At 38.9% G+C, this 128,853-nt stretch overlaps 4 protein-coding genes across 4 annotated transcripts in view; 3 read left to right on the top strand and 1 right to left on the bottom strand.

Moving 5' to 3' along the window:
* LOC124388804 (mucin-17-like) overlaps positions 1–5,573 on the top strand; it is a 7,326-nt gene extending 1,753 nt beyond the window's left edge. Inside the window, exons 4-8 of the mRNA XM_046853834.1 lie at positions 1–144; positions 361–609; positions 1,117–1,286; positions 1,651–2,174; positions 5,566–5,573. The exon at positions 1–144 is cut by the window's left edge and continues 6 nt beyond it. Coding sequence (XP_046709790.1) covers positions 1–144; positions 361–609; positions 1,117–1,286; positions 1,651–2,174; positions 5,566–5,573 — 1,095 coding nt within the window. The remainder of the gene's footprint in view (positions 145–360; positions 610–1,116; positions 1,287–1,650; positions 2,175–5,565) is intronic.
* Positions 5,574–7,584: 2,011 nt separating this feature from the next.
* On the bottom strand, positions 7,585–87,158 carry LOC124388803 (integrin alpha-X-like). Its single transcript, XM_046853832.1, is given in 33 exon segments — positions 7,585–8,663; positions 8,782–8,892; positions 10,819–10,932; positions 11,033–11,143; positions 11,284–11,364; positions 16,742–16,834; positions 16,914–16,992; positions 17,158–17,244; positions 21,446–21,525; positions 21,936–22,002; positions 22,108–22,205; positions 22,811–22,952; positions 23,078–23,151; positions 23,394–23,525; positions 23,994–24,142; positions 24,260–24,405; positions 30,852–30,985; positions 34,613–34,792; positions 37,779–37,928; positions 38,080–38,210; positions 39,561–39,678; positions 41,903–41,976; positions 42,105–42,255; positions 43,220–43,370; positions 43,466–43,599; positions 44,394–44,452; positions 44,455–44,520; positions 44,634–44,748; positions 44,972–45,042; positions 45,161–45,261; positions 48,582–48,690; positions 52,173–52,268; positions 86,848–87,158. Coding segments are annotated over 32 exon segments (3,462 nt in total). The 5' UTR covers positions 52,228–52,268; positions 86,848–87,158; the 3' UTR covers positions 7,585–8,564.
* aldoab (aldolase a, fructose-bisphosphate, b) lies at positions 58,552–63,367 on the top strand. Its single transcript, XM_046854602.1, has 7 exons — positions 58,552–58,705; positions 60,616–60,732; positions 60,860–61,126; positions 61,224–61,384; positions 61,469–61,727; positions 62,613–62,812; positions 62,923–63,367. Exons 2-7 carry the CDS (start codon positions 60,621–60,623, stop codon positions 63,016–63,018), a joined length of 1,095 nt encoding a protein of 364 aa, XP_046710558.1. The 5' UTR covers positions 58,552–58,705; positions 60,616–60,620; the 3' UTR covers positions 63,019–63,367.
* A 25,114-nt stretch (positions 87,159–112,272) lies between the features above and the next one.
* On the top strand, positions 112,273–123,885 carry fam20a (FAM20A golgi associated secretory pathway pseudokinase). The gene is made up of 11 exons (XM_046853776.1): positions 112,273–113,189; positions 114,550–114,743; positions 115,582–115,632; positions 116,796–116,874; positions 118,339–118,431; positions 119,123–119,238; positions 119,426–119,606; positions 120,152–120,261; positions 121,344–121,425; positions 121,512–121,571; positions 123,136–123,885. The coding sequence occupies exons 1-11, from the start codon at positions 112,855–112,857 to the stop codon at positions 123,401–123,403; spliced, it is 1,569 nt and encodes a 522-aa protein (XP_046709732.1). The 5' UTR covers positions 112,273–112,854; the 3' UTR covers positions 123,404–123,885.
* The last annotated feature ends 4,968 nt before the right edge of the window (positions 123,886–128,853 follow it).

The raw sequence follows: 128,853 nt of genomic DNA, 5'->3' as shown, positions 1-128,853 counted from the left end.
GGCTCGCTTCACGGTCACCCAGAAGGCGACAGCTTGCCTCACTGTTCCTCTGGAAGTGAGGCCACGTCACAGGGTTCCTCTCCCGGTGAAGCCACGTCGCAGAGCTTCTCTCTGCCCCAGAGCATCCCTGAGAGCTCCTCTCCGGTCCACAGCGTCTCCGAGAGCTCCTCTCTGCTCCACAGCGTCTCCGAGAGCTCCTCTCTGCTCCGCAGCGTCTCCGAGAGCTCCTCTCTGCTCCGCAGCGTCTCCGAGAGCTCCTCTCCGCCTCCACAGAGTCTCCGAGAGCTCCTCTCAGCTCCAGCATGCCTCCGAGCTTCTCTCCGCTCCAGCATGCCTCCGAGAGCTCCTCTCCGCTCCAAGGCCTCCAGGCAAACTCAGTTCCGCCCGGAGCTTCCCAGAGCACTCAACTCAGACCCAAGGCGCGAAAAGGACGTCGTACCGCCGCCTCACGGTCTCCCGGCGACGGCCCGCCTCACGGTCTCCCGGCGACGGCCCGCCTCACGGTCTCCCGGCGACGGCCCGCCTCACGGTCTCCCAGGCGACGGCCCGCCTCACGGTCTCCCAGGCGACGGCCCGCCTCACGGTCTCCCGGCGACGGCCCGCCTCACGGTCTCCCCGAAGGCGACGGCTCGCCTCACGGTCTCCCCGAGGGCAACGGCTCGCTTCACGGTCACCCAGAAGGCGACAGCTTGCCTCACTGTTCCTCTGGAAGTGAGGCCACGTCACAGGGTTCCTCTCCCGGTGAAGCCACGCCGCAGAGCTTCTCTCTGCCCCAGAGCATCCCTGAGAGCTCCTCTCCGTCCACAGCGCCTCCGAGAGCTCCTCTCTGCTCCACAGCGCCTCCGAGCTCCTCTCTGCTCCGCAGCGTCTCCGAGAGCTCCTCTCCGCTCCAGCATGCCTCCGAGAGCTCCTCTCCGCTCCACAGCGTCTCCGAGCTCCTCTCCGCTCCACAGCGTCTCCGAGAGCTCCTCTCCGCTCCACAGAGTCTCCGAGAGCTCCTCTCCGCTCCACAGAGTCTCAGAGAGCCCCTCTCTGCTTCAGCACGCCCCGCCTCCGAGCTCCTCCGATGGCGACGTCTCGCCTCCGGGCTCCTCCGATGGCGACGCCTCGCCCCAGAGCTCCTCCTTGACGACGCCTCGCCTCCCGAGCTTCCTGGAAGGCGACGCCTCGCCCCAGAGCTCCTCCTTCGATGGCGACGCCTCGCCTCCCGAGCTTCCTGGAAGGCGACGCCTCGCCCAGAGCTCCTCCTTCGATGGCGACGCCTCGCCTCCCGAGCTTCCTGGAAGGCGACGCCTCGCCCGGCTCCTCCGATGGCGGCGTCTCGCCTCCGGGCTCCTTCGATGGCGACGTCTCGCCTCCGGGCTCCTCGATGGCGACGCCTCGCCCGGGCTCCTCCGATGGCGACGCCTCGCCCGGGCTCCTTCGATGGCGACGTCTCGCCTCCGGGCTCCTCCGATGGCGACGTCTCGCCTCCGGGCTCCTCCGATGGCGGCGTCCCGCCTCCGGGCTCCTCCGATGGCGGCGCCCCACCTCTGAACTCCACCGTGGACGCCACTCGCCTCTGGACACCACCGGGTCGTTTTCTGATTCGGTCTCCACCGGTGCGTCACTCGTACTCCGATCTCCGCTACGGACGTAGCTCTGATCCAGACCTCCCATTGGGCGCCTATCCGCCCTGATCGCCGCCGAGGGCATCACTCGGTCTCGGGTCTCTGCTGTGGAGGTCGCTCAACCTCGGGACTCCGCTGAGGGCGCAGCTTGGTCCCTATCCGACGCTGGGGCTGTCTCTCTGCCTCCTGGCTCCGCCGAAGACGTCCCTTCGTCCCTGGTCTCCGCTACAGGCAGCTCTCCGTCCCCGGTCGCCGCTGGAACCGTTTCTCCGGCCTTCGTCCTGGCTCCGATCTTCACCAGGGTTTTCGCTCCAATTCTGGCCTCCGCAATGAGCTACGCGCCGTCTCGGACCTCTGCTGGGAGCATGGTTCTGTCCTGTGCCTTCGGGATGGGCATCCTCCGGGTCCTGCGCTTCGCCTGGGCTGTCGCCCCGCCTCGGGTCCTTCCTGGCCTTTTCCGGTTCTGCGGCGGTTCTGACCAGGTCCCATTCGACCCTGGACGGACACCGGGATCCTCCTCTGAGTGCCCTGGCCCTCCGAGCGTCTGTGGGTTTGGGGCGTCAGGTGCCGCCTCAGGGGGTAATGTCAGGGAACCACCTGCCACGCCCCCTTTGGTGGCTCTCTATGCCTCCACTCTCCATAGAGCTCCAGGTTAAACCACGCACACCTGGAGCTCATCATCACTCATGCCTCCACTCTCTCTGAAGCTCCAGGTTTAACGAGGCACACCTGAAGCTCATCATCACTCCACCCCGCTCCTACATAAGCCCCTCACTCATTCACTCCCGTTCGTTATTTTTGTGGTGCTTAAAAGTGACTATGTTCTTTATAAGTAAGTTTGTCCCTGATGAGCAAGCCGGTGGCGACTGTGGCCAGGAAAAACTCCCCAAAGTGGCATAAGGATGAAACCTTGAGAGGAACCAGACTCAAGAGGGAACCCATCCTCATCTGGGTTGCACCTTATGTCCATTTAAAGCAGATATACAATGTTGTGGGGTACAGTGATGATGATCAGAAGCGAAAAGTAGTCCTGAGTCAGTGTTGGAGACTGTTGACATTAACTACAGCCCAATCCATCCTTAAAGCGCCCGTTCCTACTCCGGAATTTCATGGAACCACCCAAGGCATTGATTAGAAACCGTCCCAAGCAGCACAGTGTGGCCTCCAGTCGAAGAGAACACTATCCAGAAGCAGGCTTGGACGAAGTGGGAAGATCCACGGAGGGGAGAGGGGCAGGAACAGTGGTCACTGGAGCCTCAGGAGCATGTTTAACTCGACCGAGAGAGAGAGAGAGAGAGAGAGAGAGGTTGACAGGAGAGAAGGATATGGATTATTAATTGTCCTTATTGTTGTATGAAAGTTAATGTCACTGTGCAGTTTGGACTCCGGCAAGACTCGCTATGGCAGCATAACTACAAGGGAGAACCAGAAGGTAACACAGACATGACGGATCTCTGGGATAAGAGACGACCCATCACACCACCGTCAACAAACCTGAGTGAACGTGTGAGAGTAAGGGGCCGACAGCATACAAATATCCCAGTTCACCAAACACTCTATATCCATGTTCCCTCCAGATCTGTGCCTTTACCTAAGAAAAAAATCTACTGATAAAAGACTTGACTAAATAAATATGTTTTCAACCTCGACCTGAACACTGAGACTGTGTCTGAGTCCCGAACACTGATTGGAAGGTTGTTTCATAACTGTGGGGCTTTATAAGAGAAAGATCTGCCCCCTGCTGTAGTCTTCATTATTTGAGGAACCAACAGATAGCCTGCACCTTTTGATCTAAGTAGGCTTGAAGGATCATACTGGTACAGAAGTTCACTCAGATACTGTGCTGTCAGTGTAGTATTTTATAATCAATGCGAGATTTGATTGGGAGCCAGTGTAGACTGATTAAAACAGGGGTGATGTGGTCATATTTTCTAGTGAGGACTCTTACTGCTGCATTCTGAACTAACTGAAGCTTATTTATGCACTTACTCACACACCCAGGCAGTAAAGCATTACAGTAGTCTAATCCAGAAGTAACAAAAGCATGAATCGGAAAGTTTGCTTCTAGCTGCATGTGGTCCTAGTGCAAGTACTTTAGTCTTATCTGAGTTGAGCAAAAGAAAGTTATCAAGCAGCCACCCTCTGGAGGGCTCTCCTGTCCTGCATGGTGCTGTTCACAAATCAGGAATTGATGCTACCCATCAGGACACCTTTAATGGTGCAAGTGTAAAAGGTCCTTAGCACCTGAGAAGGTAGTTTAAAGTCACTTAAGCGTCTCAGTTTATTTCTTCAAATTATTAAATATTTAGATTGGTGCAAGTTCCCTTCTGCATTTCAGCTTCTACCCTGATTGCTTCTTTCAAATGAGAATAACTTCCACTTCTGTTTTCAGCCTTCAGCCTCATTATACTATCTCCCATGCTGCCAGCTGAATGTGGGCATCAATAAGTTTAAATGAACTTTGCACCATAAACAGGTGGGCACAAAGAGCATCAGTGTTTTCAAAACAGTTTCTAAATCCACCACAAATGTATAGTAATTTGTTTTTATTATTGCTAGTTTTAATAGCAACCTTTCAATGTATCTGTAAAATAAAAATGAAAGCGGATAATAAAGATAAATATGATCAAACGCACTTCACATGATTTTTTGAAATTTCAAATGTAACTTCCAGTTCAACGTTCGACTTTACAAATGTAGTTTCAGGTCAGTGTTGTGGGATGAAAATATGCCATCATTTTTATGTTATTTTGAAGGCTACTTTTAGTATACTGAGAGAATTTTGATGGAGAAGTATAGAGAAGGTCAGAAGGAGTTGCATTGTGTGTTTGTGGATTTAGAGAAAGCGTATGACAGAGTGCCGAGAGAGGAGTTGTGGTATTGTATGAGGAAGTCACGTGTGTCAGAGAAGTATGTGAGGGTGGTGCAGGACATGTATGAGGACAGTGTGACAGCAGTAAAGTGTGCAGGAGGAATGACAGACTGGTTCAAGGTGAAGGTTGGACTGCATCAAGGTGGAGGTTGGACTGCATTCCTGTTTGCAGTGGTGATGGACAGGTTGATGGAGGAGGTCAGACAGGAGTCTCTGTGGACTATGATGTTTGCAGATGATATTGTGATTTGTGGTGAGTGGTGAATGAAAGTCAGTAGGAGTAAGGCAGAGTACATGTTTGTGAATTAGGAGAGGGAAGTGGAGTGGTGTGTTGTGGTGCTGTTGCAGAGAGAAGAGGTGGTGAAAGTGGAGGTACCTGGAGTCAACTGTGCAAAGTAATGGAGAGTGTGTTAGAGAAGTGAAAAAAAAAAGAGAGCAGGCAGTGTGGAGTGTGTGGAGAAAAGTGGCAGGAGTGATTTGTGATAGAAGGGTATCTGCAAGAGTGAAAGGGTGAAAGTTTATAGGACTGTGGTGAGATCTGCTGTGTTGTATAGTTTAGAGACAGTACTTCATAGAAAAAGTCTTAGATCTTTGAGTTTAGCTCATGAAAAATGGGGGCAAAAACAAAAGTTTTGACTTTATAATTTTGTTCAGTACAGATGTTATTTACAAGTGTTCAGTTTACAAATGGATGGATTCTGACACGTGTACATAGAATCCAAATGGTCCATTTTCATAAACGGAACATTTATAAATAACATCTGTACATTTATTTAACAACATTTTACTCTGTATATATTGCATTATTTAACTGTCTTGTTTACAAGTCTGTTACATTATGTCTGTACTTCTCCTGCACTGAAAGCTCTTGACGGCAAGTTAAATTCCTTGTGTGTGTAAGCATACTTGGTAATAAAGCTATTTCTGATTCTGATTCTAATTTACAAAATTTGATCATGTAGGATATTCCAGATGCTTCTTTATGACTAAAAAGAAACAAAAAGGACCTTCTGTATTAGCTGCAGAACATTTTCTATACCTGCATTTTGTACCTTTTTTTTTTTTTTTTTTTTTTTTTTGCAGATTATTAACAATCTGACAGTGCCCTAAATAATATTTTGACAAATGATTACATATACTGTGCTTGTGAAAAGTGTTTTATGGTTTTTGAGACACGTGCATGGTTCTCTTGTTTAAGTGAAAGGCCAAAAACACACAAGAATTCAACAGTGAATGAGTGGAATAAATCTGCTAATGAGACATTTTTATCCCTAACGAAAGAACTTCTGTAAGATGGAGACCAGGGCAAAGGTAGCAGACTGCCTCAGCCCGCAATTAAACATAGAGGTGGAAGTTTAATGGTTTTGGGGTTGTTGTGGAACAGGGAAGGTTGGAGACATATTCTGGAAAGTGAAAGGAATCCCGAACCAACATGGATTGTAGTCCATACTTCAACAACGTTATTCCATCTGGACTGTGGCTTATTGAAACTGACTTATTGATCCCACAGAGATACAGTGGAACCCGCTTATCTCGACCTCGGTTATCTCGACAACCCTATTAAGTTGACGTTTTTGAAGTGGAACCGCCAAATTCTCGCTTTGTCTTAGCATTTTTTATCGGTTATGTCGATTCTTTTATGTCCCGAACTCTGATATCTCGAGCACAAGGGGGGAAAAAATTTGCCGTTTAACGTCGGTTATCTCGGTGCAGCCGTTGAGAGAGTGCCGGTGGGAAGACATGTACCGGGATACACATGAGCGATAACAACGACCGCCGTGAACCAACATATACCAACAATAATGAACAGTGAGAGTGTGGAAGTTTAAATAGGAGCTGGTGATGATGCTAAACGAGCACCATATGTGCGCGATTAAAGCCGGGAGCTTCAGAGAAAGCGGCCGAGAAAGCAGATAAACAGATAAACATGTACTGTATGTATTTTTATAGCATGCCTTCATCAAACAAATCGCGGCAACGCTGTTGTGTAAAAAAAACCTTCAAAAACACGTGCATGCACATTCTCATTTATTAACGCACATCATGTACATAAAGAAATTTCAAGCACGTTAATATATTGCCGCCATTTTGATTTTCGTTTATCTCGATCATCGGTTATCTCGATGCTTTTTGGCGACCCCCTAGGACATCGACATAACCGGGTTCCACTGTATTATTATTTTTCATATCCAATGTTACAGTGCCCCTGGAGCACATAGGATGTGTGAAATCTGGGAATTTAAAAGAAGAAAAACAGAATTGGGATCGATAGAGAGATGAGAAAAGTAGACAGAAGTACAAGGAGATGTGGCAACAGATGAAGAGGAAGTGAGGTGTGCTAGAGAAGTATGTGAGGTTGGTACAGGACATATATGAGGACAATGTGACAGCAGTGAAGTGTGCAGTAGGAATGACAGACTGGTTCACGGTGAAAGTGGGATTGCATAAAGGATCGGATCTGAGCCCTTTCCTCTTTTCAGTGGTGATGGACAGATTGATGGACAAGGTCAGACAGGAGTCTTCATGGATTGTGATGTTTGCGGATGATATTGTGATTTGTGGTGAGAGTAGGGAGCAGGTTGGGAAGAGCCTGGAGAAGTGGAGGTATGTGCTTGAGAGAAGAAGAATGAAAGTCAGTAGGAGTAAGACTGAGTACATATGTGTGAATGAGAGGGAGGGCAGTGGAGTGGTGCGATTGCCGGAAGAAGAGGTGGTAAAGGTGGATGAGTTTAGGTACCTGGGGTCAACAGTGCAAAGTAATGGAGAGTGTGTTAGGGAAGTGAAGAAAAGAGTGCAGGCAGGGTGGAGTGGGTGGAGAAGAGTGGCAGGAGTAATTTGTGATAGAAGGGAGATTGCAAGATTGAAAGGGAAATTTTATAGGACTGTGGTAATACCTGCGATGTTGTATGGTTCAAAGAAAGTGGCATTGACTAAAAGACAGGAAGGCTGAGCTGGAGGTTTCGGGGGAAAAGCTTGTGGAAGGTCTTCCTGTTCTCTTGTCTTTCAGTGATGTTCTGCCACTCAAAACACCTTGAACGACTCGTTGCAGCATTATTCTGTAGGTGTATGTATAGGTGTAATGTCCACATACTTCAGGCAATATAGTGATGATTCCAGGAATTTTATTTTATTTTAATTTAGCTTTCAGGTGGTGCGACATGACAAAAACGGCAATGTTGTATAAAATATAATCTTTGGCCCAACATTCAGTCACATACAGACATTTTTATACACAATGATCCTGAAAACTATCGCTTCTTCAAATAAATTTGACAGTACATCTTTTTAACAAGCAGCAGTGTATATGAAAGCCTTTCAGTCATGCTTCCTCTTTCATATCACCACACTCTGCACAACTCTTTAATCTAAATATAGTTCTACTTCTTATGTGTTATGGTTCATGGTTTTTATACATCACAAGCTGGTGTGGTGTTTTTCTTTTCCTTTTTTCTGTAGAGTTTACTTCCTATTGCATTTATTATTACAGATGCTAATTAAATGCAATAAATTTGACTGCATGCAGTGACCGTTACTTTAATTTCAGAGCTTTTCAAAGATAGACTCATTATATATATATAAATCATTTGAAATAAAAAAGTATATACAGTATTTTACCATCATGACACATTAACCTGACAAGAAAAGGTATATAAGGTAACCTTAAAGTTTTATGGTTATATCTAGATCATGAGGAAACAACTTTTATTATGTCAATAAAATTATGTACAGATCATGATAATAATATATTGCATGGCCTTTTAGGACTTGCGTAGTATGATTGTATGAAGCATAAAATCAAGTATGAAAAACACACCACCTTTGTCATATTAGATCCTGCAAGCAGAAACCCCTTATTTACAGCAAATATTAATCAAAAATGCTGGTGACCACAACCTTAACACTGTATTGTAAGCCTGTCCAAGCATTGCCTGAATCTGCAGGAGCTAAAAAAGAATGCTAATGCTATTATTCAAAATCAAATAACTATCACCGTGTCCTCTTAAAATTACAGAGAGACCTGACTCTAACAAGCTAAACTACACATTAGAATAAATATGTTTCTGAAATGTAGAGCAAAGCCATCAATCTTCATTTAATGCTTCTGCGCCATTTTCAGTTCCTTCAGCCCCTGCTCCGGCTTCCTCCAACATCTTCTTATAGTTGCTTTTGAAGAACCCGGCCTAGGCAAGATCAAACAAATGATGAAGCAATATATTACTGAGCACAGAATATCTGGAGAAAAAAAATAATAATAAAGGTAAAAAAAAAATTGACCTTTCTGATTATATCTTTACTGACCTTATAGAGACCAGCAGCAATAAGAGCCAAAAGCACAAGCCCTCCTATGACACCTCCAATTGTCTCCTTAAGAGGGAATTTCTCTTCATACACCTCCACCTGGGTATCAATCTGCAACACCATTACATTAACAAGTCAGTCTGGCAAAAATGTTCAGAATTTTCTTGCAGATGGTTGGAGACCCCTGATGACCCCAAATTCCCAAAATGTTGGGGCAATTTATTTACTAAAATGTAAATAAAAAACAGAATGTAATGATTTCAAATCTCATAAACCTATATTTATTCACAATAGAACAAAAAACCTATCAATCGAGAATATAGACCATTTTATAGAAAAAAAGGGACATGTTTACCACTGTGCAGAGTCACATCTTTGTCTGTATGCATCTGGGAACTGAGGAGAACTGTTGCTAAAGTTTTGGAAGAGGAATGTTGTGCCATATGTGTTAGATACAGGATTTTATATGTTCAACAGTGCTGGGTGTCCTTTGTTGTGTTTTGTTGTGTCCTTTGTTGAGTTTTATAATACATTTTATAATGCACCAAGTGTTTTAAAATGGTAATAAGTCTAGATTGCAGACAGGTCAGTTCAGCACCCAGACTCCTATACAACAAAGTCATGCTGTTGTAGCAGATGCAGTTAGCATTGTCTTGCTCAAATATGCAAGGTCTTCTCTTGCAAATTTTTGGAAGCATTTGTTTGCTTTAAAACCTTTTCAGGATCTTCCAGGCTTGCGGCACTGACTTCCAGTTTCGCTACACTCACTTGCTGTTTCGTGGTGCTAACTCCTGGGTCGGTGGCCATCTTGCAGTTTTTCCTGCGCCACCAGTTTTTAAGGGACACCTTAGACATTTACTCAGGGTCAGATTATTTCACCAGCTTTAAAAGTCCCTGAGGTTAGTTTTGCTATCCTGCCTGAACTACTTTCTGGTTCCCAAACCTGTCTCGGATCCCAGTTCTGCACTGCCTGCCTGACTTCTTAAATATACCGCAGTGCATTCTGCACTTAGGCCCTTCTTCCAGTCACACACCTGACAGAAAAATCTGGCCTTGGCTTGTGTCTCTGACAGTATAACCTACCCTGTCCCTGCGACGAGCTCCTGACAAACCTGTATATAGAGTTCAGCATTGCATGGAGCCTTTCCAAATGTGCAAGCTGCTTATTCCACTAATGCACTCCCATACCATTAGAGATGCAGTATTTCGAACTAACCGCTGTTAACAAGCCGGATTGTCCCTTTCCTCTTTAGTCCGGAGGACCTGGTGTGCATAAGAAATTAAAATTTCGATTCGTCTGACCACAGAACAATTTGCCACTTTGCCTCAGTACATTAAATGAGCTTTGGCCAAGAGAAGATGGTGGCACTTCTGTATCATGTTCACTCATGCCTTCTTCTTTGTATGACAGATTTATCCTGCATTTGCAAATCATTTCATTCTGGTTTTATTCACATTACAGAGTCTCCCAACTTTATGGAATTAAGGTTGTATAATATGTCAAGGAATATGCACAAATATACACACTAGAAGCTTGCATGTGGTGTTACTTTACAATTCCCAATAAATTATTATACAGAATCAATTCCATATTTCATTTTACAATTTAACTGCAGTTTTCAGTGGCCTACAAGATTTTGTTTTATAATTACATTGCAGATGACTATTGTAATTGCACTGAAACTTTCACCTGGGTGTGTAGTTTCCTACATTACCCACAATGCCATTCGACTAGCTAATGATCATGGCAATGGGTTTTAATTCTTATTTTATCTCTATGTAAAGAGAGCAATGCAGCAGCTTTAGATTTCATTGTATAGATCATTGTATAGTCTGCATTGTAAAGCTACTTTATCCTTTAAACCGACTCTCATCACTAGTGGTTCATAAAATCATGTGTTTTAAACTCATTCACTTGAATGCTACTTCATATTTTTGTCACTTTATATATAAACAAATAGTAACAAAGAATATAAAATAGATTAATTATTAAAAGAACATATCTGGCTTTGATAGAGTCTTAATCCGTTGCAGTACCTTGCCAGCAGGTTCAGTGTTTACAGAATCAGAGGCAAAGTAAATGTATGCTGTTCTGTTGTAGGCCATTGTTGCTGTAGAGGTGAGCATGAAAATTGCCGATTGGAATCCGGTCTAAAAAGTTTAGAAGGTACAACGAATGATTATTGTTACACACACGTAAAAATAAAATGGTGTTAGATAATTAAAATAATGCACATTTAACATATTGTACCTGTTCGATCCACCCAGAGCTGACATTACCAGAGATGTTGTAGAATTTCAGCTGCCTGCTAGTGAGACTTGCAGCACATTTATAGACTGCACATACGGCTATAGAGCAATTCTAAAAACCCAGAAAGTTTCCAATACCACAAACAAATCAATTCATTATATTAATTCACTCATTAATCTTTAGTAGACAAATGATGGTTCACTGTTAGTGTTACTGTTACAGTTTTTTGCACAATACCAGGCAATACTCACCAACTCAGGGTTTTTTTGCAGTGCTACCACAAAATCCGCGACATTTGGCTTCTCATGTCTGTCTAGATTGCAGCCAGGAATCTAAAAAAAACATAGCAAGAAGTTCCACCTGCACAAGAACTGAAGAGTATACTTGCTTATGTGTATTTATGAATTATATGTATAGTAATTTCCGGACTATTAAGCGCACTCATATATAATCCGCACCCACTGAATTTTACAAAAGATTTTTATTTTGAACATAAATAAGCCACACCTGTCTATAAGCCGCTATAAGCCAGCTGTCTACACTGATACTAATGAACTTTACACAGGCTTTAACGAAAGACAGTTTCTGTTACATGGCTTGTATCTAAACAGCAGCCTACCAAGAAAGTAATTGTTCACTGTCTTCCTCCTTCCTTTCACAAATATTTTTCTTCGAGAGTTTATCTTTTGGCATCGTTGTGTGTTTAAAAATCACCATCGGTGAAGCGTTTCTCCAGATGCAGTGCAGCTCAGAACACAGGTGAAGTGCATTTTTTCATGCCCGGTTGTTTTCAGCGTGACGAATGATTCGCAGTTCCTGTTGCCAGTCCTAGTGAGAGGCAGGTCAAACGTCAGAGGAACCTCATCCATATTTATGATGTGGTGCGGCCCGATTCAGTGGGAGCGCATCTGATTTAAATATAGTTTCATTGGTTCACCTTAAACCTGTTCAGCAATTTCATTGGTCTAATGTTATGGGGCTCAGTTTTTTGGCTCGAAGTTTGTTAAACCGAGAAAAACCCAGGAAAAATCGATAAATTAGCCGTTTCATTGTTTAAGCCGCGGGGTTCAAAGCATGGGAAAAATGTAGTGGCTTATAGTCCGGAAAATAAGGTATTTATTTTTGCATCAAATTCCCATTAGGGATCATCTTACAGTTTTTCTCAGTCGCTTTGGAGCATTTCTCAGATCAGAAATGAAATTCTCAAAACTACTTGTTTACTACAACCTCTACATCATTTAGTCATTTGTGTTTATTATAAGAACATTTCTCGTTGCTTTGATCAAATTGCGAATGCTTTGGTACATAATTTAATTGATTGTGTACAAGTGCCTGCTGTTTCCTAGGTAATCAGTTGTTTATGTCATGTTGATCAAAATGTATTATACTAGTTTCACCTAAATGGTCTTAACCCTCAAAACATTTAGGCATCAGTTTATTGCATAAGTCAATGAATGAAAAATGGTTAAACCAGTTGTTAAAATTTGTCAAGCTCTTCTTCTTCACAGTTCTATTGAACTTTTTTGGTAAATGTGTCTTGAATTGATGAATTGTGAAGATAAACATTGAATGTCACTAATGAAGGGATGTGTTCACTTTTAGATCAACCAATAATCAACTAATGCTCTAAAATAGGTCAAGGCTGAATCTTGTGAACCTTTACTGTAATTGGCGAGTGTATATGTAAGTATACTTCAAGGCTTTTCTCTGTTTTGGCACTGAGGGGTTGGAATGAACTTCCCCTAGATGTTCATACAGCAGAGTCCCTGACTATCTTCAAGCGACAATTGAAGAACTTCCTCTTCCTGAAACATTTAAATTACCACTTTCCAAGTTTGCTTTGTAGAATTCAAGAGTTATATTTATATTAAGTTTGTAATCTTGCGTACCAGTGTAGATTTATTCATTGGTAGAGACTCAAAGCACTTTTGTACGTCGCTCTGCTAAATGCTGCAAATGTAAATTTATATGAAAAGATCAAAACACAGATTTACAATTGTTGAAAATGGATAAACAACTAGGAAACGAACATGGTCGAGAGCCAAGAATAAGGATGCATGCTGGAAGGGTAAGGAGGCAAAATAGAGAAAGCTGAAAAAGAGGTCAGAGTCATAGACACATTTCAGATGAAATTAGAGCCACTATTTTGGACCATGTTGTGAATCATGGCCTCACAATGGTTGAGGCGGGTCGGAGGGTACAGCCGAATATTGGGAGATCAACTGTGTCTTCAATAATTCAAACATATCGTAAAGAGAACAGGTATGTAATCCACCAGTGTGGAGTGAATACAACTTTTTATATGTGGATGAGGCTGGCTTCAGTCTGAAGAAAAGCAGAAGACGTGGTCGAAATGACATCGGACATAGAGCTACTGTTGATTTGCCAGGCCAGCAGGGAGGAAATATCACTGTGTGCTGCTAAGTCAGAGCAGGGTGTGCTATCTCATATTCCCCTTATAGGCCCATACAAAACACAGAATCTCCTCACCTTCTTAGAGACCCTCTATAGGGCTCTCATCCCTGATGATGAGAGGGGTCCATTTTGAGATGATTTACCAAAGTATGTGATACTTTGGGATAATGTGAGTTTCCCTCATTCAAACACCATCAGGCAATGGTTTCTGACACATAACAGGATGCTGATGATTTCTTCCACCCTATTCCCTATTCCTCAACCCAATTGAGGAGTTCTATTCAGCATGGAAGGTCTATGATTGCCAGCCACATACTCAGATGAACCTGATGGCTGCCATGGATGGAGCATGTGAGGACATCACAGCAGAAGCCTGCAGAGGTTGGATAAGACATTAAAGAAGATCTTTTCCACGCTGCATTGGAAGGGATGATATCTGTTGTGATGTGGATGAAAATCTGTGGCCCTACAGACTGGGACATCAAGGGGTAGACACAGATTGCACTGTATAGTGCGCCATGCGCAGTTCTGCCTAAGAAGTGTTTCCTATGTTTACCTTTTGGAATTTTAATTTGTGTCTTTTAATTTTCTATCTATTTTTGTCAGTCAGACGTTTTTGAAGTGGAACCGCCAAATTCTCGCTTTGTCTTAGCATTTTCTCATCGGTTATGTCGATTCTTATATGTCACCAAACCCTAATATCTCGACCACAAGGGGGGCAAATTTGCCATTTAACTTCATTTATCTCGATCCGCATGACCAATCGCTGGCTTTTCCCACATCACCATCTCACTACCATATTTGTGGCAGCGGGAGCATGGCCGAGCGTCAGTTTGTGAATGGAGAGCTGATAGACATAGGATTGCATCACCGGAAGCTAATGTGGTCTAATGATTGTTCTCTCTTTTCCAGTGATCGGAGGGGGCATTTAAGGAGGAGAGCGTGGAGGTGTGTGTGTGTGCTGGCCGATCAGCAGAAGGCTTGACCGCCTAGTAAGCTTGACAAATGCTTCCTGCAACCCGCGTCACTGCCTCTGTGCCGGGGCTTGCCTTTCTTCCCAGCCCTGCAAACCGAGGTGTCCAGGTCATGGGCTAGGCCTTATTCTTCACGTCTCTTCAGTCCTAGGGTGTCACTATATTCTAATATAGTTGGACTGAGATAGTGGTTTTATGGGGTGATGCCCCAAATCGAAGAGACGCTGGCTAGCTATCTCTCCCCAGGGGATGTGTCATCTTTCAAAGGCCCAGCACTGCTCACTAATCCCCTGAGAACCACCTCAGCATTGGTGGGCAAGGCCTATGCCTCATCGATTCAGGTCACAGGCTGTCTGCACACCATGGCTGTGCTGCAGGCCTATCCTGCCAATCTGCTGTGGGAGCTAGATGTGGGAGATGTCTCGGGTGGTCAGCACGTCCGTAAGCTCCATTGTGGTAGCGCTAAGGCCATTGGCAGTCCATGGCTTCCATTGTCTCTACTGAGAGACATATTTGGCTTACCATGTTTGACCTTTTTACAGGAATAAGGCTGTGCTTCTGGACACCCCACTGGTGCTGATCTGCCTGTTCTGTGACCCTGTTAATGTGGTCATTGACAGGCATTCCAGCGATTCCTCCCACGTCACCCTCGTGGGGCTGCCTGGCCCCTCTGTCCTTCACTTTAACTGTGCCCGTCCACACTCAGCAGGGATTGGTCAGTCAGCTCTAGGTCCTGAAGGGGATTGTCTCCAGGTTATGTATGTAACCATGGTTCCCAGAGGGAATGAGATGCTGCCTCTCTATGCAACACTACCTGCATCCCTGCAGCACTTCCTTTCCTTTTCAGAAGCTAGCACTGGTTTCACTCCTTGTGCTTTTAAGCTTCCTGATCGTGATGTCATGCGGTGACGCAGCGGTTTCCATTTTACTGATTATACACGTGATTCAGAGATTGGACAATGCAGAGGTGTTTCCAAAGTGTTTCTGATGCAGCATCTCATTCCCTAAGGAAACCATGGTTACATACGTAACCTGGAGACCTTTATCATTGTTGGGGGTATCAAAAGTTCATGTAACCCAAAGCCATTGTAGCCAAACTCTTTATATTAATTACAGTCTAAATCCATCTTAATTGTTCTTGAGTGTATCCTCGTCTATCTTCCTCAAATTCTCAGCAGCGTATGGTTTCCAAACTGAAGAGAACCAGATTGAGAAGTATCCAGAAAGAGAACTACTGTACATGATTGCAGGATCATGACTGGTCAAATAAACATTTTTGAGTGACCAACCACAACAGCAGAAGTTAAGTCAAGTGGAATTTTCAAGCAGAAGCAGTCCATCATAATCAAATGTTTCCTTAGCATAAACTTTCAAAGTTTATATTTAACATTCCACAACAGTGTTTTCTTATGAGGAACAGTCAAACAATCCCATACTAGGTACTCCTTCAACAAAGAATTCAGGATGAATAGTATCTTACACAGTGACATTTTTTTCTAATTTGCTTTGGAGCGTTTCTCAAATCATTCTTAATACTTGCAAACCAGAAAGTACATTTCTAAAAACAATTGTACAAACAGCACCACACAATGGATTGTTTGCAAAAGCCTGTACTTTTCTCAAAATCCTTAGTTCATCTCTCAAAGGTAAATATGTGTGAACATCTCATTACCATTAGAAAGTCCTTTTGTGATTGTTTACAAACAAGATCATCAAAATGTTTAGTCATGCTGTCAGTATAATGGCACACGGGTTCACAGTTTTCCTGATGCAATTACAGTTTTGATACAAGTGATTAAAAATGCACAAGTCTGAATTTCTTCTTTATGACATCTATGAATTTCAACAGAACAAATGTAAAAAGTAATATATTTGGGATTTTGATTGCAAGAGACCAAAAAGGATTCACACTTTTACTATACTGTACTAGTGTTCGTTCATTTCCTGGTAGTTTTGCCTTTTGCTCTGTCACCAATTACATCTTTTTCTCAGTTGCTTTGGAGCATTTCTCAAATCTTCCTTAATATTTGAAAACCAGTCAGTGCATTCTCAAAACAATTTGTACCAACAGCACAATACATTGGATTTCTTGCAGAAGCCTGTACTTTTCTCAAAATTCTTAGTTCATCTCTCAAAAGTAAGTATTTGTGTCAGTGCACATCATTCCAACCAGAATTAAAAATTCCTTTGTCATTGTTCACAAACAAGATCAAAATAGAATTTCATTTCTGAGAAACATTCCAGTCCAACTAATGATATATTTTAACACATAATTTAATATTTGTGCTAATATTTTTTTTATAATATCAGTCTACAGTACCTGCACAGTATTAGTCCAGATGTCCTTATCTCCTAATTTTACAGGCACTCGGATGAAAATGTCCACGTTCAAATCCCTGAGGTAATTTTCCACCTGAGAGGAAATGAGGTTGTCATGTAATTCTTTCCAGATAGTAGCATATCAGATGTTTCCTTGTATTTTTTAATAATACCTTTAATATTTGTTGGATTGGTTTCTGTAGGTCATTTTTCCCTGCGGTAAAGTTAATGTGGATTGTGGAATTCTGGTGCCTTGACAAGAGATTGTAAAAAAAAAAAAAAGATGTATGAATATTTGAGTCTACTCTTACCATATTACAATATTTTTACATTTACTGAAATAAGAATATGGCAAACCTTTGTAACATTTATAATTATACATATCTATTTGAGCTAGAAATCAGTAAATTCACTGACCTGATCAGTGCAACATAGATGGCATATTTAACATCAATGGACTTGTCTTTGGACAATTCATTGTCCCGTTCATGCTTGTCATTGTCACTGAAAATTACAGGATATTTGTGTCAGTTGTTAAATAATTGTTATTTGTTGTAAATAAAATCATCAGTTTGAATACAATACTATAGAAGGCAGACCACAATCACAGTAGGAAACTCCAGCCAAAAATTTAATAAACAATTTGGCTAGCAACTTAGACAGTGTTTAAGATTTTGGCCCCTTATGCTATTGAGTTTGACACCCTGCTTTAGACTGTAAGGACATACTTTGGGATGAGAGTGGAAACGACTCCATGTTACGTATGTAACCCTGGTATCCTGAGGGAATGATATTAATCATTGAACATTTAAAGTTTCCCTTCAGGAACTCGAGCTGCATAAACAACGCTTTGGTAATGCTTCCGTGTTGTCCACGGTCTGAATCACGTGTGTCATCTGTCCAATGAAAAAGCTGGTGTCACGGACGGGGTGACATCACGACCAGGAAGCTATAAAAGCACAAGGGATGAAGCTGGTGATAGTTTCTAAAAGGGAAGGAAGCCCTGCAGTGTGGCCTGGAGACGTAGCATCTCATTCCCTCAGGGAACCAGGGTTAAATACGTAACCTGGAGATGTTTCCTTTCAGAAACTTGAGCTGCATCAACAACGCTTTGGGAACGAGAGTCCAATATCACCCGACTGCCCTGTGATTGCCCTGCCAGGGGGCATGATACGCTGAAATGGCAGATGCACAGACTTTAAGGGTGAATAGAGCCAACCCTCTGGCGAACTGCTCTAAAGGAATTCCAGCACTGAACCAGGCAGTTAACTGAATTCAATTGGTACTGATACCACTATATACTGAGCAGGTGCCATCTAGCAGCATATGACCACCTAGTTGAGGGAGCTCTGGATTGAGAATGGTCACTACCACCTTGGTGAAAAGACCAGAAAGTCGGAGCCACAGTCTCTAAAAATTAAAATCAATTCAGTTCAAATCATTTTTATTTGTATAGCGCTTTTAACAATGAACATTGTCTTAAAGCAGCTTTACACAGATAATGTGGTGATGAAAATAATAAAAAAATAAGAATAAAAAGAATAAGATGTTCTTTATAAGTTTAAGTTTCTCCCTGTTAAGCAAGCCTGTGGCGAGGAAAACCTCCCCAAGATTCAATTTTTTTATTCATTTTTATTTGTATTGCGCTTTTAACAATGAATATTGTCTCAAAGCAGCTTTACACAGATAATTGAAATTAAAAGTGAATATGTTCTTTATAAGTAAGTTTGTCCCTGATGAGCAAGCCGATGGCGACTGTGGCAAGGAAAAACTCCCCGAGATGGCATAAGGCAGAAACATTGAGAGGAAGCAGACTCAAGAGGGAACCCATCATCATCTGGGTTGCACCGAATGTTCATTTATTACAGATAAACGATTTTGCAGGTACAGTGATGGTGAACAGATACAAACTGTAGTCCTGAGTCATTGTAACAGACTGTTGGCAAAAACTACAGTCCAAATCCATCAGTGAACTATTGTTCCCCCTGACTGAGAGAGAAGATTCCTCCTGAGAGGAATCTTCCAGGGATTGTAATGGCAACCAGCCCTAGAGGGGTGGAGGTGTAAGGGAGAACCAAAGGGGACAGTGCAATGTCTCTCAAACAAGTCTATTTGAGCCCTGCCGAATCTCCCAAGATCTGCTCCACCACATGCGGGTTACACTGCCCTCAAGGAGAGCAGCTTTCCCCTGGGCCCACAGAAGGGTATGATAAGGTGGTTGATTTAAGAGACCACCGAGGTGTTGTCCAAATGGACCAACACATGGTGACCTCTAAAGTCTGATAAGAAATGCTTGAAGGCTAGAAGCATGGCCAGGATCTCTAGGCAATTAATGTACCACAGCAGATGGTGCCCTCCCCACAGACCTTGGGCGGAGCTCATGGCCACTTCCCAACCTGGGAGGGAAGCATCCGTCGTTAGCGTTACACAATGACCCAGAACTACCAACATGGGGCCCTGAGATAGGAACCCAGGATCTCCCGACACCTAAGGCATGTAGGGTTTGCCACATAACCTTGATTGTATGGAGCACATTGCTTCTCTGAGAGAACCCTTAGGTTCCCACTGAAGGGGTCTCATGTGTACAAGGCCAAATGGAACCACATTGGATGCTGCTGCCGTTAAACCCAGCAATCTCTGAAATTTTTCGACAGTAAGGGACTGTACTCCTCTGACCCTCCTGACGGCCGTCTGGTGGTTCTCTGCAATGGAGAAAGCACACTCTTTTTGCTGTTTAGCAGTAGCCCCAGTCTCTTCAGGTGAATGAAAACAACATTTCTGCTAAGTGCTCTTATTGAACTAATATCAAACAATCTTTAATACAGTTTAAGATGCAGATGCCCAGAAGTCTCAGGGGGACCAGAGCTGCATCTACACACTTTGTGAAGGTGTGGGGTGAAAGGGCAAGACCAAATTGAATGACCCAGTATTAGTAAGCTTCGCCCCAAAGCGAACCTCAGGAAGTGGTCTGAACTTGTCCTGAAAGAAGGAAGGATGGATACATGAAAATATGCATCCTTCAGATCTATTGTGACAAACCAGTCCTCAGATCTGATTTGAGACATGACCTGCATGAACCTGAGCTTCATTAGTGAGCGGTTCAGCTGACATCTAGAATCCAGAATCTAGAATAGGATGCTACCTCCTCGTCATATGAAGTACTGGCTGTAGAACCCGGACTTTTCTGATGAGGGACCACCTCGATTGCCTTCTTCCTCAAGAGGATGCACCCCATCGAATCATGGTGGACGAGACCCGAACTGAATCGTAAAACCTATGTCTACAGTACGGAGGGCCAGATGTGTGCTCGCTGGAGCTGGCTGTGCCCTGAAGCACTGATCAAAGCAGGGTTAAAGAACCAGGTCCCTGGGATGGGGCGGGAACCACGTGATGATGTGCACCATGCCCTTTCCCGGCGGAATCCCCAGAACCTCCCACATCAGGACTTCTTGGCTGAAGCCCTCTCATTGAAAATGACAGTCCTCAGATCTGTCATCTCACATTGCTTCAGCCCATAGTGTCGCACAGGATCCCTAGCAGGGGGAGTGTGAGTTGCTACGCTCTGTCTTTGAACCTTCCAGTGAAGGGAGGTGCTGGGTTGTTCCTGGGACTGCACCTGTCAAGCAGCTCCATGAGAGTGACGTTGGGAGCAACCGCTGGAATGCTGGTGACTATTTCTTGGCCTCTTGAAACCTCTCGACAACTGTATTTATGGAATCACCTAAGAGGCCACTAGTGGGGCGTCGAGCAGCACGGCCCTGTCCCTGTCAGAAAGATCCACTAGGGTGAGCCATGCCTCTCGGTGGAGACTAGGATGGCCAAGAACAGCCAAAGCCCACAACGGTCTTTTTTGTGGCCCTAAGAGCCTGGACTTCCTGGCTGCCTGAGATGCCCCCCACATCTAGCTCTCACAGCAGGTCAGTCTGATACTCCTGTACCACTGCCATGGTGTGCAGGCATGCAGCGTCTTTTCAACTCAGGGCACCACCCTGTAACCACACTCTTTTAGTCCACATATGTTGGAGTACAATGAAGACACCTCAGTCTGCAGGTCCGGATAGAACAGCATACCCGGACATGGATGTTGTGAGGTAGGTCTCAGAAAACGCTAGTCAAATTTACTGGACGGAGCAGCTTTCTGCTCATTGGCCCACCAAACTTGTTATAACTTCGCCACGGCATAAGTCACAACCACTATAAGCTCCTTGAACTCTGGCTCACAGAGTGTAGCCCCCCTTCTCCGAGGAAGAGAATCGGAGCTGAAGGCTCTCTTTGCAAGGGGAGATACTGCCAAAAGGCGTGCTTCCGATGCTTGCAACTGAGTGCCGGACCATGCAAGTGAGGCAGGAGAAAGAAACAAGCCCGTCTCGAAACCCTCTCCCAGTTTCCTTTATGTCTAAATATTAAGACATTTTTTAATAAATAATAATTAATAATTTATCATTAATATTGATGTGCACAAGTGGGGTGCATAATCAGGTATAAAGAGGTGCATTGTGACTTTTTTTTTACAAATATGAACAATCAAAATAGATAAATCCATTCTGAACAAACAAACAAAAATCTAAACAAAAAAATGTAATTGTGTAATAAATCTTGTATTTGGAATGTTTCTCATTAGACATTAGAAATGTCCTGTATTTTAAGACACCAATGCAATCCATCAAGTGAAATGTACTGGTTAATACTGTATATAAGAACAAACCTGGAAGCAGTTGCTTTGATCGTGATTTTTCCTTCAAAGTTACTGTCTTTGTTTATGTTATATGTAACATCAAATACAGCCTACAGAGGTGATAAAGGAAGTGAGAGATCGTATAATTTTTCAAAATTTTATAAATCCATATTCTATTCACAATTAAACAAACAAACAAAAAAACATATCAAATGTTTAAACTGAGAATATGAATCATTTTAAGGCAAAAAATAAGGTTGCAAAAGGTGTCAAAAAAAGTTTGACAGGACCTGTTGTCATTTACCCTATAATGTTTTACCTGTTATAGGTTACAATTTAACCTATACCAGTTTAATTTTAATAACACTCAATTTTTATAGATTTTTGTTGCACCATCCCAACTTTTCTTTAAAGTTGAAGTAATAAAATTCAAGATGACCTTATTTATTTCTTACAATGGATAATTTATCTTATAATGGTCCATTTCTACATTTTAATTTACATTTTATTTACATTTTACACAGCATCCCAACTTTTTGTAATTGGGGTTGGTAAAACAGTATCCATCCAATAATCCCAAACTTACACTACTTACACTCATCTATGTCTTAGACAAATCTTGAAACTCATAACTACTATTTACCTTATTACCTATAATCAAAATTTTAATTAGAAACTTTATTTGGACTCACCAAATCATTTTTTTGAAGATGGGTTTACTGATGTAACAAGTAGTCTCCCCCAAGACAGCTTTTTCTTCACTGTCCACAGATACACACTCCAATCTGCCCTGCTCAGAGAGAAACCAACATAGACATCTTTTTCATTTGCTACTCAGAGTCCAGTCTAAACATTTATCCATCCATCCATGCAATCATCTTCTATCCCACTTATTCTTCACATGGTTTATAAGGAGGTCTGGACTCTCAGAGACTTAAGAGGACAAATTGTTTTTGAAAGCCACTTTTATACAATCCTTAATGGCACATTCATAAGATCAGTATAAATACTTTGGGGTTTTTTTTCAGGTTTTTATATTATCTGGAGAAATAACGCACTGTGTTATTTTTAGTTTACTGTATTATATACTGTTCCTTGCCTTTTGTATCATTTTTGCTTTTTGAATATAATTCAGCTGATGAATGGTTTGTTTTGCAAAGTTATGTATACTTTTACTCAAGTATGATTTTCATATACTTTTTACACCTCTGTAGACTAGACATGATGTGTGTGTGTGCGTTTATAGTTATGTCCTTCAATACAGGCAAATCCCAACACCTGCTACCTGCTGCTCCATGTGTGCAATTTCGATAATCATTCCTAATTATACAGATATTCTCCAACTCCACTATAAATAAGAAACAAAGCATATCATTCTGTACTTCAGACACTTGCCTGTTTAGTGGTGAATCGTCTGAAGGAAAGTCCGAATGGGTATTTGAGAACGACTCGACTGTTATAGGAGTTTTCCCCTCTGTTCTGTATGAAAACTGTCACATTCATCTCCTGCATTATTCCAACCTGTATAACTGAGTGTCTGAAAAAGTAAAAGGAAAAAACGAAACACAATATAATAACCGACACGTCAGGATTCTGATGAGTGTTTCTGCTAATCATTTAGTCCATTGTTTTCCCTTCATTGGTTTTCCCCAATCATCTTACCCAGAAAAGTTAAAATCCACTTTGAGATTATCGATGCAGACATTATCGGTTCCACAGTTTATTTCAAAATCCAGCTGAGAAAATAGTTCACAAAGTGATGTCATGTGCACAGTCTAACATTTCCATTATTGATGTAAAAAAACTACAAAAAACAGAACTGATATAACTGTATGTACATATATATTAATGTGCAAATAAACATGATGTGTAATTATTGACAATGCTTTTGACACATTTTGAAGTAATAATAAGAAAATAAGAAAAAATTATACTGCTTCAGTTCTAATCTGAAAATCTGTACATTATAACAACTTACGTTATAATCCGAGGTGTACTTTACAGTAGGAATGAGCATCGGACGTAAATTGCCTAATTTTTGACTAGGGAGACCCTCAAATGTATACACTAACTCATTTATTATTGGGTTTAGTGCATCATTAGGGCAGGCCTGTAAAAGCACAAGGAAACAAAAAGATCGAATGACTTAAAGTGAAAATATGTACAATATGAAGATATGCCTTATTTTATATAAACATGAGTAGAAAACTGATTTTGTTTTGTTGTTGTAGTTGTAGAGCAAAATAAGTACTATAAATTACACATGAAATATTGTAGAACTCTGGGAAGATGTAGAATGATCTAAAAGTACAAATTTAGGCAAATATAAATGTATTTTTGCTGTCAGAGACTCAAAATGTTTCAATTTACTGCTTCCCCAAATCATAATGATTATTTATTACGCCTTTATAATTTTTAATGTTAACACTAAAATGAAGAATATACTTATCAATGTACAGTGGGTGTAATGTAATAATAAATATAGGAGCAATCTAATAACATTTTTATTTTATTTTAGATTAAATGTGTGCACATAAATACACTTTTATAAAGTATTTAAAAGGAGCATTTCAAATACCTCTATAAAGAAATTATGTTCATCACACTTTTCCTGCAGCGACACAGATATCATGCGAGAGAGATCACGGATTTTCTCTGAAAAGTAGGCCCGGTAGCTTTGTCGTTTGGCATCAAGTTTTATGGTATAGTTTATATTTGCATTCAAGTCTAAATATAGAGAAATAACAACAATCAGACATTTTTTGAAGACAAACATACCTTGTTATTTAGTTGGAGCAGCCTTTGGCTATTGCATTAAATAGATATAAGAATAGACATAAAAACCTGATTGGGGATCATTTTTTAATCTATCCATGGTGAAACACAATTTTAGGGTGTTTCTCAAAGGACTGGTGCAGTCAGTGTCTCGGGTGGGGATTTTGGACGGGCTGTAGGTTAGGGTGTTCCGCAAATCCACGATGGGTCTCGATCTGAGCAAAACAACAAACAATAGAAATAAAACATTGAACAAAGCATTTTCACTTATTGTGATGCAATACTAAATCTAAAATGGACTTAATTGGGATTTTGAGCTACGCCATTGACAAAATCGACACAAAACACACAAAATATTTAGACTAAGAGCTAAAATCAAACTAATTTATAAATATAGGTTATGTCCTAGTGCCGGGCTCAAACTGTGCAGTTTTGCCTACAATTTGATAGTCTGAGACAAATTAAAAAAATACCTAAAGTTTTCTATAATCTGAGGTTAAAATCTGTAGTCTGGTTTGTTCACTGACAGCCAATTAATGGCCACTGCGCAATTTTCTTTTTCTCCGTTCTCTGTTTGCTGCTTGATATCATTAGTGAGAGAATGCAGGTCTGAACGCATTACCGATTTATGACGTGAAAATTCGTACAAGTCTTTTTCTTGTGTGTGGCACTTTTAAACAATATAATAACTGCGATCCTACAGTGTGACATGGAGATCATGCTCGCTTAGTCTGACAAGCAGCAATCACAAAGGACTATTAAAAATCACAGTGTGCACCCAGCATGACACGATGCCTACAAGAAAACCAGTTCTGGTCAAAGGCTTCAAAAAGGCCATATGGTTACATATACAATGAAACAGTTAACAAAAAAAAAATGAATGTGTAAGAATTATTGTAAGAATTTGGGGATTTTACAAAGAACCATGAGGTGTAGGTGAGAAGACCTGGGGTGCAATCAGCATTCACATTCATCCCAAAGGTGTTCAGTAGAGATGAGATGAGAGAGCTCTATAGCAGGCCACTCAAGATCTTCTTCTCCACAGCATGTAAATTATATCTTCAAGGAGCTCACTTGCACAGGGGTATTGTCATGCCTGAACAGGTTTGGGTTTCCAAGTTCAAGTTAATGCAAAATTGTATTATTTTTCTAAAGACGTCAGATGCGCTATAGAGATAGCAGAAAAGGTCAGGTGACCCAACATTTAAAAAATATAGTGTATATCCAGCTTATAGACACATATCCATGAAGACCTGCATCTGTATTTGCATCTAATTGTGGTTCTACCACGTATTGACACAAAGAGGTGACTATAAATGTCTTTAAAAAAGAAAATAAGTGAATATATATATATATATACAGTGAGGAAAATATGTATTTGAACACCCTGCTATTTTGCAAGTTCTACCACTTAGAAATCATGGAGGGGTCTAAAATTGTCATCGTAGGTGCATGTCCACTGTGAGAGACATAATCTACATACATTGTGATTTTTGGATTTTTTTTTTTAGATTATGTCTCTCACAGTGGACATGCACCTACGATGACAATTTCAGACCCTCTATGATTTCTAAGTATATATATATATATATATATATATATATATATATATATATATATATATATATATATATATATAGTCAGGGTGCGAGCAAAACAGAAGGTGGAAGCCGGAGTACAGCTCGCTCGGGTTTTAATGACAAGTATGAGGAAAAGAGATACACACGAGCACACACACACACACACACACACACACACACACACACACACACACACACACACACACACACACACACGCACACACGCACACGGCAGTCCTTCGTTTGAGAGAGTCCGGGGTGTGCTTTGGGAGAAGCGAAGCTGACCCGAGATGCGCGGGGAGGAGAAGCGTAGCCGGGATGGGATTGTGGGATTGTCCGAATGAAATAGAATAACAGAGTCTTGTTTGAAAACCGAAACCCGAAAACATAGACCGCACGTAAAGTCCAAGACATACAATAACGAACGGGGAGTGAATGTGAGAGTGGGGTTTATGTAGGAGCGGGGTGGAGTGATGATGAGCTTCAGGTGTGCATAGTTACGGCTGGAGCTCCAGAGAGAGCGGAGGCATGAGTGACAACGAGCTCCAGGTGTGTGTGATTATGCCTGGAGCTCCAGGGAGAGCGGAGGCATGAAAGCCACAAAAGGGGGCGTGGCAGGTGGATCCCTGATGATATATATATATATATATATATTAGCAAAATAAAGGAAAATTAATGATACAAATCCCATTTAAGTCCATGTCAATATGCAAATATTCCAGAAATTTCTGTTACTTCATTCACATAGTACCAACATTTACATAGCTTATGAGGCTTATGAGACTCTATGGGTGATCTATATCATATACCTACGATATATATATATATATATATATATATATATATATATATATATATATACAGTGAGGAAAATAAGTATTTGAACACCCCGCTATTTTGCATGTTCTCCCACTTAGAAATCATGGAGGGGTCTGAAATTGTCATCGTAGGTGCATGTCCACTGTGAGAGACATAATAATAAAAAAAGAAATCCAGAAATCACAATGAATGATTTTTTTGCTATTTATTTGTATGATACAGCTGCAAATAAGTATTTGAACACCTGAGAAAGTTAATGTTAATATTTGGTACAGTAGCCTTTGTTTGCAATTACAGATGTCAAACGTTTCCTGTAGTTTTTCACCAGGTTTGCACACACTGCAGGAGGGATTTTGGCCCACTCCTCCACACAGATCTTCTCTAGATCAGTCAGGTTTCTGGCCTGTCACTGAGAAACACAGAGTTTGAGCTCCCTCCAAAGATTCTCTATTGGGTTTAGGTCTGGAGACTGGCTAGGCCACGGTCTCATCTGACCACATGACTTTCTCCCATGACTCCTCTGGATCATCAAAATGGTCATTGGCAAACTAAAGACGTGCCTGGACATGTGCTGGTTTAAGCAGGGGAACCTTCCGTGCCATGCATGATTTCAAACTATGACGTCTTAGTGTATTACCAACAGTAACCTTGGAAACGGTTTTCCTTTTTTCACCAAGCTGCTTGGCAATTTACCCGTAGCCCTTTCCAGCCTTGTGGAGGTGTACAATTTTGTCTCTAGTGTCTTTGGACAGCTCTTTGGTCTTGGCCATGTTAGTTGTTGGATTCTTACTGATTGTATGGGGTGGACAGGTGTCTTTATGCAGCTAACGACCTCAAACAGGTGCATCTAATTTAGGATAATAAATGTGGTGGAGGTGGAGGCAGACTAACAGGTCTTTGAGCGTCAGAATTCTAGCTGATAAACAGGTGTTCAAATACTTATTTGCAGCTGTATCATACAAATAAATATTTAAAAAATCATACATTGTGATTTCTGGATTTTTTTTTTAGATTATGTCTCTCACAGTGGACATATATATATATATATATATATATATATATATATATATATATATATATATATATATATATATATATATATGCTACACAGCTGTTGCTAATATTTGTGTTAATAACTCTCTAATCAGTCGACTACAAGTGTTGCTGATAGAAAAAATCTAGGGTTAGGGTTTTTGTTTTGCAGCATGTTTTTAAACCCATTAGTAAAAACTGCTGTTGCTGCTGATAATCTCACACCAGCATCACGCGAAGGCAATGTCTGATGCAGTAACATGCTCTGGCCCCATCCCAATGCGGCGTGGCAATGTAGCCTACAGCAGGCTATGGTCGCTGACCTGCTGGATGTCCGAGTGGTGCTCCAAAAACAATGTGGGCTTCATTAATAATTGGAGCATTTTTGAGGGCAAGGCTGGCTTGTTAGGGCGGGACAGTATCCACCCCACTCGGAAAGGTGCTGCTCTCATTTCTTGTAGTATAGGTCATAGTCGCAGAACAGCACTAGTTAACAAGTGACTGTCTAGAACCAAGGCCAGGGAGCAGACAGACAGGCTAAACCGACCATCTGCTAGCTGCACACTGTCGTCACTCAGGATCCACCAAATTGAGACTGTGTCTGTCCGAAACCAAAATATAGGAATTCTCAGAAAGTCTGTTTTAGTAACCTGATTAAAATTAAATTAAATAGGACTGAATGCACAGCCAGCACCTCTGATCTAAAGATATGATTGCTGAATATTAGATCTCTCACGTCAAAAGCGCTTACTAAAAACGAAATTATTATTGACCAGGAGTTTAAAATAATGTGTTTGACAGAAACGTGGATTAAACCGAATGAAGTAACCCTGTAGACAGCAGTGTAATTACAGACAATTAATTACAAAGCTTCACTCTTATTCATGAGAATGACTTAATTTAATTAATTTCCTCATCAAAATCATCAAATTGCATTCTCGATCCCTTGCCTACAAGTTTCCTCGAACAGATAATTCCAGAGGTAATTCAACCTGAACTCTTCCATTAGCACTGGTTATGTACCTAAATCCTTAAAACTGGCAGTTATCAACCCCCTAATTAAGAAACCTGACCTTGACCCATGTCAGCTGTCCAACTACAGGCCAATATCAAATCTCCCCTTTATAGCCAAGATTTCAGAAAAGGTTGTAGCACAGCAGTTATGCTCACACCTACTTATGAATAAATTTTTTTAAATGTATCAGTCAGGATTTCAGCCTCATCATAGCACAGAGATGGCGCTAGTTAAGGTGGTAAATGACCTGTTATTGGCCTCTGATCAGGGTTTTGTCTCTTTACTTGTTTTGCTCGACCTTAGTGCAGCGTTTGACTCCATTGATCACACTATACTACTTGCTAGACTTGAGAACATTGTTGGAATGAAGGGAACAGCTCTCTTGTGGCTCAGGTCTTATTTGAGTGATCGCTATCAGTTTGTTGATGTTAATGGTGAGTTCTCCACACTCTCTGAGGTAAAGTTTGGTGTTCCTCAAGAATCTGACTTAGGCACACTGCTTTTCTCTTTATATATGCTGCCTCTTGGTGAAATTATACATAAACATGGTATTCGCTTCCATTGCTATGCTGATGATACACAGTTGTATAATTTAGCAAAGCCAGATGAGGGAGATCAGCTTAACAATGTTGAGAAGTGTGTAAAGGACAGTGGATGCTTGATAACTTTCTTCTGCTCAACTCAGATAAGACGGAGGTACTTGCACTAGGACCACATGCAGCTAGAAGCAAACTTTCCGATTACGTAGCATCTCTGGATGGTGTTTCTGTTTCGGCGTGTACGGCTGTCAAAGACCTTGGTGTTATTATTTACCCTAGTCTTTCCTTTGAGGCTCACGTGAATAATATCACCAGGATCGCCTTCTTTCACCTTAGAAATATTGCTAAAATTAGAAATATGATGTTGTTACAGGATGCAGAAAAACTAGTTCATGCTTTTGTTACTTCTAGATTAGACTACTGTAACGCTTTACTGTCTGGGTGTGCGAGTAAGTGCATGAATAAGCTTCAGTTAGTTCAGAATGCAGCAGCAAGTGTCCTCACTAGATCTAGGAAATATGACCACATCATTCCTGTTTTAATCAGTCTACACTGGCTCCCAATTAAATCTCGCATTGATTATAAAATACTACTACTGACGTATAAAGCACTTAATGGTCTCGCACCACAGTATCTGAGTGAACTTCTGTACCAGTATGATCCTCCACGCCTACTTAGATCAAAAGGTGCAGGCTATCTGTTGGTTCCTCAAATAATGAAGACTACAGCAGGGGGCAGATCTTTCTCTTATAAAGCCCCACAGTTATGGAACAGCCTTCCAATCAGTGTTCGGGACTCAGACACAGTCTCAGTGTTTTCTTAGGTAATGGAGCAGATCTGGAGGGAACATGGATATAGAGTGTTTGGTAAACTGGGATATTTGTATGCTGTCGTCCCCTCACATTCACACGTTCACTCAGGTTCGTTAATGGTGGTGGGTCGTCTCTTATCCCAGAGATCCCTCATGTCTGTGTTACCTCTGGTTCTCCCTTGTAGTTATGCTGCCATAGCGAGTCTTGCTGGAGTCCAAACTGCACAGTGACATTAACTTTCATACAACAATAAGAACACTTAATAATCCATATCCTTCTCCTTCTGTCACCCTCTTCTCTCTCTCTCTCTCTCTCTCTCTCTCTCTCTCTCTCGGTCAAGTTAAACATGCTCCTGAGGCTCCAGTGACCACTGTTCCTACCCCTCTCCATTCCGTGGATCTTCCCACTTCGTCCAGGCCTGCCTCTGGATAGTGTTCTCTTCGACTGGAGGCCACTCTGTCCAGCTTGGGACGGTTTCTTATCAACACCTTGGGTGGTTCCATGAAATTCCAGAGCAAGAACGAGAGCTTTGAGCATGGATTTGGACTGTAGTTAATGTCAACATTCTGCTACATTGACTCAGGACTACTTTTCACCCAGATGAGGATGGTTTCCCTCTTGAGTCTGGTTCCTCTCAAGGTTTCTTCCTTATGCCATCTCGGGGAGTTTTTCCTTGCCACAATCGCCACCGGCTTGCTAATCAGGGACAAACTTACTTATAAAGAACATATTCACTTTTAATCACCACATTATCTGTGTAAAACTGCTTTGAGACAATGTTCATTGTTAAAAGCGCTATACAAATAAAAATGAATTGAACTGAATTGAATCACAGCAACTATTGTGAGATCCAAAACACCAGACCTTAAAAGTGTGACTGCTCCTTTGGAACCAACAGCGAGATCTGGCAGCTGGTCTTGACTGTGGTCCAGAGAGGACTGACTCAGAGAAATACCAAAAAATTGCAGCCCAGAGCGTACAGACGAGCCACTGATTCTCTGTCAGTAGAGAAACACAAAACAGAATTAATCTTGAATGAGTGAACATAAATTTCTTTTGATTGTTGTAAATTTTGAAATTAAATTTAACATTATCTGCTGAATGTAGATAACAATAAACTAGGAAAAATTAAGCAGATAATGTGGAATTGTGTATATATATATATCTACAACAGCTCAAAATGGCAGGATTGGTATTGCCCTACAGAGCATGGTACACCAAGCGGGACCCATCCCCAGGTCTACTTTTTCCTTTCTGTATGACTTATACACTAGTTGATGCAGTACCAAAGCTTAATAAAATCAACACAGATATATCTATCAAATTAGACACTAATGAGACACTCCTGCGAAATGCACAATCTAAGAAGGAACATGCCAGGTTTTCATTTCCTTCACTGCAAGTTATGAGGTAAGTTATGAGGCAAGTTATGAGGTTGTGGCAGCGGGGAGCGTGGTCGAGCGTCGGTTTGTGAATGGGGGGCGGGGGCAGGACGCAGGTAACCAGAAGTGAGCGGAGGCATAGGGGTGTGTATGTGTGTGTGCCAGAAGAGCCGGTTGAGCGCTGTGCGACCAGACACCAGTGAGACAAAAGAAAAATAAATCATTGAATAAAAACAGCGGTGACGCCTGTGAACCGACCTGTTGTGGCTGTCCTTTTTTCTCACTCCCACTCGCTCTCCCACAGAGGTGTTATCAAAAGGTTTCAAGACTAGCTCTGTTAGTAGAAAAGTATTTATTTAGCTACGTTTACACACTATAACCTTCAAAATGTCCCCTTGCACAGCAATACAGCACTGGATCTCTGTAGTGGTGTCAAAACAGTGACCTCTGAGCTGGATCTTCATCTTTGTGAAAAAGGCAAAGTCTGCAGGAGCCAAATCTGGCAAGTAGGGTGGGTGCAGAAGTGAGATCAAGCAAAATTTCCTTTGACTTTCATGAAGTTGCCAAATGGTTTCGATATTTTCGGGGGTTGAGCTCCATTGTTAAATTGTCAATGACCCTTGTAGCATATATAATTCAATTGAATACTTTTATATGAATTGGCATTGTTTTATAACAAATATAATCACATGCATTTGCAACACTTTTCTGAAACTTGTAAAAAAACCCTTAGTTGTGGACTTTTCTATGATCATCATGCACAAGTTGCGAAATGGTTTTGAAATTTTCAGTGGTTGAGCTTCTTGAAGGTCTTCCTGATCTCTCATCGTCTTACAGTGATGTTCTTCAGCTCATGAAGCACTTGTGCTGCTTAAAAAACCTTAAACAATTAGTTGCAGCATTGTCATATGTCAAACGTATGTCATGTCAAATGTTTCTGTAGCAGATTTTCATGCAGAAGTTTACATTCTTTCTTTGGTCCATGATGAAATCCCAGATGTAGTATTGCCTGTCGTCAGAATAGCACCAGTTAGCACCATTCGGCTTAAAACTTTTTGATACCTTTTTGTATATATTTCATCTTACTTTTCTTCACACAGTCACACAGTCAAACTTAGTCAAGTATTCAGGGAACCTCCTTGATAACCACAGGGTGTATATGGACAACTTGGTTTTGGTGGAAGTAACATCATTGCCACATCTTCAGTGACCACAACACAAATACAAAAGATTCTGTGGTTTGCAAAATTGGTATGTTTTGCAAGAGTTTTAGTGATTGCTATAGGCGCATGTGGCAGGGCATCCAGGCGATCATGAATTACAAGACAACATCACCTGCTTGTGACCATGACGCCTCCCTCCCAGATGCGCTGAACGACTTCTACGCCCGGTTTGAGGCACAGAACAACGTGAAGGTGAGGAAGACCACCCCTCCTCCCACTGGCCTCTGTCTAACCACAGCTGAAGTAAGGAAAACTTTATGCAGAGTTAACCCACGGAAGTCTGTTGGACCAGACAACAGTCCTGGAAGAGTGCTCAGGGAATGTGCAGATCAGCTAGTGGTTGTCTTTACTGACATCTTCAGCATCTACCTGAGCAGTAACGTTGTTCCCACGTGCTTCAAGACAACGACCATTGTTCCCCTGCCAAAGAAATCTACTGTCTCCAGCCTCAATGACTATCGTCCCGTCGCGCTCACACCCATCGTGATGAAGTGCTTCGAGAGGCTCGACATGAGGCACATTAAGATCCAGCTCCCACCCTCCCTGGGACCCATGCAGTTTGCGTATCGTCCGAACCGTTCTACGGACGATGCCATCTCCACAACCCTCCATCTGGCCCTCACCCACCAGGACAACAAGGACTCATATGTACGAATGATTCCTCAGCACCTGATTAAGAAGTTGAGCCTACTGGGCCTGAACACCTCCCTCTGTAACTGGATCCTGGACTTCCTGACTGGAAGACCTCAGTCAGTCCGGATCGGGAACAGCATCTCCAGCACCACCACACTGAGCACTGGGGCCCCCCAGGGCTGTGTGATCAGTCCACTGCTGTTCACTTTGCTGACTCATGACTGTGTAGCAATGCACAGCTTGAATCACATCGTCAAGTTTGCCAATGACACGACCGTGGTGGGTCTAATCAGCAAGAACGACGAGTCAGCATACAGAGAGGAGGTGCAACGGTTAACAGCCTGGTGTGGAGCTAACAAACTGACTCTGAACATTGACAAAACCAAAGAGATGTTTGTGGACTTCAGGAGAGCACAGAGCGACCAATCTCCACTGATTATTGATAGATCCTCAGTGGAGATCATGAAGAGCACCACATTCTTTGGTGTTCATCTGGTAGACAACTCTCTATCTGCTGTTATTTTTGCACCTTTCACTGTATTATACTGTTCACTCTTGACTGCTTCTGTTTCTGCTGTTTTTGCACTACAGTGTTCTGGTATACTCACCCCTGGGTATAGTTTTTAGGTTTACTGGTCGGTGCTATATTTTTTTTTTTTTACTTTTATGTCTTGTCTTGTGTTGTCTTGTGTTGTCTGTCTGCACTGTCTGTCTGTACTTTTTTTGTCTGCAGTGTTTGCACTAGGTTGCACTTTATGTAGCTTTGTGTTGTGTTGTAGCTCTATGTTGTTTAGTGTAGCACCAGGGTTCTGGAGGAACGTTGTCTCGTTTTTACTGTGTACTGTGTACAACTGTGTATAGTACAAATGACAATAAAAGCCTCTTGACTTGACTTGACTTCACTATAGTGATTAGGGGTTGACAGTTTAGTGATATAACTATATTTGCCACTGTTGCCTTGTATTAAGATCTGCCTTTCGTTTTAGATTTGTTATGAATTAATGTTAATTGCACCTTGACTTGATTTAACACTGATCTTGGATTCATGTAATGTTTATGTCAGATTGAAAACTTATTAGTTAAGTCTTTCGTGAATACGTTTCTCTTAGGTAAAGGAGCAGATCAAGAGGGATCATGGTTATGGTGAACTGGATGTAAAGATGCTGTGATCCTACCAGTCTGTGATACATTCTTGCTCTCCCTTTTAGCAGCAATAGCTAGTCCAGTTATTTTTTCCCGTCTCCCCATGTTAGCCCCAATGTCAATTTCAAATATATTACAATCATTGATCATGTTTAAACAAGCTCAGATTTCTGTTTATTACAACACATTTTAAATAATGAAATTTGAATGACAATAGGAAGTTACCATACACTTTTTTTCTGACCTGTGAATAGGTAGGGGCAATATCTGCATTTCTTCCATTAAAGATGTAGATGCTGCCCTGGCCATTGTCCTCTAGAGGTGCTCCTACCACTACATCCATCTTACCATCCCTGTTTAAATCTGCAGGGCTGGCCAATGTCATTCCAAACCTTCCTCTTTTCCTGGAGTTCCTTTCAGTACTTGTTTATATGTTACCTGTAAAAAATGCAGAAAAAAGTTTGTGTGTTGCTAAAGAATGTAACGTTAAGTCGTGGGTTTTTAAAGTAAACATGTATTACCTACAAAAGCAACCGAAACAGGTAAATAAAACCCAAGCCTAAAGGAGATGCTTAGAATATTGCACCCACCAGTTTTATTCTAAAACTACATGACAAAACATCTAATGAAAATAATGTAGTTCACAGTAATCAAATAAATCAAGTAAAAAATTTACATTGTTTAATTGTTTACTGCAATTTATACTCAGTTATTTATATTTGATGGGTTTTGCGGTTGCAGGGAGAAGAGGTGGAGAAGGTGGAGCAGTTCAGGTACCTGGGGTCAACAGTGCAAAGTAACAAAGAGTGTGTTAGAGAAATGAAGAAAAGAGTACAGGCAGGGTGGAGTGGGTAAAGAAGAGTGGCAGGAGTGATTTGTGATAGAAGGGAATCTGCAAGAGTGAAAGGGAAAGTTTATAGGACTGTGGTGAGACCTGCGATGTTGTATGGATTAGAGACAGTGGCATTGAGTAAAAGACAGGAGGTGGAGCTGGAGGTAGCAGAGCTGAAGATGTTGAGATTTTCGTTGGGAGTGACGAGAATGGACAGGATTAGAAATGAGTTTATTAGAGGGACAGCGCATGTAGGTCGTTTTGGAGACAAGGTGAGGGAGGCAAGATTGAGATGGTTTGGACATGTGCAGAGAAGGGACATAAGGTATATCGGTTGGAGAATGCTGAGGATGGAGCCAAGAAGGAGGAAAAGAAGAAGGCTAAGGAGGCGGTTTATAAATGTGGTGAGGGAAGACATGCAGGTAGTTGGGTTGAAAGAGGCAGATGTAGAGGACAGAGGGGTATGGAGACGGATGATCCGCTGTGGCGACCATTAATGGGAGAAGGCGAAAGAAGAAGAAGAAGAAGAAGATTTATATATTATGCGTTTTTAATATTATTCCTTTTGTAGACATCTTTACAAACTTCCTATACAATACTGTATGTCAGCCTTTTTTTGAAACCACTAAATAAACAACAAAATGTAACAAAAAGCTCCCTATCAAAAGCCACACTCAATGCTGCATTTCATAACGCTATGGGAATGACCCTTGTTTGACCGGTTGTGAAGCATTTGTGTCAAACATGGCAAGAATTTTGGTTAAATAACCTCGGCGGGTGACAGCATTTGCATGCATTCACCTGCAAGGGTATAAATAGACACGACACGGACACATCTTCAGGTTTCTTTGTCTTCAGAGATCGCATTGTGTGTGTGCTGTGTCTGTAGCATTGCGCTGTTAAAAAAAAGAGAGTCTACATATATTACAAAAAAAAATAATGTTTGAGGGTTGCATCCAATTTTAGAAATTTTGCCCTTAAGCTATTACCTTAGAACATACAGGTTCAAAATGCTAACAGTAAAAAGGACTGCATTTTAAATTCAATCCAGGGAGTGGTTTGTGATAATGTGCATCAAGGATGCATACTGCCATAAAAAAAATAAATAAACAAGATCTGTGATCCCAGGGCTCCTTAAATCTCTGGGTTTGAGACTCAATGCCAAGTAAGGCGTTCTCTCTCTGACCCAAATCACAATGTATTTGGAGACTGTAGGTGATTTAGTCACGATACAGGTGCAGCTGCCACCTGCACACATGAAACCCAGCCTAAATGCAATAAAGAATATCAAGCTAGGCCAGAAAGGTCTAGTAAATTACCTTCAAAATTTTCAAGTCTTATTGCACAGTGATACCTTAGGGTCTCCTGCACATAAGACCATTTTAATTGTGGCTCAGAGCCAGAGGATTTCATCTAAGGGCCAATTCCCAGAGGCAGATGAATTGCATTATTGGAATAAGAATGTGGAGCCAGTTAGTTCTGGGAAAGATCTTATGAGGCAGGACAATGTCTCCAACTCTTCAGCTCACCTGGGTCTGGATCTAATGGCTCATAGGTGGCCCAGCCTGTATCTTCACAGAGTTCCTCCTATTGTTCTGCTCCCAGGAGCCTAATGACACTCCATGCCGAACCAGGTAACTATGCTGTACTGGTTGAGGATGTGGTTGGGACCTTTTCTTTTTTACCGCATTAGCCAGTGACATAAGTCAGAGAGGTTTTTATATGCTATGGGGCTTGCAACTGGTCAAACTCCACGTCTAAGAGTCAATGCTTATTCAACCAGGAGATTGCCCACATTTATCAGGTTTTATAGTCAGATGTTGTTGCTAATCCGGGCTTGTAAGAATGCCTCTGTGTCTGCACTGGGGGTGTGTCCGGACGTCTCTCCAGACAAAGACATAACCTGAAGATGTGTCCATTTCACATATATATGGGTTGTTAATGTACCTTTAAAAACCCGGGTTCAATCCATACTCTGACCAAGGCTTCTGTATTTACCTACTGTTCCTTTTTACTTCTCGTTATCTTAATAAAGAGCCTAAAATAATTTTCACCTATTGACACCATCTTCACCAAGCTTAAGCTCATAAATGCTTATGACTTGATAATAATCATAACGGAAGTGAACAAGTGGAAAACTGATTTCCAAACCCCCCACCAATACATAGTCACAAAATATAAGTTTATGAGTAAAGAAGACACTATACTATTTAGGAAGTTAAAACTGTATTAGGTTTTTGGTAGCCAAAAAAATTTAGGAGAATAGTTATTTTAAAACATGTTATGATGATAAAATGTATTTCCAGTAAGTGTCAAATGTTATTAAGTAGAGACTCCTGATTTTTTTTCTTAATCTGAGTTTGAAAATCTATGGTATAATATAATATAATATAATATAATATAATATAATATAATATAATATAATATAATATAATATAATATAATATAAATATATAATATGATATGATATAAGTCAAAGGTGTTAAACTACTCTGGAACAAGCATTTTCATTTAAATTTTAAGAATAACAGTACAAATTCTGCTATGTTACTTTAACACTGTTGAGTTTTCGCTTTACCTGGGATTGCATAAATGTGTAGACAAAAACCTTTCCTTCCTGATCCCCCTCATTATGCAGTGGAGCAGAAACAAGTAGAAGATCTGAAAATGTATTTGAGTCCAAGTCCACCACACATAACTCAGCACCATAATAGGCACCAATTTGAGGCTGTAAAAAAAAGATGACTGGATGTATGTTTCTGATCCAGGAAAATACATTATTTAAATCCCAAGGATTGAATACTGTGTAGCAGAGCTGTGAGGAAAAATGTATTAAGTGATGTATTGCAATGCAGCCTTTTATAATATAATTAGATCACCTCAGGAGAATCCAGTGAATGAACGGTGCCTGTAGTGTCTGATATGATCACTTTGCCTGTGTGATTATTTCTTGGAGCTCCCTGAATAATGTATTTATTTGGCCATACATTTGCTACTGTCATGGAATAACCTGTGAACACAGGAGAGGCAGTCAGGAGTTATGCTTAATTATATTACATATTTACTCCCTGATGTACAGTATATACAGATATACAATACATATGAGGTGATATCCAAAAGATCATGTTGAGAGGTGTGGCCTCCATGGTCAACACCTCGAGCCCTTCGTCATGGTTCTCAAATGATTCCTAAACATTTCTCGCAGCCTGAGAGGGCGCTCTGCCCTGTATGAAGTGGACAGTAGCCGTATATGATAACTTTTTGTTTTTTACTTGTTTTCTGCGAGGTTTATGTTTGTTTTTTGTTTTGCATTTCATACTTAAAACTTAAAAAAAAATGTTCCCCATTAATTAAACATTTGTTTCTTTGTCTTCCCGACATGTTGTGCCTGTAGCCCATTAGCCCGACTACCACTAGTGTTGATTACATTGCCTCACACAGTTTATCTTTACCTGCTCTTATAAGCACTATTTCGTTTGTGTTGTCATTTAAGCACAGGCGGGAACTTGTTCAAGTTGCAGTTAGGATTCAGGTTTAAATCATTGAAATAGTAGAAAACCTCTACTATCTCATCCGCTGGCCACAGTGTATAGATCCCCAGTCTATAGACTCCCCTATGTTTGAGGACTTTATGAATTTCTTAACTGAAACGAATTTAAAGAATTAGAAACACAATTGGGGCAGTCCAACCTCTAAGAGCATTTCGTGATTCAGTCTCATCTAAAGCTATCTAAGCTCCACAATTACTTTCCTATACTTTGCTTTACATGTATAGGACAGAAAAAGCTGTACTATCTTATTACCAAAACCAAATCAACAACATATCTGTTAGATCCCATTCCAATTAAATTACATGAAAAAGTGTTACATACTGTACAGGTGGTGAGCGTCTTCTCAATATTATTAACTCCACGTTATCTTTAAGTCACATCCCTATACCCCTCAAGTTGGCAGTTATTAAGCCCCTCAGTGAAAAACTATATTTCTCTGTCAGTTTTCCTAGATCTTAGTCCTGCATTCAATACTATAGATCATAACTCTCTACTGGATCACTTACAGAATTACATAGGTTCAGGAACAGCTTTGTCCCCGGGTTATAATGCGATTACCTATGATTTTACAATCTTACAATGACAATAGTGATAGAACAAAATTGTAAAAATATTGTAAGTTTTGCATGGCAGGCAACAATAGCTGCATATTCTCCACGCTCCACTTCTGAACTGGCGCTCGTCCACACGCCCACTGCCACATACACATATCCTTTGCTTATACCTTTGCCTACGCAATGGTTTGGCTTTTGTACAAAATATAAAAAATGACTTAAATTGCTTAGGTTGAGGTTTGAAAGGATTCTTGCCTAAATAACTGTCCTCATTGTCACCCTTCTGAAAGGTTCCTGAAGGTTCTCCACTGTTGTACATCTGATAACCACCTTTCCACTGAAAGGCTCCAACTGCACCCATTATTATTTGTCCCTAAAGATACACACAAAAAAAAAAACTTTAAATCAGCTCCTGATATTTTATTTCTGTTGTAACATTTGGATAGTAGAAGAAGATAACAAGTGTATAAAACTTGGTGTTTATTTGCCAAGCAATTTAACACTGCATGGCATGTGTAATATCACAGAATTTGCTGTAACGACAATGAGTCAAGTTTAAATCTAAACCAAATACTTGGTACTTTCAAAGATTGAAATTGGAAACACATATACATGGTTTAGAAATGCATATTAGATATATAAATATATAGGGACGCTGAATGTGTGGCATAGAGACGCAGTGTCTCGTTCCCCGGTAGGGAACTAGGGTTTCATACGTTACCTAGAGATGTTCCCTTTCAGGAACTCGAGTTGCGTCGGAACGCTTTGGAAACAAGAATCCAATAACACCACAATGACCAGTCCCTGACTAGTGGGAATGAGCACAGCTAGGTTAAAAAACAGAGGTGCCAAGAGTGGCACAGAGGTCAAGGTTGGAATGGAGCGGGAAGGGAGACCAATGGACCCGTAAGAAAACGCTATAGCGTCAATAATCCATCTGCTGAGCGTCTGCTTATGAGCAGGATGGCCTCTCCTCAGAGGGCCGTAGAAGATGAACACTTGTTCAGACTTCCTCCAGGGACATGTCCTCCGGTGGACATAGCAGTCCAGTGCTCGTACTGGGCACAGCGGGTTAAATCTTTTGCGAACTGCTCCTGCAGAAACTCCAGCACTGAACCAACTGGGCAGTGGACTAAGTACATGAAAGTACGCCCCTTCAGATCTACCGTGACAAACCAGTCCTCAGATCTGATTTGAGACACGACCTGCTTGAGGGTCAGCATCTTGTACCGGAGCCTCATCAAAGAGCGGTTCAGCTGACGTAGATCTAGGGCGTAGATCAGCTGACGTATATCTTTTTGGGAACTATGTGCTGTAGAACCCGAACTCTCTGTATGACGAAGGAACCAACTCGATTGCCTCCTTCCTCAGGAGAGTGTCTACTTCTCGTTCCAGGACCAGAGACTACATCTAAATCATATAACTCAGGTATGTCTAGAGCCAGGGCAGTCACCAGACACGGCTCTAGAGACGATACTTCATGGTCCGGGTGGAACCCAAGAAGGGAACCTCATTGGAGCTGGCCATGCCCTGAAACACATTTCTTCGCAGTTTTAACAAACCAGGTTTGAAGCCACAGGGAAACAGGCACCGAAAGAAGCAGTGCTACATGCTCTCTGGTCATCCCTGCACAGGTCGAGTCAGAACCTTTTGGCCGAAGCCCACTTCCTGGAGATGACAGTCCCCAGATCTGCCACCTCACGGTGCTTTGACCCAGGGCGTGGGGGGAGAGCACGTCGTGAAGCTCCGTGTCTGCACTTGCCGGTGCAAAGAGCTGGGTTGAGATTGGGGCTGCACTGCCGAGCAGCCCCATGAGAGCTTGTCTGTTGAAAAGGGAACCCCAGGAACCAGAGCGCCGCTCTGCCTCAGCAAGAGTGGGACCGGAACCGCGAGGAGTGGGGACGCCCTCCTCAAAGAGCACCCGCCAGGGTATAGGCATGCGAGCGCAAAAGAGCCGATATCGCATGCTCCGCTTCCAAACAAGCCACACACAGGCTGTGTGTATATCCCTTCCCATAATAAAAATGGAGGTAAAAAAGTGTGCTTGGTTTCCTTCAATGCCTTCATTATATATATATTTTTTGACAGACAGACAATTAATTTACACAGAGCGCTTCATGAACAAACAAAAGTGGAAGCCGGCTTCTCTCCATGGGCGTTTTATACTTCCTGGTCGTTATGTCACCCCGCCGGTGACAGCCTCCCATTAATTTTGACTGATTGGACTTATTCAGAGCATGGACAGCGCAGTCGTGTTCCCAAAGCGTTCTGACGCAGCTCAAGTTCCTGAAAGGGAAATCAGATACTGGATGCTGTCACATGCTCTTACCTTAAACCTTCGAAGGAATTGTCCACACTCCACACTTACACATTTTTAGTGTATAATTGTTTTCTCTACCACCAGGAAATTGAACAAAATAAAGCCAATATACATTAACTTGAAACAATATTCTGACAGCTCTACATTTGAACATTATGTTTCAATATTATTGGATAGAGGTGTCCAAGATTGTTGGGATTTTATTAAAAGTGAAAAAACGCAATGATATGAAACATAACTTGTGCTAGTTAAAGCACAACTGAAAAGTTTAACCTACATTTTGAAAAAAATCGGCACTGAATCCATCCTGTGCAAATTCCATCTTAGCAGATTCCCCTGTAGTCTTGGTTCCTAATACAGCACAAATAGCAGTTAATGTAAATTCTTTCAATTTTCTTTTTTCAGCACCATACAATGAATACTGTGTGAAGAGGGCAATTGTAATAGGGGAACTTTTACACAGGTCAAATGTACTTTACCTTCAATTGCAATGATAGTCTCTTCTAGTGCGTTCCGAATTTCCTCCAGTACAGAAAAGTCATTCACTTTAAATACATGTTTAGCATCTGGATCCGATGCAATAGTTTTCAACTCATTTTCTGCATCTCTGCTGTCAAAGGCACCGCCAACCTAGTGAAGTAAAAATCAGAGAATAAATAAAAATACTTTGTGAGTTCAACAGTATTCCACACATATTATATTTTATACATACAAACTATACATACCAAAAAAAATCTTTTTAACCTTATACAAATTATTACTAGAATTAAAGCATGTTAGCATCCTCTGGAGAGATTTGTCAACAACAACAAATTTGTCTCAATAAAATTTTTTAGATGGTTGCTTATATTTTATTTTATTCAATTTATTATTTATTTTTACTTTACATTTAATCATAATCATATGTCAAAGAAGTAATGAAATATCCTGGTTCAATAAATAATTTCTAAAATAATTAAAAAAATAATAAATAATTTTAACCCTGAAAAATTATAAACATGATCTTTGCCTAAATATAAATGAGTTTTTAATAAAGTGCTGCCTGAGAGGGCAAAGAGGCATCCACTATAGATTTGTTCGTTGTGGACAGAGGTTATTCCAGAATTTTGTAAACTTTATGATATTTTGTACGGTAGATGATGAGATTGATAATTGACAATTTGATATTGAGGAATTCACACTTTGATATTAAGGAAGATTATTTTTAAATTGTTCCACAATTTGTCTATGCAGTTTTTCACACATTCTGCACATCTTTAGTTGTGACTACTTATTCTTTTTTTATATACAATCATCTTACTGACCTTACTGACTGATATTTTAATTAGTTGCAATATTAAGCTGTTTCTCTATACAAACACTTACATTTTATTTTCAGTTGTGAATAAAATATACAGCATATACAGTATACACACAATATTAAGAAAAGTTTGCAACAAGTCCAAAATTTTATTTACAGCTACTGTAGATAATTACTAATGTAAAAACTGTCTTGTTGGACAGTTTTTACATATTGAATAATACATAATATCAATACAGTTAATAAAACATTCATAGCAGTCTAATGAATGGGTAATGTAGGCAAAATTCTTACCCCTATAGCATAGCGAATAATTTTCTTTTTCTCTGCACTGTTAGCAGCAGATGGTAGATCATTCCGATCATGTGATTGACCATCAGTAATGACCACCAACACTCTGTTAGCTTTTTCTCTGGCTCCTGCCTGAATGCTAAATACTTCATTCCTGTGCAAAACAAATGCTTTGATAGCATTCACTTACTTTTGTGTAAGATAAAAATGGAACATAAACTATTTTGGCTTTTTATTTGTGATACTTACACAACTTTTTTGATAGCAGTGGCAGTGTAGGTACCACCCCTAAATTGAGTGATACTTTGTATTTGATTAGTGCTTGAAAAGCTGTTGAAATGTATGTGTATTTCACACCCACTTGAATATTGTGCAACTGCAAACTGAAAAGGAAAAATAATATTCACAATAATATATATTTAATATTTTTCACAGTATATTTCTAAGAGTCTATTTTGCTGAATCAGTTTTCAATCAATTTAGTCTAAATCAGCTACACTGATTTTCTGAGTTTTTCTCTCTGCCATTGTTCCAAAGTAAAATATCATAGTCACCTATCTCCAGTTTTTTATAAAAAAAATATATAATATAATAAATAAATAAAAATAATCATAATCATAATAATATTAATAATGTATGCTTTTTATTGCTAGTGCATATGTATTTTTTTGTTTGACTGAGCAGTATAATGATGATCCTGTGGTCAAAGGTTTGTGGAAAAAATACATATGAAGAATTAAGAATTCCATTTTCTTGTAAGTTTTATAATGGCAATATTTATTTATTTATTTTTGCCATATTTAATAGTGATAGTAGTGATAATAATACTACTACTACACTACTACTACTACTACTACTAATAATAATAATAATAATAATAATAATAATAATAATAATAATAATAATAATAATAGTGATAGTAAATTATTTTTCTTTCACCAAATGAACTTGTGCAAACATCAACTAAAACAAAATTTCAGTGTAGTTTCACCTTTGTACATAAAAGTGTTTATAAGAATATAGATTTGCGTTTATAATATATGCATAGTTATATGTATCAAAAATATATTCCTGGTAACAAAGTGTTCAATTATAATACATCTAGAATAATTGAAATTTAAATGCTTTTTTGTTGTTGTTGTTTTAAAACAAAAACAGTAGTTTTTTCTTTATATACCTGATAATCTCTTCCTTGAAATGCATTAACCATGCTTATAATAAATGTCTTCATTTTAAAAAATCCACATTATTTACACTACCAGAGCCATCCATCAAGAACGCAATGTCTGTTGGTAATGGGCAATCTAAGAGTGAAAAAAAAAAATAACAACAAACTTGTTAAAAAAAGAAAGAAAAAAAAAATAGAATACTGTAAAAAAAAAAATACACAAAGCCAAAAGGTTTTAGAATAAAATACCTCTTAATTGTCTTGGCATAGGTTCTGATGGAAAATTGCGAGAATTCAGTGTAAAACACATGCCATTGTATGCAGTAAATTGCTTACAATGAATAGGAATGGTTGGGCCACAGACCTGAAAAAAAATGTTTTACTTTACTTTACTTATATCAGATTGAGACCAAAATTCTGGTTAAAAAAAATCAATTACAATTGTCAAAATCTGCTTCAATTTTTTCAGATATTTTTCATTTCAGCTTAATATCCATACATAAGCAAATAAAATATAATATTTTTGGGTGTTAAACTCACTATTAAAGATTAATCCTTACATGGAAATACAGAGAGCTTCATCTTACCACTGTATTTGAAGTCTGTGGATCTTTAGTCATTGAAAGTCCAAGAGACATGTTGACAGCCTCAGGGGGCACTGTGACAAGATTCACCATGAAGGTAAATGTGATGCTTTTTAAGAAATGCTTTTTAAGAAATATCTTTAGTGAAATACCTTAATATTAGGTAATAATAAAGTGTGTATCCATTATTACCATTTATTGTTATCGGTAAACAGGTTCCTAGATTAACATCACAATTGTACACTTGTCCTCTTTCATTCTGACTTTGAATAAGAGGATCACTCACAATCAAACTGAGAAGAAAAGGAAAATGTTAGCCACATAAAACTGTATTTTTAAAAACTTACTGATGTCACTATGTTTTTGTTTACTCTTCACATCAAGTGTTGTTTAATTGACATTATTTTTTCTGCATCATCAAACCACATATATTTTAAATATAAATAAAAAACAATTTAAATAATGTTAAATAGTCAAACAATGAAAAAAACTATTATTAAAAGAATAAACATTTTTGAATAAATATTAAAAAACAAAGCATTAACGTGCGATTAATGCAACACACATTTCTGTTTGACCATTTTTTAATAAATATGGAAGAGGTGAAATTAAAAACACACGTTTTCTTCACAACCTTTCTTTACTCTGATATAAAAAAATAAATAAATAAATAAATAAATAAAACAAATAAAAAAAATGTAATCATTATACTAATGCTTACTAATGTGCAAAGTCCACCATGATGCACTCATCCACAAATAACCATCTGCGGTCAACAAACATGGCAGCTACATTTATTTGTATACAAATTTGTAGAAACAACAAAACATGGTAATTTTGTAAAATAAAGAAAACAGACAGGGTGTGCTCTCTGCCGTCTCTGTCTGTCATTTCTCTTAACGAACACATAAATAAAATAACCTAGATTCACATCGAAAACAAATACTCTCTGATTATGTAATCAGTATGAAAGTTAGACGAGGTACAGTTTCTCCGGTATCACCTCATCAACTGTCCGTGTGGAAACATAGCAAAAGTTCAGTTTGATGTCCTGATGATTCAAAACACTATATATAGTTCAAAGCATTTACAAGAATATTTTGTACTATGTTGAGTATGGTCCTACTAATAATAAACATACATTTGCATAAAGCATCCATATCTGTCCATGCCCATATTGATTAGAGTATTAAAAACTTGAGAAGGTAAGGTACATTCACAACAGATAAAAATGTGCGATTATGTTGTGATTAATCGTAAGTTAACTCATAGCAATCTTAAAAATATTAAATTAAATATTTTAATTGGTTGACAGGTCTAATTAATGAAGCATATAATTATGATGTGAGGTCCAATTACCATCGGCTACTTTTTAACTTAAAAACATGTCGAAGCCAATAATTGCTTAATTTAACTTGTGTAAAAAAGTATAGTCAGTACTTAAACTTTTACCAAAGTCTTTTAAAACCTGAGTATCTGTACTTCTACTTGAGTAAAGGATGTGTGTACTTTTGTGACCTCTGAAATTATGTAAATCACCCAAACAAAACTTTTGCTTTATTTCCAGATAGATGGTTTTAATTGCCAGAAGTCAAATTTGAGACTTGGCGCATCAGTAAAAAAATTTTTTTGACTAAAAATAGTTTTTCGGTGGAGTTTATTTATAAATTATGTCTGAGTAAAGAAAGGACGTCCTGAATAAATGTGTGTTACGTTAAAGGTTTCAATTTCGCCTGTTAGTAGGAAGTGTACAGGCCTCTGCTCTGAATGACTTCAGCACATCTGTGGCCACAGGACAGCACTAGTCTCTCACACTGCTCTGGTGTGATTTTGGTCCACTCTTCTTCTGGTCTCCTCCACAGTTCGGTGACTGTAGTGGGTTTCTTGGCCATAACTTTGTCGCCAAGGATTTTTCAGAGGTTCTCTATTGGATTGAGATCAGGACTCTGGGCAGGCCATGTCATTATTTCAATGTTTTCAGTTTCAAGGAACTGCTTTACCCGTTTTGCTGTGTGACATGGAGCTTTGTCCTGCATGAACACTGCGGGTTGATTGGGTGATGAACGCAGGGAAGGATCCATATGTTGTTGAAGAAGGTTCTGATAAACATTTGCATTCACTCTGCCATGTAGCTGTATAAGAGGCCCAGATACTGCTGCAGAAAACATGCCCCAAACCATGACACTTCCTCCTCCACTTTTCACTGACTTCTTTACACACTTTGGGTTCAGTCTTTCTTCAGTTTGTCGCCGAACATAATGTTTCCCATCGGACCCAAATAAATAAACTTGCTTTCATCACTGAAGTGAACTTTGGACCAGTTCTCCTCTGTTCACACAACATGCTCCTCAGCAAAGCTTAGTCTAGCCTTTTGATTCTTTCTGCTAATGAGAGGTTTGGTCACTGCAGAGTGGGCTTTCAGTCCAAATGCTCTTAAACGTTGAGACACTGTATGACGAGACAGATCCTTACCCTGTTCAGCGCTGAACTGGTGAGCAATTCCAGCTGCAGTGTGGAAACGATTGCCCATTGAGATCCTCCGCAGTATCCTGTCCTCTCTTGTATTTGTCTTCTGTGGACGACCAGCCTTCTTGGTGGACTTGAATGAGTTTGTGATGTTGTAAAGATTCAATATTCTTGAAATCACAGTTTTGGAACGACCAACTTGTCTTGCTATGGCTGATAGGGTCATCCCTTTGGCCTTCATCTGGACAACCTGCTGCCGGAGGCTTTCAGTCACTTTAGAACGGCCCACCATCTTGCAGAGTCAGTGAAACTGGAAGTTAGGCTGCCAGTTAAATAGGGGTTTACAGATAATCAAGGAAATTAGCACCAAGTACCAGATTTTCACCAATAACTGGGAGGTACCTGAAAGTGTTCTCTAATTTTGATCAGTGTGTTATCTGCAAAATAATGTTTTTTTTTTAAATGCCTTAGTTATTTTGTGAAAAAGGTGTTCTGGTAGCATGGTATAGACAGGACAAAAACTCCTTCAACTGTTAAGCAGTGAAGATGACATTATTTCAGAATTGTTCAATTGTTTATAAATTGTTCTCTAATTTTGATCGCCAGTATATATATATATATATATATATATATATATATATATATATATATATATATATATATATATATACATATAGATGCTTTTTATAACACATTGTCAAACAGAAATGCCTTAGATGTGCATTAATAAAATTGCAGACAATTGTAGCAGCATATGCTCTGCCCTCCACTCGTGAACCAGCACTCGTCCAAACAACTGCTGTCTAATACATATATACTTTGTAGTTTATACAGTATGGTACTGTACATTTCTCTCTTTAGCTGAATTATACTACCCCTTGAGTATACAACTCATAAATATGATAATTGCCCAATCAGAAACTTTGAAAAGTCTTTAAATCACTTTCCAGACTGTTTAAAGGCACAGTGAACTTGGCATATATAAACATTTCAGCCTTTGTAATTCTGATATTGTGAATTAAAGCTGAATGACTCTTATGTAAGTACAGTAGTAGTCTGTATTGACATGTCAGTGAAAGCAAATGTATGAAACAAAAATGAGAGTAGAAATGTATCTTTGAGCTACTAAAGATGTCATGTTTCTTACCTGTTAGTGGCTTTCTGTATTACTTTGTAGCCAAAGGCTACGTTTTGGGTCGGGCTGAAATTTTTCCATGGATTTGGATCGATGTTGAAAGCCATCCCTGGCTGAGAAACTAAAATTTAAAACCCGGATGCATAAAAAAAGTTAATAATGTACAACATTCATTGTAAAATTATAGCATTTGCTCTATAGCATTAAGGCAAGGAAAAACTCCCTTGGTATGAGAGTATGAGAAAAACATTTTGAGAGAACCCAGACTCAAAACACAGAGAGTGTGATTATAAATCATTATTACATAACAAGCACTAGAGAGTGAGAAATATCATGAGCACTGAAGTGTGTGATTTTAAGTAATGTCCTTTCTACTGTCTCCTTCAGTCAGTTGGAATCAGGAATTCCTGAGCAACTCAGAAATCACTGTAGATCAACAACCGAGATCGTTAGATATTCAATACCAACTCCTCCATGCCAGAGCCTTTAAATGTTCAATGATGGAGAATCATCATATTTAGAATTATTTTGTAATATAGAGTATTGTTTAGTAGGTTTAATTATCCTCTAAGCCAATGTCTGGATTGAATTTGCAGTTTATTGTATATAAGTGTAAACATTGTTTTTGTTTTTTTTTTAATGAAATTGAAAAGAACCTAATAATTAAACACATACAGTACCATGTTGTCAAAGATTGAAATTGTGTACAAGGGTCTAATTGTGATGGTTGGATGACTATCTCCATAATGATAGTTATCTCACTAAATCTCTTTATCTCAAAAACAACACTTGCAGATGATCTTTTTACCAAGAAACAACAAAGTGGAATTTTCCTGTGTAGAATCTCCTTATGGAAGAAAATATAAAAGAACATTGAAAACATTTAAACTGGCTGGTGCAAAGAAATCATTGGTCTACATGATCCACAAGATGGCACCCCGGACCATTATGAATTCTACACTGTTCTAATAGATGGTAATAGACATACACTATACCGGTTTCCTCAAACATTAATTTCTCCTGAAATACAGTTATGCAACCAGCTACCCTTCACCAGCAAGTCTGGAATACATGAGTAAATGGGAGGGGTACGTGACTAAGGAGCAGTGCCCATGACATTCTCCAGCCCAAGAACCTGTGCCTTAAGTTCTATGCCAATCATACTGAACCTCCCCAAATAAGGGCATTCAAACAGTGTTCAAAATCTCCAAGTTACTGATTAAGCACACTTGGTTATATCATTGACTTTATTCCAAAATGTCATTTAATTGTTCAATTCTCTCTTGTTACCAAGCTCTGTAAAGCCACATTCATAAAAAAATAAAATAAAATAAAAAATAATAATAAATAAAATAAAATGTAGTGAAATGTCAATTCATACATATCAAGGAATATAATCTGCAAATAAGATACAATTTTATTTCAATAGCACTTTTCACAACAGACACTGTCTCAAAACAGCTTTAAAAATGTAATTTAGAACAAAATGTACTTATTTAAATTTTATGTGACTTTAACCCTAATGAAGCCTTCATTAATCTTGGCAAGAACAAATTCCCTTAGATGGTATGAGGGAGAAACCCTGAGAGGAACCTGTCTCAAAAGGGGAACCCATCCTCATTGGGTGACACCAAGTGTGTGATTATAAATCATTAAACCATTATAAACACCGGAGAGTAAGAAATACCATGGGCAGTGGAGTGTGTGTGTTTATGAGTAATGTCCTTTCTAGAATTTTCTACAGTAAGTTGTCAAACCAAGAGCTGCTGAGCAACTCATAAATTAAGTCGAGATCATTACAGATTTAACACCAACACCACCTTCAAATGTTTAATGATGGAGAAACAGCAGATGTAGAGGGTTATTTTGATTATTGATTAAGAGGTTGTTTATCCAGAGGTTGTAGTCCAAAGTCTGAAATCTTAAAATAACCATAAAATAAGACACAAGTGAATAGTATTGCATTAATAAACACTATAAAACAGTGCCTCTAATGTAACTGAACACTATGTTGCCTTATTAGCCATCTTAATACACACTACTACACACAAATGTAGCAGCATTTCCACACACTGTGATCCATTTAGCCCAGGAGTCTGTGATTACTAGCCTGATAGTTTTTTATTGCTAGTGCTTTGCCAAACTTATTAATGTGCACATTTTATACTAAAATCAGTTACTGGAAACAAATAATAAAAAAATTGAATCTTAAAAAGTTTCACAGTGAACAAACATCCTCGATTTAGGACATTAATACCTACTTAGAAAACCACAGAGGAACTTTCTAAGTGTGTTGCATGTAAGTTGAGAGGCTACAATCTCTTTCTGCACAGTTTGCTTATCAGTATTATACAGAATAGAAATTATTGTTGGTCACAGCTATTTACAACCTAGCAGAGATGATGACAAAAAAAAAAAAAAAAACAATGTGTTGATGCAAAATACATTGCAATGTTTGTATCCTTTTTTAACCAATGCATATGTATGTAACTTAAACTCTTTGCATGTGTTTGGATTTGTGATTATTCTGCAACATGAGCAATTGTGAGCTCGGCCATTTATGTAACCTGCATGTTGGTATGACTGGGATTTAAGTATCTGCTGTCAATGACAGCAAAAGATTTTGATTTCCTGTCAGACGTTTTTAACTGTATCTCTTTGCTCGCTTGTCTTAGAGAGGAGCTCACCTTACACGATTCATAACATTCATATTCAACATGCTTGAAATGACCGAAACATAAATCAAATTGATATGTGTCTCAATCTAATATGCTGTTTAGCAATCGAAACATACCGTTAGAAGAATCGAATATCATAAATATTTAATAACATTAATTTCTTAGTTGTTTCATTTATTGAACACTGGATTTTATTATATTGCTTTGATATAAAAGCCATTTGAAGATGTGCATTTTTTATTTTTTTTTACATTTCTTTTCCTGCAATAAAATCACTGTACCCCACATTATTAGAAGGCTTAAAAGTAAAAAATTAGAACTACTAATGGAACTACTGTCTGGCAGATGCCCTTATAAAAGATAAATCAACACCTTCTGACCAAAATCAATAAATCACCGATAAAAATGTAAACTTTCCTTATTTCTAACATTGATTTGGCGATACTGTGATTATTTCCACAGTGTGTATACTACATTTCACTGGCTCTTTACATGTACCTTGCACAATAACAATAAAGATGAATCCAATCTAATCTAATCTAATCTAATTTAGCAGCCAAACAGTATCCTATAATGATGATCATCACCTGCACAAAAAGGGTATTTTGAATGTTTCAATGTTATTAAATTTCCTGTACAAATTTTTTTTTTCATTCCACTTTCATATCTTGAAAAAATGACTAAAGAAAAAAAGATTATATGCATAAAAAAACTAGCTGTTGTCTCAATATACAGTATATGATAACTATAAATATAATCCATAACCAAAATCAGCAAAGTATTTATTTCTGTCTTTGTATAAGATCTGACTCCTCATGAAATGGAATGAATTTAAAGTTAAAAATGCACCTGAATCTCACCATATGAAAAATATATAGAGATATCTGCTGTATATCAACAATAAATACACTTAGTTTGGTCTTACCAGAAAGGAGGAAAATGTACGGCAGAAGAATCCCTCCCATTTTAAGTGCAGCCATCAGGTTCAGAATGACTGAGTTTGGTGGATACAATAAAGTGACTGTTGAGGAAGTAGATACATGCGAAGTGTTAGAAAATATTTTGCGCAACCGAAGAGTAAACCTACACACAACTGAGGGAGTGGCAAATATGACCAGAGGAAATCACAGTGCAACACTGAAAGATGGGTGCAAAAAGAATTTCCTGCTTAAAAAGTTGGTTTTTCTCATGGTACTAGAACACACACAAGTGCATCAGAGTACGGGGCTGTGTAGCAGCAGATCCATTAGAGTGCCCACAGTGACCCCTGTCCAACACCAAACACACCTATAATGGGTACATGAGCTTCAAAGCAGGACCATTGAGCAATGAAACAAGGTCTGGTCTGATGAAACACTTGAGATGGTACCACTATGGAAAGTCCACCTCTTTATGGGAAAGGTGTTCTCTATATAAAGCATATAAAATACAGTATATACAAGCAATATTATTTCTGCGAATTATTTAATATTAATATTGGTGTATCAAAATAAGTTCCCCTTTTGCATTTCAGCTTCTACCTTGATTGCTTCTTTCAAATGAGAATAACTTTTACTTCTGTTTTCAGCCTTTTCATTCCTTCCATGCTGCCAGCTGACTGTGGGCATCAATAAATTCAAATTATTTGCACCAATAACGTGTGGGCACGAAGAGCATCAGTGTTTCTGAAATGTTTATTAAGCCACCAAAAATGTATAGCAATTATTTTTTTATTTTTGTTATTTTTATTGTTTGAAGCGTTTCAATGTATTTGTAAAATGAAAATGAAAGCACAAAATAAATATGAATATGACCAAACGCACTTTACACGATTTGCGGAATTTCAAATGCTACTTTCAGTTCAACATTCGACTTTACATGTGTAGTTTCAGTTGAATGGCCTAAACATCATTTTTATGTTATTTTGAAGATTTTTTATGATACTGAGGCTTTTGGAAAATGCCCAGTTTTGGTTGAACCAGTTTGTCCCAAAGTCATTTTTCCCATAATTAATGGAACAACAGGAAAAGGCATGATTTGATTTTATGTGTTAGGTTTGGTTTTTACAGGAAAGTTTCACCACACATTTATAGTACAGCTGTAGTTGATCGGTTGATATAAAACCCCCAAAAGAAAAAAGATCCTTTCTTAATTCCAGTAATATCTTAAAAATACTGATGAAACCACTTTGACACTGATGCAACAACAGTTGCATATTTTCACAATTGTCTTCAGAAATGCAAGAAAACTGTCTATAAAAAGCTCTCCTCTCACAAGATGGAGAAGTGTGTAACGTTAGCTAGATTATGTGACAGATAACAAATCTGTTCTGTTCTTTGCAAGACTATTGAATACTTGCCAGCTCCTAGTACCAAAATTTCCCATTTCCCTCAAAATCCTGTATTTATTAATGCATATCTGACAACCAGGTAAGACCAGATAATCCCATTGTTTTCTGAATGGCTGAATTGCAAGTATATTTATTATTATTTATAAATGATTACAGTATGCAGTTGCTGCTTAAAGTAAAGGATACTCATCTAATTTCATTTTTAATAAGAGGAAATGTCAAGCCACAGAGGAATAGAAACTGACTGAAGGATTGTGGTGCATACAGGCCACCAGAAATACTGAAGTCTTTGCTATGTAAAACATCTATGAGAAAAAAAAACATGCAACATTTTCACCTTTTTGATACCGCTTTATATTTATCACATACAAATATGCTAATTAAATATAGTTCAGAAAAAAAAATATATATATATACATACTATATAACAGTATCTCTGGAGTCTTTTCAGAAATGCCTGTACAGGTTACACTGTCCATAGTCTATTTACTTAAATAAAAAAAAAATGCACAGAAGAAAAATAAATAATAAAATATCAAGTGTATTTTTAACTTGACACATGTGAAAAAAAATGACAGCAACAAAAAAAAGCCACATAATAGGAACAGAAACTTGAAGGTAACTATGGTTTGCTTGGGTAACAGCATGGTTTGAAAACCTACTGAGAATTTCTTGAGGTCTACATGATACATAAATATACCTGATCTAAATTTATTCAAAACGAAAGACCAAATTGAAAGTATGAAATCTTTGTTTCAATGTAGTCACATGTTAAAGGAAAAGATATAGATTTCTAGCTGCAAAAATCTAATGGCATATAAATAAAATATCATGAATTCCTGATCTAAAATTATTACATTGAAAATTTATTTTTGCTCCATTTAGCTTGGAAAAATCATCCAACATTTCTAAACCTTGTCAGATCAGCAGTAGCCCCCTCCTACATTTCCATACATGGATTACCCACACAGCTCCTCATCTCAGCGCCACCATCACCCCCCGCCACTCACACCTCTCACCATCAAAGAGGAAGATGTGAATAGACTGTTTTAATGTCTGAACACCCACAAGTCTACAGGCCCGGACTCTGTCTTCCTCTCCACTCTGAAACATTGTGCCCCCCCAAGGCCACTCACACCTCTCACCATCAAAGAGGAAGATGTGAATAGACTGTTTTAATGTCTGAACACCCACAAGTCTACAGGCCCGGACTCTGTCTTCCTCTCCACTCTGAAACATTGTGCCCCCCCAAGGCCACTCACACCTCTCACCATCAAAGAGGAAGATGTGAATAGACTGTTTTAACGTCTGAACACCCACTAGTCTACAGGCCCGGACTCTGTCTTCCTCTCCACTCTGAAACACTGTGCCAATCAGCTATCCTGCTTCAAGACCTCAGCCATTTACCCAGTCTCCAAAAAGACAAGAATCAAAGGATTTAATGTTTACCGACCCACTGCCCTGTATCTGTAGACGATGCTGTGAACATGGCCCACCACTTCATTCTCCAACATCTAGACTATCCAGGATCCTTTGCCAGGATAATTTGTAGACTTAAGCTCTGCTTTCAACACAATTATCCCAGCTCTGCTCAGAGACAATCTCTCAGCTAAATGTGCCTGACTCCATGTGCAGTTGGATTACATACTTCCTGACAAACAGAAGGCAGTTTGTGTGGCCAGAACATCAGCACTGGATCCCCCCCAAGGCTGTGTTCTTTCTCCTCTGCTATTCTCCCTGTACACTAACGGGGGAAATTGTTGGGTTGCAGTTGCTCGCAGTAAAATTAAAGTAAAGATAAAATATAAGAAATTTTAAATAAAATATACATATTGAGTTATATTTCAAGTATAGATACTCAATGAATTTCTAATCTTACTGAAATTTATTTTATGAAATGTGTAGCAGCAGTAAAACAAATGGCATAAAGGCAGACTACAATAAAACAGTTATACAAGATATTGCACATATTATTATTATTATTATTATTATTATTATTATTATTATTATTATTATTATTGCACTGAAATTATTGTGTATAAATTGCCCAAGATATTAACAATATATGAGTGTCGCATCTAAAAATATATAACTATATCTATATCATGGACCAGCTGTTTAACAATACAAGGCTAGCCTAGCTTAAGCAAACATGCTAACTTGGTACATTTGCTAACTGTCACATTCCGTCTGGGAAGAAAAGGTAGACACCTTATTTTTGCTTACAACTGATTTTTGAAATATTTCTTTCTGAGGTTCAGGCAATAACAGTAAAATTTAACAGTGCAGTCTGGTAACATCTGTATTCGAATGCACACTAAAAGTTATGTTGGTAACTTCAGTGTGTAGTATGTGAAGATTACAGATGTTGGGCAGTGCATTTCACCCCTAGGCCTTCAGCTGTGTCCTACCTGAATCAATCCACCTCCTAATACCATCATTATGACACCATGGCAGGCATCGATATTAACCTCCGAAAATGACCCTGTTTTTTTCCTGCATTTTTGTGCATGTTTTCTGGCAAATTCAACAGGAAAGAAAACACAAAACTATTAAAGGTACATGAAAAACCTTTTGAATTGTTTTGGTTAATGTCCAGCTTTTCTTAAAACTTCGTCTTGTAAATGTCCTTGTAAGTGTATCTGTAACCAGAGCTTGTGCATATAGCGGTTGTGAGCTCTGACTAGTGCGCTCTCTGACTATCCAACCAAAGGACCTGAAACTGCTGCCGTTATTTTACGCCTGCACCAACTTTAATCAACATCGAGTTAATTAATAAAAAAAGCCTGCAGTGCTCAGAGTGCTCGCCTTACCACAATATATGATGTGACGGCTGAAATCTGATTGGATAAAAACTTGTATACAGAGAAATGCAATGAAATGAAGAGAATAGACTATCGGAAATAATGTAATACATATTCATGGACAACAATGTATTAAAAAGTAATTTAGTGATTCTGATAGAGTTTATGAGCGTTAATGAAATACACACACAGTTTTATTCCTCTTTATTATATAGTACAAAATGTCAATAAATATAATAACATTAAGTTTAGAATTAGCTACCTTCTGGAACAATGGTGCACAATAAACAATAAACCTTCAGTTTGTCAAATTGTCTTCTTCTTTTGCATTCTACTTGGTCAGGGTGTTTTGGCTGAAATTGCAAGACTTCTCTTTGTGGTTAAAAAAAACAAACAAACATGCATTGAATTGATATCCTTTCGAAAAGCATTTCTAACTTTCTGTGTTTTCACCAGGTTTTTCCACATTTTATCTGGAATGAACTTTCCCAGTTTATTGGGTTGCCAGTAATTAATTTTTATTGTGAAGGCCAGGCTTTGATGATCTAGCAAATATAGAGTGGTCATGCAAACCAGTGATGCTATAATTTTGCCTTAACATACATTCAATTTATTTTTTTTGTGAAATTTGGGAATACATTCAAAAAGCTGGTCCTTAGAGTGGATGCCGGCATTCAAATACGAGGTGGTATCAAAAAGTTTGATTCTTTTTCTATTATTGAACTGTTTCTATTACGACCACGTGCATTACCACGTGCAGAAATGCTGCAATTAGTCATTCGAGGTGTTTTGAGCAGCACGCTGGAGTGGTTTCTGTTTGCTGCTAGCTACCGTTAGCGAGAAAATGAGAGTCTGAACTTGATTGATGGCGTAAAACTTCAGACGAGTCTTTTTTCTTGTGTGCGTCAGTTTTTTAATGTCGTACAGTCTGACATTATTACAACCAAAGTCCTACAGTGTGACACGTGAATAATGTTTATACAGGAACAATTGCAAAGTCAACTGGAATGAAATGTTCAAATACTTTTTTGTGCTTAGTTTTGAACAGTTTTAATTTTTTTTTTTTAAACAGAATCTATTTGGGGCATTTTCTTTTCTGTGTGTGGGACATTTGTTAAAAATATATGGTTGGTCCTTTATGCAAACATATGATGCTAAAAAACTTCAAATTTTGCATGATAATTTGTCACATAAACATTCATACGGCGTACATGTAGTGAAATGTACAACTGTCCAACATGTAAATAAAAATTTCATAAATAGAGTGAATAATAATAGAATAAATATTTTGTGAAATCTGCAATTTTTTAAAACTCCTCACTAGATTTTGTGTTTTGTGGGTTAGGGTCGACTCACACAAACTGTTTTGAACAATTGTGATGCAAAAAGCTTACAGCTCACACTCATACACACACATACACACCTGTTGGTCCTCAGATATGCAGACATGCCATATGACAGATCATGTGAAAACCTTTGCTGCCCTTCTATGCCCAAAAGTCATAGAAAGGTCAAGTAAAGGTCAAGGATCAACTTTGCCACAGTGGATTTGTGCCTCTAATAGCAGCGTTAAAATGTGGCCATATCAAGCCACGGGAAAGCAACTGAAATTGGCCGATTGTTAAATCAGAAGGTTCATGCATATAGATTGTGATCAAGCTTTACTGATGAAGTGGAGATTCTTCTCCCATGCACTTATAGTGGGCATATGTAGCCTAAATATGTAGCATAGAAGAAGTACACATCTGAAGGTGGTCAAAGAAAGAATGACAATGAAACCAAAGTGTTATTGAATAGAAGGTTTAATTTCTTGCACACTTTATTATATGAAGTGTAGAATGCATTGTAGAATTCTCATTTTCCATACATTTTTCTTGTACACACATTTCATGAGAAATCCATCAATAGCATATACATAAGTGTGTCAATAATATAATCGCACGGCTGTAATTAAAGACATTTGTGGATTTTTAACTCCATATTTGCATACTTCTTTCATTTCCTCCGAGCCTTTATTTCCCGCAACTGGTACTGTAACCTCGGCATTATTTTCCTCTCTCAGTATTGCTTGAAATACCCTTGTTCTGTCTTTCTCTCTCTCTCTGTTTCAGATTAAAGGAATGTTGCCGCCCTTCTCCAGTGTCAGGTTGGGCTAATTTTAGCCAACCAGCTCAAATGTGAGGGGTCACAATACTAGATAAATACAGTGGCCAAGCTGATTAGGAGGCGTCACGGGAGTCTTTTCCACTACCCCTCTCTTCCTCTCTCTCTCTCTTTCTCTCAGAGAGTCTCTCCATTCCCTCAGCGGTTCTCTCGACTAGAAAGGTAAGAGATTTTCAGACAATTTTCAGAGCTGTTGCATTCTAACCCCTAATGTTGAATGTGATCATACAGTTTAAACACTGAATTCACTAAGCCAGGATTTGTTTGGCTTTTTTTTTATTATTATTTTTGTTTTTAAAGGAATGATTTGTAACGCTTGCTCATTGCACAAATACAACTATGACCATAAGCAACCCAGTTAACATTGCACAGTATCACATGGTATGCAGTCACTTCCTTCCTCTTTAAAAATAGTTGGATATTGTTGCCTCACATTAGCTGAAATGTGTTTCCCATGCTGAGACCACAGTCACTACAGTTGCATTTCTTCCTACGTGCAGAATATTAACCTCTGTGGATAATAAGCACAGACTGGGTGAAACTGGGTGAAACTGTTTTAGAGTATTAATTCCTTAATAAATAGCATTACTTCATTAAATAATTCACTAGATCAAGTACAGACTATAAACCTGGGTAAATACAGGCCTAGTCTAAACTAAAAACTATAAACCTTTATAAAATTACAATGCATTACATAAGGAATAGGGTCACACTGTATCATCACCTTGACCTATGATATTTTTAAAAAGGTTTTAGATCGTATCAAATGAATTAAACTGATCTGCTCGATCCCATGGCATTGCAAGCAAGGGCATTGCAAGAGCAGCTGTCCTGCACAGGATTTATATATAGCCTGACCTATTGAATGGGGGGGTGAGAAGTAGGAAAATTGGGGGGGTGCGCTATATATGTTTAAAGTAAAGGTCAACAGTACAAGTTTCTAAATAGCCAAGATAAGGAAGGGTGTGACTACATGCAGACACGTACACAGTTCCTGTAATGCTTCATGTATGAAATTCTGTACCTCAGAAGTGTGAATTAGCAAATCTAAAGTCTAGTCAAGTCAAGAAGCTTTTATTGTATTATTTAGGCTATATGTAGCCTAAATATGTAGCATAGAAGAAGTACACATCTGAAGGTGGTCAAAGAAAGAATGACAATGAAACCAAAGTGTTATTGAATAGAAGGTTTAATTTCTTGCACACTTTATTATATGAAGTGTAGAATGCATTGTAGAAATCATTTCAACCATATATAGCTGACGCATTACACAGTGAAATGAAACAACGTTCCCCTGAACCCTGATGCTACATACAACAACAATCACAGAAACAGAAAACACAGGGCTAAGGACTAGTAAGTGTCCTTGCCACATAAAGTGCATGTGTGCAACCTGGTGCAAACAGTGCAAGACAACACAAGACAGTGCAAGACAAATACACAAAACACAAAATAGTTTCACCAGTAAACCTGCTGTAAAGAGACAAAGTGAACAGTAGCAAAAATTTAAACAAAATGTTGTGCAAAAGATTAATCAGCAGCAATCCAGGAAATGTGCAAAAAAGGTCTTAGACCTAAAAAAGGTCTAACCCTAACCCTGAATCTTAGCAAGGTTTACATCGACCCTGCAGCATGAAACGTTTATTATTAATCAATGAGAGAAAGCAAACACTAAAACAAGAAATAATGTCATGTTGCTGGTGGGTAGGAAATGTATCAGAAAAATGTGCAGGTTCACCAGATGTCGTAAAAATAAGATCAGTGAAAATAATAGATTAGGTGGTCAGTACGATCACAAGTTCCTCTGTTTATTCAAGTCACTCATTACCTATCTCTGCTTAGATGTTTACCCAACTTGGCCTTCCTTCCTCCCTTGTCGTAGACATATCTACAGTAACATTTTTGATTTAATTCCAAGAATATATGTACCAGTGAGCTGCAGAAAGATTCCGTTCAAGCAAAAGAAGTAACATCTCAACATGCTGTTATTAAAGACTTTGCACAAGCATCCCTATGGCTCAACTGCCTCTCACTTCTGTTGCTCTATTTTTATCTGTTTCTCCATTCTCCAGTCACAATGCCTCACGCATACCCATTCCTCGGCCCTGAGCAGAAGAAAGAGCTCAGCGATATCGCCCAAAGAATTGTCTCGCCTGGCAAGGGAATCCTCGCAGCTGACGAATCCACAGGTACACTCGAAATGCAGAAGACCAATAGGAATACACTGTTAAAAACATATTAGCTTTCCATACACAATCAATTCAAACCTAATTGCATTTATTTTCCTTCTCTCTTAATGGTGCACTAAAACTAAAGGCAGTGTAGCTAAACGCTTCCAAAGCATCAACGCCGAGAACACAGAGGAGAACCGAAGGCTCTACCGTCAGCTGCTTTTCACTGCTGATGACCGTGTCAAGCCATGCATCGGAGGAGTCATCTTCTTTCATGAGACTCTTTACCAGAAGACTGATGATGGCAAACTCTTCCCTCAGCTCATTAAAGAGAGAGGCATGGTAGTGGGCATCAAGGTTGACAAGGGTGTAGTCCCTCTGGCTGGAACCAATGGAGAAACCACTACCCAGGGTAGGTTCTTCATTTGTTCCTTTTTCAAAGCATTAGCTGACATGTTTTCTTCTGTTATGGATTTCTCAAACTGTTTTCTCACATTGCCTCCTCTCAGGTCTGGATGGCCTTTATGAGCGTTGCGCTCAGTACAAGAAGGACGGTGCCGACTTTGCCAAATGGCGTTGTGTGCTGAAGATCACCCCCACCACCCCGTCCAGCCTTGCCATCAAAGAAAATGCAAATGTGCTGGCACGCTATGCTAGCATCTGCCAGATGGTGAGGCTTGTCAAAATATCAACAAGAAATTGCTCCACGATTGGTTCTTTAATCTGATTATGTTGCAACATCTCTCTCAACCAGCATGGCATCGTGCCAATCGTGGAACCTGAGATCTTACCTGATGGTGACCATGACCTGAAGAGGTGCCAGTATGTAACTGAGAAGGTTTTGGCAGCTGTCTACAAAGCCCTCTCTGAACACCATGTTTACCTTGAGGGCACCTTGCTTAAGCCTAACATGGTGACAGCTGGACACTCCTGCTCCCACAAGTACACCCCCCAGGAGATTGCCATGGCCACTGTCACTGCCCTGCGCCGCACAGTGCCCCCTGCTGTTCCCGGTTAGTCTTGCACGTTCTATTGCTTAAGTAATCCACAGCTTCATATTTCAGTGCTTTCTGATCACAGCATAGAATATATATAGCAAGTAACGATTCCTAAATAGGGTCCTTATAGGTTTTGGGCAAATCTTTCTAAGCATGTGAGAGGGTTTTTTTTAACAGTGTCTAGACAATCACATTTAAACACAAGCACTGGGGAAAAAAAAAAACAGGAATAGAAAATCTGACTAAAGACAGAAATACTGAGCTTTTAACTAAAAAGTAAAAGAGGCAAATCTGATGATCGAATTGAACAATATGACTTCCACTCTTTTTTATTTCATAATTTATAAACCAGTATTTCATTCTGCATATATTATTTTTATGTTTTTATATCACATGCTGACACAAGACTAGGACATTTGATGCAAGCTCATGTTTTAAAGGTTAAGTTGGCTGAAAACTCATCTCCTTGCTTAAGCAAATGTAGTTCCTACATTTATGCATGGAAGTTGTACCCTGGTTAAGCGATGTCTCTGATTCATATGCGTATCAGCATATCGGTACGTATTAAATTGGTTTAATGCTTCTACTCATTATTTTTACACCATTTGGCAGATGTTCTTTTCCACTTACATATGAGCTGTTGAGGTTTAAGATTAAGCCTTGTCCAAGGACCCACCAGTGGCAGGTTAGGTGCTGGGATTTGAACTTGTGACTTTCTGATTGAGAGTTCTTAAGCACTTGGCTACCACCTGCATGAGCTGATATTGTGTAAAAAAAATGCAGTTAGATCTGAATTTGAAAAGAAATCAGAACTTGGACATTCCTAATTTGATGAAAATCCAGTAAAGCATCACATTATACACTTTGTAAATGTCCCACTTTGCTTGTTTTTCCGTACAGGTATTACTTTCCTCTCCGGAGGGCAGAGTGAGGAGGAGGCCACAGTCAACCTGAATGCCATTAACACATGTCCCCTGCACAAACCATGGGCACTCACCTTCTCTTATGGCCGTGCCCTGCAGGCTTCAGCCCTCAAAGCCTGGGCAGGCAAGAAGGAGAATGGCAAGGCCTGCCAGGAAGAGTACATCAAGAGAGCCTTGGTACGTATATCTTTAAACTTAGCAAACCTATATCATGCATAAGTCCTGCAGGTGATTTTTGTTGTTGTAACTGCTTTGTAGACTAAAATTGTCCCCTGTTGTTTCACCAGGCCAACAGTGCAGCATGCATTGGTAAATATGAAACAACTGGAGATAAAGGAGCAGCAGCAGGAGAGTCTCTGTTTGTGGCAAATCATGCTTATTAAAAGGCCTGAGGCTTTAGCAGACCACCTTGCCAGCACCACATCAGTTTCTGTTAGAACTGGACTTCCAATGTTTTGCCCTTCCTTCTTTAACCCAGTGTCATCTTCTTTACTATGTAGTGTTGCAATAGAGGATGAATTGAGATGTAAGAGAGACCTTCCAAACCTTTCTAGTGTAAAAGACCTAAAAAAAAAAAATCTGGTTCCGTGTCCATCTGCTTTTTTCCAAAGCCTAAATTTAGCTACGAAAATTCCCACTTTACCAGGTGTAACATGGTATAACTTTTTTCACATGATGTACACACACGTTCTTGACCCATAACGAAGATGAAATAAAGAACTTACTCACTGACATGTGGTTTGCTGGTCATCATTTCTTTGGTGCTATAATGTGAAATCTGTGTAGGAGGTGCTCAAACAACTCAGTACCTCTTTCAAAGTTAACATAAAAAAAATCTTGAAAACAGGATGAATAAAAACAATTTCGTAATACATGCTTTACAGGTTCAAATCAAGGTAAGGAGTCAAAAAATATTTTTACAATAAAGTTCAAACTTAAGTATAAATACAGCAAAATAGTACTTAATTGAGTAAAATTACTTACTTTATTACCTTGGGATTAAAAATAAAATTATTCAATACACTGAATAATTTTATTTTGGAACATATGACTACAAACGCAACTGCATGTAATTGAATAATGCCATATAATGAGGGGCATATTTTGCACTTAGTTTATAGATACTATAGACAGTATAGTCTTTAGCTTCTAAAAATACAAAAGAAAAAAATGCACTTGTGCAATGTCTTTGTTCTCCTTTAGCTCTATGAGATAATTTCCCGTGTTACATGGCTAAAAGTAGGCAGTGAGGGTGGGTGGTCAGAAATCTCTTCGAAGCAACGGTTCAATTTTCATTTTCGCTTTGTCACAGGAAATGCTTAGCAGTTTATTTACGCTACATATTTTTTCACGCTAAATTCATGAACAGTAAACTCCTTTTAACCTCTTTTTTTCCTGCTTTCTATCTGCATTTAAGGCCTTCCTTTAGTCTTACTTTTCACCTACTCTTTTCTTAGTTTGTAGCCAATCGATCAAAATGTTCATATTCTTATTTCAAAAACAAATAATAAAAATGGTAATTGGGACAAAACAGTTATTGTTTAATTCTTCAGGCAATGTTACAAAACATGACTATTTTTCCCCACACAGAGCCTTGTGATTTTTTAGCAGTGAAATAAAACTGACAGTTCACAAGCCTTTTTTGGTTATTCCATTGAGGTCTCACCTTTTCACACCTTTAGCACTTGTACAATTATGACTGTGTTACACTTTGCACTCCACCACAATTGTCAGGTTTGCTGATGACACTGTTATTGTGGGCCAGAGTTAAGATAATAATGAGAAAGCCTATGTGGAGGAGATTGAAAAAACTGGTGTCAGGAAAACATCTGAACACCCGAACATCAGCAGAACAAACCAGACAGTGCAAGAGACACTATCTATTAGGAATAATATAGACAATATAGGATGTTTAAATATTTTAGAATATTTTAGAAAAAAAAACCTTGGTCAAGTGTGAAGAACCCCCCCAAAAATCCTTCTACTTTTCCAAGAACTTAAATTAAGCTAGAAAATTCCCAGTTTTAGAGGTATAATATATCTTCTTCTTTCATCTTAGGGGTCGCCAGAGCAGATCATCCGTCGCCATACCCCCCTGACCTTAACATCTTCCTTTTTTAGACCAACTACCTACATGTTTTCCCTCACCACATCCATAAACTTCCTGTCAGCTTCATCCTCAGCATTCTTCTACCAATATACCCTGTCCCTCCACTGCACATGTCCATACCATCTTAATCCAGCCTCCCTCACTTTGTCTCCAAAACGTCCTACATGGGTTCTCCCTCTAATATATATACTAATATACTTCTCTAAAACACTCTCCATTACTTTGCACTGTTGACCCCAGGTACCTGAACTCCTCCACCTTCACCATCTCTTCTCCCTGCAACCGCACCACCCCACTGCCCTCCCTCTCATTCACACACATGTACTCTGTCTTACTCCTACTGACTTTCATTCCTCTCCTCTCCAGTATGTACCTCCACCTCTCCAGGCTCTTCTCAACCTGCTCCATACTCTTGGTCCTCATACATGTCCTGCACCACTCTCACATACTTCTCTGACACACCTGGCTTCCTCATACAATACCACAACTCCTCTCTCGTCATCCATCGCACAATGCAACTCCTTCTGACCTTCTCTATACTTCTCCATCAACATTCTCAAAGCAAATATTGTATCAGTAGTGCTCTTCCACCACATGAAACTATACTGTTGCTCACAGATGGTCACCTCTTCTCTCAGCCTGGCTTCCACTACTCATTCCCATAACTTTATGGTGTGACTGATTCCCCTGTAGTTACTGCAGGTCTACACAGCTCTCTTATGCTTAAAGACTTTCCACTCTTCATCCTCTTAATAGCTGCTCTCACTTCCTCCTTACTAATACTATCCACTTCCTGCTTCACATTCTCCATATCATTCAACCTTCTCTCTCTCTCTTATTTTCCACATTCATCAGCTGCTAAAAATACTCCCTCCATCTCTTCAACACACTAAGAAAAATAACCAAGAAATTTAGAACTTGCTCACCAGCAGTATTTTGGTCCTAAAGTGTGAAATGAGAGTAGGCGGTGTTGTGACACACACAAAAAAAACAACATCGTGCCTTTTTAACATAAGTTATCTTGCAAACAGGACTTAGAAACAGAGTTATTAAGAAATAAACATTTGTAAGATATATTTTACAGGTACAAATAAAGGTAAAAGAATTAAGTTAGTTAACACACAAACTTTTATTTTTTGTGTGTGTAAGTATAAAATACAACTAAAGTTAAAAAAACGTTAAATTAGTAAGTAATACAATGAAATTCATTTGGTGACTCTCAAAGAACTGCAGCAATAAGAAAATGTGAGAATAAAAAGACAATGTAAGAATAAACAAAAGAATAAACAAAGATACTTGCACTATAATATAATATGAATATGTGCAGTAAAATTAAATATATGTGCAGTGGGACATTGTAAACAGTGGAGTTCAAACAGGATTATCAGAAATGCTGAAATATTGCACAAGTTATACTAATAACATGCTAACTAACAATCATGATAATAATTAATAAATAAAAGTGAGTTTGCAGCAACATGGGAAAGAGTGGCAGACAGCCTGGTTTGTTACAGTATGTCTGCCTCACTTTTGAGCAGCTTTATGTGTGTGTGTGTGTGTGTGTGTGTGTGTGTGTGTGTGTGTGTGTGTGTGTAAATACAGGCTACAGCTTTGGGGAGAAGTTGTTCCGCATGTTGCTGTATATTTTGCCCAATGGGAGGGGCGCAAAAAGTCTGTGTCCTGGATGGGTTGAAAATCCCTGATGATGTTGCTAGCTCTCTTGTGTAGATGGCTAGCATAAACCATGTCAAAGTTATATATATATATATATATATATATATATATATATATATATATATATATATATATATATATATATATATTTTTTTTTTTTTTTTTTTTTTTTATGCTAGAAAAATGACAGTTAGTGTGAGTGGTCAAAAATGGTTAGATTTTCTTTTTCATCAAAGGTTTGACTTTGAAGCCAGGTTGTTGTTTCAATATTATGTCAGTTCAGTTTCACTTCGCCAAATAAATTTTACTTTGCGGTTTCTTCATTATATGCCAAGTTGCATTTATTTTGCCATCAAAATACTTTATTGATCCCACAGGAAAATTGTCTGGTTGCATTACAATTTTAGTAAAGATATATATTGAGCGCACCTAAATATAAGCCGCACCCACTGAATTAAAAAAATATATATATATTTTTAACATAAATAAGCCGCACCTGTCTATAAGCCTACACTGAAACAAATTAACTTAACACAGGCTTTAACGAAAGACAGTGCCTGTAACATGGCTTGTAACAAAACAGCAGCCTACCAATAAGTCATTGGTCACTGTCTTCCTCCTCCTGCGAACTGAAACCACTGAAGTCATCTTCTGGTGTCGGAGTTGAACAGCCTCAGAATTGCTTCATCCGATGTTTTCTCAAGGTTATCTTTATTGTCACTCTTGTCATTTTCATCTGAAGGCAAATTCTCCGCTGAGCTCATGCTGCCCTCTTCAACATGCAGTAGTCCAGCCTTTCGAAACCCGTTGATTATAGTGGATTTTTTGCCAGTGCTCCACGCTGACAGGATCCACTGGCAGACTTGACCATAAGTTGCTCTTCGCATTCGGCCCATTTTAGTGAAGTATTTCTCCCCACTTGTCATCCAAGCCTCCCATTGAACATGAAGCGCCACCTTAAATGCACGATTTACACTGATGTTGATACTTTGTTATGCCCCCAGGTATCTCAGCTGGAATTGAGTTTGTCCTCATGATGGCTTCTTTTACAGAATCTGTTTTGTGGGCCCTCATGCTGTCCAAAACGAGCAATGCCTTGTTCATTTGAAAAAATCCTCCCAGTCACGTGCCGTAACATTCATTAGGCTTTCCGTTTTCCATCCTTTCTTGTTTACTTTAACAACAATTTCTCTCAGGAGTTTTTTTTTTTTTGGCATCATACATCGTTTAAAAATCACTATCGGTGGAAGCTTTTCTCCCGATGCCATGCAGCTCAGAACACAGGTGAAGTGTGTTTTTTCATGGCTAGCTTTTTTTTGTAGCATGATGAATGATTTGCCTTTCCTGTTTACAGTCCGAGTGAGAGGCAGGTAAAATGTCAGAGGAACCTCGTCTATCTTTGCATGAGTGAATTTGCGGAAGTCTGAAACTTTTTCCTCGTAGTCGGGAGGGAGCTGCTGACACAGAGTCGTCCGTGCCCTTATGGACAGGCCTTTACATCTCATAAATCTGAGACACCACGATGGTCCACCTCCAAAATCCTCAAACTTCATTGCAGTGGCGATAGTTTTGATCTGCACAGTCAAAACACATCGGCCGTCTGCTCTTAGTGCGTTGACCCAGTCTTCGAGTTCATTTTCTAGTTCGGGCCATCTGCTTTTCTTCCCTCTGAAAGCGTTTGTTGTCTTTTTGCACTGAGCTCGTATGCAGCAGCTCTATTTCCTTTTCCAACAGCCAGATCGATCGCCTTCAACTAGAAAGCTGCATCATATGCATTTGTCCGTGACTTTGCCATGATGACAAAATGACTACCTTAATCAGAATGATTCACTGAGAGCGCGCTAGATTTAATATAAAGGGTTTAATTGGTTCACCTTAACCCGTTCGGCAATTTAATTGGTCTAATATTACGGGGCTCAGTTTTTTGGTGGGATCAAGTTTGTGAGACCGGGAAAAACCCGGGAAAAATCCATTAATTAGTGGCTTCATTGTTTAAGCCGCAAGGTTCAAAGCATGGGAAAAAAGTAGCTGCTTATAGTCCGGAAAAAATACAGTATGTAAAGAAAATGTGTAGCAGCATGACTATAATATACAAGTTGCACATGTATTAATTATTATTATTGCACTGCAATCATTGTTCATATTTGTCCAAGTTATTAACATTATGTAAGTGTGGCATTAAAATATATATGTATAACTATAACTAGTCATGTTAAATAACAGAAAATGAAAAGAGGAAAAAAGAATGAAAGAGGAAAAGCTAAGTATCAGCAGGAACAATGTTTTTTTCATGCCAAACTGCTTAATTGCCTAAGAGGAGCTTGAATTGTGGATGACCCATTATTTTGCACCATTTTTTCTTCTCTTAATTTGTTCTCTTTTTTCATGCAGTGTCCTATACAAAATATGACCATGTTTTAATCATCCACTTCAAGCCAAATTGTCACTGTGGGGTCCACAGGTTCTATTAAATGCAAGTTGGGAGCTGACATTTAGCTGTATTCCTGAGGAACCAAAATACTTGAATACTCGAAATACTCTTTATACAATACAAGCAGAAATTGCAAAAGTACACACATCCTTTACTCAAGCAGAAGTACAGATCCTCATGTTTTTAAAGACTCTGGTAAAAGTTGAAATACTGACTACTTTAACTTGAGTGAAAAAGTGTAAAGAATTTTGGGCTCTGACATTACCTTAAGTAACTGAACCTTACATCATGTGTGTTTGGGGTCATTGTCCTGCTGGAAAACAAATCATGGTCTCAAACCATGCAAACCAGATGGGATGGCATTTAAGCTTGACATTAATTTTAATTAAATAACCAACAGTGTCACCAGCAAAGCACCCCTACACTATCATACCTCCTCCTCGCCTCACATTAGAAACCAAACCTTCAGGAACCATGTGTACATCATATGGTGGTTAGAACCAAAAAATATGTAATTACTCATCAGAATAAATGACACTTTTCCACTGATCTAATGTCCATTAGTTGTTTTTCTTAGCCCAAGCAACTCTTTTCAGCTTCTTGATCTTCTGAAATAATTGTTTCTTTGCCACATTTTGACCAGACGAAGGCCTGTTTTACGCAATCTACTCTAAAATGTGGATGTGGAAATGTGTCTGCGACTTGAGCTCTGAGAAACATTTATGTAAATCAGTGGTTTCTTAGGCTGGTAATTCTAATGATCGTATCTTCTGCAGCAGGGGTAGCTTTTGGTCTTAAATTCCTTTGACAATTCTTAATGAGAGCCTGTTCAATCATAACATTTGATAGTTTTGGTGACTGCTCTTGGGATACATTTGAAGTTCTTGAGATTTTTCAGATTGAACGACCTTCATTTTATAAAGTAATGATAAACTCTATTCTTTATACTAAACTGAGTATTCCATGCTATAATATGGATTTTTACAGTAGTTGTAGTGGAACCAATAAGGGCTATTGATTCTGTACTCACCCTTTCTTCTAGAAAAAATGTATGCACTAAAGCACAGTAAGGAAGAAGGCAATGTTACAATTAGCTCTTGACAAGGCACACATGTGGACTGAACACCATTCCATGTGACTACCATGTGAATCTTAAAAGAGAATGCCAAGCTGTCATAAAAACCAAAAGGAGCTACTTTGGAAAATCTAAAATATAAAACATTCTGGGTTTATTTAACATGTTTTTGTTTACTGCATAATTCCATGTGTGTTCTTTAATAGTATGGATGTCTTCACTATTAATGTACATTTCTAAAATTCATACTAATAAATCCTAAGATTTCTTTCTCCACAAAAATCTTCCATGCCAAAGTTGGCTGGTGCAGTGGGGAAGCCAGAAATTTCCACCACTATGCAGCCCATGATTAAATTGAAACAATGACCTGGATGCTTAATGTGTTGCAGGTCTCCCCGATTAAGCAGGAACATACTGCAGGACAGTGAGTTTACAAGTACACTTCAGGAATTGAGGGTTCATGAGTATCCAATTGTGCCAGTTGTTATTTAATACCATGGGCAAAAGCATAAAAGTTAGGCTTCTCCATGTCAATCAAATAATTCATCTGACAAATTGGCTGATGCATTACTATGGAAAAGTTGTGGATTGGTTGTGCAGTAGTGAGACAAGGTATGCAATGTGAACAGCTTAGCTGAGGCTGTCAACATTAGTTCCATAAAAAAGAAGATTTGCAGGATGGAGAGGGCTCATGAGCCTTTTGCATTGGCTGGGCAACCAGTGAATCTACCAAAAAGATCCTCTTGGGCTGAATTGGAACAACAATTGACAGAGAGTTATTGCTCTGTGCTTTTTTAAAAAGTTGTAGCTGTTTGAATCTTAGCTCAGTGTTGGGGAGGCATTTTTCCTGAATCCTGCAAAAGATCCTGACTGACACACTTCTTCTGTGTTAGGTTAATAAAATTGTTTTTTCAACAATGACATTCCAAAAGTGACTAAAGGCCCTCACAATATTTGCATTATGAGAGGTCCCAAACATGTGGTTCTTTTCATTTGAATTACTGTATGAATGCAGGCCATAAGGAGTCTTGCATGTCATTATGAAAACTTGACTGAAGGAGTTTCCAACACAAACGTGACAGGCCCAAGAACAACAGTCCTAATCGTTACATCAGGGCAATTTGGCAGCAAAATTGTACTGGGAGATAACATACTCATGCCTCTGCCCACATTAAGATCCAAATGATTTACAAAGTAACCCTGGTCCTTTGAGGTGACATGGCAACTCAGCTAACATTTTAAAAGACTCAGTACTACAACTACTTCAACTGGTAAAAGTTGAAGTAATGACAATACTTTTTTACTTAAGTAAAAGTAAAGACGTTTGGGCTCTGACATGTACTAAAAAGTAGCCATTACTTACTACCTGTTTTAGTGTCATGCTGGTAACTGGATCTTACATCATAATATATTAATACAAAAAAATGTCTCATGTTGTTACATAATGAATGTATCCAGGCTGAACAACCAACATATAGAACACAAGCAGAGAAAAGATAATGGTCAGGAATGTTTAAATCACTGATAAAAAAAAAAAAACGGTAGCTTGAAGCCACACAATGACAAGAAATAGGTTGACGGTCTAATAATGGCAATGCACAATGAGAAAAAGAAATATGAAATAAGAAATATTATGTCACCAAACAGATTAAAAGTAAAGTAATAAACCTGTTCGGAAAAGTAAGTGATGGAAAATACAGATATTTGTGTAAGAAACTTAATGAGTGAAAGTAAAAAGTTGTCCTAAACATATTCTTTTTTAAGTAAAGTACAGACACCAGAAAAATCCATTTAAGTACATTAACTAAGTATTTGTACTTTAATACTTCCAACTCTGCAACCAAGAAAAGCTTGAGCAAATTCTAAATTTCTCTGTTTGGAGATAAAATATGGGGTGATAAAGTGTGTGAATAAAGCTGCAGTTATTGAAATAGAGGAAGTATGGTATTACTGAAACTGCATGCACTTTATGCCCTTATAGAAAATGCACCCTGTCGATAAATAGCAGGAGCAGGGTGATTGGTGGAAAGAAAGAAGCAACAGCCAGTGAAGAAATGATTATGCATCATACATGCCATGCGTGCACGAACTGGACTAAATAAAGAAAACCTTTATGTAGAACAAGAGCTCAGCACACACTGTCAGGCTAGCTGTGTTTGCATGTTTTTTCTCTACGCATTGATTATTGTACTAAACTTTCTTCAGCTTTACTTCTCAGGTTTTTTTGTTGTGCTTTATTATTTACATATTTATGAATATATTTTGTCATTTATTTTTAAAATACTTTACTGATTCACACAGGGAAATTATTTCTTCACATATCCCAGCAATGTAGAAAGCTGGGGTCAGAGCAAAGATTTAGCCATGTTTACAGCACCACTGAGGGTTAAGGGCCTTGCACAAGGGCCCCAAGGGAGGGCCCATTTTCAATCAGTAACACAAAACCTTAATCACTAAGCTCTGAATCACTGACTTTATTTCATTCAGTTCAATTCATTTTTATTTGTATAGCGCATTTAACAATGGACATTGTCTCAAAGCAGCTTTACACAGATAATGTGGTAAGAAAAAATCAATGAGATTGTTTTTTATAGAGAGAGAATGAGCGAGAGAAAAAAGAGGAGAAGAGTGACAGGGAGAGAAAGATGTGGATTATTAAGTATCCTTATTGTTGTATAAAATTTAAGAACATTGTGCAGTTGTGGACTATGTTAAGACTCACTATAGCAGCATAACTGAAAGAGAGAGCCAGAAGGTAACACAGGTGAGGGATCTCTGGGAGAAGAGATGGCCCACCACACCACCATCAACAAACCTGAGCGAGAGAGGACAACAGCATACTAATATCCCAGGTCACAGAACTCTATATCCATGATCTCTCCTGATCTGCTCCTTACATTTACATCTGTGGCATTTAGCAGGCACTCTTGTCTGGAGCAACGTACAAAAATGCTTTAAGGATCTAGCAATGAATAAATCTACACTAGCACGCCACATTACAAACTTAAGAAAATCAGCCTACAAGTCTGTTAAGTTATTTATTAATTTTTGCTCCTTTACCTAAGAAAAACCCACTGATAAAATGCTTGACTAAATAAATATGTTTTTAGCTTTGACTTTAACACTTAGACTGTGTCTGAGCCCTGAACACTAATTGGAAGGCTGTTCCATAACTGTGGGGCTTTATAAGAGAAAGATCTGCCCCCTGCTGTAGTCTTCTTTATTTAAGGAACCAACAAATAGCCTGCACCTTTTGATCTAAGTAGGCGTGGAGGATCATACTGGTACAGAAGTTCACTCAGATACTGCGGTGCGAGACCATTAAGTGCTTTATACGTCAGTAGTAGTATTTTATAATCAATGCGAGATTTGATTGAGAGCCAGTGTAGACTAATTAAAACAGGGGTGATGTGCTCATATTTTCTAGATTTAGTAAGGACTGTTGCTGCTGCATTCTGAACTAATTAAAGCTTATTTATGCATTTACTCGAACACCCAGACAGTAAAGCGTTACAGTAGTCTAATCTCGATGTTACAAAAGCGTGTTTAGTTTTTTTTTAGTGTTAGTTTTTCTGCACCCTGTATTGTATTCTACATCATATTTCAAATTTTAGCAATTTTTCTAAAGTAAAAGAAGGCAATCCAGGTAATGTTTTTCACATGAGCATCAAAGGAACGACCAGAGTCAATAATCACACCAAGGTCTTTGACTGCTGTGCACACTGGGACAAAAATCACCGCCCAGCGATGCTACGTAATCGGAAAGTTTGCTTCTAGCCGCATGTGGTCCTAGCAAAAGTACTTCTGTCTTATCCGAGTTAAGTAGAAGTAAGTTATCAAGCATTCAATGTCTAATGTCTTTTACACACTCCTCAACATTGCTAAGCTGATCTCTCTTATCTGTCTTTGCTAAAATATGCTGTGTATCATCAGCGTAGCAATGGAAGTTGATACCATGTTTATGTATATTTTTTTCCAGAGGCAGCATATATATATATATATATATATATATATATATATATATATATATATATATATATATATATATATATATATATATAAAGAGAAAAGCTGTAGGCCTAAGACAGATCCTTGTGGAACACCAAACACCAAAGCCAGGAGAGCTGTTCCCTTTATTCCAACACCAGTATTCTCTAGTCTAGAAAGAAGGAGATTATAATAAATGAATTCAAAAGCTGCACTAAGCTGCACAAGCAAAAGAGGTAAGGAGATAAAAAACCTGATCAGAGGCCAATCACAGGTCATTTACCACTTTAACCAGCGACGTCTCTGTGTTATGATGAGGCCTACATTTTTTGTTCCTAAGTAGGTGTGAGCATAACTGCTGTGCTACAACCTTTTCTAGAATCTAGGAGATATAGAGGAGGTTTGGCCTATAGATGGACAGCTGACATGGGTCACGGTCAGGTTTCTTAATTAGTTGATTCAGCCATCATCGAGTCTGTCCTGTGCACTTCAATAACTGTCTGGTTGGGCTCAGCTACACAATCAGACATCAGAAGACTACAGAGGATGGTTCGAAAGGCTGAAAGGATTGTTGATGCTTTCCTTGCCCGCACTGCAGTAACTGTACACATCCAGCGTGAGAAAAGGGCCCAGAAAATCACCCTGGATCCCTTACATCCAAGCCATATGGTTTTTATTTATTTATTTTTTTTCTACACTTTAAAGCACCAAACTCCAAGACAGCCAGGCACAGGAAAAGTTTCTTCCCCAAGGCAATCAACCTCATGAACACTTAAACGCTCTCCCCATTGTGCAATAAAATAAAACATACGTGCAATACCAATTTTACTAATCTAAATCTGTACTTTTATGTTCAATAATACTTTATTTTCCATATAAAAAACATGCAGTAACATTTATACTTCTATTCTTCTTTATTTGTTTGCTTTTTGTTGTGCATCTGGAAGCTTCTATCACCAAAACAATTCCTTGTAAGTGCAAACATACTTTGCAATAAAGCTCATTTTGATTCTGATAAAAGCCAGTTGGATTGAGGTGCATAATTAGTGCTAATGGAAAAGTGTCTTAGTTTTTAACACGTTCAAGCACTTCTGGAATGATCTGTTTGAAGAAACTTGTAGGCAAGTGATCGAGAATACAAGTGGTCCAAGTGGTCTGTTTGAGGTTCACGTATGATCATTATACCGCGGTGCAAATTTTTTCTTCCTAATCATTTTGGATTTAGGAGGAGCTACATTATCTAGACTGTAATGATACGTTCCTAGGCATTCATTGGCCCAGTCCAGTGCTGCGGGGTCAGATGGAGATCTAATGAATGTCAATAACTCCTGAAGATCATTGATAAAACTCACTGCTGTAGTTGATGTGAATGTTAGCTTAGCATGGTAACGTAGCGTGGTACTTATGCTATGACTTAGGCAGATTTTAAAAGAAATGTATTTTATTTAGTAGCTTTTCCACCACAAATTTTTTGTTTGTAGGATTACAAGTGCTAGATGCCCAGACATGGGAAAGAAAGGTTTTGAGGGTGTGTGATTGCCCTCTCTACAAGAACGTTAAGGTGAGAAGAATTTTCTTCCCTTTCAATTGTAATGGAAACAGGCAAATAAGAGAACTAATGTGGCTTCCTTGAAAAATGGGGTGAAATTTGTACTGATGAGATCAGCGACCTCTTTTCAAGCTCTCTCTCTAATATTTGGAAAAGTTAAGAACACAGGATGAGATCTAAAAACAGTTAAAACATTTATGTAAGGAAAAAAAAGAAGGGGTTTGTACTTCTGTGAATGCAACATTTATGAGTACCAATTATGGTCCTCATTCATGTGCACAGTAAAATGTTTAGATACATGAGTGTGGCTTTCTAGTATGGAAGAGTTGTGTAAAACAACTGCAACAGTTTACATTTACGGCATTTAGCAGACGCCCTTGTCCAGAGCGTTGTACAAAAGTGCTTTCAGTTTTTATTAATGAATAAATCTACACTGAAACTCTATATTACAAACTTAAGCTAAATCAGTCTACAGCTAAAAAAAACCTAACAAACAAACTAAAAATAAAAAATAAATCAACAAAGTAAACTTGGAAAGTGTTAGTTTCAAGTTTTTCAGGAAGGAGAAGGTCTTCATCTGTCGCTTGAAGGTAGACAGGGACGTCACTGTATGGACATTTCACTGTATTGGTTCATTCCACCACCTTGGTGCCAAAACAGAGAAGAGTGTTGAAGTATACTTACCTCATTCCCTGAGAGAAGATGGTACCAGTCGAACAGTGCTAGAGGATCTCAGGCAGCATAGTGCAGTGCGAGGAGTCATGAGGTCTCTGAGATAAGAAGGTGCTGTTCCTTTTTTGGCTTTGTATGCAAGCATCAGTGTTTTGAATCTGACATGGGGAGCTACCCGAAGCCAGTGGAGGGAGCGCAGCAGTGTAGTGGTGTGGAAGAACTTGGGCAGGTTGAATACAAGTTGTGCAGCTGTGTTTTGGATGATTTGCAGTGGACGGATAGCGATCAGAGGTAGATATGCCAGCAGAGAGTTGCGGTAGTCCAGTCTCAAAATGACAAGCGACTGAACAAGCACCTGAGTAGACTGTGTCGACAAATCGTTTGGATGTTGTACGCAACTTACGCAACATGTAAGGAGAAGGACATTTGATTGTCCATAGTTACCCCAAGGTTGTGAGCAGCAGCTGAAGGGGAGAGCAGGGAGTTATGAAGAGTTACTCTGAGATCCTGACCTGGAAATTAATCACCTGGGATGACCAGCAGTTTCTTTTTGCAGGGGTTGAGTTTTAGTTGATGGGGGTTGAGGTTTAATTGATGGGGGATCAGCATAGCAGTGGTAAGAAAACCCATGTGAGTATATGACTTCACCAAGAGAGTGAGTATAGAGGTGGAAAAGGAAAGGACCAAGTACTGAGCATTGTGGGATGCCAGTGGAGAGTTGGTGTGGGGCAGATGTGGAACCCCTCCATGTTACCTGGTATGAGCAACCTTCCAGGTAGGAGGCAAACCATTCCCAAGCTGCTTTACGTATACCAAGGCTCCTGAGGGTAGACAAGAGAGTCTTGTGGTTGACTGTGTCAAGCAGCATATAGTTTCTCAGACACAGCCAAAAGGTCCATATTGGTGAAATGTGCCTCTTTAAAGCCAGACTGGATTGGAACATTGAGGTTGTTCTGTAAAAGATCAATAGACATTTGGTTAAAAACTGTGCATTCCAGAGATTTAGAAAGAAAAGAGAGAAGTGACACCAGTCTGTAGTTGTTGATGTCCGATGGATCCAGAGCAGGTTTCTTCAAGATGGGCATAACCCTCGCTTGCTCAAAGGTAGTTGGTACATGGCCAGATGCCAAGGACCCATTGATGATTGTGAAGATAAATGGCAAGAGGTCTTGTGAGATGGTCTGAAGCATAGTTGAATTGATTGGATCCAGAGAGCAGGTGGTGGGTTTGCAAGATTGGATGATTTGCATTATCTCTTCTTGGTTGAAAAAAATTGAAAAATTGAAAAAAAGACTAGTTAATAAAAGGAATAAAAAACATAGAGTAGATGTAGGCTGGATAAAGAACAACTGGCTGTAGCCACCGTAATTCATTTACACTCTCCCCAACCTAAACCTTCTGTCAATGTCCTTCAAATGCCCATAGTCATGGCAGATAGGTGCCATGAGATTTGCACAAGAAGTTATTATAGGCCAAAAGAAAGCATTATGTGGATATCATCTTTCTGGCCATGTATCCCCTAAAATCAGAGGCAGTAACAGGAATAATAATTCATTTTCCAATTTCTTTTTGAAAGCTGGGGTCATAATACCAAGTGAAACACATGTGAGAACCTCCATATTCCCTGTGAAAAAGTGCACTAATACAGGTAAGCCAGAATAGCAATTTTGCAACATCTGCAGACAATAAATGCTGCAAATAAATATATTGAATCTTATTACTTTTTCTTATTCTTCTTCTTTCAGCTGCTCCCATTAAGTCAAGCAAACTAAATTTTATTTCTATAGCGCTTTTTACACTGGACATTGTCTCAAAGCAGCTTTACAGAATTTAAGAGTTAAGGTAAACGATTATCCCTGATGAGCAGCCATGGCGACTGTGGCAAGGACAAACTCCCTTAGATTTTATGAGGAACAAACCTTAAGAGGAACCAAACTCAAAAGGGGAACCTCATTCTCATTTCAGTGATATCAAGAGTGTCATTATAGTCTTTAAATATAATACAGAACACTGGAGAGCGAGAACTAACATTAGCACCGGAATGTAAGATTATGAGTAATGTTCTTTCTACAAGTAATGTTCTTTCTACAGTAATGTTCTTTTTACATTAGGGGATGCCAAAGCAGATCATCCATCTCCATACCACCCTGTCCTCTACATCTGTCTCTTTCAAACCAACTACCTGCATGTCTTCCCTCACCACATCCATAAATCTCCTCCTTGGCCGTCCTCTTTTCCTCCTTCCTGGTGGCTTTATTCTTAGCATTTTCCTAGCGATATACCCCATGTCCCTTCTCTGCACATGTCCAAACCATCTCAATCGCACCTCCCTTACCTTGTCTCCAAAACGTCTACATGCGCTGTACCTCTAATAAACTCGTTTCTAATCATTTCTAATCCTGTCCATCCTCGTCACTCCCAACGAAAATCTTAACATCTTCAGCTCATGCTACATCCAGCTCCACCTCCTGTCTCTTAGTCAATGCCACTGTCTCTAAACCATACAACATAGCCGGTCTCACCACAGCCCTATAAACTTTCCCTTTCACTCTTGCAGATACTCTTCTATCACAAATCACTCCTGCTATCACTCTTCTCCACCCACTCCACCCTGCCTGCACTCTTGTCTTCACTTCTCTAACACACTCTCCATTGCTTCACACTGTTGACCCCAGGTAATTAAACTTCTCCACCTTCACCACCTTTTCTCCCTGTATCCGCACCACTCCACTGCCCTCCCTCGCATTTACACACATACGTACCTCCACCTCTCTTCTCAACCTGCTCCCTACTCTCACCACAAATCACAATATCATGCTCAAACAACATAGTCCATGGAGACTCCTGTCTGAACTCGTCCATCAACCTGTCAATCACCAATGCAAACAGGAAAGTGAAAGAGCCGATCCTTGATGCAATCCAACGTCCACCTTAAACCAGTCTGTCATTCCTACTGCACACTTTACTGCTGTCACACTGTCCTCATACATGTCCTGCACCACCCTCACATACTTTTCTGGCACCCCTGACTGCCTCATACAATACCATATAGAATCTTGTTACATATTCCACAAATAACAAAAGTAATGTAATTCTAGGGAGTTTGATCCATGCTGTGTGCCACTTTATTGGAGACCTTTAGAGCAGAAGCAGAGAAACAGGTGCGAGATCATTGACAGCCACATCACACCCGAAGAATTACCAGGATCAGGTAGTACACTATCCAAGACACAAGGGGAGAATAAACCTGCATAGTTATTAGCTTCTCACCCAGTGGGTTAATGTTTGTTGCTTGGTGACATGACTAAATCACCTGAGATTATGACTATGACAGCTATTTTCCATCCACTGTCAGTAATGTCACATGTTGACGTCATGTTAGCAGAGGGTGGAATTTACACGGCCACAAAAATAACATGTGATCTCCCTGGGCAGATCATATGGTCAGAGACCCACAGCCAGCAATTCAATGCCCAGGCAGCATACACAGTCTTTAACCATGATGAGTTCAGGTTTACACCATTGCCCAGCTGGTCCAGGCTGTGGAAAATGGCTGCGTGATGTTGTCCTAAAGCGGTATGGTATCAGAGAATTAGTGCTCCAATGGCAAGGATAATATTTAAAACTCCTCCAGACATCATTGTTTTAGACATCATAAGGAAATGTATGTTGAACATATTCAAAATTATAAAACTGCACGGACTGAAGCTAAATCTTATTACTTCTCCAACAGAATTGCAGTTAGCAATGGGAACTCTAGGTCTCTCTTTTTGGTGGTAAACAATATTCTGAAACCACCTGATTATTTGCCGTCTGATATGTATTCCACTGACCTATGTGATCATTTTTTTTACTTTCTTTGCATCTAAGGTTGAAAATGTACATCAGCAAATACTTATTGGTACTCTTCACAATGACTCCTCTCAGTTTATAATGCACACACCTCCCCATTCTGTTTTCTCTAACTTTGCACTACCTACTGCTTCAGAGATAATGGGTCTGATAGGTAAATCTTCAACTTGTCAGTTAGACCCTCTACCAACTCCCTTAGTAAAAGCTTGTTTACCAGCTCTTTTGCCGTTGATTACAAAAATTGTTCATGCTTCACTTAGTTCTGGTCTTGTATCTCCATCTCTTAAATCTGCTATTATTACACCCATACTTAAGAAACCAGGAGGTGACCCATCAAATTTTGACAATTTCCGTCCAATTTCAAATTTACCATTTATCTCCAAGGTAGTGGAAAAGTGTATTGCAATTCAAATTCATGAACATCTCTCCAATAATAACTTGTATGAACAATTCCAATCTGGTTTTCGTCCCCACCACAGCACTGAGACTGCTCTTGTCAGAATAACCAATGATTTACTGTTGGCAGCCGACTCTGGGCTTTTAACTATACTTGTCCTCCTTGACTTGAGCGCTGCCTTTGATACTGTCTCACATAAGATACTTCTTGACAGGTTAGCTTCCATTGGTATTACTGGCACTGCTCTGTCTTGGTTTATGTCATATTTATCTGGACGCAGTCAGCGTATTCAATTAAAAGGTTTTAGTTCAAGATTATCAACAGTCACCACTGGTGTACCCCAGGGCTCTGTATTGGGCCCGCTTCTTTTCATTATATATATATGCTCCCTCTTGGTTACATTTTAAGGAAATATAGTGTTAATTTTCACTGCTATGGGGATGACACCCAACTTTACCTGTCTGCGGTTCTTTTCCTCCACCATCCTTATCAAGCTGTCTATCTGAAATTAAAGATTGGCTTTCAGCGAACTTCTTGAAGGTAAATGGCAACAAAACTGAGGCTTTGCTGGTTGGCACTAAATCTATTATGTCTAAACCTAACTGCTTCTCTCTCACCATTGATAATACCACAATCTGTCCTTCCTCTCAGGTTAAAAGCTTGGGTGTCATCATGGATAGTACACTATCTTTTGAAGCACAAATTAATAATATCACGCGGACTGCATACTTCCATCTGCGTAATATTAACCGTCTTCGTCCCTTTCTTTCAAATAATAATACTGCAGTTCTTATTCACGCACTAGTCACCTCACGTATAGACTACTGCAATGCACTTCTCACAGGTATTCCTTCCAAATTGCTGAATAAACTTCAGATGGTTCAGAATTCCGCAGCCTGTGTTCTCTCTAGAACACCTTATACGGCTCACATCTCTCCGGTTCTTCAGCAATTACACTGGCTTCCAGTAAAGTATAGAGTAGAATTTAAAATCTTGCTACTCACTTATAAGGCACTTCATAATCTTGCACCACAATATCTTACTCAACTTCTTCATGTTTACACTTCTTCATGTGCACTTAGATCTTCATCTTCAATTTCTCTTGTGGCACCTTGGATTCGACTGACTACCATGGGTGCCAGATCTTTTAGTTATGCTGCCCCCCGCCTATGGAACTCTCTTCCCCTTGATGTTCGCAATAGCGAGTGCTTGTTGACTTTTAAAAAGCGTCTTAAGACATATCTTTTTATACAGGCCTTTTTATGAAATGTTTTATTGAGATTTAAATGAATTTTACATGCATATGCTGTTTCTCTGTTGTGTGTTCTGTTTTATGCAATGACCTGTATATTGTCTGTAAGGTGACCTTGGGTGTTTTGAAAGGCGCCATGATTTTTAATTATTATTATTATTATCATTGCTAATATTTACAGAAAGTTATAAAAGATTGCAACTGCAACAAACAGCCATTCGGGTCAGTCCTGTGCACTAACGTGGGAGTCCTACAGGGATTAGAGCCCTGTGGTCTTGGATGTCCATTTCTGTGTAGTGTTGGTAGACTTCAATATGCTGAGGACAAAATACAATAAGATGAGCAGGTCTTTTGGCTAAATCCAAATAAATGCTTAATAAGAGAAGTAGAATTATTATTTTTGGGCAGGTGCATCCCCAGATGAACAAGACATCAGTTGAGGCCTGAATGAAACCCAGATCAAAAAGGTGAGGTGAGGACTCATTTCGGGAACATTTTTTGGATATCCTCCTCTTGACATCACTAAAGAAAAAGTAACAGACCTGGTCCTATGAATACACTGGGTGAGTTTGCCAGTTTTGTATAGGAATCGTCAGGCATGAGTGATACTGCACTGAGCGCCAGAACAATCATCATTCCCCCTTGTAGGGTGACCGACGCAATCATTCATTATAGACCCGGAGTAGATTAGAGCCTTGTGCTTGGCTAACTATACCTCCTCACAAAGGCACATTTGCCAGTCCGTATCAGAGGATTTAACAGTACACTAATATTCTTTAGGTAGGCCGCACAATGCTTGCTCATGCATAAAGAATAATGTATTTAGCCACTTTGTTATAACTTGCTAATTCACTGATAGCCACTACACATGCTCACAGACACAACACTCCAGTCTGAATATCAGTCAGAGGATATAACCGTAAACTAATATTCCTTAAGTAGGCTGCTCAATGCTTTCTTATGCATAAAGAATAGGAGACTTTGTCATAATTTGCTAAGTCAGTGATAGTCAGAAATCAAAAGGTCCCAGACCTTGTGCTCTATGCTCCATCCGTTCATGAGCCTTCTGTATGTACTTTTCTGGTCATAGATTTGCGGTAACACCATGCTACATAATCAACCAGATATAAATAATTTTAATAAATTTCAGAGTTAATTGTACATTTATTTGCCAGGCAATAATGAATAAACAAATGTCAAACCTAAAACAAATAATAGAAGAAAGTTACACAACATGATAGGCATAAAACAAAATAGTTTAGTGATGCAGTTTACAAAATAATTGTTAAAGAGTCACTGTACCCGGCAATAGAGACACGCAGAGACTGTGTGGGAAGTTCTGACTACAGAATGCTACAGAGTGTTTCACCAAATGACCTCAATAAATACCCAAACCATCATAAACACTTGTAAATTCTTCTTATTTTTTCAGCTGCTCCCATTAGGGTTGCCACAGCAGATCATCCGTCTCCATACTACTCTGTTCATCACCACATCCATAAACCTCCTCCTTGGCCTCATTCTTTTTGTCCTGGTGGCTCCATCCTCAGCATTCTCCTACCCACATATACTCCATGTCCCTCATCTGCACATGTCCAAGCCCCAGGCCCTGTCTGAACTCTTTCCTGAATCTCACACTACAGTCTTCCTCCTTCAGTTTTCACCATCTTATTCTTTTTACAGTCCTCACTCTCCTCCTTTTCTTCTTCACTTCCAAAATCATCCTACATACCACCATCTGATGATGCTGTCTATCTTATACGTCACCCTATGCTCCACCTTCTTCTTAAAATAACTATTTACCACTGCCATTTTCATCCTTTTAGCAAAATCCACCACTATCTGCCCTTCCACATTCCTCTCCTTAAGGCAATACCTACCATCACCTTCTCATCACCTCTGTTCCCTTCACCTACATGCCATTAAAGTCTGCCCCAATCACCAATTGTTAATTTCTAGGTACACATTCCACCACTTCATCTAACCAACTCCAGAATATTTCCTTCTCCTCCATCTCACAACCCACTTGTGGAGCATAGGCACTTTAACCCCTTAAACTTCCAGCTTCATGTTCATTACCCTACCAGAAACTCTCTTCACCTCCACTACACTCTTACTGTATTCTTCCTTCAGGATCATACCCAAGCCATTTTTCTTTCCATCCACACTATGATAAAACAGTTTAAACCCACCTCAAATGTTCCTGGCCTTACTCCCTTTCCACTTGGTCTCCTGAACATATCTACCTTTCTCCTCTCCTCCATTTCAGCTTTCTCTCTCCCTTTACCAGTCATAGTACCAACATTTAAAGTACCAACGCGAACCTCCACTCTCCTACACTTCTCCTTTCTCTGCTGTCTCTTTAGATGTCTTTTTCCCCTCCTTCTCCTCCTTCGGCCAACAGTAGCCTATTTTCCACCGGTACCCTGTTGGCTAACAATGCTTGTGGCGGTCTTTGGTAGCCCAGGCCTTGGCCGATCCGGAATGAATTTTTTTATTCGTGATCCGTACATTTGATTTGGCATGTTTTATGCTGGATGCCCTTCCTAACGCAACCTTATCGATTTATCCGGGCTTTGGACAGGTACTGAGTGCACTGGCTTGTGCAACCCTAATGGCTGGGTATAAACACTCATAAATTAAAAATAATAAAAGATTTGCAAACCCTTTGTTAAAACAGTAGGTGACATTAAACTAAATACTACCTAGGGTAAAAACCAATACCTGATAAAGATCTTCTCAGTCACAACCCTCACAATAGTAGACAGAATTTCCCTAAACCTGGGATTTTTATTTTTGGTCTCTTCTACTGATATGGGATCATATTTCCAATCACACCTTTAAAATTATACCAAACATGTAATGGTAAAATGTATACATTCCTAAAATGTAATTATTACATAATGCAAATATAGTAGCTTGAATTCCAGGAATTCCATGGAAGTCACCTTTCCATGACCTGGCCATAACCCAAGGAGGGAAAAAGGGGGCTTAAGAATGGGTGAGAGGGCAGCTGAACAGATGGCTTTCTCTCCTCAGATTAAAGAGATCCTCTTCACAGATTCAAAGGTTTATTGATTTTCTTGCATGGCAGTTCTCAGGGTCTGGCCTCATAAAGTTGCATGGCAGTTTGTAAGTGTCTGACCTCTTGAAGATTTTTATATGCTGTTATATGCTAATAAGAAAATGACCTGCAGTTGTGTTTCTGAGGTTCTAAGGTGGCTGTTTGTTTGTCTACCACCTAAATAAGTCAACAGAGATACCATTTTGACCGGTCTTCATTGTTTACTGATCCATCTGGATAAGAACGCCACATATATAAGGATGCTGTTTATTGACTTCAGCTCTGCATTCAAAACAGTCATCTCCACTAAACTGACCCCTAAGCACCAGTTGACCTGGGTATCTGCACCACCACATGAAAATAGATTCTGAACTTTCTCACCATTAGACGTCAGTCCGTAAGGTTGGGCAATCGCATGTTCTCAAACAGCAACTTCAGCCTAAATGCCATTAAGACTCATTATTCACTTTTTTGTGACATATTACAGCCATCAAAATCAAAATGACCTTATTTCTTCCCTAAAATGGTAGACTTCCTCAGTTTAAATATTTGATATGTTTTCTATGTTTTATTTTGAATTAAATATTGGTTTATGAGAGCCACAATTCCAAAAGTTGGAACAACATGCAGTTTAGCATCTACCAGAAGTGCAGATAGTATAATTGTGTAAACTGACAAGTGCAGATAAATATATTCATATTTATACCTGTACACAGAAGACATCTTACATTTTAAGGAGGAATCATTCCAGACTCTAAGGCAGAGATGCCCAAACTAGGGTTTTTATTATCGTTTAATTTGATCCAAAATGCCAAGTGTTGGAGGAGTACAAAAATCATGTATTGAAGGTAAAGTAGAAATACACACTGTAAAATATTGCTCCAGTAAAAGTGCTCTCTTGTAACTTTCACTTGAGTAAAAGTACAAAAATATTTGTCTTCAAATATATTTAAGTATCCAAAGTACTATGATTTATTATGGCTATAATGGTTCTATTATAATATTTGTCACAAGACTCTTTGCCTAATCAGCACAGTTTATGTGAAAATGCTCTGTTACTTTTAGCACACCGATCTACTAATCTAATAGATTTATATTAAATAAATCAAACACCAATTGATCTCTATAAGAAATATCATGATCTCTAAACCTTCCTAAAAATTTCCAGAAATTGTGCAAATAAGGCCAAAGGTGTTGTGACAAGTTAGTCAGGAGATTCAGGAGTTTTTTCCATCATTTATTCCTCTCAGAATTTGCTGTTTAACTGACACTGAACTGTATGTTTATGATAAGTACATTACATACCACCAAGCGGCAATCAGAATTTCAAAACAGGGCACACGCTCTACCCTGATTGGTGGCTTGCTGCATGCTTAACCAGTTCATTATTTATCCACTCTAAATAATAACATTTTGCAAAATGTAGTTGAAAACAAAATTATGATATTCTACTTTGAAATGTAGTCTAGTTAAAGTAAAAGTCTCCCCAAATAGAAATTCTAGTACAGATACGTGAAAAGCTACTTAAGTACAGTAACTAATTTACTTCGTTACTGTCCATCACTGGCCATGCAATATATAAGAGGTGGGGGGGATTGCTTGAAATATAAGAACCATATTCATGTCTCTCATTAGAGCACACTGAATAGCTGCATTAAACTATATTGTAATTATTTAAAAATTGTATTTATTATATTCTAATAATTGTAAATTTTTTTTTATTATAAATAAGAGGGACCATTTTAACATAATGTTTGATACAATGCAACTTTTGGCCATTTTTAGCTTTTAACTGTTTTAAACACACCTTTAAAAGAATATAAATTCAACGTTAAAACCTGCCGTGTTTGACGTGTCACTGCAGACACAAACTCTCACTTGTAATACAGTATCTGGCTGCCTCCCACATTTTCAGCAGGCCACCTAAAACATCTCGTATGCTGAAAGTATACAGTGACTGCAACCAAAAGTTACATGAGTGCAAATTAGTTTTCTGGGAAAGTCAACAAATGAGAATATGTAGTAATAAAAAAATATATTTTTTTTTAAAAAGCAAAATTACATATGAAGTAGTTTTCAATGTTACAAAAAAAAGCCAGCGATCATTTTTATTATTCTGTGAAAAATAATATACTGTAGTAGTACTTACTTTTCAAAAACACTTTTTCCTCCTTATGAATGCATTCCGAAGGATTGGGGGATTGTCCAGGGTAGCGTGTAAGGGAGCATTCCAGGAAAAAGACTTTCCTGAGAACTTATGCCAAAAGTATTCCTTATTTGGTTGTCCAACTGGAAACACAGAAAAACAAAAAGAAAAGCAGACAAATGTCTTTACTTAAAGTCAAGTGCATTCGTAATTTAAACTAGTTATAAATGGAAAACAGTGAAACTAGTCACGGCAGAGGTCTTATACATGAACTGTGTGTACTTATAATGTATGAAAGATCTATCAACAACAATGGAAGTCATGGAAAAAGGAGGAGGGTGAGTTTATCCTGGTTTTAACACCACCATTAGGCAAAAGCAATTGAAACCAGAAAGCCATTTAAAATCTTATTACATTTTGATATAAACTGCAGCCTAACAGTATATAAATATTTGTTATATATAATATGGCATGCTGTTTAGGAAATTATTCATGAGAGAAGTGAATGAAAACTCTGAATATTGTGAATGAATTCCGAATATATTGACTAAAAACCCTGAATTTATTGAATCAATTCTGAATATATTAAATGGATTCTGAAAATTGTGAATGAAACCTGACATCATCATGGCATAGCGCCATCTTGCTTTGGGCAAAAAAATAAATATATATATACACACACTTTAGGCCAGGGGTCTCAAACTCAAATTGGCTGGGGGTCATTGCTGTGATTGACATCTCATTGGAGGGCCATTTTAACATTTAAGTAAAACAAGAAAGTACAATATTTCTGAAAATTGACTTTATTTGCTGAGATGTTTTACAGACCCCTCTGTTAAGCTTCTGATGTTTGCAGATGACACTACAGTCATCGGCCTCATTAGCGATGGTGATGAATCTGCATTTAGAAGCGAGGTTCAGCAGCTGGATGTCTGGAATCCCCTGCACTCCACCCACTAACCATCATGAACAGCACTGTGACAGCAGTGAAGTCATTCAGGTTCCTGGGCACCACCATCCTTTAGGGCCTGAATTGGGACAATCACATCGACTTCATTGTTAAAAAGGCCGTACTTCCTTTGCCAGCTGAGTAATTTTAACCTGCCACAGGAGCTGCTTAAACAGTTCTCAGCCATAATGGAGTCTGTCCTGTGCACTTCTATTTCTGTCTGGTTTGGGCTCAGCTACACAACCAGAGTGAGAAAAATGGTCCAGAAAATCACCCTGGATCCCTCACATTCAAGCCATATGTTTTTGCCGTCTGGCCAACGCTACAGAGCACCAAGCACCAGGACTGCCAGGCACAGGAAAAGTTTCTTCCCCCAGGCAATCTACCTCATGAATAATTAAACACTCCGCCTATTGTGCAATAATAGAAAACATACGTGCAATACCACTTTTATTAATCTAATTCTGTACTTTTTTGTGCAATAATACACTATTTTTGTTTCTCTTTTAAAAAAGTGCAGTAACTTTATACCTTTAGTCTCCTTATTGATTTATTTTAATGTATTATAATAAAAATAAAATTTGTGCAACTGGAAGCTTCTGTCACCAAAACAAATTACTTGTAAGTGCAAATATACTTGGCAATAAAGCTCTTTCTGATGTTAGCTCTCACTAATTTTAAATTCTATTATTAACAAATTTTTGTTACACAAGGTGTAAACGGCAATATTCACTGGCGATCAAAATTAGAGAACAATTTATAAACAATTGAACAATTCTGAAATAATGTCATCTTCACTGCTCAACAGTTGAAGGAGTTTTTGTCCTGTCTATACCATGCTACCAGAACACCTTTTCCACAAAATAACTAAGGCATTTAAAAAAAAAAAATTATTTTGCAGAAAACACACTGATCAACATTAGAGAACAACAATGACTGTAGCATGGAAAAAGATTACAACAACATTTTCTGAAGGTTAGGTCAGCAATTAGTAGGAAGTGTACAGGCCTCTGCTCTGAATGACTTCAGCACATCTGCGGCCACAGGACAGCACTAGTCTCTCACACTGCTCTGGTGTGATTTTGGTCCACTCTTCTTCTGGTCTCCTCCACAGTTCGGTGACTGTAGTGGGTTTCTTGGCCATAACTTTGTCACCAAGGATTTTTCAGAGGTTCTCTATTGGGTTGAGATCAGGACTCTGGGCAGGCCATGTCATTATTTCAATGTTTTCAGTTTCAAGGAACTGCTTTACCCGTTTTGCTGTGTGACATGGAGCGTTGTCCTGCATGAACACTGCGGCCTGATTGGGTGATGAACGCAGGGAAGGAACCATATGTTGTTGAAGAAGGTTCTGATAAACATTTGCATTCACTCTGCCATGTAGCTGTATAAGAGGCCCAACTCCTGCTGCAGGAAACATGCCCCAAACCAGCCTTTTGATTCTTTCTGCTAATGAGAGGTTTGGTCACTGCAGAGTGGGCTTTCAGTCCAAATGCTCTTAAACGTTCAGACACTGTATGACGAGACAGATCCTTACCCTGTTCAGCGCTGAACTGGTGAGCAATTCCAGCTGCAGTGTGGAAACGATTGCCCATTGAGATCCTCCGCAGTATCCTGTCCTCTCTTGTATTTGTCTTTCGTGGACGACCAGCCTTCTTGGTGGACTTGAATAAGTTTGTGATGTTGTAAAGATTCAATATTCTTGAAATCACAGATTTGGAACGACCAACTTGCTAATAGGGTCATCCCTTTGGCCTTCATCTGGACAACCTGCTGCCGGAGGCTTTCAGTCACTTTAGAACGGCCCACCATCTTGCAGAGTCAGTGAAACTGGAAGTTAGGCTGCCAGTTAAATAGGGGTTGACAGATAATCAAGGAAATTATCACCAGGTACCAGATTTTCACCAATATATATATATATATATATATATATATATATATATATATATATATATATATATATATATATATTTATTTATTTATTTTGCAAAAAATCTCTTTTGCTGAGCCAGTGCACCTCAGTAAAGTAAATTACATCACCATATGTTGACTCAATTTCTTCCAAAAAGGCCAGAAACTGACGGTGCTTGACTCCTTGACCTGATGTAATTGATACATTTCAGGACAACTGACATTACTTTCATATTTTAAGCATTTGCTGCACAGTGCCTGTTGTGTGTATAATGTCAAGTCAAGTCAAGTCAAGTTTATTTGTATAGCGCTTTTCACAACAGACATTGTCTCAAAGCAGCTTTACACAAATCAACAGTGATGGTGAATGGTGTGCATTTGTCCCTGATGAGCAAGCCGTGGCGACTGTGGCAAGGAAAAACTCCCTTAGATGTTATGAGGAAGAAACCTTGAGAGGAACCAGACTCAAAGGGAACCCATCCTCATCTGGGTGACATCAAGAGTTTGATCATAAATCTTTCAACAATACAGAACACTGGAGAGTGAGAACTAACATGAGCACTGGAGTATAAGATTATAAGTAATGTTCTTTCTGCAGTCTTATACAGTCTATATGGTTAGTAGCTCCGAGTTTTATAAGCTCAGCATTTGTGATCACCACAGATCCAGCATCAGCTTCTCCATGCCAGAGCCTTTAAACACTCCAGGAGGTCCAATGTCAAAACTCCACACATGTAGCGGGATCCAAATGGCACTGGTACGTCTCTAGATGGTTCAGGATGTTTGTGAGTTCGGCATCTACTTCTTTAAAGGTCCGTAATCATCACGAGGTGGGAGGTGACTGGAGCTGGAGCAACCTCAGGATGCCTCGGGATGGGAGAGAAAGAGAAGCAGTGGAGAGGAATTAGCGTAGCTGCTGTTCATGATATTAACAGCACAAGTTGATAATGTGCATGTGATCAGATGTTCTGGAGCACAAGGTTATGATGTGATGTGTGTTATGTGTAGGCTTTGCTAAAAGATACGTTTTAATCTACACTTAAATTGGGTGAGTGTGTCTGAGCCCCGAACACCGTCAGGAAGACTATTCCAGAGTTTAGGAGCTAAATGTGAAAATGCTCTACCACCTTTAGTGGACTTTGCTATTCTAGGAACTACTAGAAGCCCAGAGTTTTGAGATCTCAGGGGCGTGGCGGATTGTAGCGTGTTAAAAGACTGGATAGATACACGGAGCCAAACCATTTAGTGCTTTATAAGTGAGAAGTAATAGTTTGTAGTCTATTCGAAACTTAACAGGAAGCCAATGTAGGGACGATAAGATCGGGGTTATGTGATCATATTTTTTGACCTTGTAAGAACTCTGGCTGCTGCATTCTGGACTAACTGAAGCTTGTTTATTAATGAAGCAGGACATCCACCTAGTAACGCATTACAGTAGTCTATTCTGGAGGTCATAAGCATGGACGAGCTTCTCTGCATCGGATATAGACAACATATTTCTTAGCTTAGAAATATTTCTAAGGTGAAAGAAGGCTGTTTTGTAACCTGATTGATGTGATTTTTGAAAGACAAGTCGCTGTCTAAAATAACACCCAGGTCTTTTACCGTTGAACTAGTGGTTACAGAACATCCGTCTAAATGCAGGTTGAGATGCTGGGCGTCTGTATACCAGTTTTTGGGCGATGAGCAAAATCTCAGTCTTATCAGAATTTAAAAGTAGAAAGTTATGGGTCATCCAATCTCTTAGTTCCTTAACACACTCAGTCATCCGGGTTAATTGAGCTGTATCGCCTGGTTTAGATGAAATATATAGCTGAGTATCATCAGCATAACAATGGAAGCTAATTCCATGCCTTCTAATAATATTTCCTAACGGAAGCATGTATATTGTGAAGAGCAGGGGTCCTAGAACTGAACCTTGCGGCACGCCATAATTTACTTGCATTAGCCTGGATAGCTCTCCATTCAAATCTACGAAATGGTAACGATCGGACAGGTAGGATTTAAACCAGCTTAATGCCTGTCCCTGAATGCCGATGTAATTTTGTAAGCGATCTAGGAGGAGATCATGGTCTATAGTGTCGAATGCAGCACTAAGATCTAGTAAAACCAACAGCGAGATGAAGCCTTGGTCTGAAGCTAAAAACAGGTCATTAGTTATTTTAACTAGAGCAGTTTCTGTGCTATGATGGGGCCTAAAACCTGACTGAAATTCTTCAAAGATATTGTTCTCTTGCAGGTAGGAACATAACTGTGCAGCGACAATCTTTTCTAAAATCTTAGACATAAATGGGAGATTTGAAATTGGTCTGTAATTTGATAACGTGTTTGGATCCAGATTAGGTTTTTAATGAGGGGCTTAATAACTGCTAACTTGAGGGATTTAGGGACGTGACCTAAAGATAGTGAGGAGTTAATAATATTTAGAAGAGGCTCACCAGTTGTATATAACACTTCCTTCAGTAATTTAGTAGGAATTGGATCTAACTGACATGTTGTCGATTTAGCTTTGGCAATAACATTATACAGCTCTTCCTGTCCTATACATGTAAAACAGTGGAGTTGTGGAGTTGAAGGTAACACTGTCTCAGGAGATGCTGTAAGAGGTTGAACTGCCACAATTGTTTTTCTAATGTTATCTATTTTTCAGTGAAGAAAATCATAAAGTCCTCACTACTAAACTGTGATGGAACACAATTTTCAGAGCCCTGATTTGTAGTTAGTTTAGCTACTGTACTGAAAAGGAACCTGGGATTGTTTTTGTTGTTTTCTATAAGTTTGCTCAGGTGTTCAGCTCTAGCAGCTTTTAGCGCCCGTCTGTAGCTGAGCATACTGTCTTTATCTGTGATTCTAAATACCTCCAATTTAGTTTTCCTCCATTTCTCTCCAGATTACGTGCTGTTCTCTTGAGGGCATGTGTATGACTATTATACCAAGATGCAGGTGCTTGGTCTCTAACCTAATAATGTAGTGCAAAACAACTTCTGGATTTGACTCTTCTAACTTCCTTTGTACCAGTTTTTTTTTTTTTTGCCTGTCAAAGACAGAAAAGCCATCAGTGGTAATGCCTACCAGTCTGTTCCGTGGAAAACCAGCGTGCCTAATCGCGACGCACAGCTGCTGAAATATATCTTTGACTGTGGTACGGTCGTGCATTGGACACAAACTCAGCAACTCCTCTGTCACTTCAAACTGGTCATTAATACCCCTGATGAAAATGACTAGCTGAGCAATGTCTGTTTTGTCTGTGCTTTCGTCGAGTATCACAGTGTATGCAGTGAAATCTCTAGATTTGCCGCCTAACTGATCATAAATATCACTTGACACTGTGTTTGCCGATTGAGAGAGATTGTTGAACAAGCTCTTCTTTTCTGGACATAGAATATCAGTGACTTTCAACATGCAACCTTAATAAACTGCCCTTCAGTGAATGACTTTCCTGCTTTAGCGATCAATTCACTCACTACATAACGTTAGTTCTCTCTGCATATGGGTGACTCGTGTTTTTTCTCTCTCGTCTTCCTGGAACTTCTGATACTGTTCTCAGTGTTTAGTCGAGTAATGACGATTCCGGTACAGGGTTTCGGGTTCGGTGCACGTGTACCGAATGCAATGCTTTTTATGTGCGGAACATCGTCAAAATCTGAGAGCTGAACAAGTGGCAGAAGGAACGTTTTTTTAGCTTCTTTTAGCACTTTGAGCACAGTCACCTTTTTCAAACAGTGCTGTTTCTTTTTTTTCTTTTTTTTATTATTACAAAACTTGAAAACATGATTAACAATCGCTGCCACTTCCTGTCATCAACATCTTTACAACAGCCTAACGAGATGGATTCTTTTGCGTTTTATGTCCAGCTTCAAGAGTATCTCTTTAAAAGAGAAAATCCTGACAATTCGACATATTGAGGAAGTGAATGAGTAAAGAATGGAAGGAAGAAATCAAGACATTTGTTAAAGTATGCTGAAATAAGTAGAAAATATATTTAGAAAATGTAATATTAATGTAACACACACACGCACACACACACACACACACACACACACACACACACACACAAACAAAATATACACAAAAGAGGTCTAACAAATGTAAACTATTTAATTACATTTGTTTATTTATTTTATTTTATTTAATAAATTTATTTGTGCCACTTTAATCATTTATGTAATTTAAGCAATACAATAACAGTGTATTGCATTCATATGATTTATTTTATTTTCATTGATTTTATTTTAATAAAATATGATTTCCTATTTTTTAAACCAAGCAGGCATTTTATTTAAAAAAATTTTTTTAAATGCAAACTGTTTACAAATGTTGATAATAATAAACTGTGTTCATTAGAAAATGACAATTTATGTTTTGCATTTCATCCCAAACTGTACCAAAATTGAAATGGACCGTAAGATTTCTTTACAGATACACCCCTAGTTTGTATTATGTGTGTTTCCACCCTCAGAAACAATGTGTAATGCAAAAGCCTCTTTTAAGAGGGTCCTGGGAAGCTGAAAAATATGCCCCCTGCTCGGTGCTGGTTACTTGGAGAGCTTCCCCTTTGCTGAGCTGATACAAGACAAATCATTGTCCTTTATGAAGCCACTAGGTAACTTGACATTCCTGATGGATGGAGCTACAACCAGTACAACGATCTGAAAGAAGCACACAATGAAGTTTAAGAACAGAACTCAAGATATTATATGCAAAACCAATTAGAAGACACACTCTTCATGAGGCAAACGGGGAAGCAATGCTAAAGAAGGGGCAATGTCCTTTTCAGGGTACAAGGGAAGAGCAACTTACACCACAAAGCATCCTCCATGTGGTGGGCAACATCCACCAGAGTTTTGATTGAGTCAACTTGACTAAGTCGTTGCCCAATTCTTCATGAGCTCAGTTACTTTGCCAGCGTGCCACTTGCATTCAAGGAAGAAGATAAACAACAATCGAGATTGTACAGGAAGATCCTTTATATTCCGTTTTGAATGATGCTTTACAATGCAATTGTACAATTTGCTGTACAATGTATTTTTAAATACTAAATAAACAAGCTAGTGGCAAGATAAAAACTCCCCGCGATGGAATGAGGAAGTAACCTTCAGAGGAACCAGACGCAAAAGGGGAACCCATTGTGTGACATCAAATTTATATTCATTATAGTTCAATTATTAATAATATTATCAACTTTTTACTAATATGCACTCAAATGTAAGACAGTTAAACACAATTGTAGTCCAAAGCCACTGTAGCAAACTATTATATTAATTACAGTCTAAATCCAATCTTATCGAGCTTTAGATTAACCCTGCTCAGTAACTTAGTGGATCTTTGATGGATGACAGCATCCAAATATCCTAGTTCACCAAAACACTCTATATTCATGATCCCTCCAGATCTGCTCATTTACTTTAGAAAAACTTACTGACGAAAGGTTTGACTTAATAAATGTGTTTTCAGCCTCGGCTTGCGACTGAGACTGTGCCCGAGTCCTCAACACTAATTAGAAGGCTGTTCCATAACTGTGAGGCTTTGTAAGAGTAATCTCTGCCCCCTGCGGTAGCCTTCATTATCCAAGGTACCAACAGATTGGAATCATATTGGAACAGACATTCACTGAGACCATTCATTGCGTTACATGTCAGTAGTAGTATTTCATAATCAAATGTGAGATTTAATACGGAGCCAGTGTAAACTGACTCTTGCTGCTGCATTCTGGACTGAGCTTATTCATGCACCTACTATACAGTGCATAAATACAGACAATAAAGCATTACACTAGTTAGATCCAGATATAACAAAAACAGAAACTAGTTTTTCTGCATCCTGTAATAACATCATTACATTGCTAAGATTAAAGAAGGCTCTCCTGCTAATGTTGTCTGGGTCAGGGCTCAAACTGGGTTCGAATGCATGAGAAACAAGAGCTCTGTCTGTGACAAAGATGTGCATGAACCCAAATACAGAGACCGACATGGAAATGTAGAAAAATCCCCCAAATATAAGATAAAATCTACAGAGGGCAGAGCAAAAAAAAAGGCTGAAAGAGGGAAAAAAATAAAACTTTAAGAAATTCATACAAAATGTACATCTTTTGTATATCAGTAAGGCATAAACTAAACTCAAAAAACATTGACTTACACCAGGCAACTTAAAAACAGGAAGGAACTCAGAAAAACATACCCAGGAAAGGGACCACAAAACATTACCAAACAAGCACCAAACTGACACAACAATACACACAGGAATAACAGAACTCGGGTGGAAACAATAGGAGTCAATTAGGCACACAGGCGACATCTGGTGTGGGAAAACAGGAAACACATGTAAAAGAAATAAACAAAAGACTAGAAACTTGGCAGGACCCCTCAGATCCTGAGAAATGTTATCCTTATGAGCCTCAAAGGAAAGACTAGAGTTCATGATCACACCAAGGTCTTTTCCTGCTTTACATGCTGAGACAGAAAGACCATCCAGAGATGCTACATAATCTGCATGTGGTCCTAGTAAAAGTACATATAAGGACAAAAGTATTTTGACACCTGACCTTTCCCTCCATATGCGTTAAAATATTTAATCACGATTAATCGTATGATTGTCATGAGTTAATTAATGATTAATCACAACTTAATAGTGCATTTGTGTCTTTTCTAAATGTACCTTAAATTAATACTTTAATCAACATGGGCAAGGACAAATATGGATGCTTTATGCAAATGTATGTTTATTTTAAATTAAACCAAACACAACTTAGAGCATGTAGACAAAATATTCTTGTAAAAGTTTTAAAGTAATTACGATGTTTAAAATTACTTAAACCATCAGGACACCAAACAAAACTTTTGCTATGTTTCCACATGGATGGTTTTAATTGCCGGATGTGTGCATCATGATATCATCTATCTGATACCACAGTAGATGGCGGTAATGCTCTACTTAAGGAGACAGAGCCCGAGTCAGAGGCCAATAACAGGTAATTTACCACTTGAACCAGCACCGTCTCTGTGCTATAATGTGGCCTAAATCCTGACTGATACATTTCATAAATGTTATTCATAAAAGTAAAAGTAAAAAGTAGGTGTGAGTATATCCGCTGTACTACAACCTTTTCTAGGATCTTGGAGATAAAGGAGAGGGTTGATATTGACCTGTAGTTAAACAGCTGACAGGTTGAAAGATTAAGGTACATAACCAGTTCTAATGGAAGAATAGTTTTTTTAGAACAGGATCGAATGCTTCTTTTTGTAAAAATAACATGCAACCATGTTTCTACACCGTGAGTGAATCGATCTCTGGAAATGATTATTGATTGGACATGATTTGGAAAGGCACCCAATGCCCTATCAAAGGCATTACAGATGAAAATGCAGCTTAGATCAAAAACCAAACCATGAAGTCAAAGGCGAGACAAGATTGTTGCAAGGTGCAGATCTGGGGAAGGCTACATAAACATTTCTGTTGCACTGAAGATTCCCAAGGACATGGTGGCCTCCATAATTCACAATTAGGACTCTTTCAAAAGCTGGTCACCCAGACATTCTAAACAATCAGGGGAGAAGGGCTTTAGTAAGAGGAGTAACCAACAACCTGATGGTCACTCTGACTGAGTTCTGGGATCCTGTGTGGAGAAAATCCACCAATCCAGGTGTGAAAAGCTTGTTGCTTCATTTCCAAAAAAGAAAAGTGTGTAGATTAATGAGAAATTTTTTTTTTTAACAACTGTAGTATTAGGTTGCAACATAATGAAAAACTTAAAGGGGGTCTGAATGCACTTTATGTCAATTAACTGTGAACTTTTATTTATTTATTTATTTATTTATTTATATATATATATATAATGGAGACAATACTGTTTAATTAATAATTTAATTAATTTAAAGAAGGTGTCCTATACCTGCGTAAAAAAAACTATTTCCTGGTGATCATTAATCAAGCTCAATGACAAAAAAATAGGGATTGACGCCATGGGGTACTATAGGTTATTAAGCTGAGCAGCCTAGGTCATACTGTGTCGACAGACAAAGGTTTGAACATCTGGTGAAAAATTGAAGACGGATGAGATAAGTCGCCAATGAGCTCATAATGGAATCTAGTGGACTTTCAGAAATGGATACACAATTAGAAATCATGTATGTATGTATCATTACATAAGAGAACAAACCACAAAAGACTAAAGACAAAATGTCTATTCTTGCCACCCTGCCTGCTCTGGTTCCTGTTCCTGCTCCTGTTCCTGTTTCTGACCCCGTTCTGCTCTGTTTCTGTTTTTGGATTTTGTTTTGTTTTCTCCATACCCCTGTAACATCTTGCATTTGGGTCCTTACTCACCTAGTCACCCACGATTCCCTGACAGAATAATCTGGCCCCTCTGCATCATGTCCCTGACCTCTGACAGAATAATCTGTGGATGTATTAAAGTGTTGCGCTTGCTCCACCGCATACCGGCAAATCAGGGACCCAACCGAAACAGTAGACATTTTGAAGCTCAGCCCCCAGCAGAGAACTGAGTATTTTCGGGTACGTCATGAAAAATCTCTGGCAAACAAAAATGTTTTAAATGACCTCCTAAGTCGACTGTCCCTCTGGCCTCTGAACTTTGCTCTGCGGATGACGCCTCGCTCTCTCACCCTGCCAAGATCACCTCTATTCCTGTCTGCCCTGCTGAGTATGCCCCCTCCACCTCAGACCTCCGCAGAGGGCATCGCTCCGGTTTAGACCTCCACAGAGGGCATCGCTCCGCCTCAGACCTACGTCAGGCTCTTACGGGCACATGGCATGCACTTCCGGGATCACGGGCCGCACTTCCGGTTCCACGGGGCGCACTTCCGGGTCGGCGGCCATCTTGCCGTTTTCCTGACCTCTGACACCGTGCATTTTTAAGCATTTTTTTCTGTGCCTTACAGTTTTTCTGGGGATTTGTAATGAAAGCAAATTGTGTGTTTTTGTGTAAATTATACAGCAAACGAAAATAAAAAAGTATTTATAATGTAGAAATTTATAATGTAAGTCAGTGATTCTGATTGTGTTTAGGCCAGCAGAGAAGAAAGGCCTTGTGGCTCTGATGGCCCACCACTGTTGGGTGTCTTATTATTATCAGGTATTTTCTTATTCATAATAGTGTATGTATGCTGGAACAGTGTGATGTTTCAGTTTACAATTGTTCACATATCTGATAATTGTTGTTCATACTGGGTCTAATTTAATTCAATTCAATTCTTTACTTGTATAGCGCTTTTAACAATATATGTCAATGACAATAAACATTGTCTCAAAGCAGCTTTACACAGATAATGTTATGATAAAAAATGAATATGTTCTTTATATGTAAGTTTGTCCCTAATGAGCCGGTGCTGACTGTGGCAAGGAAAAACTCCCCGAGATGGCATAAGTAAGAAACCTTGAGAGGAACCAGACTCGAGCGGGAACCCATCCTCATCTGGGTTGCACCGAATGTCCATTTATTGCAGATATACAATGTTGCGGGGTACAGTGATGATGATCAGAAGTGAACTGTAGTCCTGAGTCAATGTAGCAGTCTGTTTACATTAACTACAGTCCAAATCCATCCTCAAAGCTCCCGTTCTTACTCCGGAATTTCATGGAACCACCCAAGGCATTGATGAGAACCATCCCAATCTGCACAGCGTGTCCTCCAATCGAGGAGAACACTATCCAGAGGCAGGCCTGGACGAAGTGGAAAGATCCACGGAGGGGAGAGGGGCAGGAACAGTGGTCACTGGAGACTCAGGAGCATGTTTAACTCGACCGAGAGAGAGCAAGAGAGAGAGAGAGAGAGAGAGAGAGAGAGACCCACCACCCCACCGTCAACAAACCTGAGTGAACGTGTGAATGTGAGGGGACGACAGCATACAAATATCCCAGTTCACCAAACACTCTATATCCATGTTCCCTCCAGATCTGTGCCTTAACCTAAAAGAAAATCTACTGATAAAAGGCTTGACTAAATAAATACGTTTTTAACCTCGACCTGAACACTGAGACTGTGTCTGAGTCCCGAACACTGATTGGAAGGCTGTTCCATAACTGTGGGGCTTTATAAAGAAAGATCTGCCCCCTGCTGTAGTCTTCATTATTTGAGGTACCAACAGATAGCCTGAACCTTTTGATCTAAGTAGGCGTGGAGGATCATACTGGTACAGAAGTTCACTCAGACACTGTGGTGCGAGACCGTTAAGTGCTTTATACGTCAGTAGTAATATTTTATAATCAATGCGAGATTTGATTGGGAGCCAGTGTAGACTGATTAAAACAGGGGTGATGTGGTCATATTTCCTAGATCTAGTGAGGACTCTTGCTGCTGCATTCTGAACTAACTGAAGCTTATTTATGCACTTACTCGCACACCCAGACAGTAAAGCGTTACAGTAGTCTAATCTAGAAGTAACAAAAGTATGAACTAGTTTTTCTGCATCCTGTAACGACATCATATTTCAAATTTTAGCAATAAATTACAATAAATCAATTCAAGGACAAACGACAAAATTTTTACTAAAAATAAAATTATTTTGCCCCAGGCCACTCGGCAAGTGTGTGTGTGTGTGTCTGTCTGTCTGTCTATCTGTCTTTCTCTCTGCTCTCTTCTCTCTCCATTTTTATCCTTGTCTACCTCACTCACTGCATTCATTAATAAAATTACGTATTTTATCACTTCTATAACTGCACACCTCAACAACGTTTAACTGTAATAAATTGCCATTCGGTGCCACCGGCTCCCTCTTGGGTCTGGTTCCTCTCAAGGTTTCTTCCTCTTGCCACATTCTTTATTACGGCATTATCTGTGTAAAGCTGCTTTGAGATAATGTATATCGTTAAAGGTTTCATTCAAATTAAAATGAATTGAGTTGAATTAAATTAAACATACAAGCGTGTGATCTTCACCACTCACTTCTTTCCGCTCCAACTGACACTTACTTCCAGTATTTAAGGACACCAAAGACATTAACTAATTGCCAGATTATCTCACTAGCTTTTCATGTCCCTGAGATTATTTTTGACACTCTGCCTGCTCTGGTTCTGTTCCCAGCCTGTTATTGATCCCTGTTCTGTCTGGATACCCTAAAATTCTTGTTTGGACTCTGGACTGACTTTTAGTTTTTGGATTTGCTCTGCCCTATATTGCTTTGTTCACCATGCCTGATTTTAGAACTGTTATTGTTGTTCTGGTTGCCTGTGTTCTGACTCTGGACTGTTAATGGTTTTTCCTGCCAGTCCTATATTACCCTGTAAAAGTGTTCATAACTTTCCGAACATTTTCTCTGCTTGCTACTTCCATTAAAGACTGCTTAGATATACTCCGGTTGCATCCTGCATTTGGGTCCTCCTCCAAGTTACACTCCTGACAGTTTAACGTGGTTTAATTAGAGTTATGCATGCCAGCCACTATAATTTAATAACTATAAAAAACTACAAGAAATTCAGCATATTATAATAGACATGAAAGTGCCTTTACATACATAATAGTTCTGTAATTGTTCTTTATCTAATCGTTTAATTGTTTTCTCACTCTCCAGTGTTCTGTATTGTTGAAAGATTTATGATCAAACTCTTGATGTCACCCAAATGAGGATGGGTTCCCCTTTTGAGTCTGGTTCCTCTCAAGGTTTCTTCCTCATAACATCTAAGGGAGTTTTTCCTTGCCACAGTCGCCATGGCTTGCTCATCAGGGATAAATACACATCGTTCACCTTGACTGTTGAGTTCTGTAAAGCTGCTTTGAGACAATGTCTGTTGTGAAAAGCGGTATAGAAATAAACTTGACTTGACTTCTTTATCCCAGAGATCTGATGTTGGTTCATAAATATTAAATCAAATGAACTCAAATTTAATATTTTTTTTAAATTTGCACATTTAATGCTTTCCTAACCATATACTGGAGAAATCTCAGTATCTCATATCTTCAACAAAAAAGTTTCTCACCAGCTAAAGTCAAATAAGGACATCAGGACAAGGTGACAAATAAATCCCATTAAATCCCCAAATTGCCTTTTTTGTGTGTATTTGTTTTCCTGTGGAAAATCTTTTTATGCTGTTTGCAGGAAAAAAAAGAGACAAACATGATTCAGAAGGGTGGGGACATTTTCAAGTTGTCATTGTTGTCTACCAAAGGGTGTGATTGGAATGTCCCTAGCTTTGTAATAAAGTAATAAAATAGGTTGTTTCCATGGTGGGTGTAATTCAATGTAATGGCTAGACAGCCTAATTGGATAAAAAAAAAAAAAATTACTGGATGCAGTGGATGCAAAAATAATCCTGCTAATACCACAGTCATTTTACTTCAGTTTAATTGGTAGACAATGGACATTGTCTCAAAGCAGCTTTGCTGAGATAAAGGTTATAAAATATGAATTTATAAGTTTTATCATGCCTATAAGTTTATACCCAATGAGCGAGCCAGTGGCAAGAAAAAACTCCCTGAGACGACATCAGGAATAAACCTTGAAAGGAACCAGACTCAAAAGGGAATCCATCCTCATCCTCAACACCGAATGTCCATTTATTACAGTTCCATCACGGTTGAGGGGTACTGTTCAGTGATGGGTGCTGAAATGCAGGTGTTTATGCAAACTGTGGTCCTGAACCATTGTAGCAGACTGTTGATATTAATTGCAGTCCAAATTCCTTTGTAAATGTTTGGGCTGTTTACATTGGGCCATCCCCAGCTACACAGAGTGGCCTCCAATTAAAGAGAAATATCTCTTTTTATTTTTCCCATAAAGTCTTATTATTAAAAATTGGATGTGTTTTTGGTTCTCTCTCTCTCTCTCTCTCTCTCTCTCTCTCTCTCTCTCTCTCTCTCGCCTGCCTCCACTTGTTTTCAAATAAACTTCTTTTGTTCCCAGTCAAACTTCTATCTAAACCACCTGTTGCTGAAGGTCAGCTCGCTGCTCTTACAATGTTTTGTCTGCTGTCATACATTGGCTCGTCCTTGTCTTCTTGTCTTCTTGCCTCCTTGTCTCGTATCATTAATTCACAAATTCTTCAAACATGTATGATTCTTTTTGCGTTTTTGTCACACTTAAATGATTCAGATCATCAAGCAAATTTAAATTGATGCTGTGGCATGACTTTAAACAGCTCAATCATGCGTGGAAAAACCCTCCAATGTGGTTACATGAAAACAATTCTGCAAAAGAAAAGTGGGCTGAAATTCCTCCACAGCGATGTGAAAGACTCATTGCCATTTATCGCACATGCTTGATTGCAGATGTTGCTGTGATACAACCCGTTATTAGGGTGAGGGGGCAATTACTTTTTCCCATAAGGCCAGCAGGTTTTGGTAGCTTTTTTCACTTAATAAATGAAAGTCAGCATTTAAAAACACCATTTTGTATTTACTCAGGTTATCTTTGTTATTATTAAAATTCTAATTAAAATCTGGCAGGTGACAAAACTAGGATAAAAAGAAATTTACAGTTTACATTGAGTTGGTTTTCTAAAGGTCTTAAGAGTATATTATCACACTCAAAAATGGTTTATGTGCCCTAAAACAGGTTTTTGAAGTGAACTAAAAATAACAGTGGAGACAACAGCTCTGCTTCTCAGCTTTCAGGCCAGCTGTATCTGCTTCTGGAACAACAGCCAGATCCCAACCACATAAACCACACACAAGCACACAAATACTAGACAGTGTAATGAGTGGGGGCCACTGGCATTCAGACCAACACCATAATTACAAGTGAGAAAAACACAGTTCTATGCAGTCACTCCACACTTTGCCTTCAAATCCCTAATAATATGTGACGAGCTCCGTCATTTTCAGTCCTTGGCCACATTGCTGGAAAGGGGAAAGTCTCTAGGTCTTACGAATCCAAAGTATGAATGGTGTAAACCTCAGGCAAGCTTGAAACATCTGCAAAAATTATTTTGCAGGCTGATTTACTAGCAGAGGTCATGGATCATTGTGCATTTGTGGCAAACAAGATAGAAATTTGTGTTTTAAGCTTGGCAAGTTTGCTTTAATAGTTATATAAAGTAAGAAATTTGGTGAAAATTAATGCAAGCATTATATACAGAAAGTGATTTAAAAAACAGTATTTGAATGCCTTAATATTACTGAAGGGCATCTCTTGATGCAGCATTAGCAAAAAATATACAATAGACCATGGGTCTATATAAATATATGAAAATGTACAGACAATGATGCATGCACTACAATATAGTTCTAATTGTCTTAACATAATATAACTAGCATAATATTATTGGTTTCTATTAATATCAATGGCTATGTTTGACACATTTTGTTTCAGAGGGCCCCTGCCCCATAGAGGTACTTGACCTGAAAAACTTAAAAGACCCCTGCAATAGACTATTATACAATTTTCTTTTCAATTTCTATAAATACAGACCATGTATACGCCAAATTGAGATAGCCGCTTGGTGCAGTCTAAACACAACAACTGTACCATCTGGTACACAATCCACAAATGCAGGTTACATCTATATAATGCAAAGACATGATCTTGGGCCAAAGCTCATTTTAAATAAACTGAGGCAAAGTGGAAAACTGTTCTGTGCTCAGACAAATCTAAATTGAAATTTCTTTTAGGAAACCATGGACACCACGTTCTCTGGACTAAAGAGGAGAGGGGCCATCTGGCTTGTTATTAGCGCACAGTTTAAAACTGCCACATCTCTGATTGTATGGGAGTGCATGAATGTCTGAGGAATAGGCAGTTTGAACATTTGGAAAGGTTCCATGAATACTGAAAACTTCATACAGGTTTTACAGCAAAAAATGCTTCCATCCAGAAAACTTTTTTTGTTTCATATATGAGCAGGACAATGCTAACTGCATACTGTATCTAGTACAATAGCATGACTTCATAGTAGAAAAGTCTGGGTGCTAAACCGGCCTGCCTGCAGTCAAGACCTATTCACTATTTATAAACATTTGATATATATCGTTAAAGGAAAAACACAACAAAGGACACCTACAACTGTGAATCAGCTAGAATCCTCTTCCAAAACTGGTCTCCTCAGTTCCCTCTTAATCGCTGCTCCCACTTCCTCCTTACTAATCCTACCCACTTCCTGCCTTACGATCTCCACATCAACCTACCTTCATTCTTTCTCGTTTTCCTCATTCATCAGCTGCTCAAAATACTCCCTCCATCTTCTCAACACACTCTCCTCACTAGTTAACACACTTCCATCTCCATCCTTTATTGCTCTAACTTGCAGCACATCCTTCCCAGCACAGTCCATCTGCCTGGCCAATCGGTATAAATCATTTTCTCCTTCTTTATTGTCCATCTTCTCATACAGCTCCTCAAATGCATGTTTCTTTGCTTTTGCCACATCCCAAATCACCTGCTGCTTCATCTCCTTGTACTCCTGCCTACTTTTTTCATCATTTTGTTTAGCCAACCTCTTTCTCCTTTTGCTCTCCTGCACTTTTTTATTCCACCACCATGTCTCTTTGTCTTCCTTTCTATTTCCAGACATCACACCAAGTACATTTCTAGCTGTCTCCCTCATCACTTCTGCAGTAGTTTCCCAATCATCCAGCACCTCTTCACCACCACTGAGCCCCTGTCTGACCTCTTCCCTGAACCTCAAACTACAGTCTTCCTCCTTCAGTTTCCACCATTTTATTCTTTTTTTTTCAGTCCTCACACTCCTCCTCTTCTTCTTCACCTCCAAAGCCATCCTACAGACCACCATCCAATGCTGTCCCCTGCCAAAACCTTACAGTCTCCAATCTTCTTCATGTTGCATCTCCTACATAGAATGGGGCACAGCTTGTGGAGCATAAGCACTGATGACATTTATCATCACCCCTTCAACTTCCAGGTTCATGTTCATCACCCTATCAGAAACTCTCTTCACCTCCACTAAACTCTTCCTTCAGAATCACCCCTACACCATTTCTCTTTAAATCCACACCATGATAGAACAGTTTAAACTCCTGCTAATGTTCTCTGGCCTTCTCTCATTTCCACTTGGGCTCCTGAACACACAACATGTCTACTTTTTTCCGCTCCATCATATCAGATACCTCTCTCCCTTTACCAGTCATAGTACCAACATTAAATACCAACCCAATATTACACTTCTCCTTTCCCTGCTGTCTCTGTAGATGTCTTCCTCCTCTCCTTTTCCTCCTTCAGCGAACAGTAGCCTAATTTCCACCGGTACCCTGTTGGATAATGATACCTTTGGCGGTCGTTGGTAACACCAGGCCTCGAGAGAGTCAGCATCTTAGCAAAGCAAAAATGTACATTGAGATGACAAAGCTGATTAAAAAGAACATAAACACGTTATCTGTAAAACATGATGCACATAGTGAGTCAAAGGTACATTTTATACTGAACAAATGCGGTAAATGGTTAATTCACCCATAACTGCAGTCACGGCAAAACTACGATATTTATTAAATCAGGACCGAGAACATCATCAAAATAGTTGATGTTTAAGTGTAAATAATTTATAAATATAGAAAATATCTTACCTTGTAAAAGCTCAACATCTTTTCATGCCAATTACGTTGACTTGCCACCATTAAAGTTTTAAAAATATATATTTTTTTACATTTGTGCCTCATGCCAGCAAATAAGTATATTGCATGATTTGCTGGCATAATGAACAAAATAAGTCTTATAGCATTCAAAATATAACTTATTTGAATAGTTTGCTTTTATTCAAGTAAGAGATTATAAAAAAAATAAAAAAATTAAGGAGTGTGTCAATGTTATATATATATTTATGTTCATAAATGGACATATATCAGATTTCCGTATGGGACCGTGAACAATGACTGAAGGATCTGCACTAGCATAGCCTAGAACAAAGTTGCTGTGCAATGGAATTTGGATCAGAAAGTCAATGCTTTATTGGCACCACCAAGCTTCTACTTCTGGGCTCTCAAACAAGGCCCTTTACCTGCTCATTTGTAAGTCACTCTGGATAAAGGGTGTCTTCCAAAAGCAGTAAACACACACACACACACACACACACACACACACAGTGAGGTAAGAACATGGTTTTGTTGGGATTAAAATAATCATGCCCAGGTGCAACAACTCACTAATTATCCTACATTAAAACCACACCCTGCTTGCTACAGTACACATTAAAGAGCAAACATCAGATACTAATTCCAAAGGGTTACAGTGTTTTTGCTGAGACAAATGAACATTGCTACTACTATCTTTTTTCTTACTTTTCTGCTTTCACAACATCATAGGTTAGACAAACACACTTCACAAGAGAGCGCTAACTGCACTATTGTTTGTTGTAAGAATGTGAAACCTGTAATTTGCTACCATTAAAAAATAAAAGCACAGAGAAGGAAACAATGTCAATTCTCCCACTTATACTCATCTTGGTGACATATATATATATATATATATATATATTCAAAAAGTGCAATTGTGTCCCAGGAAATTGATTTTGTTGAATTAATCAGCTACTAACTAATAAAGAAATTGAGTGCAAAACTGTTTGTGGCAGTTTTAGTTCCAAGCCATTATGGGGAAACAGTTTGTGTTATTTATTATTAGAATTATGTAGAAGGAAGTTGATAGTCATACCCTGTCTCATGTCCTTTGCATGTTTTTGCAAATTTCTTAATTTTATTGAGTTTGTGTTTGGCCTTGATGAAATATAGCTTTGTAGTGCTCCTGAAGATTCATACATTCTCTTCCTTGAATGTAGATAAGCTGATAAATGACAAAATTGGGGCTTTCATAAAACTATGAATAATATGAATATATGTAGAGAAAACAGTACTATAGCCATCACATGCCTGCATAATGTCTTGTACATATTCCTCAATTTTATTGAGCTGTTTTTATTTTTTATTTTTTTATATTAGATTAGATACAACTTTGTCATTGCACATGTTACAGTACAACACAAAGAAATATAGTTAGCATCTAACTAGAAATGCATTAGTAGCAGTGTACAATATATACATACATACAGGTGTCTAAGGCTAAGATAAACTGTATGATAGATATGATAAAATAATAATAAATAAATGAATAATATGAATATAAATAAAAAGAGCACAGAAAGGGGATTATTAACAATGAGTACAATGGTCATGGATAGTACAATGAAGGAGATATAGTATACTGTGCTTATGAAAAAGTTAAATACAGGGTGGGTGGATATAAATCTTTACAAACTTATTTCCATGCAGGATAGTGCACCACCCCATTTGGTTCTTACTGTGCGTGCATGATTACACCAGCATTTTCCAGGACATTGGCTGGGATGATATGGACCTCATGAATGGCCTCCAAGAAGTCCATATCTCACCCCATCTGATTTTTTCCTGCGGAACTATGCAAAGGAGGAGGTGTACAGGGACAAAACCTTGCACACTGAGGGAATTGGGGGGCACGGATTCAGGAGGTTCTCAGCAATATCTTAAACGACTTCATTCAGAAGACTGACAGTGCATTCCAGAGAAAAATCTGCTTTAATTTTCTAATGAAATAAAGTACATGTACAAGTTGTTTCAATAAAAAAATTGTTTTAGAAATATGGACTTTGTTACCAATTTTTGATGCCTAGTTACTTTAACATATACAAATATACCATATTCAAAGAAAAAAAACAGTAGGCCTAAAACAAAACCTTGTAGAACTTAACCTCAGCAAGTGTAGAGAAGTCACTGTTTACACCTACAACCTAATAATAATAAACTAATAAATAATAATCAGTCCAACAAAACTGGAAAGTCAGCATTCTCTTAACTCTTACATCATTTTATAATAATCAGCAAAGGAGAATTTTATGATCAATGGTAAGAAAGCTGCATTAAGGTCATCAAGTTTGCTGATGACACTGTTGTGGTGGGCCTGATCTCCAACAACCACGAGACGACCTACCTACAGGAGATTAAAAACCTGGAGAGATGGAACAATCTTCTTCCGAACGTCAGCAAGACTACATTAACGGGACCCCAGTGGAGAGAGTGGACAGTTTTCGGTACCTAGGTGTTCACATAACACAAGGACTCTTTACTCTGTTATGTAAGGGAAGCGCTTCCGCTCCTTGAAAGCAAACACAGAGAATTAGGAGGAGCTTTTTCCCACAGGCCATTTGGTGTCTAAACCAGGAGACACCCAGCAACTAGTACCTTGACTTCTCTCTGCGTCTCACTTTCTTCACTGCACAACTGTTATTTAGAATTATTTGCAATTATTCACTATTATTTGCATTACTTGCCCTAGTAGAAAAACTTTAACTCTGGACTAACTCTGCTCTTACTTTAACTAGACTAGCACAGCGTCACTTTTATACCATTTCACTTTTACATTTTTATACCAGCACATGGACACTTAATGACACAATTTTAATCTTTAATCTGCACTTCTGTCAATGTCTGTCATACATATCCATCTATCCTTTACATACATACATACATACACACACACACATATATATCAAATACAATTTGAATTTGAAATTGAAGGTCAGGCAACACAAGTAAGAAAATACAAAACTGATCAAAGTCCAGCAGCAGGTCATTTACCACTTTAACCAGTACTGTCTCTGTGTTTTAATGAGACCTAAATCTTGACTCATATGCTTCCTAATGTTATTTAATGTAGGTATGAACATATCTGCTGTACAGCAACTTTTTCTAGAATTTTGGCAATATAAAGGTTTGATATTGCCTATAGCTGGTGTAACTTTTAGTATTATCTGTTTGAAGAAACATATAGGTGAGGGATCTACTGCACAAGTTTCATTAGTAGTAGAAGTTTAGTTATCAAATGTTCTCAATGTTCTTTAAATTAATATAGTTTTTACCAGACATTTTACATTTTGCCATCATATTTGAAGCTACAGAAGCCTCAGTTCAAACCAAGAACCTAATAAAACATAACCTGATGATAAAACAACTTTTGATCACAATTGTAATTGCTGTGTTGATGGAAACTTGGTAGGAGGTGTTCCAGTGTTAAGGCTCAGTGGTGGTACTGATCGGAAGGAGGGAGGTTGAAGGTATACAGGTATCACCAAGCTGCCACTCTTGTGGGCCATGAGCAAGGTCCTGAACCCTCAGTGCTCCAGAGGAGCTGTATCTTAGCTGACCATGTGCTCTGATCCCAGCTCCTTACATTGCTGGGAAGAAATAACAATTTCCCTGTGGGATCAATAAAGTATTCTAGAATAAAGAATGAAAAGAAACAATATACTCGCTATTCAGAATATGTAGATTTGAATGCTACTAAGAGTCATACTTCTACCTCATTGAAAGAGGCTGAGCTAACTATGAATAAATATTATGCATTCTTTCCCCTATAACAATGTAGCAAGAACATTTTTATAGCCATCACATATTTTAGCACCAAGCAGCCATGTCCTTTGGCAGACACGGTTCAGACATTCCGGTGCATTCAATTTGAACATGAGAAATTTGATTTATCAGTTGTTCCACCTGTCCAGTAATGTAGAGCTGGAAGGTTGTGAGAGGAATAAGTCCAAGAATGTGAAAACCCTAATAGAGCAGATTTTAGGCAACTTTCCTGCCTGAAGTTAGAAGTGTCTTTATATGCTGGAGCATTTTAATCACCCCTCACTGGAACAAAGAGGCTTAAATATATCCAGCACAATGGTGCCCAAAGTAAGGTCGATGAAGACCATGGTTGGTGGGGAAGAACCAGGTTAAGACCTGAACTGAGACTTATACTCAACCCTACTGAACTGGAATGCAAACTGCAACTGAGGACTTTGGCATTGGTGCCTCACTTTTGTTCTTGGCAGATACCCAAATCCTTGCTCCCAAAACTAGTCCTAAGAAAAAGTCTTCCCAGAAAAGTATGGGGTGTTCAGAAAGCACAAAAAGGTGTCATGGCTTTGTTTTTGTATCTTTATATATATATATATATATATATATATATATATATATATATATATATATATATATATATATATATATATATGATCATATTTGGATTTGCAGAATGTTTAAAAGCAACGCCTGATTTCCTGAACCATATTAGTACTGCTTGTCTTTACACTTCGAGACCATGTATGAGGGGCAAAAGATTTATCATAGAAAGGTTTGATCATCCCAGGACAGTCTTTTCACTTCATCATCAGGGAACCAACAGGACCAGGATCGGGATCATCCCTGATGGACGTATGGCCATCTTAAAAATGCTTACACCATTTAAATGTCTTACTAAAGCTGAGTGTATCATCACTGCACTCTGCTTTAAGTCTTTTGTAGATATCCGCTGGTTTTAAACCTTCCACTGATGTCTACCATCTTGATTAATGGTTTTTGGACTGGCCCATGACATGTGCTGGTTCTATCAGTAATAGGGCACTCTACCATCCATTTTATATAATTACCATTAAAATTCCTGTTTTAACTTCAACAGTCCTAGTATATGAAATATTAACATGAAAAAACATGTAAAACTATAAAAAAAAAAGGAAAATAAAATTATACAATAAGAAATCAAGATAAAGACATTAACTATACAGTTTGTGCAGGGATTGTAAAGTGAGGCAGTGCAATGATAATTTTTCTAGGTTCAGGGTTGCAATATAGTAGTCCATGTTGAACTGTGTTAATGTAACACATTACAACCCATGTGTTTCCTTTTGAACCACGACTCGAACAACATTTTAAAATGTTTGCACACAGCATTGTAACAGAAGATACTGTCATCTTGATATGGACAAATTCATATGTCTAATCAATGAGCAATAGTTTTTAATCGGAATATTCTTGTATTCATTTCTAGTGACTGTGAATGTGAGATGTTAGCTCAAACTATGGCAGCAGAATATTCCATACAGCAAAAGTGCCATCGTTTAGAAATTTTTAAAGGCATTATAAAGTTACATTTGTAGAGCACTTTTAGCAATGGATATTGTATCAACGCAGCTTTACAGAGATAAGTTGGAATACCTATAAGTTTAGTGCCTTCATATATACCTCTTAACATATTTATGATCTCATGTATGAACCAAAAATAATGCGTTAACTAGAAACCAGCTTTCAGGAGTGTCAGAGGCCACCCCACCCACAGAAATCTCCCTCTCTTCCCCTATATTGCGCCAGCTCATTTTTAATGCTTGGCAATCTGTCAGGAATGAGTTCACACCATAGTAGTAACGGAGGGTGTTACCCTAACACTCCATTTAACATCTGGAAACATCAACAACGTAAAAAGGGCTACAGTGGCCATAACGCATTTTTTATAGAAATGGCTGAAAAAAGTACAGTTAAAATTTTTAATAAAAAAGCTGTAAAAATCTGTTTTCTTTAGTGGTTAAAGATATATAGTAGTCTTTCCCGTTTCCGGCGCAATGAGACTTGGTGTTTTGGTTTTTTTTCAAAGAACCGCGAGCAAAACAATTTTTTTTTTTAAATGACAGGACAGGACAGAAAAGAAATTCATTGCAGAACCCTTCTTTCTTACCCACACACACACACACACACACACACACACACACACACACACAACCACACACACACACACACACATACACACACATTATATGTTCCAAAATATTGTGGAAGGAGCTGCACAGATGCAGGCTGGGAAATGCCTTGTGTATTTCCCACCCCGTTCTCTAGAACTCTGTCGTAAATGCCACATTAAGCTCTTTGTCTCCCAGCCAGGGCTGAAATCACTCTGGAAAAAACACGAGGAACAAACACATCTGCATTTTTTTCTGCTGCCTTTTAAAGCAGGCTTGGATCCTTCCTGTTTCTCTTTTGGCGTCTGTCATTTGCACACGGATCGTGTGTGTGCGTGTGTCTTTGAGCAGAGACTCCGTCTACATGGGAAATGGGAAGGTGTAGCTGGAGCTTTTCCAAGAAGCAAGAGTAGCATGCTGCTTCCGTGCTCCAGTCAGAAGAGAGCAGCAGGGCATGGTCTCAGTCAGCCACTAAACAGAGGGACACACACATACACATATAAACACACACACACACACAGACACATGTGTTGGCTCTATCTCTGCCGGCCTGAGCCCAAAACCACAGGAGAACAATTCTGTGTATGTACACTGGAGGACAAAGCAACAGATGCATCTGCAAGCCTGGAAGCATTAGGAGTTGTACAAACATATAAAACCCCAACATGCTGGAGAACCGCAAGACCACACGACTTCAAGTTTGACTATCTCAGACCTTCTCATCTTTCCCTTCGGTAATGGCAAGAATGAAGAGGGACCGGTTCTTGGTGGCTGTCACTTTCATCGTCCTCCTAACCCTTGATGTCTACTTCGTTCTGCTTCCCAGGCTGAGATCTTGGTATGACTTGTCCAGGGTTGGCTGTAACTGCAACGGCAGCACTGAACAGGTTTCTCAGAAAACGACCAAGACAAAGAGTTTCAGCCTTATCTCTCAAGAAGAATCGAAGCTAAATAGGCTTTTTGACCATCCATTGTATAATATACGTCTTCCAGAGCTAACGGCGGATGAGAAATTGCTGGACGAACAGGAGCTCATGGATTATTACAGGAGGAAAGTGGCACGCTGGGAGAGGTGAGTGTGAATGATTGCGATCAGTTTTTTGGCCTTTAATAATAAAATCAATAATCTTATAATAATCTGTGAAAACCACAATTTTTTTTATGCTATTGGGTCAAATCACGTACATGTTATTATTTAATAGAAAATATCAAGTATAATTTAAATATGTTACATTTATCATCTTCATATAATAAAGTTATGTTATACACGTGCATATGTATATCATGTTATTTATTTGAGCATGTTATCTGCTTGACCTGACCATATCTTATTACTTACTGCACCTTCTGTACAATATTTTCTCTCACACCTGTAAATATAGACCCATACCATCATTTAACATATTGCTATTATTATTATAATAAAAAAGGCCACTTATGTACTTATGCAACTGCATTTCATTGGCTCTGTGCAACCTTATACGTGTATTAAATCCATAAAGAAACATACAGGGCATGAACCCTCATTTTTTCATCACTAGCTCAGAGGCTTCACCGTCAAGTTTCCATTGTTTAGCTTTTTGCAAAAACCAACGGGAGACTATTTTCGACTGTTTTGTGCAAACTGTAACCGGTGATTTGTGGATTGAGGTCAGCTTTACTGATTGCAAGAATTCTCTGAAGCGAAGCACCCTGTTTGGACTTCATGGTCAATCAGAGAATAGAAAAACACAAAAATGAACCAGTTTTAACCCGTTCTAAATGTACGATTAGCTTGATCATGACTGTTTAAAGTGGATTAATAGCAAAAGAGCAAATGCATTTTGAGATGTCATGTTGACCTTTGTTTTTTTCTTTATAGTCGAGCAAATATTTGTCACCAGATAGATCAATACATCCAGGGCAACAGTGCAAGGTCTGCCTGTTTAGTAAATTTCTCCAAAATCACCAAATAGTTTAAGAGGACCACAGAAAATATTTTCACAAAAACAAAAAAAAAGAAAAATCATATCATCCAGAATGTCCCTAAAATCAAGTTTAAATCCGTAATAACAAAAACTAGTGGGAAGATTTAAGTGGGAGGTGGTAGCTTAGTGGTTACAGCATTGGATCTTTTGATCTAAAAGTCATGAATTGGAAACCCAGCCAGACCAAGATGCCACTCCTGGGCCCCAGTGCAAGGCCCTTAACCCCATAGCTGTATAAATAAGATAAGTGTAAGTCGCTCTGGATAAGGACATCCGCCGTAAATGTGAAAATATATATATAGTTTATTAAGTATTTTAAGTTTAAATTCTGCCACAAAAAATTGTGGTTTTAAAATGAATTGCTGTAGTAATGTGCCACTTCCTGAACTCTTATTTTTATTATGAGATTTACAGCCACTCAAACTTAAAGTGTAAGGTTCTGATATCAATATATCATTTCCACAGACAGCAGAAGTTCTTCCTTGAGGCTGCAGCAGCATCAAACATCTCGCTGCTCGAGCAGCCTGTAAACTTCGATCCCGATGCAAACTGGCTGAAATTCCATTTGGGGATCAACCGTTACGCTCTGTACTCCAGAGATGACCAAAGCATTGAGAACCTGCTTAAGGACATGCGGCGAGCCCCCATCATTGGAGCAGGTGCTTATTTGTTCATTTGACATAATCTTATAGGTCAGGAAAATACTTAAATTTATAAAATTCTGTAATACATATCATACGTCAAGACAATTAATGATTTTATTCATTACTTTTACACAATCTAGTAGAATGAATAAATGTAGAATATAGAAATGACACCAAAAAGTATTTTTTGACACTAAAAAACGTGTTTTTGATTAATGTTCGTTTCTTTGTACTTACTCTTTATTTAATCTTTACGCCTGTTTTAATTATTGTCCTCTAGAAAGCAATATAAATATTTATATTACATATATTTATAATGTAGTTCATATATTGTGAAATCTAAATGCAATAGTATGGAGTCATATTGCATTCATTAAAAGCTCAAATAAACTTCTAAACATTTGTCATTCCGAATAGTAATGCCATTATTTACATTTATGGCATTTGGCAGATGTCCTCATCCAGAGTGACTTACATTTATCTCATTCATACAACTGAGCCGCTGAGGATTAAGGGCCTTTCTCAGGGGCCCAGCAATGGCAGCTTGGTGGTGCTAGGATTTTAATTTATGGCCTTCTGATCAGAAGTCCAATCTCTTATCCCACTCAGCTACCACCTCCTCATTATAATTACTAATTAATTCAGCATATATAATAAGCAAATAATATATAAATTACATTGATTGTAGATTTGTTTTTTAAAAAAAGCACAATGGCTTCGACTCCAGCGCACCCTATCGTTATATCTTTTTAAAAACATTTTTTTGACATTTTTAGACATCCAACTTAAAATGGAAAAAAGTATATATATATATCGTTGTCAACAGACTGACTGAAGTCTTTATATATTTTAGATTACACTCAAGATGAAAAGGCCTTGAAGGGAGCATGTGACTGCTCACAAGGTAAGTTCTTTAGCGATATTTGGCAACCAAAATTATCTTCTGTCTTTGATTTTAATTCAATCTTAACGGAGGACATTGTCCCAAAGCAGTTTTACAACAATCTTTAAAACAGTCCCCATTAATGTATACTTAATGAGGAGCCAGACTCAAAAGGAAACCCATCCTCAACTGGATGATACCAAATGTAGATTGATTATAGTCCTGCATTATTGGTTATCAAATGTTCACTGATGTACACTTTTTGGACACAATTTTGCCTGGAAAGACCTATGGCTATTAAACAGCTCATCTAATGAAATGCAAATGTCTTTCATTTTTGTCTAAAAATAAGAGGAAAATAATCAAAAAATGGAAAACAAAGGTGGTGTTGTTAAACTGCTGGGTTTTGAAATAATTACATTATGGCACTCTGCCTTTTTTAGTGCAGCCACTGGCTAAAGAACAGTAACCTAAAAGCTACAAACAAATACCATCTTTGAAAAACAATTGCCCTTGAGAAATTATATAATCAGCTGTCGATTCTGAGAAAGTTTCGCAATAACATTTTTCAATAACAAAATCACACACTTACAGTGGTGTCTAAATCTCCTATTCTTTTTACAATATATTCAAACAGATGTATAGGAATCCTTCACCCAAATGCGCTAACATGACTAAAAACTGATGCACTATATACTTGCCTGGGGCAATCTTTATGCTATTTCTCTTAGATTTACATTGAATTTATGTTATGTGTATTATTACTGATTAGCATCACTTCTTGATTTCCTTGCCTTGCAGCATGGCGGTGGTTCCAAACAGCTTATATGATCTGTATTGCAAAAAGGAGGCACACAGTATAGTTTTGTTTTGGAGCCAAGGAATGCTACAACCTCAGACAAAGCAATAGTCTAGGGCCTAGCAACCACCGGTTTAAATAAAACCCAGCCCTATGTAATTATGCTATCACTCCCAGGCCATAAAGAGACATTGAAACCTCTGAAATTTGTTTTTCATAATGCCAATGCAGACAGCTACATAAAGAAAGAAAAGGAAAATGTATGAGACTTAATAATATGTGTTTAGATACGACACTTTGCTCAGAACTTTAAGCAACCTTGATATATAATAAACATGTGATATAAAAAAAAAAAAATAATGATCTCTTTTATTTATCCTAACAGTGGTTAAGCCAAGTGGCCATCACTTGAAACTTGCACTGAAATTCCAAGATTTTGGGAAAGCAATGTTTAAACCTATGAGGTAAGCCTAAGTGTGATGTGATATATATATATATATAAACATATGATATTTTATGTACACATGTACATAAGTATTTACAGTCTTTGCCATGACACTTAAAACTGAGCAGGTGCATCCTTTTTCCACTGATCATCCTTGATATGTTTCTACAACTTGATTGGAGTCTATATGAGGTCCCACAGTTAACAGTGCATGTCAGAGCACAAACCAAGACATGAAGTCCAAAGAATTGCCTGTAGACCTCAGAGACAGGATTGTATCAAGGTACAGATCTGGGGAAGGGGACAGAAACATCGCAGCATTGAAGGTCCCAATGGGCAGAGTGGCCTCCATCATCTATAAAGGGAAGAAGTTTGGAATCCCCAGGACTCTTCTGAGAGAGGGCCACCCAGACAAACTGAGTGATTGGGTGAAAAGGGCCTAAGTCAGGGAGGTTACCAAGAACCCAATGGTTACTCTGAAAGAGCTCAAGCATTTCTCTGTGAAGAGAGGGGAACCTTTTAGAAGAACAACCATCTCTGCAGCATTCCACCAACAGGCCTGTATGGTAGAGTGGTCAAACGGAAGCCACTCGTCAGTAGAAGTCACATGATTGCCTGCCTGGAGTTTGCCAAAAGTCACCTGAAGGACTCGGAGACCATTAAAAACAAAATTCTCTGTTCTGATGAAACAAATATTGAACTTTTTGGCCTGAATGCCAAGCGTCATGTCTGAAGGAAACCAAGCACCACTCATCCCCTGGACAATACTATCGCAACAGTGACACATGGTGGTGGCGGCCTCATGCTGTGGGGATGTTTTTCAGCAGCAGGAACTGGGAGACTAGTCAGGATCGAGGGAAAGATGAATGCAGCAATGTACAAAGGCTGCTCCAGAGCGCTCTGGACCTTCCAACAGGACAACGACCTTAAACACACAAACAAGATAACAAAAGAGTGGCTACAGAACAACTCTGTGAAAGTCCTTGAGTGGCCCAGCCAGAGCCCAGATTTAAACCCGATTGAACACCTGTGGAAAGATCTAAAAAATGGCTGTGCACTGATGCTCACCATCCAACCTGATGGAGCTTCAGATGTTCTTCAAAAAAGAATGTGAGAAACTGCCCAAAAATCAGTGTGCCAAGATTGTAGCATCAAACTCGAAAAGGTTAGAGGCTGTAATTGGCACCAAAGGTGCTTCAACAAAGTATTGAGCAAAGGTTGTGAATACATATGTACATTTAATTTACTTTTTTAATAAATTTGCAAAGATTTCAAACACATCTTTCATGTTGTCATTATGGGGTATTGTGTAGAATTTTAGGAAAATAAAGAATTTAATACATTTTGGAAAAAGGCTGTAACATAACAAAATGTGTAAAAAAGTAAAGCACTGTGAATACTTTCTGGATGCACTGTGTAAATATATGTGTGTATATCTATGTGTGTGTGTGTGTGTCTATGTGGGTAAATGATTGGTTTTCAGACAGGAACGCCATGAACAGACTCCTGAAGACTTCTTTTATTTCGTTGACTTCCAGAGACACAATGCAGAAATTGCCTCGTTCCACCTGGACAGGTTTGATATCAGTTTTCAACATTGTTTTCTCTTTTCTGTTGCTTTAAATGGTTATTTTCAAGCACAATGTTAGACTCTAGACATGAGCGCAGCACTACTCATCCATCCTCTGTGTTTCAGTTAATACGAAAAAAATGACTAATGTACCCAGTCATTCCAGCTCAGCACTTACTGACGTTGTTAAGCCACTAAAATAAGTGTTTATTGAAAAGAGTCTGAGCTATAATGAATGTTTATCGGTCTCACTGTGTAATCTATACCTCAGATCCTCCTAAAGGTGTGCCAGTCTTAAATACTAAAGCTATATAATTGCCCTGTCACCCCCACACAAAACTGCCACCCAGAGGGAGGACATGTTTCTGAAGGCTGCAAGTAAATAGATTAAATTGTCTCACATGTCCGAGACCATGAAACGAAAACCAGTAATTGGATTGCATCAGGACTGCAACATGACGGGTATTTCTTTACATTGAACATATTTTACACAATAGAATGGTTTTATTAAAGAATATAAATTACATGAAGGAAAAACATCAGACATATCAGATTCATATTTGTCTTAGAAATGATGCTTTATTCACTCTGTCATGTTTTGGTCATATGACGTGATAGAATTTGAAATTTTTTTTAAAGTATTTATTGTGATTTTATTATATTTTATTAATACAAGTTGCCAAATTCACTTTCTCAGAGTTCTTGATTTCCGGAGAGTTCCTCCTGTAGTTGGGAGACTCGTTAATGTCACAGGCGAGGTTTTGTACACCACATACAATGAGGAACTCCGTAGTGTCTTCTTCACCTCGCCAGGCAAGCTCTTGCATTGACACTTAGTGTTGTTCATTTAACAAAGATGTAGAGCAATACCATTATTTTCTTTTGTATCTTTAACCTATAAAACAAGAAAGTTGAATGCTGAAAAATCTTAATTGTTATGTAGTTAAAACTGATATATAATAGAGATTTGACAAATAAATATAAATTTTTTTCTTCTCAGCAAACAACACATGCTTCTTTGCTAAGTGCCTGTATGTGTGTAAGACGGAATATGCAGTGTGTGGCAACCCAGACCTTTTGGAAGGATCCATGTCGGCCTACCTGCCTGGACTAAGTGTAGCACCTCGCATTTCCATCCCTAACCCCTGGATCCGCTCTTATACCTTCACTGGAAAAGAGGAGTATGCTAAATATTGATACTGTATGCTAATCCAGAAATTTTGCAAATCCTTCACAAACTTGGGAATCAGTGCATGGAAAATGTTGAGGAACTGATGTGAGAGTGCTAGCTAGCCTAATAGTTAAAGTTATTATGCTCAAGTTGCAAATGATTGTGGACACTGTGTTTAAAACAATCAGTATTTATTTAATTATTTGTTCTATATTGCTATAGAGTAAGTGCTTCATACTCATCAAATGTACTTTTATAGCAGGGTGCAACACTTTTTTTTGCTAATCCCAGCAATGATTGGGTCAGAGCACAGGGTCAGCAGAGGGTCATTATACAACACCCCTGGAGAGCAAAGGGTTAAGAGCCTTGCTCAAGGACTCCAAGTGTGGCAGCTTGGCGATATCAGGGCTTGAACCCCTGACCTTCTGGGTGGGAATTAGCAAATTATCAAATAGGGAAGATTCTAAACAGTTTTGTATACCCCTGACCATCACAATCAGACTTTTCCCTTCTCTCAAACAGTTCCTACAACTGAACTCTCTCTTATTATCTTAGATGGGAAGTAAATCCATCATACTGTGACACCGTCAAGAAACTCTACCCTTACAGCTCTGGAAACAGACTACTGAATATCATTGACATGGCCATATTTGACTTCCTTATAGGTATGCGAATACAGCACCTGTAACTTGTTTAATGCTAGTCAAGATGACTAACTACAAATAACACTCATCAGCTCTGCATTTAAAGTCATATCATTACCTATTGTTACAACAAGCCATTTGTTTGTACAACCCTAATTCCCAAAAAGGGACACTGTGCAAAATGTAAATAAAAACAGAATGCACTGATTTGCAAAACTCTTTATTCTATTTACAATTAAACAAAAAAACATATTAAATGATTAAACTTGTGTATTTATACTGGTCATGTTTACCACTGTGTACCATCACGTTTTCTGTCTGTATACATCTGGGAACTGTGGAAATCAGTTCCTGAAGTTTTGGGAGAGGAATGTTTCTCCATATGTTTCTGATACAGGATTCTATCTGCTCAACAGTTCTGGGTGTCCTTTGTTGTGTTTTTTGTTTCATGATGCACCAAATGGTGAAAAGCCTTGACTGCAGGCAGGCCAGTCAGCTGACCATTACATAGGCACTAATGCACTTCCATACAAACAGAAATGCAGCTTTTTGAACTAAGATCTAATAATAAGCCAGACGGTCCCCTTCCTCTTTAGTCCGGAGGACGTGGTGTCCATGGTTTAAAAAAATATTTTAGTTTTTGTTTACAGAACAGTTTTCCACAATGTCTCAGTATGTTTCTGAATGAGTCTTGGGCCAGAGATGATGGCCGTGTTTTTGGATGCCTTCTTGCATGCCTTCTTCTTTGCATGGTAGCTTTTTAACCTTAATTTGGCAATGACATGGCAACCTGTGTTCACAGACAATGATTTCTGGAGGTGTTAATAAGTCCATGCAGTGATATCCATTACAGAATCATGCCGGCCGGAAGAACACGGGCATCCAATATAGATTTTTTAAAATGTGGGTTTATGAGATTAGCAATTTTTTTATTCTGTTTTTATTTACATTTTGCACAGTTGTGTCCCAACCTTTTTTGAATTAAGGTTGTAAAAACTTCATGCACAAACTGTCTATGCAGCATGTGTTAAAGATAGGACATGCTATTTCCATATTGCATTTTTCTTTCTTTCTTTCTTTCTTTCTTTCTTTCTTTATTCTAGGAAACATGGACCGGCACCACTATGAAATTTTCACCAAGTTTGGTGATGAAGGTTTTTTGCTGCACCTTGACAATGCTAGAGGGTATGATTTTATTCACAGTACATTTTACTGCCATATTTCTTTTTTATTTCGCTTGCTTCTCACATTTATTTGCTTGTGAGTTACAGGTTTGGAAAGCACTCCTATGATGAAATATCAATTCTGGCACCACTGACTCAATGCTGCATGTATGTATTTCTCAGTTACCCTCCTTAAATAAGCTGCTTTCAAGAATGAAAATTTACTTGAGGTCAAAATTCTGGAAAAACAGCAAGGAAAAGAAAACTTACAAAAATATAAATGAACAATTATTTGATAATTATAGTATTAAACATGTAAAAGAGTCACAAAATCAAATAAGTAAAAATACAAATACTGAAAACGGTACAAATACTGTATATTGAAAACAACTTGAAGTGGTATGTTAGTAATTAAGACGTTAGACTTATAATCAGGTAAAATCTCAGGACACTAAACTGCCACTTGGGGCACTTGAGCAAGGCATTTAACCCTCAACTGAAGAAGAGGAGGAAAGTGAGGTCTGAAAAAAGAATAAAATGGTGGAAACTGAAGGAGGAAGATTGTAGTGTGAGGTTCAGGGAAGAGGTCAGATAGGGGCTCGGTGGTGATGAAGAGGTTTTGGATGATTGGGCAACTACTGCTGAAGTGATAAGTGAGACAGCTAGAAAGGTACTTGGTGTGACATCTGGAAAGAGAAAGGAAGACAAAGGAACATGGTGGTGAAACAAGGAAGTGCAGGAGAGCATAAGGAAAAAGAGGCTGGTAAAACAATATTGGGATAGACAGAGTGATGAGAAAAGTAGGCAGAAGTACAAGGAGATGCAGCAGCAGGTAAAGAGGGATGTGGTTAAAGCAAAGGAAAAGGCATATGAGGAGCTGTATGAGAAGTTGGACACCAAGAAAGGAGAAAAGCATTTGTACCGATTGGCCAGGCAGAGGGACCGTGCTGGAAAGGATCTGATACAAGTTAGAGCAATAAGGAGCCCTTTCCTGTTTGCACTGGTGATGGACAGGTTGACAGACGAGGTCAGACAGAAGTCTCATTGAACTATGATGTTTGCGGATGGTATTGTGATTTGTGGTGAGAGTAGGGAGCAGGTTGAGAAGAGGTGGAGAAGGTGGAGGAGTTCAGGTACCTGGGGTCAACAGTGCAAAGCAATGGAGAGTGTGTTAGAGAAGTAAAGAAAAGAGTGCAGGCAGGGTGGAGTGGGTGGAGTAGAGTGGCAGGAGTGATTTGTGATAGAAGGGTATCTGCAAAAGTGAAAGAGAAAATTATAGGACTGTGGTGAGACCTGCGATGTATGGGTTAGAGACAGTGGCATTGACTAAAAGACAGGAGGTGGAGTTGGAGGTAGCAGAGTTGAAGATGTTGAGGTTTTCGTTAGGAGTGATGAGGATGTACAGGATTAGAAATTAGTTTAGAGAGACAGCGATTGTAGGTAGTTTTGCAGACAAGGTGAGAGAGGCGCAATTGAGTTGGTTTGGACATGTGCAGAGAAGGGACATGGGGTATACCCGGTAGGAGAATTCTGAGGATAAAGTCACCAGGTAGAAGGAAAAGAGGAAGGCCAAGAAGTAGGTTTTATGGATGTGGTGAGGGAAGATATGCAGATAGTTAGTTTGAAAGAGGCAGATGTAGAGGGCAGGGTGTTATGGAGACTGATGATCCGGTATGGTGACGCCTAAAAGAAGAAGATTCTGTTTACACTTGTCATATGTATTCTTCCTCAGGATCAAGCGCTCTACATTCCTGAGGCTGCAGCTGCTCCTGCAACCCGAGTACCGCCTTAGTGATGTGATTAGAGAATCTCTGGCTCGAGATCCACTCCGACCCATTCTGACCGAGCTCCACTTGCAGGCTCTCGATCGGAGACTGGAGCGTGTGGTCAGGTCTGTGAGCAGATGTGTGAAAAAGCTTGGGGAAGCCAAGGTGGTGGTCACGGACTTCGTAGAGGCATCGGGTGCGGCTAAGGAGAGAAACCAACAGGAAAGCAGGTGATGGATGCTGACGTGGGATGACAAAATGAAGGGAAAATGGCAACTTTGTGGAGGTTTCCTCTAGTGGTACACGGAAAGGCCAGGATGCAGATATTTGTGAAAAGGAACAGAGGGATCAAACCAAAGTATGTTGGAAGAAAAACACTGGATTACTGACGCATGGATGTACCTAATGATTGCCCAAGCAAGATATTTTGAACATTGTTGTCTGTGGGGAAGAGTGTGTATTTTTTTAGATGTCTTAAACCAAGAAAAAACTTTACTGTAGGCGAGTTGTTTTCAAAAAATCGCTAGACGACATCATGTTCCTGAGAAGCAGCCATGGGATTTGTGGTGTACTTTTCGATTCAATTTTAATTTAATATATTTTTATTTGTAAAGCACTTTTAACAATGTTCATTGTCTCAATGCAGCTTTACACATATGACTCTTTAATAAAGAATGAATAAGACTGTTCTTTATAACTGCATGTCCCTAATGAGTAAGCCAGTGGCAACTGTGTTAAGGAAAAACTCCTTGATATGGCATAAGGAAGAGACCTTCAGAGAAAACAGGCCCAAAAATTTGTCTCTCTCTCTCTCTCTCTCTCTCTCTCTCTCTTTCTCTCTCTTTCTTTCTCTCTCACTCTCTAGCTCTCTCTCTCTTAAACGTGCCCCTGAGGTTCCAGTGTTCCTGTCCCTTCTTCTGTTTAGATCTGCCTGGTTCATCCTGACATCCGATCTCTGGAGTCCTTCTCAATTAAGACTCTGCAGCTGGGGATGGTTTCACATCTATAGCCTAAAGATCCATTAAGCCGCTGAGCAACTCAAGAACTTTGAGGACTGATTCGGACTGTAATTAATATCAACGGTTCAATAAAGTGGCTCAGGACAGTTTACATGAATTGATCTGCATTAACGCACCTATTCTCTCAAGGTTTTTTCCTCATGCCTACTTAGGAAGTTTTTCTTGCCACAGTTGCCACTGGCTCACTCATCAGGAATAAACAATTATAAGGAACTAACTAATAGGCAATATAGTTTTAGAACTTTTATAACTTAAGAATTAGATGTGAATTATTAAGTATTCTTATTGTTGTATAAACGTTAAAGACACTCTGGAGTTAGGGGCTCAGGCAAGACTCGCTATAGCACCATAACTCAAAGGGCCAGAAGGTAACACAGAGATGAGGGATCTCTGGGATAAGAGATGACCCACCACACCACCGTCAACAAACCTGACTAAACAAGTAAGAGGGAGGGGACAACAGCATACTAATATCGAAATTCTGACCCCTGCTGTAGTCTTCATTATTTGAGGTACCAACAAATAGCCTGCACCTTTTGACCTAAGTAGGCGTATGGGATCATATTGGTACAGAAGTTCACTCAGATTCTGCGGCACGAGACGGTTAAGTGCTTTATACCTCATTATTAGTATTTAATAATCAATTTGAGATTTAATGGGGAGCAGTGTAGACTGAAAAAAACAGGGGTGATGTGGTCATATTATCTAGTAAGGGCTCTTGCTGCTGCATTCTTGAGTGCATAAATTAGATGACATATTTACGCACTTACTCAAACACCCAGACAGTAATGCGTTACAGCAGTCTAATCTAGTAAGAAAGCGATCCTGGTACTGTTATTCACATGAGCCTCAAAGAAAAGACTATGGTCAATAATCACACCAAGGTCTTTGAATGCTGTACACACTGAGACCAAAACACCATCCAGAGATACTACGTAATCGGAAAGTTTACTTCTAGCTGCATGTGGTCCTAGTAAAAGTACTTCCGTCTCATCCGAGTTAAGCAGAGGGAAGTTCTCAAGCATCCACTGTCTAACGTCCTTTACACACGCCTCTAGATTTTTAAGCTGATCTGTCTCATCTGGCTTTGTTGAAATATACAACTGTGTATCATCAGCAAAGCAATGGAAGCGAGTACTATGTTAAGGTATAATTTCACCCAGAGGCAGCATATATAAAGAGAGAAGCAGTGGGCCTAAGACAGATCCTTGCGGAACACCAAACTTTACCTCAGAGATCTTGGGCTCTCCAACAACTCACCATTTACATCAACAACTGATAGCGATCAGTCAAATAAGACCTAAGCCAGGAGAGAGCTGTTCCTTTTATTCCAACATTTTCTAGTCTAGCAAGAAGGATATTGTGATCAGTGGCATCAAAAGCTGCTCTAAGGTCAAGCAAAACAAGTAAGGAAACAAAAAGCCAATAACACGCCATTTACCACTTTAACCAGCACTGTATCTGTGTTATGATGAGGCCTAAATCCTGACTGATACATTTCAGAAATGTTATTTCCTAAGTAGATGTGATTATAACCGCTGTGCTACAACCTTTTCTAAAATCTTGAAGATAAAGTGGAGGTTTAATTTTGGCCTATAGTTGGACAGCTGAGAAGGGCCAGGGTCAGATTTCTGAATTAGGGTGTTGATAACAGCCGGTTAGAGGTAAAGGAGTAAAGAAGTATAGGAGTAAAACTTTGTAATTAATTATGTTATAATTTTTTATAACCAAACACATGTTAGTGTGAACTTTCAAACCTTCCTCTTGATTATCAGGTTTTTTCTGTAACATTTCAAACAAATACACATTAGGATGAGAAAAGAAAAAAGACAGGACAGGAGTGCAGACGAGAGGCTTCGAGTTCTTCTGAGAAAACTATATACGCCGTTAAAACGTCTACGATGGATTGGATTTGTGGCTTTCAGTCCAGACGGCGAGCGAGCGTGTAATCCTCGACTGTCTCTTCGCTTCGCAGTTTGTAAGCTTGCAAGAGGAATCTCAAACCTGCCAGAAAAAAAGAACTATTTACAGGCAACCCGTGCTTCGCCAAAACTTTGTTCCAACTTGCGGTATGTGGTTTATTGTAACACAAATGCCAAGGTAGAAGGTAAAAAGTTTTTTTTTTTTTTTTTTTTGGTACAGGATACAGCATGTCTGCCATTAGAACATTTATTCATTATAAAAAACCTTTTTTTTCTTCATTGGTAAAAAAAAAAAGGCTAAGTAGCTTAGTGGTTAAGCCATTGGATGTTGGATCTGAAGGTCATAAGTTCAAATCCTAACCACACCAAGCTGTCATATAACCCTAACCCTAACCCTAACCCAAGCCAGGCCCTTAACCCCCTAGTAGCACAGTTGTATTAAAAATGTAAGTTGCTCTGGATAAGGCCGTCTGCCAAACGCTGTACATGCAAATGATGGTAAAGAAAAATGTAATCGGTTCTTAACCCCTTGTTTCAATGCACCTTTATTTCCACACCTTGAAATTATTAACAAAGAAATCAAAACCATTTTTTAAAAAGTGTATAATTTGTATTTCCTGAGAATTGTGGGAACATGTGGAACATTTTGACTTATTTATACTGCTAAAAATTTGGATTATCATACTGAAAATGGGCAAAATAAAAAATAAATAAAAACTAATTGGGCATATGACAAAGTATTTCTGTGCCAAATAAACTCCTTTCAGGTTCCTTTCGAGTTCCCCACTGATGAGTATGGATTCATCGGCGAGGCCACTGACGTTCTGTCGGAGGAAAGTCTCAGAATAAGTGTGTTTTTAGATGCAAGGGAAGGAGAACCTCATTCAGTACTTAAGACACAGACATGCAGACACATCCTGCTGAGGTTCTTGACGTTCAAATTCAGCTTTGCTATTTAATTCAATACGTATGGATGGATTTAATAAGACATTTACACATTGTTCCTGTTATATTTATAGCGATGTCGCAGACGATTGCTACGCAAAAAACGCAAGTTTTCGTAACTCTTTAGCTCCGCCGAGGCCACGCCTCCAGGAACTCGGCTGTTTTCGGAGATAAGCATCAAGCTGCATTTTGTAAATCGGATCAAACGTAAGTCTCTTCAGAGACACGAAGGATCTTGATGCATAGACAAACATAACAAAGCACATCATTAATTTATTTAAGCGCCTTCTGACTTCTAATGCATAGCCCTTTCACAAGCAGGCCTTTTGTAGCGCAAAAAGAAAAAAGATTACTTGAAACCAGTAGTTATTTTCCTGTTGTCTCCAGGAAGCTGCAGCTCTACCTCTGCCATGTTAATCTATATTCTATAGTCTCAGGACACACCTCTGTCAGGACATGCCATGTGTTGTAATATGTCATATTCACATATTCGCTGAAAGAACGCACCAAGAATATTTTTTTACTTTGCGAATGTTAAAAACTACTAGTACTAAAACCAACTAGTATCCGATGTCTTTATTTACATTTTTTTTAATCGATGCATCACGTCGTTATATCGATGCTAATCTGTGATTCTTACCATCCCTACTCTACTCAAGATTAACATGAGATTGGCTGAAATTGTGTAGTCTCCTTAAAAAAAACCTACACTGCCTTTTTTGTAAGAAAAATTAAGTTACCCAGGGGGTACGATTACACGGTATTTCAACATATTAGCAATCCCTTTCCCCTTTGTCCTGCACATTAATCAAAGTTAAGTTTTCAGTGGAGATCTGTTTAATTCAAGTTTACTTTCCATTTCCAAACGTTTTCAGCACCTTTTTTTGCTTGACTGAACAAACATTAAGCTAATAATCAGCACCAAAACCAAAACCCCCCAAATCGGCCCCCTTGTGTTTGGGATGCACCATTACATTATTACAATTACAGTATTTAAGCATTTTGTGATAAGAATTGTGTCACGTTTTATTAAAACCAAAAATAAAATAAAAACTAATTGGGCATATGACAAAGTATTTCTGTGCCAAATAAACTCCTTTCAGGTTCCTTTCGAGTTCCCCACTGATGAGTATGGATTCATCGGCGAGGCCACTGACGTTCTGTCGGAGGAAAGTCTCAGAATAAGTGTGTTTTTAGATGTAAGGGAAGGAGAACCTCATTCAGTACTTAAGACACAGACATGCAGACACATCCTGCTGAGGTTCTTGACGTTCAAATTCAGCTTTGCTATTTAATTCAATACGTATGGATGGATTTAATAAGACATTTACACATTGTTCCTGTTATATTTATAGCGATGTCGCAGACGATTGCTACGCAAAAAACGCAAGTTTTCGTAACTCTTTAGCTCCGAGGCCACGCCTCCAGGAACTCGGCTGTTTTCGGAGATAAGCATCAAGCTGCATTTTGTAAATCGGATCAAACGTAAGTCTCTTCAGAGACACGAAGGATCTTGATGCATAGACAAACATAACAAAGCACATCATTAATTTATTTAAGCGCCTTCTGACTTCTAATGCATAGCCCTTTCACAAGCAGGCCTTTTGTAGCGCAAAAAGAAAAAAGATTACTTGAAACCAGTAGTTATTTTCCTGTTGTCTCCAGGAAGCTGCAGCTCTACCTCTGCCATGTTAATCTATATTCTATAGTCTCAGGACACACCTCTGTCAGGACATGCCATGTGTTGTAATATGTCATATTCACATATTCGCTGAAAGAACGCACCAAGAATATTTTT

This window comes from Silurus meridionalis, chromosome 7 (assembly GCF_014805685.1).
Source record: "Silurus meridionalis isolate SWU-2019-XX chromosome 7, ASM1480568v1, whole genome shotgun sequence".
Classification (NCBI taxonomy): Eukaryota; Metazoa; Chordata; class Actinopteri; order Siluriformes; family Siluridae; genus Silurus; species Silurus meridionalis.
The sequence above is the reverse complement of the archived record's forward strand: the minus strand, read 5'-3'. Positions and strand labels throughout refer to the sequence as shown.

Excerpts from the sequence above, each read along its gene's own strand:
- fam20a (XM_046853776.1), top strand. The coding sequence starts at position 112,855 with ATGGCAAGAATGAAGAGGGACCGGTTCTTGGTGGCTGTCACTTTCATC. Across the intron at positions 119,239-119,425 it reads TGTCTTCTTCACCTCGCCAG|CAAACAACACATGCTTCTTT; the intron begins GCAAGCTCTTGC and ends TTTTCTTCTCAG. Across the intron at positions 120,262-121,343 it reads CATATTTGACTTCCTTATAG|GAAACATGGACCGGCACCAC; the intron begins GTATGCGAATAC and ends TCTTTATTCTAG.
- aldoab (XM_046854602.1), top strand. The coding sequence starts at position 60,621 with ATGCCTCACGCATACCCATTCCTCGGCCCTGAGCAGAAGAAAGAGCTC. Across the intron at positions 60,733-60,859 it reads CGCAGCTGACGAATCCACAG|GCAGTGTAGCTAAACGCTTC; the intron begins GTACACTCGAAA and ends CTAAAACTAAAG. Across the intron at positions 61,728-62,612 it reads AGTGCCCCCTGCTGTTCCCG|GTATTACTTTCCTCTCCGGA; the intron begins GTTAGTCTTGCA and ends TTTTCCGTACAG.